This window comes from Marmota flaviventris, chromosome 7, assembly GCF_047511675.1.
Source record: "Marmota flaviventris isolate mMarFla1 chromosome 7, mMarFla1.hap1, whole genome shotgun sequence".
NCBI lineage: Eukaryota > Metazoa > Chordata > Mammalia > Rodentia > Sciuridae > Marmota > Marmota flaviventris.
In genome coordinates, this window is record NC_092504.1 from 1,103,381 (window position 1) to 1,214,706 (window position 111,326).

A 111,326-nucleotide genomic window follows, 5' to 3' on the forward strand; every position below is an offset into this window, starting at 1 on the left:
GGCGGGGACAGCACCAGGGCAGGCCCAGGGTGGGCCCACTGCATGAGGCCAGACATGAGGTGACCCTGGGGCCCCAGACACAGCTGCCTACAGACCCCCCGTGAGCAGCAAGCCCTGTAATGACAGGCATGGCCCACAAGGGACAAGGTCCCCAGGGCCACCCACTCACATGTGACACAGCAGCCCAAGCAACTGGACCTTGCCTTCCTTGAGGACAGAACCCAGGCCCCGCCTGGCCCACCTGCTGCAGCACAGCCAGCAGGCTGAGACTCCGCCCTGGAGGCAGAGGGCTGCCCTGAGACACAAGCAGTGACTGTCCGAGCGACCTGGCTGGCTTTCCCTGCAGTTTCTCAGCAAACTGCAAACAGACCAATCCACCAGAGCACTGTGGGAGCTCCCCCAGGCTCTGCTGCCTCCTCCTGCTGAGCACGCCTGGGGACCGCTGGTCTTGCTACCAGCCAGGGCCTCGCCTGAGTGTGGTCTCATGGCACTTTGTGGCCCCTTCTGACGGGGCCTGGTTGTCCTGGGATAGCACTCACAGCTCTCTATGACCTGGGACACCCAGCCCCAGAAGCTGCAGCCTGCAGCTGCTCCATAGCTTGGTCATGGCCCCACAGTGACTGGGGGGCCTGGAGTTCAGCCCCTGAGCCCCTGCTGCAGGTGGCAGCCAGGCCCAGGCAGTTGGAGGCTATCCTGGAGGCCCACAGAGGGCTCAGACCTGCCAGCAAGTGTCCCGGCAGTGGCCTGAGCCCATTGCAGCCCAGTGTGGGTGGGAAGGGTCCTGACATGCTCAGAGAAGCTGTGACCACGAGCCAGCGTGCAGACCTTCAGTTCTCAGGGAGCAGGAGACAACGCTCCAGTCAGCCTCCCTCCCTCTCCTCCATCTCAGATGCCAGCACAGTGTCCTTTGCCGGCCATGTTGGCCTGTGCCCCTGACTCCAGGTCAGAAGCAGAATCCAATAATCCAATGACTCTGGAAATTGTGACAGTCATCAGAAAATAAGTTTAATATGTACAGACGATCATCAGACAGGTTACAAAGAGGGGCGCGCACTGCAGACCCGGGCAGCAGAACAGCGCCCATGCCGTCGCTCAGGCAACGGGCAGACACCAAATAAACCACAAACCGCGACACGTGGGAGGGCACAGGCAACACTGTTCCTCTGGGACAGAAAAGGAGAACAGAACATAGAACGGCTTTGGAATGCTTCTCTCCTGTGCCGGGAGCAGCCTCTGCTGGGGCTGGGGAGGCACACAGTGGGACGACCGCCTGGGCCGCCTCGCGCCTCCTGGTCAGGCCCATGCCCTGGGACTCCTTGGCGCTCCTGCAGCTGCCCCACGGGGGCCTCAGAAGAGGGGCCGGGAGCCCTGGTTCTCAAACTCGGACCAGGCGTCATTGAGCTCCATGAAGATCATCTTAGCATGCTGCTCATACGGCTGCCCTGTGGCCTGTGGGGGCGCAGGTGAAAGCCGCTGCCCACTGCCTGCTGCCCCGCCAGCACCCCCCATAGGATGCACTCCTCACACTCACCTTGTCGGGGTGCACGACCAGCACTGCACGGCGGTACTGCTTCTTCACCTGCGCCGGGGTCACCAGGTCGGCCATGCTCACAGGGGTCCAGCGGCTCTCCCCGTCCCACAGCACTGTATGCAGCGTGGATAGTAGCGCACGGATGTTCCTCTCTTTGCCTTCAATCCAGTCCAGGAGCTGCAGAAGAGAGCAGCCTCAGCCTCTGGAGGCCTGCTGCGCTGGGGACAGGCTGGGGAGCTGCCTACGAGGTGGGCAGCTCTTGGGAAGCCCACCGAATCCTGCAGGTGTGGCTGGCCCTTCCCGCTCACCCGTCCTGGGGCAGGGAGGCGTGCAGGACACACCTGGAGACTGCTGGGTGGGGTGCTCAGGCTGCACTGACCTGGGATCAGAGGCAGCATGGCCAGAGCTGAGTGACCCATCTCAGCAGGACATTCATGAGGACACGAACTCTAGTCCCCCTGCAGAGCCTCCCCCAGCCCATCCCAGGCCCAGGTCTCGGGGCCCACGGGGGACCAAGGAGGTCTCTTGTGTCCTGTCAGATGATTCCCAAGACCACAGCCACACCTGGGTCCTGCAGAGCTGACCACCACCCAGACCTACATATAAGAATGTATCTTGGATCCACAGTGGGACACCCTGGTAACTGGACCTCACTGCATCCCTGTCACCCCAAGGAGAGCACCCCAGGTCAGGGTCAAAGCCCCAACCGAATCTGCCCTCCTCACGGTGAGTCAGACAAAGGCCCTACAGACCCAGACCCTAGCATGTCCAGGGTTTGAGGAGCCCCAAGTGGCACCAGTGTCCCTTACTGCCCACCCAACTTCCTAGAGCAGCACCAAGACCCAGGTGTCCATAGTCATGGCCAGCTGACCTCCAGGGCCAGGCCCGCTGGTCCTGGCAGGGCACTGCCTGGACCCACGGGCACCTACCTTCAACTTGAGTGGGTCCGCATCTCGAACAAGCTCCTGTTTCCTCATCTCCGCCATGGTTTTTGGCCCCTTCCTGTCGGACTTGGAGGAGAAGCCCTGATTGGACAGCAGATCTTCAAAGTCGTTCTCTGAGACCTTGGGCTTCTGGGCTGGGAGAAAGAGGGGGCTTTTGAAGACACTGGTCCATTCTGTCCCTCGCCCACTTCTACTTGCTTCCCAGGGGGGACCTTGGTCCTGCTGCCTCGGCAGAAAAGAAACTATGGACCCAGAAGCCCTCTGTCAAAAGCAGCCCAGAAGCTTGTGCTGGGAAGAAAGGACACCAGGGTGTGTGAAAAGTCAGTGGTCATGATGGGACAGCTTCTCCCTTGCTGGGGCACCACGGCCAGTAGCTGGAGGGGAACAGGTTCCACCTCAGTCACCCTGGGAAGACACCTAACCCACACCCACGTGGGCACAGGACTTACCAAAGCTGGGAGCGCGGACGCCCCTCTCCTCTCGGCCTCCAATCACACTGAAGTTAGTGGCGTAGGGGGGTCTCGACTGCGTACAGGCTTTGGGGGGTGGCTTGGCCTGTGGAGGCCACGAGGTGCCCTGGGCTGGTGGCCGGTTCATCTGCCAGGAGCTGCCTTTGGGAGAAGGGGCCGACTTCGGAGTAAAGCCACCGGGAGGGAAGCCAGCAGGAGGCCCTGGGGAGAGAGCAGGTGCTCGCCAGGCTACAGCAGGCAGCGGCCCCCAGGCCAGGCCGCCCGCTCACCAGGGCCTCCCACCAGCTCCCCAGGGCCTCCCCAGGGCGGGGACAGGCAGCATGTTCTCATCAACCAGCACCCCTGCCTTGCAGAGCTGGGGCTCCAATGAGCTCACCGGCACCAGGGAAGCCATGAAGCTCCTGTTGCCAGGAGAGGCCCCGGCACCTGCACTGGACGTCCCCAGGCCAGAGGCCACGGGACGTCAGGACACATGTGGCTCCGCCACAGCTGCCCTTGAAGAATGTTCTAGAAATAGGTCTGGGTATGGACAGTGGGGAATCATGGTGTGTCCTCCCACGGAGCCCAGGCTGGCTGTTGCCAGGGGTGCTTCTGTGGTCTTGGAGCTCAGTGGCTGCACCCTCCCTCCTGGGCGTCTGAGGTTGGTGTCCTTCAGGAGGGTGGTGCTGGTGTCTGGCCACGCCGGTGCTGCGCCCGCTACCTACCAGAGTGATCCTGCTTTGCTTTCACTGTTCTAAACATCTCCCTCAACCTGTCACTCGTCGTTCCCCCGCGGACGAGGGCTGTCCATGAGCATCACCGCAGAGACCAAGCTCCTCCTTGCCCTCCAGGCTGCGCGCTTCAGTCCACTGGTGGAAGGCCCGAGGCAGCCTGTGCGTGTCCGGAGGCCTGGGTTCCAGCCCATCTGCGGGGCTGCTCACCGGGTGGGTCCACCGCTGAGAGCCAGGTCTCCCGCTCACTCCCATTGCCGTGTCCAACGTGCTGGTTCACCTGCCTTCCAAGTGAATGCGGCGACAGCACGTCCATCTACAAAGTCCCTTCTGGGTTCTGGGAGAAGCCCTGCTGCTCCTGAAGGCTGCTGGACGTGGGCTGGGCCTGTGTGGATCCCACCTGCCGCCCTGGCCTCTGGCTTCTACGCTGCTCCTGCGGTTTTGGCTCCAGGATCTGTGTGAGCTTCTGAGGCTTACGCCTCCACGGCGCTGTTAAGTGGCCATGAAGGCGCTGCGGCTTGTGTCTCTGCTGGTTGCCAACACGAGGCCTCTGTGCTCTCTTCACCCTGTGCCTCTGTGAACAAGTGGATCCACACTCCTGGGGTCTCCTGTACACGTGACCTTGGCCCTTCCTGGAGGCCCAATGTCCACTGTTTCTCCTGAGTGGGAGTCCCAGTCCCCCTTGCCCACCAAGGACGACAGGCACTGGCAGTCCTCCTGGGCCAGCATGGAGAGCGGCGACGAGGCCCTGGCTGGCCGTTCCCTGAGGCTGAGCGCTGAGCCAGCTGCATCCCTCACGTGTCCTGTGTGCTGCGGGCGGCCACTCCCCAAGTGTGCGAATGCCGCCAGCTCGGGTCTTGCCTGCCGAGGGTCTGTGCTCTGGTGGGCGCTGGCCCGTCTGACCTGGCATCAGGGGGCTGTGCAGAGCCAGCGGGGAGTGACCCAGCTTGTCCCAGAGACCGTGGCGCCTTCTGTGCTCCCCGGAGCCCACTTTCCACACCTCCTCACACTGGTGTCATGGTTTGGAGGACTGGAGCCTCCAGGGCTGCGTGCCCAGAACTCTAGACCACGGCACTGTGCTCATCCTCAGGGTCCTGGCAGGTCAAACCACCGCTCCTGGGGGACTCTTGACAGTGCCCTCTGTGTGCCTGTTGGGGCTCCGCCCTCCTCAAGGTGGTGGCTCTGCTGCTCTGCCCTGAGGCGCGGCCTCGGGGTCCCCATGCTGCTTTGCTCCTGGGGCTCCTGCCATCCTGCCACGGCCATACCCCACCCGCTTTCCATGGCGCTCTGTGACTGCCATCCCTGTCCTGCCAGAGGCCATGGCTACGTGAGAGGCTCTGTGCTCCGCAGCCCGGGCCAGGGACAGAGGAGTGGGCATGCCCAGCCCAGCCATGACCAGGGATATCCAGGCTCCTTGCAGGTGTCTCAGCTCTAACCCCTCAGGGCTGCTGCTTTCTGAGGGCAAGTGAGGAGAGGTCCCAGGGGCCACTCCCAGCAAGCTGACAGTCAGCTCTGTCCAGAGCAGGTGCTGCCCTCGAAGTGCTGTCCTCCCCGGGCATGAGGCCCGGCAGCATCAGGAGCTGGTGCTCTCCAAGGGTACCACCCCACAGTCCCACCTGCACTCACACAGGGCACCCAGGCCACACAGGAAGCAAAAACACAGGCAGTGGCCACTGGGGACCTTAGGCCAGCATGACCTGACGTGGACACCAGGAACTCAGGGTGAGTTCGTGGAACTAGGTGATAACACGCACTCTCCCCAGAGCAGAGGAGCAGCGAGACAGGTGGGACACGGCAGGGAAGCCCAGGAGACCAGCACTGCGCATAGGAAGAGAAGAGAGCTGGGGAGGGGACAGGACCTGCGGTGCCAGTGGTGGAGACGCAGAGCAGGTTGCGTTACCAGTCACCAGCACCCCTAGGAGGTTCCCACCTGGAACGCCACAGGCCCCTCAGACGAGGGACAAGAGGGAAATGTCCCCGCCCCTCTCTCAGAAGCTAAGGAGACCAGCCCTAGGTAGCAGTTGCAGGGACCCCAGGGAGACCTGTCCCAGAAGCTGAGCCCAATATGGGCGTCAGGCTGGGGATGTGAGGCACGGGGCATGGGCTGGGCCTGAGGCAGGCGTGAGGCTTCAGGTGGGAGGTGCACAGCACTGCAGCTGAGGGCCAGGCATCAGCTGACCCCACATGGGCTGGGAGGCGACGGAGTCCCCGGGTCCTGGGTTCAGAGCACACACATGGGTAGATGGGCCTGAACTTCCTTCAGGCACACACAGCCTGCAACACACATTACCTTGGAGGCCGGAGCTGAGGTCGCCTAGGTCAGCGAAGGGGTCCAGGCTCTGAGGTTTGGTCTGGCTGGGCTGCGGGCCAGGTGGGGTCGGCTGACCTCCTGGAGAGAAAAGAGGGCCTGGAGAGAGCAGCGGCCTTAGGCAGTGGCCAGCTGAAGCACACACCTGCCCAGTCCTGCTCCTCCCTCCCCGTATTGCAGGCCCACTCTAGGCTCAGGCTGCGCCTAAGCCTCAGACACTGGGAGGAGGGTGCACAGGGCATAGCCAAGACGCAAAACACACACGTTCACACGGCTGCCTCCACTGCTCATGCTGCTCCTTCCAGAGAATAACAAGTTCAAAGCTAGCCTCTGCTAAGTTACAAGAGGGAGAACACCTCAGAGTTCACTCCCAAGGAGCAGGAAGGAATGTCCACAGTGTTCTGATTTTGTATCAGTACCACTTGCTAGAATCTAGCTACATGTAAACTATTCCTTACACTGTAGGTAATACTGCCTGTAATATAGAATATCCTCATACCACAAACTTGAGAACACCTTAAGTACAAAATCATGAGCTAAACAATTATGTACACCCCCTTGATGAAATAGTATGCATTCCAAATGGCAGCTATTTTTAAATAAAGAGCTCTGAACCAACAAAAGATTGATTCCCTATGAGGAAAGAAACAAAGAATAGGAAATAACCCTCAGGGAAATACAAACAGTCAAAAACACTAAATAAGGTTTGACATCATCCCTAAGAGACAAACTAAACAGCACTGTGGATGGCCTATTAAATGGTGAGACATCTTAGAGGTTATCCAACTCTGGTGAGAAACCAAGGACAGGAATTGCGTCTGGGCAATTAGGATAGTAAATGAGCGCCCAGAGTGAACACACCGGTGACCCTGTGAACTGAAGGTGCTGGCCCAGAGTGTGTCAGCAAGGTGGACCTGTGCTGCCTGAGGACAGGCCCTCAGCAGCCTGCCCACCTACAGGGCAAGTGACACTGGATGAGATACACACAGCAGGTGGCCTCAACCAGTCCTCCAGGGTACAGAGGAGACACAACATGGGAAGCTGCGGAACCAGAACCAAGTGGGCAGACAACAGCACGCAGGTGTGGATTGTGTTCCAAAGCACATGCATCCCAGAAAAGGCAGGACCAGCGTGCAGGGCAGGCGCCCAGCAGGGTAGCCCGGGGCTGGGCAGGCACAGCACAGCCTGCAGGCACAGCAGACCCTTCCTGTCCCCGGGGCAGGGTGGGTGCCCTGGAGCCCAGGCCAGGTGGCCTTACCTTCTGCGGCTGACATGGGGGCTGGCGTGGGCACAGCAGCCTCGGCCCAGGCATCCCATCCCCCCAGCAGATCGGGGTGGCTGGAGGAGGCTGTCACCTTGCGGGGCTCTGCGGGAAGACCCCCTATAGAGACAGGACAGCTTGGCTGGTGTGTCTGCCTCGTCTCCTGGGCAGCGAGTGGGAGGCAAGCCTGGCCTAGCACTCCATGTGGCGGCACACCCTGGGCCCGAGAGCTAGGATGGCCACCCTCTTCCCACTGGGTGGGGAGGATGCATCACATGTCCACTGATGGCTAAAACTGACCAGCAGAGTGAGAGGAGCAGGGACAGCTAAGGGGACCAAGCCAGCAGGCAGCTGCACATTACCAGTCTGAGAGGGGCTCTGGAGCCCCTGCTGCCTCTGCAGCCAACTGCAGAGCCCCAAACCCACCTTCCACCTCTCCAAAGCCCACTCGGCCCGCAGTGGCCCACCACCTAGAGGACGGGGACCACGGCCATACACAGTCCCCCCGATGGGTCCACAGCCAGTCCTCTATCCCGCCCAGCCCCACATCTACCAGAGCCCCAGGCAGCAGGCCCCCAAGCTGCCCACAGCAGGCGGTGGCCACGTTACTCCGGCTCAGGGAGAAGGGCGTTCTTCTGCCTCAGCTCTGCTGGCCTCTCCTGCTACCACCAGCGCCTGACCTCCACACAGAAACCCTGGCTTCCAATACTCCAGCTGCCTCTTCCCGGCCCTCCTGGTCCCTGAATCCCTATCCTACCTCCTGCACCCTCACCCCATGAAAGCACCAGGCAGAGTGGCCGCTCTGGCTCCCAGCAGTGGTCGTGGGGCCAGAGGTGTCCTGCTGAAAGGCCTCTGGCAGCAGCAAGACAAGGCCCAGAGCCTGCCCCAGATCTTAGGGGAAAGCTCAGGCAGAATCAGAAGGAACCAACTCATCCTGACCCCGTAGGTCCTGCCAGACCCCCAAGCAGCCCCGGACTGTGGGAAAGGCACCAAGAAGTAGGACCCCTCAGCCCTCAGCTCCCAAGGGCAAGCTGGCTCACCCAAGTGCAGGAAGGCTGCATTGCAGGACGGGGGCGGGGCGCTATGGGTGGCAGGGAAGACAGGTGAGGCGGCTGCTGCTGTGGAGTCGGGGCCGAGGAGCTCGCCAAACAGGTCAGGCGCGGTGCAGGGCTGCGTGCTGGATTCTGCTGGAGGCCGGAGCGGGTCGAATGGGTCTGCTGAGGAGACAGGCTTTTTCTGGGGACCACCATGGCTCTTTTTTCAGACCTTCCCACTCCATGGGGAGGTGGCCTTGGCCATGCAAACTGAGCCACCCAACTGCTTTCCCTGGATGCATGGCCCCCACGGCCCCCAGTTCAGGACGGCCACCCTGGGGATACAGCTACTCCCATGAGGGCAGAGTTGGTGGGGACAGCCGCCCTGCAGCCAGGAGTAGCTTCTCCCGAGTGCAGTTCTGTCCCAGGTCTCCAGACAAAGGGAAGCTCCCACTCCGCGCAGGAGGAGGCTGGACCTCATTCATTCACGTGATATGCAAGTGCGTACCAGGGCTAGGGGGCCCTCCTGGCAGGGTGCTCTGCGTGTTCCGGGGTGGGGTTGGGCTGGCCAGGAGCAGGTCGTCCGGGGGCCCCTCTGGAGTGCTATTGGGCGCTCCAAGAAGGCGGCTGAGCAGGTCTGCATTGCTGGAGGGGGCCTGCGAGGGGGGCACTGGCCCTGGGTCCACCTCCGAGTGCAGCCCCAGGAGGTCTACACCCTCCTCCTGTGGCAGGGGCTCCTGTGGTGCCACCAAGGAGCCCACTTGCAGTGTCAAGTCCCCCTGGTCAGTCCCTGCAGCGAGGCCAGGCGTGTCTTCACCAGGGAAGGTCTGCTGCTCTTCATCCGAGGCTTCGCTCCCCTCTCCATCTGCAACTGGGGCAGACGGACTCTCCTTGGGAGAGGAATTTTCCACACCAGTTTCTGCTTCTTTCTCCTCTGTGAAAAGAAGACAGACCATGGGCCAGTGGACTCCCAGGCTGCTGTAGCCAGAAGAGGCTTCACAGAACCCCAGCTGTGGCCCACACAGCCCGCAGTCAGCACCAGGGTCTCCATGCCCACTCTGGTGCATGGGACAGATAGGGAACACATCCCAAGGTTTGGCAGTAGGTGAGGCTGGCACCCAGCACCACACAGCCTCCAGGGGAAGCAACATGGCTAGAGGTCAGGCCTTGCCTCCAACTTCAGTAGGTCCTCTTCCTGCTGCCTCTCCAGCGCCACTGACTCCCCTGCAGGGTGGACTCTGAGAGCCAGTCTAGCGGGGGACACCTTTGGGGGCGACAGTGTCACTGGGTGGCAGTGATGTTCCCTAGGATGTCAGGAAGGGTCACTGGGGGGGTGTGAAATCAAGGGCTGGGCCTGGGAGCCTGGTGTGGGCTCTGGGCAATAAGGGGCACAGGCACCCGTGTTAAGGATGGGAACCCCTGTGACTCAGAGTCCTGCTGAGGCCTCCTCCTGTGCGCTGGGCTTCCCTGGGCAGGGGCCACTATCAGGCAGACCCTCATTTTAGGTTTTGTGGACACTACGCTTCTTCTAAATAGAGAAACTGTTCTCGGCTTGTGAACCATTTAAAACAGGCCAGCTGGTGGTGTCTGCTGCCCTCCAGAGGCAGCCATGGCTCTGCCCCTGGTCAGTCCCCTTGGGAAGTGCCAGTGCACCTGACCCAGCATGTGACCACTTGCAGGATGGTGCACCCCTGTGGGCGATGAAGCCTCACTGCCACAAAAGCCACGGTGACCAGTGAGCCCTGGGCACTTGCTGGACCCCATCAAGGAGGAGGGCCAGGCCGCGCCTACCCTGCCAGTCCAGCGTGTGGAGGAAGTGGCTGGCGTCAGTGCTGCTGCTCTGTGGAGAGTCCGACTCTGAGGGCTCAGCCTCTGGAGACCCCACCTCGGCCTCGTACTGAGCCGTGGAACCCGGCTGCCTGGGGAGCTCCGGCTTCCCTGCCAGGAGAGCATGGCGTCAGGCCTGCAGAGCCAGGACCGCGGGCCAGCCAGGGCAGCAGCAGCAGGGGTAGCTGCAGGCGCCAGCAGACCCATTCACGCTGTGGCACACCACGCACCACACACGCCTGCACACATGCACACGGCACCACATGCAGACCCCTCAGGGAGGGTTCTCTGTCCTGGAGGAGAAAGCGCAGAGCACACACGCCAAGGCCAAGGCTGGGGGGGGGAGCCTGCCAAGAGCCGCACGGCACGTCCTACCTGCCGGGCACTTTTGTACTACTTTTGGGGAACTGCTCTGAAATAAGATGAGATACCCCGCTGAGCAAGGGCTTCCGAGAACCATGGTCCCAGCCTCCAGGTCACATTTAACAGGGTCGTGTCCAGACACACACAAACTGTGTTGGCTAGGGGGCACAAACTTGAGCCTGGAGGAGAGTCCTCCTGGTGGGCCCCATGCGACCCTGAAAGCAGACTACAGGGCTCTGTGCAGAGCGGTACCACCTCACTCTGGGGAGCCTAGCCAAGACCAGGCTCCCTGGAGGGTCCAGGCTGGAGCTCTGCAGTGGTGGCCAGGTGAGTGGTGCAATGTGGGAACCCAGGACAAGGCCTTGGGATCCCTCCCTGGTGCACAGCCAAGCCTTCATCCAACACCCAAAGTCGGCATTTTGCCACCCCTGCAGCCATGCAGTGCACGGCCTGGGCACAGTGCAGGCTGGGGTAGGACGTGGCCTCTGCAGGCCTCTCCTGGACTCTGGGAGCACAATGGGAGCTGGAGTGCCACGTTCTGCCCATGGGGGGTCTTACCAAACTTAGACAGAATGTCCTGCTGCTCCTCCCGGCTGGAGAACAGGATCTTGGGGTTCAGCCCCCTCATGCTGGTGCTGTCCCATGGCGGGGCCACCCGGCTCGGCCTGTCCTTGGGCTCCACCTCAACATCCAGGCTCACCTGGAACAGGTCTGGGTACTTCTCTTGGATGTCACATGCGTCCAGGTCGTACCTAGTTGCCAACGTACACCAGTGAGGACGGTCTGGGAAATCCTGCTTGGCCAGTCCATGGTGGGACACATAACTCCTGCAGGCAAGGGCTGGTGCATCACAGGATCACCACCCGGGCTCCCAAGACCGGGCAACGGTTTCCCATTTGCTGCTACCAGAGAGGGCCAGGCCCAGTGTTTCCTGAGTCTGTGTGCTCGAAACTGACTGAAGCATACAGGACAGCTAGACAGCGCAGTGAGCCCTGCACCTGGGAACGTGCACTCCCTCAGGCAGGCCCTCCATGGCGGCGCCCGGCACCCACAAGGGACCCGTGTAGCCCTGCCCTCATCCCCCAACCGTACACGTTCTGCAGACACTCACAGGGTTCAGATCAAGGGCTCTGGGTTTGTCAATGCACTTCTTAAAAATCATGCCATCTACCCTGGCAAACACCCCCAACTACTCTCAGAAGGCTGAAAACCAAGACCTCTGGGGCCCAACTGCCAGGGATTACAGATGCAATTTGCTGTGGGGCCCGGCGGAGGCAGAGGGACAGGCAGGGAGAAGAAGTGGACGTTGCGAGTCCCCAGATACTAGAGGGATAGCTGCTCGGTGGCAGAGTGCCCTGCAGGCAACAGACTGTCCTAACCCGGTGGCTCTACAGTGCTCCAGGGAGCTCTCCTTGACTCCAGGGCTACACGGATACATGCCACTCTTCAGCTGCGTGCCATCTGCCACCCAATGTCTCCACATAGTCGTTCTTAAGTGTCACATGTAAAACCCCCAAGAAACTAAAATAGAGACACAAAGAAGTGACAGCTAATCCTGGAAGACCCAGGCAACAACGGGGCTGCTTGCCCCTGGGCCGCCATCACCAAGGCTGCCGAGGAAGGCCAGGTAACAGAGGTTGGGTGGCAGAACGAGGGCTGATTTACTTTTACTCAAACCAGCAAGCAAGCATGGCCACCATGCACAGCCAGGTGCATCCTCCTGCCCAGGACAGTCACCTCGTGCTCAGGAGAATGCAGGACAGAGTGGGCAGGCTCTGTGGCACAGGCTTCCTTCTACCCTGAGTCCTCCAGAATGGGTGACGTGCCCAGCCAAGGAGCACAGCTAGCACAGAGCCGGCGGCCACAGTGAGGGCAGGCTAGAACCTGCCATCAGAAGGTGGGAAGGCCACACAGCTCCCAGGACAGATGGTGGGCAGCTCCACCATCGCTTGGCCCAATCGCCCTGGCCCTACTGGCCCTAGAGACGCCCAGCTCACCCCAGGGGGGTGAGGGAACAATGAGGGTCTGTGAGCAGGGTGGGAGCAGCAGGGCCAGGGGCCCTGGATGACAGGTCACTGCCCACAGGCCTGGAGGTCAGGCCAGGCCTTGTCACCTCCAACGGGGCACTGAGGGGACCCCAACACCTGGCTGGTAAACAAAGATGTTGAGTGTTTCATCATGGCAGTGTGGCACACTGGAGCCCACCTGAATCCTCACTTGGTCAGGGCCATCAGAACCTCCATGGGTGCAGGCACAGAGCCCCCAGGCTCATCTGACTGCGCTGGACGGCAACACCACTCTCCCCTCTACATGCCCACACACCAACCAGCCTGACACCTCCCCGCTGGTGCAGTGACACCAGCACCCAGGGTGCCCATGGCAGAGCCGCGTGCCTGCATGGCTGGCGTGTTCTGCGTGGCTCACAGAACCAGGTGCCGGAAATGGGACCCCAGCTGCAAGGACTGGGAGGTAGGGTCTCAGGGTGATAGGGCTACAGGCTCTCCCCCATGTGCAGTGGCCACTCCCCTTGGTACCCAGGAGCAGGTGCCCCTCCAACCACCTCTCCCGCCTCTGGTGGCCTCAGCCCTGCTCAGATTGTCCCTGGTGGCCAGAGGGCCCCCATGCTCTCACTTGCATTCCCACCCACTAATGGCTGTGAACAGCTCTCCACAGGATCACTGCCCCTCCAGGGCCCTCATCGGGATGCACCTGCCAGCCCCACCCACCCTAATGAAGCGGCCTGGATGTGCCCTCTGACGTGGGCACTGCAGACACCTCCCATTACTGTTGTCTGTAAGCCCCAGTGGTGTTCACTTGTGAAAACGTTCTGAGCTTCAGTGGGCACCAACGTGGTGTGTACAGGTCTGTCCACCCTGCTGTTCTGAAGTTGTCACTGGGTGCTCAGGTGCAGGAGGGCACTCTCCTGCTACTGACTGGCCCTCACAGCTCACCTGCCATCGACTCCCAGGGTGCTATTCAGCCCCCTTCCTGTGGGCACTCCACTGCAGCTTGGATGGGTTTCTTGGTATGGGCTCTTCAAGGGGCCCAGCCTGTGGGGGCCACCTGCCTGGGGAGGACGGCGGATCTCCAGGCCCCTTAGCTGGCCGCCCGTGCTCTCCACCTGCCATGGCTCTGTCTCCTCACCTCGCAGGTCTAACTTGCATCAGCCCCTTTCTTGTTGTGCCCTTTTCTCCTGTCAACTCTTGGTGCTCACTAAGGGGTCCCTTGACTCTCCAGTCTGAAGCCAGCACAAGCTGCCTGCCTCCAGGGCTCCAATGGCAGCTGCCTGCAAGCCACTGCTACCCTGAGAGCCACCAGGAGTGCTCAGTGTCTCCTGCCCCTGTGTCTTCACCTCTCTGGTGCTGTGACCAGGAGATGGCCTCCCCCAGCTGCTATGTCCTGCTGTACAAGATCGCCCGAGCCCCTCCTCCTCTGCTGTCCTTCGGTCCTGGATCCACACCTCCGTGATTCAGGCCTGGTGAAACCCCCATTCCTGTCTCCTCTCACACAGTCTTGGTCTGTTTTCTGTTGCTCTCACTGCAGCAGAATGACTGGCAAAGAATGAAGTTTATTCTGTTTCCTCACCGTCCCAGAAGCTGGGGAGCTTAAGGGTGGTGGGGACACTGGGAAGGCCCCAAGTAGTAGAGGACCTGCAGTCCCAAGGCAGCACCAGCTTTGCCTGGAGAGAGCCGCTCTGCCCTCACGAGACCATTCCAACGGCTAGGCCCTGCCCTGACGGCCTCTTTCAACCCACCCCCTCAACCCCTCAGGAGGGGGCCAAGTTCTGGGGGTGCCGGGGAAGATGTCGGACCACAGCAGTGCTGACTGCGGTTCTTAGGTCCTGCTTGCCGACTCGTGCGTCTGAATCACCCAGGTCTGCTTCCCTCCTGGTCAAGAGTTTCTCAATCTATGGAAGGACTTCTGCGAGCAGGCCATGGTGGCTGAAGAACTACAGCACTCCAGAGAGCAGGAAGCATGAGGCACTGCTGCAAGACGCAGAGCTGCCCAGAGCCAGGGGCAGGGAGCACGGCAGGCCCCTGCCAGCAAGAGTGCCCGTGGTGCGGAGCCCGTCAGCCAGACCCACATACCACATCTCCAAGTGCCCATGGAGTCTGTGCTTTCTATCTAAATGCAGAGTGACGCCTGCCACCTGGCCCCCTGTGAGTGGGTGGCAGTAAGTGTTGCCTAAAAGCAGCCTGCACCTTCCACCACCTGTCCCTTGGCTCAGCACCCTGCAGAGCACTGTGCACAGAGCAGGTGCTCAACACAGGTGACCAAAGCCCACTCACCTGGCCACACGTCCAGCTGCAAATGGTCACGTTTTAACAGAAATGCACAGAGCCAGTCCCTAGGCAGCTGGCACAAAGCAGAAGCCACCAGGCCCCAGAGCTCAGGAGCAGGACATGCTGTAGTGCCAGGACACCCCTCATAGCACCACACCTGCCAGTCTTCTCTGGGCAGACCACTGGGTGGGTGCTTAACCAACAGCTCTGGGTCCAGCCCGCCTCCCAAGCAGCAGTGCAGCCTGACACCAACGTACTTTGCAAATTTCACGGTGGTGGCGTTCCGAGGCACGAAGCCAGTGTGGAACTGAATCTGGAACATCTTCATGGAGGCCATCTGCAAGAAGGTGAAAGCAGCTGAGGGTGCAGTCTGGCCTTGGGGCAGACCACCTGTCCTCGCAGCCAGTGATGGGCGTGGGGAAAGAGGCTGTGTGTGGCCAGGCCCGGATGGCCCCAGGGCCATGCGGCAGGCCCAGTGTGAAGCACGCAGCCCAGCACCCAGGGAAACCCGACCTGGGAGCCTGGCTCCCCTTGCCTGGTGCAGCGTGGAGGGCACCACTGCCCCACGGCCGGGGGCCTGCACACAGCTCCCCTCCCCACGGCACTCACCTTGGCCTGCAGCCGGCCCCCCAGTGTGGACCTGGCATGGTAAATGATGAGGAGCACGTCCCCTTGCACCGTTGTGCCCAGGGGGATGACCGCCTTGCCGTCCTCGCTCCTGAACTCCCTGAGGGGACAGAACTGGCTCACCAGCAAACACAGCAGAGACCCCAAGGCCCCCCAGGACCCAGCACTCCAAGCCACGCCGCCTCCCTGGCACCTGCAGCCCCACTGCACTCTTACCGCATCCTGTCATACTCCTGGGATGTGGTGGCCACACGCTCGTCCCCCACGTAGACCTCGCAGAAGGGTCTGCAGCCGCTTCTCTGCTTGCTGAACAGCGGCACCGGCGTCATGACGACAGCCTTCACCAGCATCGGCTTGCTGTGCGGCGTGATGGGCTCCTCCGCCACCATGTCACACACGTACTCGATGTACCTGGGGGGACAAGTCACCGCCAGACCTTTGTTCTTTTCCATTTAATGCCATAAATTTCCCTTGAAGTTTCAGCTGCTCCTCAGATTGAGAGCTGTAATTGTCATTCAGTTCAAAACATTTCTAAATCGTCCTCAGGACCCCCGAGTCTCGGGTTACTTGGACGTTGTCTGACCCAGCAGTGCTGAAGACTGTGCTGGACACCCTCCTGCTCCCGACCCCTAGGTTCTGCCCCACGGTGGCCTGAGAACACACTTCATGTGACTTCGACCTTTCTGACTTGCTGAGCTAACGTGCGTGACTGTTGAACATGCCCTGTGCCCTTGGGGAAGGTCTCTGCTGCTGGTGACATATTCTCGGCCTGCCACCTGGGCCAGAGGTGAGTGCTGGGTCCTGCCATGCCAACTCCTGTGTCCTCTGTCCAGTGCCGACACAGCTCCTCCACCTTCTCCCAGGGAGTGCTTCTGTGGGAGCCTCCACGCTGCCCCTCCACGGGAGCCCCAGGCCAGCAACTGGGTCCATCACCCGCACTGCACAGGCTCTCCTTGGGGTGTAGCAGCACGAGGACTGTGGCTACCAGCCGATGGCTGGAAGCAGGACAAGGCCTTTCAGCCAGAGCAAGCAGATGCTGCCCATGGTGCAAGGGCCCAGGAACCCTCTGGGTAGGCGCACGGCCCTCCTGGTGAGAATGCAGCTCACTATCTGGATGCAGCCTGCGTGGCCTGCGAGGGACCTGCCCTGGTGCTCGGGCTCCTGACCCAAGGGCCGTAAGGGACAAGCACACTGCTCACATGGAGCTGGCCCTCCCAGCCATTCTCGGCTGGCCCGGAGCTGAGTGCTGCTGTGCCGGCAGCAGTCCCCGCTCGCCCTGTCAGCTCTCTGCTCATTTTCCTTCTGTCCTTCAGCCTTCTCCTGGGTCAGTCAGCTGCGCTGGGGTTAGAAGCCAGGGCTTCATGTGTGAGGCAGGCACTGCAGGGAGCCATGCCCAGCCCTAACAACACATCTTCATGCTTCTCTTCCTTTTCTTTGGTGGACCTGCCACAGCCCCCACACGCGGCACCCGCGTGTCAGTCTGCAGCAGTCTGAGCTGAGACGGGTCTTCCTGTCTGGGTTCTGCTCCTGCAGTGTCATGAGGCTGGGAGTCTGTCGTCAGCTCAGAGACTCCTGGGCTTCTCTTTGGTGTATCTATCCTCCACTCTCCCCCTTACAGTGGGATACACTGTGTGTGTCCGGCTGCCTGCAACAGGCCAGCAGCTCCTGGTCTCTTGGCTTCTGCTATCCGCTGGGCAGTGTGACCTGTCAGCAAGCCCCCAGCTCACTCCTCAGCAGAGTGGAATCTGCACACAGCCCCCTTGGGTTCCGTGCCCTGGAGCTCCCACCTCACATCCTGCCTTCCCAGGGCTCGGCAACCGGTGGGCTGTTGCCAGCTCCCCAGCATGACAGTGTGGTGCTTGGCCCCATTCTTCCCTTCCAGAAGGAAAGCTCAGGCAGGGTCTGTGCCAGGCACATGGCAGAAGGACCTCCAAGGGGGCAAGGGCCCTCCTGGGCTATGGCCCCAGAGGCTCTGCCCTCGCCTCTGCCTCGTCAGGCAGCACACTGGGCCTGTATCGACCTGGTGCTCAGCACGTCTGCCTGACGGCACGGCTCTTACTGCCCTAGCAGTGCTGACACACCTCGCATCTGGCCAGCTGGGGCATGAAGGTGGGGCCCGCTGTCAGGAGCAGCACCCTGAACATCGCTGGGGTGCTGCTGGGGTGCCCAGAGTCCCTCCCTGTCCCAACACGCAGGACCCAGGAGAGCAAGTGGCCTGTGCCCCGGGAGCCGAAAAGCCCTGCATGGTGCTCTGGTCCTAGGCAGAAAGCAGATGAGGCAGGCCCTGCTCCTGGGGCCCTGTGAGTGTTGGGGATGTCATGGCCCCTCAACGGCCTGGGCCCTGCCTCTTCCCAGTGTCCATGCTGGCTGTGCTCCTGTGCTCTGCCCACTCCTGGGGGTTTCTGCTATCCACAGAGAGGAGGAGGTTCCCGGTGCCCCAGGTCCTCATCAAGACGAACCACAGGGTGACTCCTCAGACCTGGCTATCCAGAGGTTCCCTATCACTGCAGGAGAACGGGCAAGAGTGGACATCAGTAGACATGACTGGTGAATGCAGAAGTCCCAGAGAGGATGGGAAGGTACAAGGCAGCTTCAGCCTCCAGCCACAAGAGAAGGGCCCGTGCGGTGCCCATGCAGAACAGGACATGGCCGGAGTGTTCTGAGGGCGCAGCAGCGTCCGACGCCTCACTCATGGCGGAGCATGGCACTGCACACCTGCAGCACCACGGGCCACATGTTCCACTTCACCTCCAGAGCAGAGCCCACAGGCTCCCGGGAGGGGGGGGTGTGCAGCACCCCGCAGCAGGCGTGTGGTCCCCCAGGCTCACACACCTGCTGCAGGACCCAGTTCCAGGAGTTGGACAGGGAGTTGCCCATCACAGGTTGGGCCCTCACAGTCCTCAAGTCCCAGCTGAGGCCAAGCCACACCCACTGTGGTGCTGACCACCTGGGAGCAGCTGCTTGGATGGGCTCTAAGCCCAATAGCCCACCCGTGGTGACACTGGGTCCAAGGCAGTGGGGCACCGCCGCCTCAGCACGGAGCAGTGGTCACCACCTTGGCAAAGAACACACAGTACCTTTTGTGAGATGGCCAAATGCCTGGCGGACAGCGCTTCATGCTGAACATGTACACGGCGGCCTCTGCAGTGCTGAAGAGACGGCAGAAGCACAGGAAGGCGCACACGGCCACAGCGGACGCAGCTTTCCCATCCTAAGACGAGGACACAGGCCCTTCACCTGACTGCTCAATGGTGCGGAGGGCTCTGCTGGCTCCTGTAGACTCCCCCACTACAGAGTGCCAGGCATGGCACAGACATACGCACCCTCTGACCTTGAGTATGTTCAGGAACATAGAGCCCGGCAGAGAACGAGCACAACTGGCCAGACAAGCACAACTGGCCAGCTCCTGCGGCCACCATCCCACACAATCTCAAGCTTGACCCACGGCCCCACAGACTCAACCCCTTTCCCTGAATCTGCCAGCACTGTCCCTGGCATGAGCCCTGAGTGCTTCCTGTAGTGTCATGCCCTGGGGAAAGCTCACAGATGCTCCCTCACTCTGCAGACCCAGACACCCGAGCAGAGGAGGAGGCGGGCATGGCCACGACCAGGCAGAGACTTGATGCAGGATGCACAGGTCACGGTGCCCAGGGATGCCCTCACCAAGCGCTCTTCCACAGGCAGGAGTCACCCCACTGGGCAGTCCGTGTGCCCTGGGGCAGGAACCCCTCTGCTTGCTGCCTGCCCCACCCAGGGAACAGTGCCTGCTCCATTTCCAGCAGGCCAGTTCTGGTGGAGAGCAGGAGCACAGCCGAGCCGGCCCCTGCGACTCACCATACAGTGCACAACACAGACGTTCCTGTGGTCCTGCCGCAGCCAGGAGTGCATGTTCCTGCAGGTGGTGTACAGGCTGTGCAGGTGTGGGGCCCGCCTGGCTGCCCAGCCGCACTCGGAGACCTGTAGGAGGGGCCGGCTAGGCTCAGCTCATGCGCTGGTGCTGTGTACGGGCCCGTGCCTCACTCGTGCCCACCATGTGCCGCACTGTGCTTCTCTGAGGTGTGTTGAGAAGGTGCCCAAGGCCCTCCTCAGTTGATGTTCATGTGCAGTGGACCTGTGACCCTGGACTGTGTGCCATAGGACACAACTCCTGGGACACCTTTTCCTGTGCTTTGGGTCAGCCCAAACATGTGACACCTGTTTAGCACATGTTCAACACAGGAGCTCATGGCCACACTGCCCTGCAGGTCAGGAGCAGCAAGGTAGGGACACCTGGTCTGATGACACAGTGACCCCTAGCCCCCTGGCTCTCTTAGACCCTGGGCTCCTGCCACAGCCCACCTGTCCCAAGCCCTGGTCACCTGCAGGCTACATGGGTGAGACAGGTCAGTGCAGGATGGCAGCCAGGTGGCTCATCACCACCTGAACCTGTGTTAAGTGGGGAACAGCCACCAGGGTCATGCCATGATGAGCAGGGGACACTGACCCGGTTGTGGAACTTGGAGGCCCGGTAGGTTCGTGGGGACAAGTTGTAGACAGCATAGTGCCCTGGGTGCTTGGCGTCCAGGAACAGCCGCACGTCCTCAATGTTATTCTTGATGGCTGACTCCACGCCTTCAGCTGGGAAGGACATCACTGAAGAGAGCAGCCTGTCAGCCTCCAGCCAGGCAGCCTCCTGCAGCCTCCCCAGTTGCCCTCTGGCCTCCTGGCCTTTGGGGATGCCTGACCTGGGCTGCTAACCAAGGTGCAAAGACCACCCCTATGGGAGACACCACAGAACAGCCACGGGGGCTCCAGGAGGCTTTCCCTCGCAGGGGTGCCAGCAGGGTGCCCAGGCATCAGGAGACACTTCTGGTTATTTTGTGCCTGGAGAGCCACATCCCAGATGTGCAGCCTGGCATCGGAGCTGCAGGCAGAGCTGGAGGTGTGTGGACACAGGGCCCTGCCTGCAGTGCCTCTGGGAGCCTCCTGGGGGCGCATGTCGGGGAGGGCCAGAGGCTACCCTGGCCAACATACCAGCAATTCTAGATGTGATGTAGGATATGTCCAGGTCACCCTTGGCATAGCTGGAATTGGAAGAAGAGCATGAGGTTACTGCAGGAAGCACGTGGCAGTCACCCCAGGGCACTCTTGCTGTAGGCGCACCCCACCAGCAGGTGTGTGCGCGGAGACAGGTGCGTGTGCGCGCAGGGTTCTGCGTGTGTGGAGCTAATACCTAACCAGAGGTGAACAGGAAGCGGCGAGGCAGGCCCAACAGGGCCTTTAGCCACCTTACCACTTTCCTGAGTGTTGGGGGCTGATCTTGAACAAGATGTGAACACAGTTAAGACTGCTGCAAAGGCCAGCAGCCTGAGGGCAGGACACACCTGGAGCCACACAGGCCACCAGAGAGCCAGCCGACACTGAGGGAAGGCAGGAGGGGAGCTGCAAGCTCCTGAGACCCACCCTGCGGTGGTCCTGGCCACCTCCTAGAGACCAACTGTCCTCTGAACAGTTCCATAGCACCAACAGAATGCTGACAGAACTCCTCAGTGACACAGAGAAGGTGACAATCCTCTTGTAAACTCCAACTCCATAAACAGTTACGCAGGCCCAGCCAACACACTCTGCGAGGTGGGGCCAGGAGCAGGCCAGTGAGCCTGCAGAGCAGCCGGGCCACAGTACCCACCACAACTGGGCAGGGAAGCAAGCACACCACAGACCAGGGCGGGCACCCAGGTGTGCTCAGCAGAGGGGTGCTCACCAGCGGGAGCCAGCAAGAGGCCAACAGAGCGAGGCCCAGATAGGTGGAGGCCCAAACACAAGACGTATTCACAGTCATCTTAACATCGTGCGTGGGGTGGAGGACGCTGGGGGTTGGACCCATGGTTCTCCACCACTGAGCTACATGCCAGCCCCCACTTTTAAATACTTTTAATTGAAGAGAGACACAATACCTTTATTTTGTTCATTTTTATGTGGTGCTAAAGATCAAACCCAGTGCCTCACACATGCTAGGCGAGCACTTTACCACTGAGCCCCAGCCCCCAGACCTGTTTTTTTTTTAGTTTATTTATTCTAATTAGTTATATACGACAGCAGAATGCAATTCAATTCATATTAGACAAACAGAGCACAATTTTTCATGTCTCTGGTTGAACACCATTCATGTCTTCATACATGTACCTAGGGTAAGAATGTCTGTCTCATTCCACCGTCTTTCCTATCCTCCTGCCCCTTCCCGTCCCCTCCCTCCCCTTTGTCCTATCTAAAGTTCGTCTATTCCTCCCATGATTCCCCCACCATCCCCATTATGAATCAGCATCTTTATATCAGAGAAGACATTTGGCATTTGGTTTTGGGGGATTGGTTTACTTCACTTAGCATTATATTTTCCAACTCCACCCATTTAAGTACAAATGCAATGATTTTATTCCCTTTTAATGCTGAGTAATATTCCATTGTGTATATATACCTCATTTTCTTTATCCATTCATCCACTGAAGGGTATCTAGGTTGGACCCGCAATTTAGTTATTGTGAATTATGCCGCTATAAACATTGATGTGGCTGTGTCCCTGTAGTATGCTGTTTTTTAAATCTTTTGGGTATAAACAGAGGAGTGGGATAGTTGGATCAAATGGTAGTTCCATTCCACGTTTTCCAAGGAAACTCCATACTGCTTTCCAGATTGGCTGCACCAATATGCAGTCCCAACAGCACTGTATGAGTGTGCCTTTCCCCCCACATCCTCGCCAACACTTATTGTTGTTTGTATTCTTGACAACTGACATTCTGACTGGAGTGAGGTGAAATCTTAGAGTAGTTTTGATTTGTATTTCTCTAATTGCTAGAGATGTTGAACATTTTTCATATATTTGCTGATTGATTGTAATCTTCTGGGAAGTGTCTGTTTAGTTCCTTGGCCCATTTATTGACTGGATTATTTGGGGGGTTTTGGTGTTAAGTTTTTTGAATTCTTTATATATCCTGGAGATTGGTGCTCCATCTGATGTGTGTGGGGTAAAAATTGCTCCCATTCTGTAGGCTCTCTGTTCACTCACTTTTTCTTTTGCTGAGAAGAAGCTTTTTAGTTAGAATCCATCCCAGTTATTGATTTTTGATTTTAATTCTTCTACTATAGGGAGTCTTATTAAGGAAGTCAGGGCCTAATCCTACATGATGGAGATTTGGGCCTACTTTTTCTTTTATTAGGTACAGGATCTCTGGTTTAATTCCTAGGTCCTTGATTCACTTTGAATTGAGTTTTTTGCCATGGTGAGAGATGGAGGTTTAGTTTCATTTTGTTGCACATGTATTTCCAGTTTTTCCAGCACCATTTGTTGAAGAGCCTATCTTTTCTCCAATATATGCTTTTGGTGCCTTTTTCTAACATGTCGGTTTGTCTCTGTCAGACCTTTTTTAATTTTTATTTTGAGACAGAGTCTTGCTAAGTTGCTGAGGCTGGCCTCAAACTTGACATCCTTTTGCCTCTACCTCCCAAGCTGCTGGGATTAGAGTCATCACTGTGCCTGGCTTAATCTATTTATTTTTCCCCATAGCTTTATTGAGGTAAAATTGAAGTACAATAAAATGCACATATTTGAAGTATGAACAGAAATATATGAAATAAAGAAGAAATAATACAGCTAAAATCTGATAAAAACCAAACAAGTCTAATTAAAAAAAAGAACAGAAAGATTAATACCAATGGAAAAGGAGCTATCAAAATAACCCTATAGATGCTAAAAACATATTAAGGTCATATTACAATTATATGCCAACATATGTGACAGCTTATATAACATGGTCATATTAGAAAAGGATCCGTATACTGCTGAGAAGAAAGTGTATTCAGTCATTGATGGATGCAATATTTTATGGATGTCTGTTAAGTCTAAGCTATCTATTGTATTTCTTTAATTCTATAGTTTTTTATTTTTAATTTTCAACGGAACTTTATTTTACTTATTTATATGCAGTGCTGAAGATTGAACCCCGAGCCTTACACATGCCAGGCAAGTACTGAGCTACAACCCCAGCCCCTCTACAGCTTCTTTATTTAGTTTTTGTTTGGAGGATCTATCTAGTGATGACAGAGGCTTGTTAAAGTTACCCAGTATTATTGTGCTGTGGTCTATTTGATTCTGGATATCGAGAAGGGTTGATGTATATAGATGCTCCATTGTTTGGGCTATAAATATTTATGATTGTTAAGCTTTGTTAAGCAGTATGAAATGGCTTGGCTAAATCTTAACATTTTAAAAGTTTGTTTAGACCTACTTGCAACCAGCGAACTCAGGGTGAGAGGACCTCCCTAAAGAAGACAAAAAGCAGAAGACTACAGCAAAGCACAGGCAAGTCTCATGCTCTGGCGCTGTTGCAGGACGAGGCACTTAACACAAGCCACAGTCTGGGACAAAGTATTTTCTGTGGGGCTGTGGCTGTGGCTCAGTGGTAGAGCGCTTGCCTAGCATGTGCGAGGCACCAGGTTTGATTCTCAGCACCACATATAAATAAACGTTCGTTCACAACTAAATACACACACACATAATGTATAACTGGATTAAAAAAAGTATTTGCCATGTGTTTCTACACACACACACACACACACACACACACACACACACACAGTGGTTCAGAGAACATTTAGTATCAGCATGAAAACAGGAACAAAAACCCAGCTGTATGTGCTGGCAAATGCCTGTGATCTTTGCTACTTAGGAGGCTGAGGCAGGAGGGTCGCAAGTTCCAGGCCAGCCTGGGCAACTTAGAAAGGCCCTGCCTCAAAAAAATGGAAAGGGCTGGGGATGCGGCTCTGGGGTAAGGTGCTGTCCTAACATGTGTGAGGCCCTGAGTTCAGGTCCCAGCACCACTAAACAGATGACAGCAAAGGCAGACCCACACACCTGAGGGGGAGCACCACCCACCCACAGGGCCTGGCTGCCTGGCACAGTGGGCAGAGCAGAGGCAGCAAGACGCCTGGCCCAGCACGACGTAGGCATCAGGTGCACCCACACCTCAACCCCAGCCTCCCCTGCCGGGTGAACCTGGGGGCTGGCCGTGTGAGCATCAGACACGTGTGCAAGGTTGTCAGCCTGCACCCCAGACTGAGAAGAGCCGAGGCTCCAGCTGCTGGGACAGGGCAGCCATGGGCGAGCAGCTCAGGGCTCAGGGCCACCGCCACCCATCCCCACACCTGGGCCCCTTCAGTGGGAAGAACCAAAAAATGAAGAAGCTAGCTGGGGATGCCTGCACGCACAGGGGCCTAGGGTCCACCCCAGCACCACACACACACAGAGGAGCTTGCTGCCACTTCTAAAGTTCATCTCACACACGGCGTCTGCAGGACAGTGTCCAATTCAAGCACGCACCCCAGGCAGACATGCACACATGCAAGCACATACACACGTGTACATGTGGACACCTGTCCCTGCCTGGGCTGAGAACACCTGTGCACACCAAGGCATCACGGCACACAGAATGAACAAATAAAAGGAGGCCAGAAAGCCCCATGCCTGCAGAGTGTGGAGGACGGGGCTGGTCCTGATGCCCACACACAGCATGGTTCCTCAGTGCTCCCTCAACAGCACCCGAGCAGCCAGCAGGGCTGAGCCCTGGACATGGGGCTGTACTCTGGGGCGTCCCTGGCCTGCAGTGGTGCTCTATGACCACGTGCTCAAGCCATGTGGCTAGGAGACCTCATCGATGAGGGAACATTATGCCTTACAGTCACTTCACCTGTCATACACCCAGAAAAACAATGTGACAGTGTGTTGGGGACTAGGGCAAGGGGCCCAGGCTGGGCACAGCCCAAGCCCAGGGCCAGTCCCGGCAGGAGTCTATGCATGGGCTTCCCCAGCTCCGTGGTGCTGGGCTCACTCTGAGTCTGCCTGTGACTCTGCCCTTGGCACTGGGGACAGATGGGGCATAAACCACACTTACTTAGCAACAGACTGGATGACCTTGGAGGAGGTGTCCTTGAGGTTAGTGAAGAGTCGCTCGGTCCCACCCCGCAGGATGTCCAGGAGCCCACCGTGAGGCTGGTCGTACTCAGCCAGTGCCAGGCCTGCAGGACAGGCAGGGCGTGGTGTGTGAGGGTGCCTGCAGCACGGAGGTGTGTGGGCCCTGGGAGGCGCTGCTGGCCCAGCCCACACCCAGGAGTACGCCTGCCTGGGCCCTAGCAGTCCGACAGCTATCCCCCCGGTCCAGAGGCAGGGCTTGCAGCTGGAGCTCTACCCTCTGTGGCACCGTGGGCAGAGGCCACGCCACCCCGGCTGTGAAGTCAAAAAGTGGAGGCTGACCAAAGTGGACCCTGAGAGCACAGGTCCTGGAGCGAGAACTCACAGGCTTCAGTGTGCAGGTGTGGATGCGACCAGGCTCCAGGTCCACATGGCTACCACACTGCACCTGCTGGGCCCCGTGGGGTGGATCTGGAGTGCCCAAACACAGGGAAGCCAGCTGGTGGGGCCACGCCCTCTCCTCAGGAGACCAAGAGGACTGGGCGGGGGGCTTGGCCCATGGCCAGCATGTGCCCATGTCCCTGCCCTAGCACCCTCCCCTCTCCCCCAGGCCCAGGCCCCCACAGACGCTCACAGAAGCCCACTCTGCACCAGGTAGAAGGCCATGCTCTAGCACACGGCAACTCAAGCCATGGGCACAGGTGGCCCCCAGCCCTGCAATCTCTCCTGCAGCCCAGCTCTACTCCCCACTCTGCCCCTGTCCTCAGCTCCCGGGAGGGACCCTGGAAGATCCCTATTTCAAGGAAGCCAGTTTCCCTGTAGCCTCGGGCTGTGTAAGATAGCCCAGACACTGGTGGTGTAGGTGGCTTTGGGCCGCAGAGTGTCAGACTGACTTCTGGGAAAGCTGGAGACTGAAGTCAGCTGCACCTAGGAGCCTGGCCCCAGGATGACCCTGGCCATGCGCTGGATCCAGGTGCTGACCACCCCTGGGACAGGACCCCGGAGACCTATGCCTGGCCTCTCCTGGACCTTGCCCCACTCCCAGGAGCCCACACCACACCTTGCGTGCATGAGCTCAGCTGAGCCATGAGGCTCGGGGAGTGCAGGGACCAAGCCTTGTCGTCTGTCTCTCACCACCAGGCTAAAAGTCCCACAGGAGAGGGAGTTGGGCTCCATCTCAATATGTGCCAGGTGTCCAGCGCACAACAGGGGGTGGACAGTGGGCACAAGTACTCACCTCCACTGTAGCCACTGCCCACAGGGCCTCCGGCGGGGGGTGGCACTCGGGATGGCCCTGGGTTCCCACAGCCTCCGTTCTGCTCCAGCAGCTAGAGGAACCAAGAGCATGGCGTTGGCGCCCTGGGGAGCCAGACTGTTATGCACCTGCCTCAGCTCAAACACGCGGCCCTGCACTAAGCTGCTCTTCTGCCTGCTAAGGGTCTAGGTGGAGGGCAGGCCACCGTGGCCCCAGAACACTCAGCATGGGGAGGAAGTGGCTGTCGGCCTCAACCCACACCTGGCTGAGCGCCCTCCCCGCCTCTCCAGCTTCTTCCCTATCCACCCAACCACGGGAGGCAGATGCATGGTGCATGCAGACGAGAGGCACAGGCATCTGGGTGCCCGGGCTAGGGCTGCTCCCTCCACCACGGCGCAGCCCCGCTTGGGGAGTGGGCCCCAAGAAGCAGTGTGACAGCCTTGTAAGCCCAAAAGTCAGAGTGTGCTTGGAGTCCCCATGGACCAGTGCACCTCCTCAGTGCACACCCCATGGAGAGTGAGGCCCATGGCCCCTACATGCCACCTGGCCTCTATAACCTCCACGGCCTGCAGCATCCTCTGCTGGGGCCCGGAGTTGCCCTGGCCACAGAGCAGTCACCGAGAGGTGTAGACATGCCTGTCAGCTCTTCTCTTCGAAACAGACCAGCCATCCTACCTCCACAAAAATTTCTCACTGAGGCCCTCAGTGCCACCAATCGGCCACCTCAGACCTTCAGGACTTCCTCCCTGGCACCCCTCCACTAGCCCTGCCCTATTTCCTGCTGCTCCCCAACATATGAATCATAAACCTCAGCCTCCTATGCCCAACTCCCTCCTGGGGTCCTGGGTGAGCGTGCAGGCCAGCAGAACTCCCGTGCCCTGTACCACCCCCAGCAGCACAGACAGCACCGTCCCACCACACGCCCTGCTTTGACAGCCCCTGGAAAACCATGCTTCCAGCTGTGAGAGACACAAGGAGCTGACAGACAACCAGAAAGCAAAGAGGACAGGGCCTCGCCTTCACAGGAGGCAGAGCCAGAGTGGAGGGGTGAAGTCTGGCCTGAGCCCTGAGCTGCAGACGGGTCCCACTCCCAGAGGTATGGGCAGACCTCATGGCTACCTCAGGAAGAGTCCTGCAGCTAAGCGCCAGGGCCCTCCTGACCTGCCCACTTTCCTGGGTATGTAGCCACAGGGAGGAGCCTCAGCCCAACAGCTGGCTGGGGCCTGGACGGTCCCAAAGCCATGTGAGCCAGCTGTGGGTGGAGACTGGACATGATCATAAAGCCACAGAAGGACGCTTGACCCCAGAAACTGTGACATGCAGAAAGCAACACACATCAGCAGAATGTGGGCAAGAACCACCAGATAGTTTTGATGGAGTGACCCTTGGGCCTAAAGCGTGCGCAGAGCATCAGGGCTCCAGAGTCAGGACCAATGCAGTGCCTGGCTCTTAAACCTGGCTGCGGCAGGACTCCAGCCTGCACAATAGCTGCTAGCCCGCGAGGACCTGGAACTGCACACAGAGCAGTGGCAGGACACCCTTACCTCTGTGATGGGTGCCTTGGGGTTCAGATTCCTGGCTGCGGCCATCTCCTGTAGCTGGCGGACCACCTCTGTGATGGACAGCCGTTCCTCAGGGTTGACCCTCAGCATGGCACCTGAGGCAGAGCACAGCAGCCCACTGGACCCCATGTCGGCTCCAGGGCAGAGCACGGCCGACTCTCACCTGGTTAACACCAGAGTGCCAACTCTGGGAGCAAGGGAGAGCAGCAAAGCAAAGCACAACCATAAAACTGAACCAAGTTATCAGAAAGGTGCTAGAGTGTCGCAAGTTCAGTGGGGCAGAGGCTGGGGTTCCATGGAAAAGCACCAGTGCAGGAGCTGTGGGCAGCGGGTGAGGGGCATCACGGCCCAATGGAGAGGCTCCTCACCCAGGCCCCTGCACCCACCAGCCTGAGGGGAACTTACGAATGAGGCTGTGGAAGATGGTGTACTGAGAGTCGTCCCCAGGGATGGAGTACTTCCCGTTGACTATGCGAAGCTTTGCACCATCCTCAAAAGGGTGCTGCCGGAAACACAGCAGGTACAGGATGCAGCCCAGGGCCTGCAGGGAGAGCAAAGCTGAGGCGGGCCAGGCCAGGGGACCTGGGCATGGGTTGAGTAGGGCAGAGGAGCAGCCCTTTCCTCAGGGACCCCTTTCATGCTCTTGGTCCCGCCCCACAGGAAGCCTAGCCCTTTCCACCCTACCCGACACAAGAAATGTCCAGGCTGCAGGACTGAAGCACCAAACTCTCATTTTCAGATCAAAAGGTCCCTCAAAACCATACAGCTAGGGCTGGGGCTGGGGCTCAGAGGTACAGCACTAGCCTAGCATGCATGAGGCACTGGGTTCGATCCTCAGCACCACATGGAAAAAAAAAAAAAGGTATTGTGTCCACCTTCAACTAAAAAATGAATGTTAAAATAACAATAATAACAATAATAATAAAAACCTACACAGCTAAAGCACAGGGACATGAATTGGGCCACTGGGCACCAGGGAGGACCTTGCCGCACAGCTGCCAAGGATTCGTAGCCACAACAGTGGCTGGGTAGCTGGCTGCTTGCTGCTCGGGGGAGAGACCCAGCCTCCAAGTCACACAGGCTTCCTGTCCACCATGTAAGTGCAGCATGGCCACCCTCAGTCCAGGTGGCAAGACCCTGGAGAGGAACAGGGAGCCCTGGGCTCACCTGACCCGGAGCTTAGGCCAGGCAGACCCCCCCAATGCCTGCCATCTGTGCTGCCTTGGAGCCCACTGACCCCCAGCTGGCTCTCTCAACTGGGTTCCCCCAGAAGGCGTCACCAGTGCTCTTCAGCAGACCAGGACAAAAGGAAAGGAGGAGGCCCAGGGGACAAGGGTTGCTGGGTCTGCAGGCCTGCTCAAACCAGGTGCCACTAGGCAATCAGCCTCACCCAGATGTCCTGCTTCTCTCCGATGGGGAAGTTGGAGTACAGGTCTACGATTTCTGGGGTTCTGTACATGGGTGTGGTGTTCCTCGTGATCTGAAGAAAAACACAAGTATTTCAGAGCAAAGTTACGTGTAAGCCTTACTTTTTGTTTCACATCAAAACCCTGCAACATGGGCTGGGGCTGTCGCTCAGTGGCAGAGCGTTTGCCTACCATGTATGAGGCACTGGGTTTGATCCTTAGCACCACATAAGAGTAAACCAATAAAACAAAGCGTTCTGTCCATCTGGTCTATACAACAACAAACCCTGCAACTTTTTAAACTCTACCACAGGCTAGGTGGTGCCCTGTCCTGCCATGGAGTCCCAGAGGCCTTGGTCACCCACTTTTAACAGGACCCTGCTGTCTGTGCAGGAGAGGCACATCTCAGTGGGCTGAGCCCACTCCAGGCACTACATGCAGACCGGCCACAGGAGGGCCATGTGAGCTGGGGTGTTGTGTGACGGAAGCTTCCACATGGACACTAGTGTGGACACAAAAACCTCTGTAACAAGAGAAGTGACCACATGTATTGGTTGGCCAGGTCTAAAAACTGAGCCCCATACACTTAAGAGGGCCACACCCCCACAGCACAGGAAATGTGAGTCTCAGTGCAAGGCTCAAGCATACAGCCACCCCCAAGTCACAGATGCCACAGGGACAGCCAATGCCCAGGAGCCACATAGCAGCAGCCACTTCTTCAACAGATGGGATACAGGATGCACTGTCCTCTGAAAGACCTGTGGTCCACAGGCAACAACCTGAGGCTGGCAAGTGGGCAGCCACAGGACAGTGGTGCAGGGTGGGGCACAGTGCCACCAGAGCTCCCAGCAGAAAGGACACACAGCACGACCACTGCAGACTCACTTCAGGATGGGGGAGAAGAGCAGCCAAGAGCGGGGCAGGGTGAAGACACCCCTGCAGGACCAGGAGGAAACTGAGCAGCAGGGACCCGGAGCCATGAGGGGAGGGCACCTGGCGACTGCTCCCCAAGGCACTGTCCAACAAAGTAGCGAGGAGCGACCTTCCTGAAGGACACGCACAGCCAGGAGCTCTGGGCTCAACCTGATGGCACCTGGGGCTGCAGCTGGGAAAACTCACATCAGTAACACCACTGGTAGCTGAGCTCTCGCCAAGGAGGGAGCAGAGCCAGGAGCCCTTGGGCTGGCTGGCGTGGAGCATGGCATAGACCTGGGGATGCGTGCTGAGGGCACACAATTCACATGTGAACACATGCACGCATATGTGTACACCAGTGAGCACATCTGCTCTGGTGTCTCAGAGGAGGCAATCTCAGGGCCTCGGGGTAGCAGAGAACAATCAGTACTCCTGTCACCAGCACTCCAGATGACGGTGAGAGCCATTCTCTACCACACTGACACAATGCCACAGACCAGGCGAGCATGAGTGGGCTGCTCTGGCTCCTGATTCTGCCCAGGGTCACAGGTGCACATCTGTGGCAGCTGTCTTGCTGGCAGGGCCCCAGGGCAGCCCAGCTCATGTGGAGGCAGCAGAGCACCCTGCACACTGCCATCTGTACGTCGTGGTGCTTTACTGCTGAGCTGCACCCCAGTCCTTTTTATTCTTTGAGACAAACTTGTCATCCTTCCACCTCCGCCTCCATAGTAGCTAGGATCACAAGTGTGACCACCATACACAGCTCTCCCTTCGTGTAAAGCTACCAAAGGCTCTACCCTGATGACTCACCTAACCCTGATGGCCCTCCAAAAGACTCCTATGAGCCTCAGGGTAGGTTTCTATCCTCTTGGGGCCTCATGATGGGGTTAAACTACAACCTGTGTTCAGGAGAACGAACCATATTTAAAATCACAGCAGATGAAAAAGGTCAGAACCTGGAGCCAGCATGAAGCAGATCTAGGACATCCTTGTACCACAATTAAGGACACATGCTCACCATGGGAAATGTGGCACCACAGTCCCCGTGAAGACGAGCGAGCAGGCACGAGCTCCTGCCTCGGCCACGTGCAGAGCATCGAGGGCCGCGCAGCAGCACAGAAGGCTCAGGGGAGCTGCACTGCAGGCAGCCCAGGGCAGCCAGCTCACACACCTCCAGCAGGCCCTCTGTGGCAGGTGGCAGCATGCTGTAGGAGCACCAGATACATGGCACCCCATGGTCTGTCCACACTGGAGATGGCTGATGGCGCTACCTCCACTGGTACTAGATCCTCGGGGCCATGGGGACCTCCTCCCCATACTCTTGTGCGGAGTGGGGCTGTGAGGCAGCCAGCAAAGGCCAGGCCTCCTCCCTGTGCTCTGACCAGCTCAGCACATGGTCCAATTCCTCCTGAGGAACTGGCCAGCCAACCCGAGACAACATGGCTGGGCACTCAGCATGTGGCCCTTTCAGTAGGCCTGTGACAAAAGTGGAAGACCAGGAAGCATGGCTCTGATCCAAGGACATGCTCCTGAGAGCCCACAGCTCTTTGGTAAGGCCTGTTCCATGTTAAGAAGGCGGTGTTCTTCTCAGGCAGCAAGCAGGAGCAGCACTACCTCCTCCCACACCACCTGCAGCACGGGAGGAAGGTGCACACCTCTGCACAGAGCAACCTGGCCACAAGGCAAGCTCCACGCAGGACAGACTGATGGGGGCCAACCCTCCATGCACAATGCCTCACAGAAGGGCCATCTCCCACCACCCTCTGAAGCCTTCTGTCAGACTCCATGCCCCAGCCCGTGGCTCTCTGCTCTGAACAGTTCTGTCTATGGGATTCACACAGACACCGTGAGCTCAAGCTACTGCAGAACTTGAGCCACAGTGCAGCCCACCTGCTGCATGATCTCCTGGACAGAGCCACATGGAGGTGCACTTCTAAACCATACTTTTGAAAAACAGGAGATGGTGGTGGTGATAGCTGCACAACGCCATGAACAAGCACACATTAACACCACTGAACTGTGCACTTAAAGGGACTGCCATGGCACATCTGTGTGCACCTAATAATAAACATCCAAGGGAAAACAGGCATTAAGATATTCAGAGCCATCTGCTGCGAGGAAGGGGGTGAGATGAGAGGATATTGTGGAGGGCAGATGGAGGGCAGCCTGGAACAGGACAGGCCCCCAGGACACCAGGCCCAGTTGTGGTTCACAGGGACATGCTCAGGCTTGTACATGAGGGATTGAGAAGGGAAAGGAAAGGGACTGCGGAAGGACCTAGGAGCAGCACTCGGGCAGCAGGCCTCACCTCCTCCTCCACCATTGCTCGCTTCTGGGCGCTCCAGCTGTAGTCAGGGTAATGCGAGATGGTTGTGGCACTGCCAAAGTCACACAGCTTAATGGTCCCCTGGTTGCTAAGCAATAAGTTCTCAACCTGCAAAATTCCAGAAGACAGTACTTATAAACTTGGGGTGCAGACTGAGCCAAGACCTCAGCAGAAGCCAACGAGAGCATGAGGTAGAACAAGTGCCTCACCAGACAGTCCCCTGCACCAAGTCAAGGCTGCTGGCCACAGAGCCACCAGAGGACCCACAAGGCCTGCAGCACTGCAGCGTGGAGGTGCAAGAGGTGCTGCAGGCTGGCGACAGCCTGATGGGGCAGGAGGAGGGAGCAGAGGGGCTGCTCTCCCAGGGAAGCAATTCGAGGTCTTAGGTCCTTCCTGAGCAGAAGCAATGTGTACCTATTTTAATTAAATACACACTTTGAGAAATCATCTTTTATTTTATTTTTTTAGTAAAGGGGGTTGAACCCAGGGGGTGCTTAACCATTGAGCCACATATGGAGCTCTGTTTTATATTTTATTACACAGGGTCTCACTCAATTGCTAAGTGCCTCACTATGTTGCTGCGGCTGGCTTTGAACTTGTGGTCTGCTGGGATCACAGGCATGTACCACTGTGCCTGGTTCTTCCTTCTTCTTCTTCTTCTTCTTCTTTTTGGTACCAGGGATTGAACCCAAGGGCACTTAACCACTGAGCCACATCCCCAGCCCTTTTACATTTTATTTAGAGACAAGATCTCACTAAGTTGCTGTTGTTGGCTTTGAACTTGGGATCCTCCTGTCATAGCCTCAATTCAGGAAATTTTAAAGTTGAAATTAACCATAAATCAAGCAGATCACCCAAATCAACAACACGAGACCGACAATGAGCCTTCAAGAAAGTGGAAGAAAAGAGAATAGAAGATACCTTTTACACTGAACGCATCAAGAGCCTAGGAATACGCCCAAGAAAAGACGGGCAAAGACCTCTGTGCAGAAAGCATAAGATGAGGGGCACTTTCAGATCCTGAACCAACAACTAATCATGCTCCCACATGAAGTGCAACTGTATAGATGTCGGACCTACCCCAAGGGCCGCAGGGTGTGGGTGGCCGTCTGTGATCCCAAGTCCACTTTGGCTGCCGCCAGCTTTGGTGCAGCCAAACAGCCAGGAAGGCTTTTACGATTTAATTTACTTTACTTCTTTATGCAGCACTGGGGTTGGAACCCAGGGTCTTCCCCATGCTAAGAAAGTGCTCTGCCTCTGAGCTATACCACCAGGCCAGTTTTTACATTTTTAATGACTGAAAAAATGAAAGAAAGATTACATTCCACTATACATAAAATCACAGAAAATACCAACTCCAGTACATGGTTTTACTGGCACCCAGCCATACCCACTCATGTTATAGGATTTCCTATGCATTGAAACCCAGCGGCCAGCAGAGCCAGGGTCCTGATTCCTGAAGTCTGGTGGTTGATTGAATGACGATGTCAACCACTACATGAAGGTCAAAAATTCTGATGAAATTCTTAAAAGTTCTGGGCAGAATTTGAAAAAGGCATTCAACAGTCTGCATGGAAAGCTAAATGGCCAAAGAGGGTGCAACCATAGAGACTGCATGGACAGCCAGATGGCCAGAGAGGGCCCAATCCTAGAGACCAGACTTAGGCCTTCAGGAGACTTTGGTACCAGCACAGGGAGCCTGGCCCAAGAGCACCACCAAGACGCCATGCTCATGACAAGGTGGCACCAGAGGACAAGCGAGAGGATAATGACTTTGTCCCAGTTCAGAAAAGTCAAACACTGACACTCCTAAGCTCAAACAAAAGCACAAGTCCTTTAGAAGACAGTACACAAGGCCACCTTCCTGTGGGACAAAATGGCCTCCTCAGGAAAACAGAACAGACTCCTATGCAGAGAGCCTAGGGGCTCTGGCTTACAGGAAGAACACTCAACACAGGACCTTCCCTGAGAGCAGGAGTGCAGCCAGATGAGGCCTACCCCACATAGCAGCACCAGCATCTGCATTCGCCAGAGAGAGGACAACGAGACAGGACCTCCCCAAGAGGAACCCACATCCAGTAGACATGAGCAGCCAGCCAGTCTCACTGACAGGAAGGATGGCAACCTGGACCCCCTCAGGCTGCAGAGTCGCAGCACCTGCGGTACCAGGGCAGGCAAGCAGGAAGCCAGGTGGGGTCCGCCAGGATCAGCCCATGCCCTCCAGCCACAGCTCCCTGCACCTCCTGCCCACAGAGAGTGCCCTTCCCAAGGGACGGCGGGCACAGAGCAGCAGCCCACCACGAACAAGGCAGCAGTGTGGAAGCATTCACCCATGACAGATACCCCAGGAGGCAGGGCCACATATGAGGCAGGCAGATCTCATGGGCAACACTGAGCGAAAGCAGCCAGGCACAGGAGGACGTGTGCCACAAGAGTCCGTTCCTGATGTCCCAGGGCAGAAAGGCATACTGCCCTGGGTGGGTGCAGAACATGCATCAGTAGAGGAAATCAAGACACTGGGGTCAGTGTGGAGAGAGGCCTGGAGGCCTTGCTGAGCCCTGCAGTGGCTAGCATTTCATGGCTAGCGGCACTTGGGGTAGAAGAGCCTGGGTGGAGCTGTGTGTCCTGCAGCAGAGACCACAGGACACTGTGGAGCAAAGGACACCTCTTACTTGGAGGACAAGTGATGCCAACCAGGCCAAGCTCACAAACCGACTCTTTCCCCAACTAACTCTGTGTTTTCTATTTTTCTTAATACACACAAAACTCGCTGCACTTAAAAGACATAAGCCAGAAAATTCATTGTGCCACAAAAAACCCACCCTCCACTGGTGTCCACTGAGGAGCGGACACTACCCTACTGCGACTGGTGGCCCAGCCAGGAAGGGCAGACACCTGCCTGGGCGCAGGTGGGTGATGAGGGGCCCCACCTAGTGTCACTCAGCCAATTCCAGGTGAACAGACCAGACGCAGGAAAGGCCGACTGAGCACTCAGAGGGTCTGCCCAGGAGACCTTGGCTGCTTCTAGAGCCTGCGTGGTGGGCACTGCTTCAGGCTCACAGACCTCAGGAGATACAATACTTTGAGGAAAACTGGGGAACTTGGGAATAGGCTAGGCCCGAGCTGGAACTCCAGGTGACATTCGTTTGCTGGGCAAAAACAGGGCTACAATCGACTAAGGAACATCCCTGTTCCCACAAAGATGTGCGTCCAGGTCCCTAACGTAAGGGGTCAGGACAAGGACAAGCTTCAGACGTCAGATGATCCTCACAAATCTTGGTTTTTTAAGATAGGATAAGGAAGTGAAAACTAGGCCACCACCAGAAGACTCCTGTGGCACATACTCTTGAGAACACAGTGGAGTTCCGATGAACCCACCACACGCGAGAGACAAGCAGCGGCAAAGCTGGCGGGAAGGGGACTGAAGAATAGAGCCTGACGACCACAATGTGACCCTCAACTGCACCACGCGGCAGGCCTGCTACCACAGGCACTGCCCCCCAGGGCTAGGCAGCAGGGACACCTTCTGGTGCAGGGTGGGAGACGGCAGGGAGAGCAAGGAGTGCAGGCCCAGAGCCCAGTCGCTTGGGTGAGAACACCCAAGAGACCAGAGGGAGCCTCCACGAAGCCTCGCTGTACCCCACAAGGACACAGGCAGGAAGGGACCCAGCAAGCACTTTTGATGGCAGCTGGTACCTTGAGGTCTCTGTGGATGACAGGTGGCTTCTGTCTGTGCATGTGCTGCACTGCTCTGCACGTCTGGTAAAAGATCTTCAGAATGGTGTCACAGGACAGAGGGCCTTTAGATTCAACTCTCTTTAGAAATTCCACCAGCTGCCCTAAAAGAGATAAGTACATTTAATCACCCCGGGGCTGACGGATGCCGCATGCTTCGAGCCAGGTGCTCAGGTCCAGCCTTGACTGCCAGGAACCTGTACAGTTTCTGACCCACAGTCAGGGTCCAGCCTGACTCCCAGCAGTTCTCAGGCGGCTGTAGGAAAGTCTGTGGATAGGAGGCATAACTGCAGCCCTAGGTCCGGGGTAGGGGTAGGGGCAGGGGAGGGGGAAAGGTAGTGTCACAGTGGGAACTGGCGTGGGGCATCCTGGGGCAGCATGAGAAGTACAATCATCACACTGCAGAGCTCTGAGTAAGGAAACGCCCCTGCAACTGGGCGAAGGACCAAGGTACCAGCACCCAGGAAAAAGGGCTCACAGGCCCCCGTGACATGGAGTTGAGCACGCCACTGGAGGTAGCCATCAAGAAACGAATTGTCATGGGAGATTTCAAGGTCTCTGGTGAAGCAACCACTGCCTGCTTAGGTTAGACGTGGTTATGGGGCTGGGGTGGAATACCACACTCAACAGGAAAAGGAGAAATGACTATATATCCATGACCAGGACACCTCCACAGCCACAATCCCAGCCTGACTCTACTAACTGTGCAGGCACGTGGGCTCCCACATCCTGGCCATGGCTCTGCAGCCCAGGGACCACAGGCACACTGTGGTGGGCACAGCCCAGCTGCTCATGGCCTGAGCAACCAACAGAACTAGGAATCTCAGGTTAAGTTGGCTAGTGCACCAAAGGCAGGGCCAAGGACCTCAGCCTCTGGGGCTGGGCCACTGCTAGGAACCCTGTGCACATGCACGGAGCCTCCACAGGCTACTCACACTCAACCTATCCTCACTGCCTCACTCCCATCTAGCTGCAGTCCCCCTTCACCCTGGGACCCAACCAACTTTTAAAACCTGCACCCTAGCAACCTACCCCACTCAGTACCAGAGCAAGGAAACAGCCATGCCTGACAAGCCCCAGGTGCACACCCTGCAGCCACATGGCCCCACTCTGTCCCACACAAGACTTCCACACCGTGGGTCTTTGGCTGGAAGGCCCCAGGCTCCCCTCCTTGGCTCATAGCCCAGACATTCATAGCCAGGGGCCTCATCCAGCCACCCCATCTAAGGGGACACTCCATCGCAGGCTTCGGTCCTCCTGCACTGGCAATGCCTACACTCAACCCTGACTAAAGAATCCAGCTACGTTCCCTGGACAGTACCTGGGGCTGCACACAGCAGTGCCCACAGGAGGGTGTGGGGAGGCACAGCAGTCTACATTTATGGCTCTGGAGGACAAGGTCCACACCTCAATGCACACAGCAGTGTCCCCAGGAGGCTGTCAGGAGGCGCAGCAGTCTGGACTTAAGGCTCTGGAGGACTACTTCCACACTCAGTGCCTTCACTATACTATTAAAAGGAGGAAACACTCACTTTTGCCATCCTGGCCTCACTTGAACTCAGTAGTTAGGCCTTCTTATAACTGGACTTTTCAGCAGAAGACCCGGGCTGATGCCCACAGCACAGCCTAGGTAAACTCCTTCCCCTACAATCTGTGTTGCCACTTGGGATTTTAGATGTGCCTGAGCAGCCTCTGTGGTCCCCAACCAGAGCACCTCAGGCCCCGCCTGCCAGCCAGCCCACCTTGGCTCTAATCCCCACCTGAGCCAAACCCCTCCTTACCTCCAACCCACCTACTTGCCAGGATCTGCAGCACCTCAGAGGACCTGGGCACTCTTGGGGTAGGGGTGGGGGGCAGGGGCTCTCAGAGGAATGATGGCACCTTGAGAGGAATGGGGGCCTTTGGGAGGAATGGGGACCTTAGAGGAATGAGGGCCCTCAGAGGAAGGAAGGCCCTTGGTGGAATGAGGGCCCTGGGGAGGAGTAGAGGCTCTCAGAGAGTGCTTGTCCCCCACTCTGCCTACACCTGGATGGCATGGCTGTGGTGTCCACAAGCACCCCAGGGGGCCTCAGGCAGCACCCCCTGAAGTGCATGATTTGTTGGCCCATCATGGGGATGAGGAACCTGGGTAACCACAAAAGGAAACAGCATTCCTTATGGAGCGGGGCTAGGCGGTGGCGGCCAAACCCTTTCCACAACACCCCGCACAGGGACAGCACCCAAGCCACTCCTGTCTCCTCCACACCACCCCAGTACAAGCGTCAGAGCACCTACACTGCTCCCCATACCACCTCCAACCAAAGAAAACCAGGACTACAGAAGCAGGACCTGTAGCACACGAGGCTTCCTGCCATCCCAGGAAGGGGTTGGTGCACTGTGGGCCTCATCCTCAGGGTCAGGGAAAGCAGAAAGGAAAATGAGACCCCGGCCTGACCCAGATCCCTGGCCCTCTGACCTGGCTATCAGTCCCACCCAGGAGCACAGAGGTAATAAGCCAGAGCTTGGAGCAGCAAGCCCATAAGCTGAGAACAGGAGATGGGTCTGCCATAGGCACAGGAAAATGCTAGAAGCAAGCCGGGGCCAACTGGCATCACTGAACAACACTGCACATGATGTGCCATCAAGTTGCAGAGGTTTACTCAGGACCGTAAAAAGAACGAAGATGCTCCTGATCTCAGACAATACGTGCGTAAAAATTGCTTGGTCCTGTCCAGGCACGGTGGTACTCAGGAGGCTAAGGCAGGAGGACTGCAAGTTCAAAGCCAGCCTCAGCAACTTAGTGAGGCCCTAAGCAACTCAGGGAGACCTTGTCTTTAGATAAACAAAAAGGACTGGGGATGTGGCTCAGTGGTTAAGCACCCTTGAGTTCAATCCCTACTACCAAAAAAAAGAAGAAGAATGCCTGGTGCTGACGTTTACAGCTAATTCTTGTTCATGTAGTTGTGGACGGACAGCATGCCTGTACTGTGTCTGTCTGTGCTTATGTGGTGCTAAGGGTCGAACCCAGTGCTTCACACATTCTAGGCAAGCACTCTGACACTGAACTAAGCCCCAGCCCCTGCAGCTGATTTTTAATGATTCAGCAAGAACCTGAGGGAGGTGAAGCAACTGTGAGAACATGTCACATACGGAAAAATCTAGAACATCTACACACTTGTTGCATGTTTCCTGGAGATTGAAAACTTCAGGATAAAAAGCTGAGAAAACAAAACACTGCTGAGGAGTTAATGTCTCCACTGTCACCTGATGGTATTTCTCAGCTCCAATGGCTCCTGACCCCACAGTCTTGTTTCCTGTCCCCAGTAGCGGGATAAGCAATGGGCAGTGGCAGGACAAGGCTGGAGGAGAAGCACTGCCAATGGAGGCCACCAGCCCAGGGCACCTGTGTGGTGCGCAGAAGCAGTGTGCAGCCCACTCACCTTCCTCCTGTGCCCTGGAAGGGCCCACGACCCACCGGGACCCCAGGGTCCTCCCTGAAGCACAGGACCACTGCTCCCTGAGTGTGCAACCCCAGCCACTCTCCCTCTGGCCATCTGCCAGGCCCCACCCTTCTCCTCCACCCCCAGCAGCCTACACCGAGGGCTGCGTGCACTCTGCCATCACAGCAGCTTTGCTCACGGTCTCCGAGGAAGGACTGGGTGGTGGGTGGCAGCTCTCACATGGCTGAGCTTCCCTTTGCACCACGGGCTCCCTGCCACTCTTGCTCTGTCCCCCATTTACTGCCTGGGCCGTGGGCGCACAAGCTGTCACTCATGCCATGGCCACATCTCTCAGGGAAGCATTCCCTGGCTGTGGGTAACACACCCCCCGAGACAGAGCTCAGAAAATGCCCGGCAACTGACTCCCCTGGTGGAGGAGCCTCCTTGGAGTTTCATTTCACAGGCAAGCCTGGGCTCATAGAACCAGGGCCCTGCCTCAGGCACCACCCAGGCCACACACACAACCTCTGTCGCAGGGCTTTCCACCAGGCAACTCTTCCCTGTCCCACCTGCGGGCCCAGAAGCCTTCCCTCCACCTTCTTGGGCATGACCTTGCTGAGGTCACACCCCCCCCCCCCCCCCCCCGGCCTTCTCTCCTCTCCGGACCAAGCACTACTCCTTCCTGCAAAGTGTGGACCAAGCAGCCCCACGGGCACTGTCAGCACTCCTCGTCCCTGTCTACAGGGGCCCAAGGGTGCTGTGGGCCAGCCCATCTGGCTGCTGGAAAGACATAAGGAGATTGCTCCCTCAGAGCCTGAAGCCCAGGAGGGAAACACAAGCCCACTCCAGACAACCCGAAGGCCGCTCAATGCCTGGGCACTGCTCCAGCTGTGTTGAAGAGACCTGGGGATGCCTCACAGCTGTGTGAACAAGTCACACAGCAACAACTCAGATTCCAGGGACTTTACCTCTACAGAGCTCCGTGAGCAGGAGGAACTCGGCCTGCCCAGTGTCCGACTCCTCTTTTCCTATGGATGCTGCAGAGCAGAACTGGACGATGTTGGGGTGGCCAGAAAGTTTCTTCTGTAGGTGTCTTGTTAAAGGAGAATGTGCATAAATGTGTTCACAATTTTGTGCACTTAAAATAAACGTATATCCATGAAGACTCACCAGGCATGACTGCTGCCCTGCCTCAGTCTAGTGCGTTCAAGCAGAAAGGTGGGCAAGAGGCTGGCAAGGCTACAAGAGGGCAGAGTGTGGGAGGAAGCCAGTGGGAGGGCAGAAGTGCAGCAGGCCAAGAGGAAGCAGGCAAAGGCACTGGGGTCCGCAGGAGAGAGGCTGTGAGGAGAGACTGTGCCCATGCCACCCACAGCTACAGAGCCTGGAAACTTGACCCACGGTGAAGGTGAGCCTCCCACTCAGGGAGGACACACGACTGAGGACAGTAGACAAGAAGGGCCCTGGAAGCCTGCCGTCACTACAGCATGAGGAGGGCTGAGTAGGGGGCAATGAGGTGAAGCTGTATGGAAGTCTGCCTGTGCCAAAACTGTCCACACAGCTCCTGGGGCCGGAGGGGCAGGGACAAAGCAGGGCTCTCCCTGTGGCAAGTGGCCCACCCGACTGGCATGGAGACCTCTCAGACAGGAACAACAACTCCCTTCCCGACACTGTGAATCTTTTATTGTGACCCTGGGACAGAGAACAGGGAAGAAAATTGCTTTTCACTGGAAATGGTCAACAGGAAGTCTGGTAAAAGCAAAAGGTCAATTTTAACACATCAAACAGAACATCACAGAGCAGCCTCTGGGCAGCTGGTACTCACAGCCTGATGCAGGCTGTCCACCTAAGTGACATGCGGGCTCTCAGTCCCAGGAAAAGGATACCAAGAAGCAAACTTCCTGAATGATGGCTCTGTTCTTTTCCTCTTCGTTGGACAGTAACCTCTGCCAGGGAATAGCACACAAAAAAGGTGGAAGACTGTTTACCTTCCGTTTTACATAATGCCTCATCTCAGACAGACACCCAGGGAGGAAGAGCACTGCGTCTAGGAGCATGCCCTGTCCAACCTCCACACTTGCCCTGACAGAAGCGGAGATCTGTCAAGTGCCTTGAGGAGCCCAGAAAACAAGAACACAAAAGAGGAGCTTCTCCCACGTGCGTCAGAGTGGAATGAGATACACAAGGAGGAGGAGAGAAGGTTCTCAGAGAGGTGGGCAGCGCTGTGGGGTGACAAGACCAGGCCCCGGAGCCATCAGGGCAAGGCGGCCCTCCAGCCTCCAGCAAGTGGGCCTGCTGCTGCCACGCAGGTCTAGGCCCTCCTCCAGTGCCTGCTCTCTGAAGATGCACTGTGGACACATGTCCTGTGCCAGTCTCTGAAACCCCTTCAGTTCCTAGACCACTATTTGGCATGTGACTCCATGGTGAGTTCACTCTCACGTCTCTTTCCAAGGCCAACTGGCTCCTGGAGGACAGAAATGTCCTTGACCCAAGCTGGAGAGCTGAACTGAAGGTGAGCCCTGAGACATGAAGGAGACAGGACAAACAAACCGACTGAGCAGCAGGAAACACCCTGCAGCAAACAGTCCCAGAGGCTTCCTCACAGCAAAGCAGAGCCATGTGATACGTCTGGTCATCCCTTCTTACCTTCAATGCATACTCTCTGCCACTTCCCAGGTCTTGAGCTTCGTATACAAATGCAAATCCTCCTGAAAATAAAAATATCTGTCAGTTTGGTGCTATGATTTAGGTTAAAACACTTTACTAAGTACAACACAAACCAGATTTATGGCTATGGACAGAAATTTGCTTTCCACAAAAATATACAACCCAATTAATATGCCACTGCCTTTTTCATGTTCTGCTTCAGGGGCAGAAAGAGAAAGCGCAGGCAGGTCAGGGAAGGGAGAGTCAGAACAACTAGGGCACAGACAACTGACGGACCAGGAAGAAAGACTGATGGAAAAAGGACAGCTGCTGACACCCAGTGAGAAGGGGACATTGCTGCCCCATGTCCAGTGGAAAGTGCAGATCAAACCACTCATGAGCCGGAACTGGGGTGCATGCCTCTGATCCCAGTGGTTCTCAAGGCAAGGAGATTGCAAGTTCGAGGCTAGCCTCAGCAACTTAGTGAGTCCTTGTCTCAAAATAAAAATAAAAAGGACTGCGGTGTGGCTCAGTAGTAGAGCACTCTGGGTTCCATCTCCAGTTTTGGGCAGGTGTGGGGTGGGGGTGGTGCAGAATCACTTAAAAATGGGCGAGAGTTCTTTATAAGTTCTTAATTCTAATATGATAGACATCAACCAATCAAAGCCAATAAACACAGGGATAATATGCCATGACTAGCAGAGGAGATCTAACATCTGAAAACTTATCAAATCCTACAGCTTTTAAGTGGGTGCTGCTTAGCTTTGTTTCGCTTCCCACAAGTAAAAACTCACACAGTGAAATTTAAAACCACAAGCAAACTAGGAACAGAAAGAAACTTCCTCCACCTGACAAACAGCGGCCACCAGGACAAGGGCAAGCATCAGGCAGGAGTGTGTTCCTGCCTGCTCTGCAGCACAGTGGGAGTGTCCTGCCAGGGTCTTGCACACACAGGACGTGACCTTCCACACAGACAATCGGGTGAGCTCTAAGAGAAAGCTACTGTAGCTAACAGGAACTCACAAGGGCTGTGGGACCAGAGCAAAATCGGAGGCCTGCTGTGCACCACACCCCCATGGTTAGGCAGCAAGGATGGAGACGCAGCACCAAAGCACGATCCACTCAAAACAGGTGGCCAGACACCACCAGACAGAGAACTTCTTCCACTTTTTGGCAGTGGGATTGAAGCCAGAGGTGTACTACCACTGAGCCACATCCCAACCCTTTCTTTATTATTTTGAGACAGGGCCTCGCTAAGTTGCTAAGGCTGGCCTGGGACTTGCGATCCTCCTGCCTCAGCTTCCAGAGTCACTGGGATTACAGGTATGGGCCACTGTGCCTGGCTCCTTTTTAAAAATATACTGGTTGAAGGATAAAAAAAATAAGACTCTAATCAGGTCTTTTTTTTTGATGGTGGTGGTGCTAGGGAATGAACCCTTGTGCATGCAAGGCCCTCTATTCAGGTCTTGCAAATCATGTATCTGGTAGAGGACTTCTATTCAGAAAATACAAAAAAAAAAAATAAAAAAATAAAAAAAATCCAAAATTCATTAAAGAGAAATTTTCATGAGCAAAAGACATAAACAGGCACATCAGCAAAAATATGACAGGGGCAGGAAAACACAGGACAAGGAGTACCGTCACTATCCATCCAGGAGATGCAGATTTAAACCACAAGAGTCTTCTAAACACCTGTCAGACGTGTACAATTTTAAACACCACATCGAGTGTTGTTTAGGATGTGAAGCACCTGGAAAGCTACACATGTTTGGGGAAATGCCAAATGCTTACAACTACTTTGGAGAACATTTTGGCAACATCTTAAATAATTAAACATACATCAACTAGATGGCCCTAACCATGGACACAGTGCATAACTGCAAAACTATAATAAAACTGGAGAAAAAACATGGGAAGACCTTCATCATCAGGACTTCAGGCACTCTGGGGAGCGGGAACTATGTGCTATGACACAGCAAGTGCCCATCTAGGACTCTGCTCCTAAAAACCTCACTAGCACACCCTGTGGCCAGAAGAGCTCTCCTCCATCAATCCTGCCTCCATGGGCCCTGAAAGCAGGAGCCCAGAGTCCTGCTGTGGCAACTCTGCAATTGTCAGGCAATACTAAATACTCCCTCTGCCTCACCCAGTTCAGAACGTTCTATAGCAGTAAAGGGAGGGCCCTCCAAAAGTGGTGTCTGGGAGGCAGATGGGTAGGGAGCTAGGCCTGCAACCAAGAGGCCCTGGGAGCTCGGTGGGATGTGCCCTCCTGTGCCTCAGGCCAGAGCACAGCCCCAAGAGAACACAGGCTCTGGAGCAGGAAACACAGATCCTGTGACTGATGGGAACTGCATGTCATATCTAAACCAACACAAGAGCTAGTGACACTTAAATCCATGACAGCCATGTGGCATGGCTTTCATTTTCTACCTCAATCCACTTCACTAGCCACATGTGCACAGAGAGCCGGAGTCGGCCCCGCAGTGCGACCTTGCCTCCGAACCAGTGACCAGCTTCAGAAGCAGCAGCAGCACACAGAGTGTGAACACAAAGAGTGCACCTAGCACATGCTCGGACTGGGCACCTCTAGCATGGCTGATACTCCCAGTAATCGTCTTATTTTTTTAAAAATGAAGAATAAGAATAAAATTTGAAAAGATTAGAAAACTATCTCGCTCCATAGTTCTGTCCAAGAACCCTTTCACACGCCAGGTCCAAATGTATAAAAGCTATGAAAACTGAGTGACAGCAAAACATGGTCTATCATAAACTCATATGGGACAAAACCTGACATGAATGGACAGAGCCACTTACAGACTTTAACCCATATTGAGAATATTTCTTCATTTAACTATAAAAATATCAAGGTATTTAACTACAGAATACTTTTCCTGCTCCTTTAGGAATATCTCATGAAATACAGGCCATACACCATATTATCTTTCCAAAAGACTTTTGAAATTGCAAACTTTTGAAGTTGCAAACTCAAGGGTCTCCAATGGTGGACCTTCCTCATATTCATAGAGCCTGAATCCTAGCAGCCTATGGTGTCTGGTTACTGTCCAAGAAACTTATTTAAATACATCTACATAAAATACTAAAGATTTTTCCCTGTTTCAGTTCAGAAAGAAGCTTCAAACAACCCAGTGAATCCAAAAGGAAGAAATCTATGACTGATAGCTGCTCTGCTTATTTTTATCTCTCAGCTGCCCAGAGAGCAAAGGGAAACCAGCTGTCTACACAGCCACAGTGGCTACCCACACTTCCTGGTTCTTTATCCTGGGTGCTTTGTGACCTACATAAACTTCCTGCTTTGCATGAACCTCCTTCTCTTACCAACCAGGACCACTTCCATCTCAAATGCCCTCCTAGCCCAGGTCACCCCTAGCCCAGGCTTCTGCCAATCCCTTTCCAGAGGTCTCCCCAGCTGCATGTACAACTTCAATGCTGTACTGCCTGCTCCATATGGCCTTGTTCTTTAGCCATTTGAGCATGCATCTCATTTCACATTCTACAGGGCCTAAACCAGGTCCTGTCCAGTATGAATTTCCTGAAAAATGAAGATAACTGCCTGACATTTTTACAGTAAATAAACTAAATTGAGCAAGCTTTTGTTACTGTAACAGATATAAGGGAACATCACACTTCAGAACTTTAGTGGGGGCACTGCCCCCATCTCTAAAAGAAGCATCAGAAGTTTCTCCCTAAATCACACCCAAAAATCTGTTTACGGACATGCTGGGGAAAAGCATGTGATGGTGCTACAACCAGAAAATCCCCTCAGGCCTTCTAGAATGAAAACATCCAAATACTCGGCCAGTTCTCAGCCCCCAATAGAGCACAAATGACTCCAAAGGGCTCAGAAGGTCGACCCTCCAACCCTGAGAGTTCAGACTTGGTCAGGGCCCACTCCTCCCGCCTCAAATCAATGCAACAGAACACGACTGTGTTTAGCCCATGAATTTCAAAGCTGGTGAGAACTTATGCGTCCCTGGACACCACTGGATAAAAAGTAAGGAAGACCCAGAAGAGAGATTCCAATCCTGTGTGAGGAAGGAAGAGGACATTCAGAAAGCTACAAATAAAACCAACAATAGATGACTTCAAGACATAAATGATGGCCATATCCATCCAGCAAAGTCCTATATAGTCCATGGATAATAGCTCTGCTTCCTGTGACTTACACAGGCACCACAAAAGATGTTCAAGGGTGAGACACACTGACTTCAAGAGAGAAACAGACTAGGGTATCAGGCACTGTCTGCCCTCCCCAAATAGGACAGGACTGCCACTGCTTAAATGCTGTGTGCAACCAGAGGAACTTCTGGGAACTCAGGAAAACCAGTCCCCAATACATAGCAGTCCTGGTGTGATGCAAACAGCTATGGCTTATGCCCCCCAGTAATGCTGCTCACCTCCTGACTCTAGTGTGTAGGGTCCTCCTCTCCCTCCCCAACAACTGTTAGAGCTTCAGTCCCAAATATAGGAGGTTCCTCCATATCTATTATCCTCCAGCCTGACCCTAGCCTGAGTCTACCCCTCAACAAAGAAGTTGGGACCCAGACCCCCCAGCAGTGACCCTCCAGGCCTGCCCTTACCCACGCGCTCAGTGGTAACCCCAAGGCCTGACCTGACCCACGATCTCAGTGGTGACCCTCCAGCCTTGCCCTGATCCACGCCCCCAGGGGTGACCACCCCAGACCTGGCCTGACCTACGCCCCCAGCAGTGACTCTCCAGGCCTGGCCTGACCCACGCCCTCAGTGGTGACCCTCCAGCCCTGCCCAGACTCACACCCCCAGTGGTGACCCTCCCGGACTGTCCTGACCCACGTCCCCAATGGTGACCCTCCCGCTGACCCTGTCCCCGGCAGCGTGACTACCCCAGCGCCCAGCTCGGGCCTCACCCTCGGCCAGGACCCGCCGCACCCGCAGGCGCAGCTCGCCCAGCTCCACCGTCTGCCCCACGAAGTCGCTCTGGTCGCGGCCGGCAGCTCCGCCCAGGGAGCCCGGGCCCGCCAGGAAGTCGAGCGCGGACTGCAGCAGCGACATGGCGGCAGCCGCTCAGCGGCAGCGGGAGCCGGGCTGGGGCTCAGGCTGCACTCCGCCTGGTCAGCGGCCGCCGAAGCACAGCCCCGCCATCTTCCGCCCGCGCCGTGACGTCAGTGCGCAAGCACGTCGAGCCATGGAGCCACGCCCCCGACCCTTCGCGGAGGGCCGGAAGGACGCGTGCTTCACTTCCGTCGCGCCGGCGGGCGCACAAGCTCTAGGGGTGGGCCCGCGACAGACTTCCGGCGGGGCTCGCGGGCAGCTCACACCTGAGAGAAGGAGGGCCACGGCGGCCCAGCCCAGGTCGTCACCTGCCGCGCGCCCCGCAGGCCAGGCAGCCGGTCCCTCCGCGAGGCCTTGTCTCAGTGGCGGGGCGGAACGGCGCGGGCGTTGGGCGCGAGTTGGGCGGCCGCTCCGCCGGACTGCGCCTCCCAGGGAAGGCCGGGCCAGCGGAAGGTCCCGGTGCCGCCCTCGAGAGGACGGAGCCGGCGGCCGCACACGCGCGTTCCTTTCCTTGGGCCGCACGGTTTGGGGGGAAATATGAGTTAGTGGCTACCGTTGAGAGACTGAGCTCAAGGACGCGGTTTCCCAGCTTGCGTGGGAAAGCCTGACCTGGCGGCGTCGGGCCGCAGTCCCGCGTTTTCGCAGCCCCTGGAGCTGCCGCCTTCAGGTACGACGCGGCGTGCGCCTGCCGGGCCGGCCCAGGCCCTGCGAGCCGCGGCCGTGCGTAGAGAGCGGTTCTCACTGGCAGAAGAGGGCCCTGAATCGGCGCCGTAACCCGCACCCGGAGTGCAGTCTGTAAAGAGTGCCTTTGAGACCGACTGCTGTCTAAGTAGAACAGGGGATGAAGGGTGCACGTGGGACCCAGCAACAGCGGGTCTCGGGCGACCTCCCCGAGAGCAGTGCCATCCGAGTGGTGGGCGGGAGCTGCGCCTCCCCTAGATGCCCAGGAAAAAAGCCGATGAGGTAGGGAAGGTTCGTGGAGGTAGCTCAGGAAGTTGTGAGGAAGAGTGTGGGACTAGAAGGGCAGTGTGGTGTTGGGGTCCCAAGACGGGAGACTAAATGAACAGCCTGAAGCCGGGAGAAGGGAGCCAGCAGAGAGAAGAGGGGACTAATGGAGGAAAGTCAGTGACTCCGTGGCATGGGTGAGAGTATTTGTTTTGGACATAGGAAAAGCACTCTCCATGTGAAAAACTCTGCAAAAGGAGGAAAAGTGGCTTGCACTTGTAGGCAACTGTGTGTTTTATTAGCATGATGCTGCTGAAGGAATTTTCTGGTAGCTTCCCTTTGATTTGTAAACAAGGAATAGAAATCATCTATGGGAGGTAAAGAGAGACTGGAATCTTAGGGCTTAAGCAACGTGGACGAGACCTAAAAGCCATTGTGGTGACACCCCAGGAATAACTCACTAGAGAGTGTGGCAGAGTTTGAGGCCAAGTACTCAAACAGGCAAGACCTAGGACCAAGTAGAGGTATCTAAATCAGGTAATTGCTGAGCATACTGGTAAATGCCTGTAATCCCAGCAACCTGGGAGACTGAAGCAGAGGGATCACAAGTTTGAGACATCAGTAACTTGTCTGGTTTTTTGTTTTTTGAGACACTGTCTCAAAATAAAAAGGGCTGGGAATGTAGCTCAGTGGTGGTACAACGCTGGGTTCAATCCCAGGACTGACAAATAAATAAATCAGGTAATCAGGAAACGAAAATCTATTGCAACTCTCTCGTAAGTATTTATTTATTTATTTTTAATTTTCTTTTTGTAGTTGTAGATGGACAGAATGCCTTTATTTTATTTGTGTATTTTTATGTGGTGCTGAGGATCAAACCCAGTGCCTCATACATGCTAGGCAAGCACTCTACCACTGAGCTACAGCCCCAGCCCTTTCGTAAGTATTTATAAAGCCACACTTCTTGGCATTGCAGTAGATGCCATGCTAACACTGTCTTGACCCAAATCTGCCTCCACATTTTTCTGAATTTGACAGTGGGTGTTCACTTGTAGCTATCTCACTTCACATACATGTCTAAAACTAAGTCCATGGTCTTGATCCCCCAATTATAGCAAAAGATATCACCACAAGTAAGAGAATTGTTTTGTGATGATCAAGGGGTGAATTCACTAAAAAGATGTAACAATCCTAAACATATATGTGCCTAATAGCAAAGCTCTAAAATATCTGAACCAAAAACTCAGAACTACAAGAAGAGAGGCCAATCACAATTGTAGTGGGAGGTTGATGTAGTTGGAGAGTATTTTTTCCTCAATAAATGACAAGAGGGGCTGGGGCTGTAGCTCAGTGGTAGCGTGCTCACCTAGCATGCATGAGGCACTGGGTTCGAGCCTCACCACCACATAAATGTAAAATAAGGATACTGTGTCCATCTAAATCTTAAGAATAAACATTTAAAAAAGTAAATAGAAATAAATGACAGGTACCCAGAAAATCACTAATGATACTGTAGACTTGAACTACCAAGCAGCTTGAGCTAATTAATATAAACATTTATAAAATGTCCCTACAATAATATAAATTGGTGTCTGACTATTTTTTAAAAATACACTGTTGAAATTAAAAGACAGCTCAGACTTGGAGAAAATATTTGCAAATTGCCTATGTGGTAATAGACTTGTATATGAAATACCTATAGAGGAAAGTGAGTTCTATATGTCTTCAGGGTAGTCTATTTGTCTTCTGTCCAGTCTTGGGATTGGGTACACAAGGCTCTGGTGTAGTCCTGGTTTCTTCAGGTACACCTCCCAGTTTGAGCCTCATGAGGCGGCCTTCTCAGACTCCTTGCAATTTGCTGCATGCCAGGCTCTCCCTGTTACACAGAGATAGTTCTTTCTGGCTTTTCATTAATTCTCACAGTGATATTTAAGGATTAAAAGAGATGTCAAGTATGAACTACTTGGGACAATGCTTGATGTTTAAGATATGCTTAATAAAGGCCTCTTACTGTTCTTATGTCCCTTGTTGGAAGTGTCTCCACACTCAGCTCTAGCATCTCCCATACTGAGGACTCCTGACAGTCTCTGCAAGAAACCTCTTGCTTTCCCACTGCGGCATCTGTATCTCTAGTCCTGTCTTTTCTTCATTGGCATGTGTCATAAAAACTTGCATGCAAATGTGTAGATGACATGGTTTGAGCACTTAAAGACTAGGCATTAGGTTGTGTTTTTTTTAACTGGTGCAGTTCATAAAACTGTTTTAACCACTTGTAAGCACACAACCCAGAGACAGGAACCCCTTCACTCCTCCACTCCTCCGTGCAGCTTCTCCACCCATCGCCAGGCTTTTCCTCTTGCAAAGCTGAAACTCCCTGTTATGCACCAACTCACCCATTCCACTGAGCCCCTGGTGCCCACTGCTTTACTTCCTGTTCCTATGGGTTTGACTGCTCTGGGGTGTCCCATGCAAGTGGATCCATACAGTATTTGTCTTGTGCAACTGGCTCGTTCCACATTGGAGTGTCGTCCCAGTCCTTCCATGTGATAGCATGTGTCAGGACTTTGTGATGCTCCATTCAGAAACCAAGATGGAGGCTCCGGTGCCTTCTGCCTCTGGGCTATTGTGAACAGCCCTGGGATGAGCTTGGGTGCATGGGCATCTCTGTAAGTCCCTGCTTTTGACTCTTGGATGTGTACCAGAGAAGGAGTTGCCGGACCTGGTGGTGGGCTGTTCTTGGTTTTGTGAGCCAGGCAGCTGCACCACTTTGTGCTCTACCATCAGGGCGCAGGTTCCAGTTTCCTCTGTCTTTGCCAACACTTCCTTGTTTTGTTTCATTGCCAGCCTGGAGGGTTGCTGTCTCATCGGGGTCTAATTGTAACAGTTCTTTAAATATTTTAGATATTATACCTTGCTCAGATAGTGGTTTGCAAATGTTTTCTCCCATTCTGGGAATTGTTTTTATTAATTTTGTCCTGTGGTGCACAGAGGTTTAAAATTGAACGGTTGTGGCAACCTCTTCAAAAGTGAGCTTGGATAGGCTTGGTGGCAAGCACCTATAATCCTGTGGCTCGGGAGGCTGAGGCAGGAGGACCACAGGTTCAAAGTCAGCCTTGCAACTTAGTGAAGCCCTAAGCAACTTAGCAAGACCCTGCCTCTAAGTAAAACAAAAAGAGGGCTAGAGAGGGGGCTCAGTGTTAAGCACCCCTAAGTTCAATCTCTGGTACAAAAAAAAAAAATGAGATTGGTTTGACCATAATATTTACTTCTGAACCCCATGCCATTGGGCTACATCTTTAGGCCACAACTGGGAGCAACTCCACTGTGTGGAGTCCATAGTGCTCGGTCACTGAGCACATGAACAGTCGGTCCACACAGAGTAAGTAGTTATGACACAGCAGGAAAAGAGCTCAGTGCCTCCCCCAGCCATGTGCCACGGCATTTGGGAAAGGCAAAGCTGCAGTGACAGAGCTGCCAAGCTTGCCGTGTGGGAGAGTTCCATGAGGACTGGGAGCGGGGACCAGGGTTCCAATTGGGACTGGTCACTTACCCACGTCCATTTCTCAGAAGCTCAGAACTGCATCCCAGAAGAGAGGCTTGGACCATACGTTGGATAGGAGTGAAGGGGAGGTGGTCCAGAGCCGCCTCCCGCTCTCCTTCTGTCCTGGCACCGCAGTCCATGTGTTCCTTAGGGTTCTGCCTTACATGTTGACACCCTCGTCAGAAGGTCACTGCGTAATGCTGTCTGCATCTTTTTAATTGTAGTTGGACACAATACCTTTATTTTTATTTATTTAGTTTTATGTGGTGTCAAGGATTGAACCCAGTGCCTCATAAGTGCTAGGTGAACGCTCTGCTGCTGAGCTACAACGCCAGCCCCTGCTGTCTGCACTTGCAGCTGATGTTTTTAGTTCTGTGTCTCTAGATCTGCCTACTTCCTCATACTTTGTTTAACGGCTTAATAATTAATTGTGTTTACTTTTTTTCCCTCAGTGCTGGGGATGGAACCCAGGGCCTCACGTGCTAGACAAGTGCCCCACCATGAGTGACACCCTGGCCTGTGTTTCACATATATTGTTAACGGAGGCTTGCTTGGTGTGGACCTCAGGCCTCTCTGGAAACTGAGCTCCCCTGCAGGCATGCTTCTTCAGCTGAGGGCTGTGGCTCTGCTAATGTCCCCAGGATGCCAGATGTCTCCTACAACCTCACTAGCTCTTCTGACTGACAGCTTACCACTTTCTGGCTGCCAGGCAGGCCCTCTAACACTAAGCTCCACCCAGCCCTGACTACATGTTTATCCAGTTTGGTTTCCTCACTGGAAACTGCCAGTCAGCCTCCTTTGTTCATCTTGGGGTGGGCTTCTGATTGTGTCTGGTGTCAGTTTCCTTGTTTGAGCAGCATGTGGTGGTTTCCCTTACCTCTTGTCTTTGGCAGTCTGTCTACTGATGCTCTGGCCAAGGTGAGCAGCATCCTCTGCTGGGCTTTGGGAGGTACTGGGAGTTGAAGGTAGGGGTACCTTCAACCACTGAGCTATATCCTCAGCCCTTTCTATTTTTTAATTTTACTTATTTTTTTTTTCTGTGCCTTAGAAAATGGGCCCTGAAGCAAACCCTTCATCCTTCATCAACATTGATCTTCTCCACCCTCTGGATCTGGGTAGTTCCTGGGCGGGGTTGGCTCTTTCTCCAGGACCTTGGGCATCAGCCTCCCTCTCTCTGAGGAACTGATCTCCAGGCACATTTTGGCCCCTGGCTGTTGCCAGACCTACTCCTCTCCCTGAATCCCAGCTTCAGCCTCCTTGCCACATTCCCATCCCCTGTCACCCAGCTGTGGTGGGGGCCCTGGGTCCAGTGTGGAGTCCACAGGGCTCAGCGCTGTGCTGCCCAGACGCCCACCAGCTCTGCTCCAGGATATGAGCACACTCTGTCTGGAGTCACCCTTGTCTTCCAGAGCCTACTCCTGACGTTGACAGTGTCCTGGGAGCTCTGAACCAAGGCGGTGTGCCATGGGGGCATTTGTTGGGTGTGCACATTGGTCCTGATGCTGTGATCTCGGGCCCCAAGGGCACCCACTCCTTTTTCTTGTTTAGGACCAAAACAGCTCATAGGATAGAGTCTGCTGTTGGGTTCAGGCATTCTAGGCCCTTCCCTGGTGATGAGGGTGCTAAGCACCCAGCTGTGTTGTGTGGGCCTTCCCTTCCTGCCTGCTCCTCTAGGGGAAGCAGGCACAGCATGTCCCTCACCCCAGTCACCAAGCTTAAGCTTAGTGATGGAGTCTCAGGCTGAAGCTTAGCCTGGAGGGTCTTCCCCACTCTCCACACCCAGCTTCTATTCCTGTGCCCCCTGGCTAAAGCCTGTAAGGCAGCCCCTGGGAGCAACCCACTGGCATGCTCAGAGCTGTGCTTCCTTCTAGGCTTTTGTGGCCACTGGGCAGTGGCCCCATCATGTCTGGGCCCCAGACTCCTGAACACACACTGGATGCCCAGGGTGACTCATCCCTATGCAGGAAGGATGAGGACATCAGGGAAGGGACCCAGAGCTCCCACCGCATGCTGGGTTTCAGTGACGCACTACTGTCCATCATCGCCACAGTCATGGTAAGTGTGGAGCCCACTTCAGGCAGGTGGAGGCACCCATCCCTGGCCCTGCTGCCAGCCCAAGAAACATCTGGTTTCTTTTTGTCTTTGTTCTTCAGATCCTTCCTGTGACCCACACGGAGATCTCCCCAGAGCAGGTACCAGGAGCATGCTGTGTAGTGCAGGGGGACAACCCACTTGGTCTGGGGGCGTTGGGCAACAGGGTGGGCACCTGCTTCCTCCTGGTAGGGTCACTGTCTGCATAAGTTGGGGCGGTTGGGGTTGGGCCCAGGCTTCTGCAGTGAAGACCTGTCTCAGCCTAAATGGAGAAGGAAGTGTCCTGGTGGGAGGGAGCTCCCCAGATCCAGAGATCAGGCTGCCTCAGCAGAGGCACATCCACCTGGCATGTGCACCAGGCCCATCTGGGGGTGAGTGGGGAAAGGGTGTAAAAGCTTTTCCGGTTAGAGCCAGCTTTACTGGACTATTCCTGACTAAAGAGAGCAACATGTGACTGATCACAGCAGAACAGTTTGGAAGACATTTGGAAGGCCTGTGGGAGCATGCATGCACCTTGTCTCCTATCTGCCCGTGTGACAGGGTGGTCACAATGCCAGACTTGTTTGGGGTGCTGTGAGGCGCAGAGGGATGTGCTGGCCCAGCAAGGCTGACGTCCAGCCGCCTACAGGCTGAACTGGATGACCTGGGAAGCCCCACAGCTACTTGGATTTGGTTTTTGCACTGTGAAGAAATGATGAAGCCCTTTCCATAGAGTTGTAGTAGAAATGTGCGTCCAGCCTGACACAGCTCTCTGGAGGAGATCCTAGCATTGATTGCACCAGGTGCCTGGCAGTCCCAGTGGAAAGTGCCCACCAGCAGCTGTTCAGAAAAGCCATGCCCCACAGGGTCAGTGGTAGTTCTGGGGCCTACTATGGGAAGCCCATGGTTTGGCTCCAGCCAGTATGTGCTGAGGTGTTTCCTTCACGAGAGGCCCAGATCAGCATCCTGTGAGACCACAGGGGCAGCTTCCCAAGCAGCAAGAAAACTCAGCTGTTCAGGCCCACTCTGACCCCACCGCCGCTGGGCCACTTGTGTTCTCTGCATGGAAACTGGGACTTCTTGATGCTGAGTCTTTCTGTTTCCTCGCTGGGTCTCAGAAAGCTCCTAAGAGTCCACGGGTGCAGGCAGAAACACTCTGGGAAGGAGAGAAAGGTGCTGGACCAGCGATCCTCCCTGACACTGGGCTTCCTGGACTGCTCATGTGTTATCATGAAGACCGTCAACTTTGAACACTGCGATTCAGAAGCACAGTGCACTCAGGGAAGGGTACCTTCGGAGATGATACCCAGAGCCCAGGAGACAGTGGGCAACCTGCGCCTGCCAGGGTCTTGAGCCAACACTGACAGCCTTTGAGAGGTCATCAGTGACCTTGTGAAAGGGCTGCAGGGCTCATCGGGCCCTTTGCCCCCTACCTTTCCGCCATGAGATGGGGAGCCCGCTGTCCAAGGCACTCCTGCAACTGTGAACCATGAGGCCTGTATTGTGGGCTTTCTAAACCCCAGCATGACAGCTGGAGGCTCACCCTAAGGGGAGTGGAGGGTCATGGGAGGGGGTGTGGCCCCCAGCAGGCAGAGCCTGGGTGCTCCAAGAGGTCTCACCGCACTCCAGTGAGGCCATGCCCATGCGTCGAAGGCTACCTGGGTTACCTATGACTGTCCCTAATGGCAGTGCTCTTTTGTTATAGCAATTTGACAAAAGTATACAGAGACTTCTAGCAACCAGGATTGCTGTCTACCTGATGACATTTCTAATTGTGACTGTGGCCTGGGCCGCACACACCAGGTAGGGACCGGGCTTCTTTGAGGTCAGGTCACCTTTTGACTCACTTAGGCAGTGAGCCACACCATTCTCAAGGTATATGTGGGCCCCTCACATCATCATGGGTGAGAGTGCCGGGGTGGATAGGTCACCCCTTTCTCCATCATCCCCAGTTCTTTCTCTGAACCTCCTGCCTGGGTTCCCACACACATGCTCCAAGGCAAGTCTATTTCCGCAAACATATAGCACTGCCCACTGGTAGTCCAGACACTGGGTGTGGGTACCCAAGGTGTCCTGCTCGACCCCAGAACCAGGATGGAGCCTGGCAGGAGGGAGCAAGCTGCCAACCCCTCCAGCCCCTGTTCCAAGCCCACAGGTAGTTCTCCAGGGCCTGAGCTTTATCTTGGGGAGGAAAAGGCCCTGATCCAGGGGTTACTGCCCAACCTACAGGGCCCCCAACCACTGGCAGGGGAGCAGGGACAGGAGGCACCCAGAGGTGGAGCTGGAAGTAGATGCTTCCATCCTAGGTTACAGACCAGCCTATGGAAGGGAAGCACTTGCCAGGAAGGCTGGGGTGCAGGAAAATGCACCCATTCCATCAGGTGTTGGCACTGGGCCAGATACCTCTGGCGTTGTTTGTTGTATACTGCCCTCAGTAGACAACCACTTTGGGAGATGTAGCATGGACCTCGGAGTCCAAGCTCCAGGGGTGGGAGGTCTCTTCTCCTCAGCCTCCCTGGTGTACCGAGTGCTCAGGAGGCTCTCAGGGGATGTTGCAAAATATGTGGGCTGTGAGCTCTGCCAGGGGCTGTACCCACTATGGAGGACATTTCCTGAGTGGGGTTCAGGGGCCCCATGAGGGGCTTCCAGATCTGCTGTGTGCATCTGCCTGAGCATGGTCTTCTGCACACCTGGTTGCAGTGCTCAGCAGGTCACCAGAAGAGCTTCCCAACTCAAGGGGGCCATAGTCCTTGCTATTTAGCTTTTCAGCAAATGCTGCAGCACCAGGTTGGCCCTGTGTCCCTGTCCCTAGGCTCGCTGCCCAGCCCAGGAGAAGGCATGGTTCACAGTGGACAGGGGACATGGTACTTGGGTACCCTAAGCTGGCGTCAAGCTCTGACAGGGAAACCTGGGGCATGGACCAGGTGGGCTGGGGCCTCAGAAACAAGACCCTTGGCCAATTGTGCTCACTCATGTTGCCTGTGATGAAAGCTGTCTTTTTTGTTGGTGGTGTTTTGGTACCGGGGATTGAACTCAAGGAGACCTACCCACTGAGCCACACCCCCAGCCCTATTTTGATTTTTATTTAGAGACAAGGTCTCACTGAGTTGCTTAGCCCCACACTTTTGCTGAGGCTGGCTTTGAACTCGTGATCCTCCTGCCTCAATCTCCCAAGCCGCTGGGATTAATTTTTTTGTTTGTGTCAAATAGTCTCAGGACAAAGCAATTTCTCTATTAAATAGGCAGCTCCACAGGTTTAGGGTTTGAAACCCCTGAAAACAATGGGAAAGAAGGATTTCCTCTCTTTGAAATGGATTTTGTGCACAAGGCCTGAAGAGTGAATTCACTGCATGATGGAACTTTATGGACACATATCCAGAGCCGGTTTTTCAGCCTTCTGGCAGAAGCTGCACAACATTTCAAGAGAGCTTCAGCTGGGGCAAGCCACATGTGCCTCTTGCACCTCGAACAGGCAGGTCACATTCAGAGGCTCCCCTCCCAGCAAGGCCTCCCCTGAAACCCAACCCAAGAGCCCCCCTAGCCCTCCAGATCCCAGGTTCCACAGGATGAGCCTGATGCAAAGACACACTTGGAAAAGACTCCTCCAGAGCCACCCATTGTACACATTTGGCTCTTACTCTTCAAAGCAATATGCTTTAAATAGCAAAACAACAGGAAGAATATGTGAGAATGAAGAGGGTGATTTCCAGGGAATTTATGATTTTGAATTTTCTTTCATACACTGGGTAGGATTTTACATTTAATCCTAAATGACATCTTTTAGCTGGGTGTGGTGGCACATGCCTATAATCCCAGCAACTCAGGAGCCTGAGGCAGGAGGATTGTGAGTTCAAGGCCAACCTGGGAAATTTGGTGAGACCCTGTCTTAAAAATTAAATAAGACTGAGGATGTAGTTCAGTGGTTAAACATCTCTGGGTTCAACCCCTGGTTACCTTCCCACCCCCAAAATCATCTTTTAATGATATTTAAACTAGAAAATACCGGAGCAAATGTGTGTGTGTGTAATTTTATTGGAACCACATTTGATGAGTGCCCCATCTTCTCCTGTTCTTTGTAGATTATTCCAGGTTGTTGGGAAAATAGACGATACACTTGCCTTGCTCAACCTGGTGAGTTTTTTGGGTTTTTTTTGTTGTTGGTGGTGGTGTTTTTTTATCCTTTTGGGAAATGATTTTGGTTTATAATTTAACCCTCCCAAGAGGACTGAGAGTGTATAGCTGGCTGCTTCTCTCTTATCCTCTGGTACCTCGGAACCTGAACTCTGTCCACACCTGGAAGCTCCTTGGACATCCCTTGCACCACAGGGGGCTGCACCCTTCCCCAGCCCACATAGAGCTGGGGGTGCTAGGCCTGCCTGTGGAGAGGGCTGAGATGAGCCAGGAAGGCACAGGCTTCTCAGGTCTGACACTTGCTGGCCCACCGTCCTGTCTTGGGAGGGGCCTAAGCTGGCCCCTTCTGGAGTGATGAGGGGGCAGCTTGCACCATCCAGGCTGCATCGATGTGACCTCCCTCCCTCCTCTCCAGGCCTGCATGATGACCATCACCCTTCTGCCATACACAGTAAGTAACAGCCTGCTCCCCAGACATGCCCAAGACGTGCTGAGCTCCACCTGGGTTTGACTGTCCTTGGAAATGCAGACCAGCAGATGATTCTGGGCCTTGGGGGCTGCATAGAGGAGAGAACTTCCAGGGGGAGTCTGGCTGGGGGCCTGGGGCTCTGAAGGCAGGGCCCCCACTCTGTCGTGGCCTTCCTCCACTCAGAGTCTCCACAGACCCAAAAAGCTCTCATACTCAGTGCTGACCTGGCCTGCTGGTCTGTATGTGCTGGGCCAGAGAATTGGGATCTGGGGGACTTCAAAGGCCTGTAGCAGTGGATGGAATTGCTCCCGTGGGGGCTGCGGACAGATCTGCCACACCCTATATGTCTCCTCCCATGATAGTCCTCCTCAGCACAGAGCAGGGAGACCAGGAGGCTCATTGTGTCCCAGCTCCTAGACTAATGAACTTCTGCATTACTCCTTGTTTTGGACAGTTTTCCTTAATGGTGACGTTCCCTGATGTGCCACTGGGCATCTTCCTGTTTTGTGTGTGTGTGATCGCCATTGGAGTTGTGCAGGTAAGGCATCAGGAGCCTGCAGGGATGTATGTGAAAGAGACAAAGAGATGGTCATGGGGGCAAGCAGGCGAGGCGCCAGTATCCTGACCCCATGTCCCCAGGAGCTCAGGTCCTGCCGTGGATACTTGGGGTGTGCATGCCTGAGACCCCTGTCCTTGCTGAGCCTAAGAAGGGCCTCACAGTTGCATCAGGTGCAGGGCCAGGACTCCCATCCCTGGTGTTTCCCTAGAGCACTCCAGTGCGAGCCTGCCTTAGGTGCCCTCCCCCGAGCCCCTGTAAGAAGCCAGCTTGCCTGGCCATGCCCCTCTGCTCATAGAGGGTGCCCTGTGGCCTGCCTCTCCCACAGGCACTGATTGTGGGGTATGCTTTCCACTTCCCACACCTGCTGAGCCCGCAGATCCGGTGCTCCGCCCACAGGGCCCTGTCCCGAAGGCACATCCTGCACCTTGTCCTCCGTGGTCCAGTGCTGTGCTTTCTTGCGGCCATCTTCTCCCTCTTCTTCTTCCCTGTGGTGAGTGTTGGGGCACCCCAGGGAGGGCACAGCCGGGGCACTGAGATGCTTTTTTTCAGCCAGCAGCTAATTCTAACAGGAGTAAGAGTGGTGGTCTGGCAGTGCGCTGTTCACACAGGACCAAGAGCTGCAGAACAAGCTGCTCCAGAGTTGACCTAGGAAGCTCACTGTGGCTCCGGGTCTGCTTGAGCGTTGTTGAAGTACATGGAGTTTTTAATCCAAATTATCCTAAGAATTATGAACAAAATAACTGACATTTTCATAAACATTTAATAAGCATTCAAGAGGATTCCAAGTTTAAAACAGGCTAAGGTGAACTTGGTGGTGCATGCCTATAATAGAGACTCAGGAGGCTGAGGAAGAAGACTTACAAATTCTGGCCTGCCTCAGCAACTTATAAGATCCTGTCTCAAAAAATAAAAAGTCCTGAGGATGTGACTTAGTGGTAGAGCCCCTTTCATTCAATTCTGGGTTAAAAAGTAAATAGGCTGGTAAGGGCCTGTGGCAGCAGCCAAGCAGGGTCCAGCCCTCTGGCCAAGGCAGAGCAGAATCATCTGGAGAGCACCAGGCAGGTAGGCCTTGGTGGGGCCTCAGGTGAGGAAGCAAAGAAGAAAGGTGAGCATTACGGTGTGAGGCCCTGGGCCTGTGGCCGGCCGTATGACTTGGTCCCTTTCATGAAACAGGAGGGAGGAGGGGCAATGGTCTTGAGTGGGGAAGCCAGGGGTAGGCAGCAAGACAGGAGTGAGGGGCAGCAGTTGGAGGTGAGTCTTAGCTTCAGAGGTGGGACAGTCCCCTTCTAGGGGTACACCCAGGGTGGTCCATGTGGCATGAATGTCTCATGAAGGCAGGGCATAGGCATTGGCGGAACAGGAGACTACATGAGGTTTCTGGATCTCTCCTTGCTGCATTCTGATCAGAATTCCTTCTTGTTATCCAAAAATAGTATACTGAGGGGCTGAGCCTGAGGTTGCTCACTATGGCCCCTTGGGCTGTCCCACTCTTGGCTGTCGTGGATGGTGCTGCCTTGAGCACAGCCTCTTCCAGCCTCTGCTCTCAATTCTGTGCACATGCCCAGAAGGGGCCCTGCTGTACTGCGCAGTCCCCTTCTCCCCCTGGAGCCGCTGGGCATGTTTCCTGAGAACAGTGGCCTTGAGGCTCTCTGGCTTACTGGTGTGTGCATGTTGCTTCTGCCCCTCTCACAGCTGAGCGCTTGTCTTCTGTTGTGTTGTAGCAGTTCTTTGTGTGTTCTGGACACAACTCTTGGCAGGTGTATGGCTGCTGGGCGCTTTCTACCTTCCATGGCTATCCTTTACTTCATCTCCATAAAGGACAGTTCCTTGGATTTTTCCTTGTTACACATGATTTTTCAAGGATGGTAGAACTCCTGGGTGGCTGGGCTCCAGGAGGTATATGGCCCTGCCCTGGGGAGGCAGGCCCTGACTGTCGTGTCCCCACAGTCATACCTGCTGATGGTGACCGTCATCTTCCTGCCCTACATCAGCAAGGCCACCAGTTGGTGCAAAGACAGGCTTGTGGGTAGGTGTCAGTGGCAGTCCTGCACTGAGGCCAAGGGAGGCACCACAGGGGTCGGGCTATTCATGAAGACTGCCATGTTGGGGCAAGGCACACACATGTGGTGACCCTCCCACCCCTCAGCAGCTCCACACCAGCTCCTCTCCTGGGCTATACATTCCCAGTCCCTAAGGGAAGTGGGCAGGGATAGCCACACTGGCCCCACAGCCCATGGACTGAGCCAGCTCCTCCCTCCTATGCCTGCAGGTCACAGGGACCCCCCGGCCCACAATGCAGAGGTCTTCAGCTTCGACCTGCATGAGCCCCTCAGTAAGGAACGGGTGGAAGCCTTCAGTGACGGTGTCTATGCCATTGTGGCCACGCTCCTCATCCTGGACATCTGGTGAGGACCCAAGTGGGGGCAGCCCTGTCTCATCTTCAGGTGGCGGTGTGTCTTGAGTCCCTGGCATCTTGTCCTGGCCACACCAGAAAGGCTCAGCTTCACCTTCCTATGGGTGCAGAGCTCCCTGGGAGGGTTTCCCCAGGAACAAGAAGGCTCCTCAGGCCTTGGCCTCACCTAGGTCCCTTCAGGCATGTCTGTGGGTCTGGGCAACTTAGACTGCCATGGGAATCTGTTGGAGCTCTGATGTGAGCAGCCACTTTTATTTCCAAGTGTTTGTTTGCTTTTTCAAGTCTTCCAGGCTTCCTAAGTCTCTTGACCCCTTAGTCACATCTCAGTGCACACTTTTATTGCATTAAACATTTAAAAACTTTATTTTGTTTGTTTTGGGGGTTTTTGTTTGCTTGTTTTTGCAGTACTGGGGGTTTAATCAAGGTACTCTACCACTGTGCTACATCTGCAGCCCTTTTATTTTGACACCTTGCTAAGTGCCCAGGCTGACCTCAGCCTCCCAAGTTAGCTGGGGTTATAGGCATGCACCCCTGTACTGTGAAGTTTTAAAAATTCGTAGCAAATATTTTTTGTAGTACTTGATTCCTAAAGCCTATGATCTGTTTTCTTCTGCCCTGCAGCCAGATGCTGTGGGTGGGGAAGTATGGCTGAGGGGAAGCCCATCACCATCCGCAGGTCACGTGGTGTGACCCCCAGGTTCTCCCACACACCCTTCCCCACTGCCCACAGTTTTGGAGGTGCAGGTCTCTGGCTGCCTCAGGAGCCACCATCCTCCACATTATTTGATGAAAGGTGTCTTTCTTGGGCCTGCAGGGCCAGGCACATTGTTGGAGCCTCTTATGGGTGAGGGCTGCTCCCAGCAAGGAGAGCAGAGAGCATGCCAGTTAGGTATCTGTTCCGGGTGAACTAAGGAGAGCATAAACACCTCAGCGTGCCACACACACGATACCACATCAGGAACATTTCCTGTGCAGAGGTGTCCAGGTGTCTGCCCAAGTTAGCACGGATGCTCAGCCCACCTCCCTGGGGCCTGTGGGCTCCTGGGGAGGCTGGTGCAAATGCCTGTGTTCATGCTCCTCAGCGAGGACAACGTCCCAGACCCCAAGGCCGTGAAGGAACAGTTCCGCGGGAGCCTCGTGGCAGCCCTGGGCGCCTATGGGCCACACTTCCTGGCATACTTCGGCTCCTTTGCCACAGTGGGTCTGCTCTGGTTTGCACACCACTCGCTCTTCCTGCACGTCCGCAAGGCCACACAGGCCATGGGTCTGCTCAACACCCTCTCCCTGGCCTTTGTGGGTGGCCTCCCTCTGGCCTACCAGCAGACTGCAGCCTTCGCCAGGCAGCCACGAGATGAGCTGGAGCGTGTGCGCCTCAGCTGTGCCATTGTCTTCTTCGCCAGCATCTTCCAGTTTGCCATCTGGACGGCGGCCCTGCTGCGCCAGGCGGAGACGCTGCAGCCAGCTGTGCGATTTGGTGGGCAGGAGCATGCCTTCATGTTTGCCAAGCTTGCGCTATACCCCTGTGCCAGCCTGCTGGCCTTTGCAGCCACCTGCCTGCTGAGCAGATTCAGCACAGCCATCTTCCACGTCATGCAGATTGCAGTGCCCTTCGCCTTTCTGCTACTGCGCCTCCTCGTGCGCCTGGCTCTGGCCAGCCTACGTGGCCTACGCCACCTGCGGCCAGCACAACCCCTCCAGAGCCAGGCCCCAGAGGAGGCCCAGTCCCAGCTCCTGCCTTCCTCCTGCTAGTGGAAGCTATGCCTGCCCGGGAAGGAAGCCTTGGGGGTTGGGCCAGCAGGCCCCATGGAGCTACAGTCTGGGTTTTGCCTCCATTGTGAAATATCAAGATCTGTTTCAGAGTATGCAAACTGTCCTCCTTTTTACACTATGAGGAGTTCCACAGGAACTCAGTCTCTGCTGTTAGCCACCCACTTTCCTCCTAGACTCCAACACTACCAGGAAGAACGCCCCTCTGGAACCTGAAGCCAGTGGTCCTCCTGCCCCACCGCCTGTACCCCCTGTAGCCATGCCCTGGCCCACCCTCCCATCAGTGCAGAGCTGCCCTGGTGAGACTGCAGTCCACCACCCCCTCCCCACCTGTCACAAATGAAGAAGAGATGGCCATGGAACAGTGGAGTCCAGATTCTATTCATCCTGATATAAATTAGGTCACATTCAAGGAGTGGTTAGTCAGTCACACACAGGACTAGCACACAGGGACACACACACCCAGTGGGCAGACAGTCTCACGTAAATGGAGGACAAGCCACACTGACCACAACAAACAAACAATTCTTGCAAATGAGAATCAAGGCAAAAACTAGTTACACCACTAAGACGTGTTTCGGACATTACATATGACATGAACACAAGGAATGTCTATACAAGAGACCACAAGTGGCCCCCAGGACGCATTTGTGCAATTTTGGCAGAAGCAGGAGAAGGGGCTGGGCTTAATGGCACCAAGGCTCTCCAGGGCTGCAGGCCAGGCCACAGCCACTTCTGAGGTCAAGGGCCATGGCCATGCAGACCCAGTGCCAGCAGACAAAGGGAGAAGATCTGACTGAGGTCTCTTTTTTAGGGTTGGGACCTCTGGAGACTTCCCACATAGGTTTCTCGTTTCTGGTCAAACTCCTTTGGGATCTGAGGTGCAAGGGCTATCTTGGCATGGTGCCCCAGGGTGGCCCGGAAGCAGAACTGCCTGGGGGACACAGCCAGGGCAGGAAGGGAACATGGGACACTTGCTGGCAAGCAGCAGGCATGTAAAGTGCTGTGGTTGAGCCTGAGGCCCGGCAGTGGTCTACACTTCCACCAGTGCACGCCAGCCCTGCCCGTGGACTCTGGGGCCCAAGGGAATATGCTCAGGGCCCAGCCCACACTCCAACTGGGCTCAAGGTGGACTGACAGGTGTGGGAATGCCGTTCCCCTTGCCTTAGCCTTCGCCACCAGCCCTAGAGAAGGGTAGCCAGGCCCAGTCAGTACTGCACAGACCCTGCAGCCACATTCCACAGTGCAAGCTGGAAAAAAGGGAAGGCACCTTCCCCAAGACAAACAGAGGTGGCCACCTTCCCACCGGGAGGGGCAGGAAAAGCTGACAGCACTTGCTACTACAGGGCCAGTAGGAGGTCCAGTAGTAGTTCCAGGGGAATGGTCAGAGTGGCACACGTGGCCCTTGTCCAGTGCTGTCCAGTTATAGTGCTCAGGTGGAGGGTTACAAAGAGAGGGTGTCGACCCCCAGGAGGGAAGCCTGGGCCCTACCTCCCGGTTCTCCCTTCCCCAGGACTTCCATGACTAACACCGGTGTGGGATCCCAGCCCCTGAGGGAACAGTGCCCACCTGCTACACAGCTGCCCTTGGGCCAAGGGGGAGATGGCCACCCGCCTCCCATCAGTGTCCACGTAACACCAGACAAGGACAAGAGCCGGAAACATCTGGGCCTGGGAAGATGCTGGGGTCCAGGTGATGGGTCCATCTGCTGGCCAGCCAGTGTGTGAACTCGGAGCAGCTGAAGACAGGAAACCAGCCTTCTTAAGCTTCTACTTAGGGTCACCCTCGAGGGCAGATGAGGTGTCTGCTCTGGCGTCCCTGGTGGTGCCAACCTTTCTGGGTCTCTGCTTGGCCTTCCTTAGCATGTGCACCTGTTTGAGATGGGGGAAGGGTCAGGATGACATGGATCACAGTCCTGGGAGCCCAGGAGGCCAATGCCCTGGATGAGGCCATCTTCAGCCCACTGCCCATCCTCAGCCAGGCCTCTTCTCTTGAGGCCCAGGACTCATGTCTTTTGAGGCCTGGCCACCCTTACCAGGATCCCATGACCACCTGGCCTCTAGGAGGCCCAGCCCACTTGAGCAGCAATGGCCGCTGCACAGCCACAGCCCACCTGGGCTTAGCCCTCATCACCATACCTTGGGTCCAGCAGCTGAGATGATCATATGCCCCGGGGCCTGAACCCAGGGCTCACCATCCACCTGCACAGGAGTAGCCTTGAGGAGCGTGACTCGGAAATAGGAACCCTGGGCGATGCGGATCCCAGAGCGCAGCCCACCCTGCACCTGGCCCTGGGCAGAGACAGGCCAGGCTTAGTGGGCCCGCGGGTGCCATGAGGGCCGCCCGCTGGGCTCCCGTGCTCACCATGTGCATGACGCCTGTCACACCCACCACCTCCAGCAGCCCGTCGTCCATGCGTGGCTTCTCGAACCTCGGGTCGCTGTCTGAGCCCCACAGGTCAGCCCCTGAGCCCCAGCTGCCCCAAGAGGAGGGAGGGGCGTGCACAGATTAGGCCCAGCTGACACTGCTCAGCCCAGGCCACGCAGTCTCCTGGGAGCCCAGCCCCACACCTGGGGATGTTGATGAAGATGAGGCCCTCAATGCTGGGCAGCTCCACCTCCTGCTGTTCAACCTGCAGCCTGAGCTCCCTGTGGAGGCCGCGGGAGTGGCTGATCTTCTGTAGCCCAACCCGCACATACACACCCTTATTGTGGAACCTGCCGGAGGAGACACACCTGCGGTCACTGGCTGATGGCTGCTGCCTTGCCGACAGAAGCCCCAGCTCCTGGCCCTGCCCTTGTGGTACCTGCTGGTGAACTTGCCAGGCTCCTCCTCCCTCGCCTGGTGGAAGTCCAGGCTGAGCTCAGCATCAATGCCAATGCCACAGTAGTTACTCATCTGCACTATCTGAGGAAAAGGGTGTCAGCAGGTCACCAGCCAGCCCCCAGCACCCCAGTGCAATCCACCGCACCAGCAGCTCAGAGGAGCAGCCTCATATTCCAAGCGGGGGTGCCAGTACTCCTGCACGTGGCTGAGGAGGGAGCATTTCTGTGCACCTCAAGAGCCACCTGCAAGAGCCAAGCAGGGGGCACACTGGTACCTTGGGGGGCTCTGTGTCCACTACACTGTTCTCGGTACTACTGGCCTCCTGGGCGTCCAGCAGGATGGTCCAGCGGTCCATAAGCACAGCATCAGCCTCATCCACAGACACAAGCACAGAGAACGGGTCTTCCCCGCTGTAGCCTGCCCCCCAGCGGAGCACTCGGCCAAGGTCATTCCCTAGGACAGAGGTAAGGCAATGACTCTCACATACCATCACAGAACAGAGCCCCCAGCACAGGACAGAAAACCCAGCACAGGCCTGGAGCAAAACCAGGGGCAGGGAGAGCCATGAGGCCCCAGTCTTCAACTCAATGGCTGGCCCCACCTGTGCCCAGGGGCAGGATGGCCACGGATGGCTCTGGACAGGCCAGACGGTGTCGTATCTCCTCCAGAGCGCCAAGCACCCAGCCCACGGTGCCATCCCCACCACACACCAGCACCCGGAAGCAGGGTACCTGGGAGAACAGATGAAACCTGCAGCAGGAAACAGGAAGTGTCCCACCACAGTGCAGCAGCTCCTTCCACATGCCTGTCTCCAGCCACATAGAGGACCTGAAGGTTCCATCTTGGAGCTCCAACTGGAGTTCCCAGTGGCCACAGATAGCAGCGGGGCCCTCCCGCCTGCAGCAGACCCTGACTCACCCAGGAAGAGGCCCCCCATTGGTCAGCTCGAAGACCTGGTGTGGGTTCAGCAGCCTGCGGAAGCTGCAGAGCAGGTCTCGGCCCTTGAGGCCCCCACTTTTGGGGTTCACGAACACGAGGAGCGGGCAGCAATCTGGGGGCAGCTTCATGTGCTGAGAAGCAGGAGGGCAGGGTCAGGGTAGGGCCAAGGTCCTTGGGCTGCCATGCAGCGTCTGCTCTGAGCCCCGAGCCCACTGGCCAGAGCAGCCCTCCCAAAGAAGGGAGGGCTGCTTCCCCACATGAGCACCGGTGCTGACCTCAGGACCACAGGCTGTGGCCAGTGGGCAGCAAGGAGGCCGGCTGGCTGCCTGGCGGTCCAGGCACAAAGGCCAGCCACACCCACCTGCCAGGCTACACAGCCCATAGGGCCCTGCTTGGTGCTGCTAGCCAGCACACCAGGCCTGGCCCTCAAAGGGCCACCCACCTACCCTTTGGAGATTGGCAGCTTCCAGGAAAAATGCTGTTTTCAGGGTGGCTACACGTCTCCCTTGAGCTGTGAGACAGAACCTGTCTCCCATTTCCCACACACAACCCCAAGACCAGCCTAGGAGTCTAGACAGTGGGCCAGGCAGCATCCCTGTGACAGGGTGGGGTGACGAGACAGACACAGGGTGGGCAGTGGCACACGGACCAGACCGTGGCTGGGCAAGGACACACTTGGGGCTTTGTGGCCCGAGGGGCAGGCAAGGCCGCCTGCACTCACCACTTACCCACTCACCCCAAGGCAGGCAGCTGACGGGAAAGAGAAAGCGGTGTCGGCCTCAGGCCCAGCTCTGCCCATGGAGCAAACAGGACGGGGCTGTGGTGTGCCTGAGCCCTGGCCTACAGGGACTGAATCCTCAGAAAGTGGGGACAGTCACCTGGCCTGGCCAGGATAGGACCAGGTAGGGAAAGGACAGGAAGGATCTATGGGCATTTCCTACTCAGTCACAGACCCCTAGACTAATTCTTTCTCCTGGGCTTATGTCGGGGGTCAAGGGCCAGGATTCAAGAACAAAATAGCTGTGGACACCTGGGCCTTGTGGGACGAGCAGGGGCAGGCAGGGCAAAGTCGCCATGGATGCCTGGGGGCCTTGAGGAACATGCAGGGGCAGGCAGGGCTGAGAGCCACAGGCCACCATGAGGGTGTAGGACGGAGGTCCAGGCTCCAGCCCTCCTGCAGCTCACCCCTGTGCTCACAGGGAGTGCTGCTCTGGCCCTGTGTCACCCTGCCACCCTCTTCCAGGTACAGGTAGGTCTTGAGGGGCGCCCCAGTGATGGGTTTACACTGGCTGGTCAAGCCCTGGGTGTGGAGCAGGGCCCCTACGGCCCCCCAAGACAGGTGGAGAGGACAGGCGGAGAGGACAGGCCAGAATGATGATGGTACAGTAACAGGCTCTGGCTCTCAGCAAGCGGCTGCTGTACAGTCAGGAGCTGCGTCCTGTGGCCTCCCCACAGCACAGAGACAGGAATCCAGAACAGACAGCCAACCCCAGCCCCCAGGAGCGGGTCTCACCCACCAGCAAGCACGGACCCTCAGACCTCGGTCCCTCTGGTGTTAAGTGGGCAGCCTTGTCCACCCTTGGCTATGGTGAGGCCTGACCAAGGTGGCACTACCAGCCCCAGCACACTCGAGGGAGATGGTGGTTGAGCGCGTCCAGCCATGAGGATGGAAGATGTGCAGGTTCCACCCTGGAGAACCACGCACAGCCCAGAACTGCCCACTCACCAGCACGTCTGGGAGCACCAGCAGCGACAGCGGCCGGCCACGCACCATCGTGTCCCTGCCCAGCATGAACAACCGCTCAGCCTCAGCAAAGCAGGCCACGTCCAGCACCACCGCACCTGCACAGGTGGCCAGAGCTCAGGGGCCTGCCCTGCGCACCCACCCCACCCGCCCATGGGGCAGCTCGGGGGCCTGCCCTGTGCACACACTGCCCCATTCCCATGGTGCCCAGAGCAGGGTTTCAGTCCCCTGGTAACAGCCCCAGCTCTAGCCACAGCCATGTAGAGTCAGCGCACTGATGCTGGCATCTACAGTGAGGGGCCTCCCCACCCCAGAGTGCTTCCAAGGATGGCCAGGCTCAGTAACTGAACCCAACAGTGGGCAGTGGGCCCGTTCCCTGCACCACAATCCTCACACCCACACCCAGCATCCCCGGGTAGGCAGGTCATGGGCATGTTTGGAACCTCCCCAGCAAGAGGCAGGACCATGGCAGGAGGGGCGTGGAGAGCACAGCTGAGCCTGAGCCACACTGACGCAGGAGCATCAGAAGCCGGCAGGTATGGCTCCAAGCTCTGAAGGAGGGAGAAAGATAGCTTTTCCACCCACCTCCGGAGTCCGTGGGTGCAGCTCACCTTGCGAGTTGTAGACATGGCTCACGGTCACCACGGCAGCTGCAGACAGACTTGTGTCAGGGGTGCATGGTGCCAAGGCTGCCCGACTCCCCCTCCCAAAGGTATCCCACTCCAGAGCAGGGCCCTGCCCCCTGGAGGTCCAGGGACCCCACAGGGGGAAGCAGAGATCCCTGAGGAATGACAGAGGATAGGAAGCTGAGTGGGCTGTGCCTAGGGTGGGAATGGAGTCGGGGTTCAAATGGCGGGAAGGGCAGGAGAACCACCCCAGCCAGAAGCCCTGGCCAGCCCAGGGTCACACCTTTGGTGGCCATAGCCTCATGCAGCAGGTGACTGTATTCCTGGGGGGACAGGCCAGGTGGCAGGCCACCCACGAACAGAGAGACGTGTGGGGTTACGGTCCGGCTCTCGGTGACATAGAACCGTGTCTGGCTCACCTGCCGCACAGATGTCTGTAGGGAGGGCAAGGGCTGTAGGGATGCTGGGCAGTGCCATCAGCGCCCACTCCCCATCAACCAGGGGCAACAGAAGTAAGAAGGGCACCAGGGCTGCTTTCCTCTGGGTGAGCCCTGTCCCCCTCAAGGAACTGGGGCAGTCTGTGGCTCAAGGCCCTCTTGCTGGGTGACGATGTTTCGTGGAGGGCACTGCCAGCCAGGGCAGTCAGTTGCCTGCTAGGAAGGAGACACCCCTCTGTGGGGCAAAGGCCATGGCTAAGGGCCACAAGTACACTGGGGCCAGTGTCCACACCCACTGACCTGCCGGATGTCCCGAAGCCGATCAAGCAGGGGCTCCTCATCTGCTAGCACTGTCCGCTGGACTGTGGGGTTGAGGGGCACAGCTCATTACGGGTGGGCTCCTCCCTACATCAGCCAACAGCCACCCTGAGAACCCAGGCACATGGGGACATAGGCAAGACCAGCCCCAACATCCTGAGGACAGGCTTGGGAGGCCCGGGATGTGTGTAGGGCATGAGAGCACTGCTGGGCTACTCACCCACCTTGCTTGCTGCCCATGAGCACCTCGACCAGCTGGAAGCTCTCAGGACCCTCAACCTGCAAGGCAGGAAAGGCATCAGGCCTGGCCACCTCCCCAGGACACCTTAGGGGACAGCGACAGGGCCCACTGGGTAGGGAATCCCCAGGTCTGTCAGAACTAGGCGGGCCCAGCATACACACCTGGCGCCCGAACAGCGGGAGGACCTCCAGCACCACGGTCTGCGCTGTGCTCTGTGGGGTCACACGGATGGACACGTAGGCCACACCCACCCTGCAGGGGACAGGCTTGGAGCTTGGGCCCTGGGCTCCTACCCCATTCCCTCCCCCAGCTGACCCCGTGCCTTGGGCCTCACTTGAGCCAAGCTGGATAGATCTTCAGGACCTCCTGCGTCCGAGGCAAGGAACGAATGACCCAGGCCTCGGGCATGGGCTCCTGGGGCCCAGAGACTCTGCTGCCCTCCTCCTCTACAGGACCACTTAGCCCAGTCTTCCCCAGGGCCTGGGTGTCACCACTCAGTGAAGGCAGGGGCAGCGCCTGCAGCTCAAAGTCCCGAGCATCCTCAATGACACAGTAGGCCCGCAGCGCCACCTCCTGCGGGGGGTGGGGGGAAAATGATGTGGGGAGGCCTGGTGGGGTAATCGGTGTGGGGACCTGGGTGTGGCCGCTACTGGGGCCTCACAGACGTGTGGCCCGACCCTGGCCTCCCTCTTACCAGCACCTCCTGGCTCCTGGCCAGCCGCGGGACAGTCACCAGGCGGAACTGGTTTCTCCTGATGGCATCATTGCCATCAAAGATCTTCAGGGTCTGCTTGCCTGGGCCAGGAAGGAACAGTGAGGACTCCACAGGGGGAGCGTGGGGACCAGCTGATCTCTATTGGGCATTTACCTGACTCTGGAGCCACCAGGGCCTCTCTGCCCAGCACCCCGGTAGCAATTCCATCTGCTCCATCGTCCCTGTCACCTGCATATTGGACATGGATCTGTCAACGCTCTGCCAACCTGGACCCTGGTGCCCCCAAGGCCACCCACAGCCTCACCTGGCTCTGGCACCACAGCCTCAGCAATGCGGAAGCAGTGCATCTTGCTGAAGTTGCGGGACAGCAGGCGCACACACGAGGGGGGCAGGACCATGGAGCGCAGGCGCCCAAACGCACACTCTGGAGCAAGCGCCGTGGAGCACACCGCATGGGCCTGGGGGACATGGGGCGAGCCTGACGCACTGGGAAAGAGGCGGCCTCACCCAGACCAGAGAAGACAGGGGCCCTCATCCCCAAGACAGCACAGTGTAGACCAGATCCAGGAAACGGACACCTCAGCCCATCCCCAGGGCCCACCCCAACCAGGGCTATCCCAGGGCTCCACTCCCACCCAGCCCCCAGCCCATGCCCACCTGGACACCACACCACTCGCAGCGCACACCTGCCGGCACATCGGAGGACCCACACGTCTTCCTGCAGACCTCGCAGCGCGTGCCGGAGGGCAGGTTCCCCTCCCGCCAGTGGTGGTGATGCGTGTCCTGTGGAGGGAGCAGTCAGTGGCACGGCCCACCCTTGCCCAGGCCTGCCCTCACCCAGGCCCCTGCACTCACATGGTCCTGGTGTCCATCCTGGTGGCACTGGCGGCAGTCGCTGCAGGCGAAGGGCACACAGTCGGGGTGAACGTGCAGCTCACACACTGGGGGGCGGGCAGGGTTAGGGGCTCTCACCATGCCCCTGCCCCCGCCCTCCTTGCAGGCCTCCCATTTGGGGCTGGGTCCGACCCCAACCCCTGCCACCAAGGAATCCCCTTCCTACCTACCTGCATGGGGCGTGGTGTGCACCCCTCCTTCGGAAGCTCCCCAGGCCGGCCCTGCGCCTACCCCCACTTCCCTAACAAACCATGGACTGGGGGAGGGCAGGCTACCAGAGGGCAGGCCACCCTGGGCAAGAGAGACCAGGCCCTGGGTGAGGGGCTCAGCCTAGGAGGCCAGTGGGGCCAGTGGTACCTTCACAGCGAAGTGCGGGTGCCTCCAAGCCCTTGCGACACACAGAACAGAACCTGCGCTTGTAAAGCCCCCGGGGGCCGAAGCAGTGGGCTACAGGGACCTGCAGGGCAGAGTGAGCCTCAGCCTCTGCCAGTCTGGCCTGCATCTCCTCCCTGGCTGCTGTCTCCTCCCTACAAAGGCTCCTGAAGCCACCACCTCCAGGTCTACCCTCTGGGAGGCAGTCGGCCACAAGCACTGTGAACCTTGCCTTTCCATGATAGAGATGGAGAGGGATCCCTTCTTTTTCCAGTCCTTCAATTACCATGTGCACAGCAGAAGGGATGGTAAACAGAAAGCTTGCACGCCAGAATGGCAACCATGGGCACAGAGGCTGGTGTACATTTCTTTATCTTGTTTTTTGGTACTGGGGATTGAACCCTGGGGTACTTTACCATTGAGCTACATCCCCAGTCCTTTTTATTTTTTGAGACAGGGCCTTACTAAGTTGCCCAGGCTGGCCTTGACCTTGCAATCCTCCTGCTTCAGCCTCCTGAGTTGCTGGAATTACAGGTGTGTGCAACCATGCCTGGCTTTTTAAAAATATCTATATCCTCCAAATTTTTATCTCATATATATTTGAAATTTTTAACTTTTTTTAATTTTTTTAATTTAATTTTTAATTTTTTTAAGTGAAGAGGAAACATTAAGACCAACTTTAGAATATAGCCATAAATGTCTACATGAAGGGCCACCCCAGCCAATGTGACACCCCAAGCCAGCACCTGAAGCCAGTATCCACAGGCCCTTTTGGGCTCACACATGGTATTCAAGTCATTCCCCAAACACAGCATCAAGTATCCCAGGGCAGACACCACCTGGCAGCAGGTGACCTGCATCCCTGCCCCCTTCACCCACAGGCACAAGCCCACCACACCAACAGCACTGCTGCGCTGAGCTCCAGCCCACTGCACCAACATGGTGGTCGGTGGTCCCACTGCCCACAGCCAGCTAGCAGCCAGGTAAATAAGGTGTGATGCTGTATGCAGGGCACAGGTGACCACTGATGCCATCAGTCCTCCCTAAACACTTGGCTGCCATCACCCACAAAAGAGAAGTCCCTGCACCCTGCAAAGACCTCAGCCAGGTGCCTGAACACCCCATCGAGAACCCTGAAGAGGGAATTAGATGGCCAAAACTCCTCCAGCTCCTAGGCTTGGGCCTTCTGTTTATATAAGCCTGTTACCTTGAGCATTTGTGGGCTCAAGGGCCACATCAGACAGAGCTGGTAGGTATCATAGCAGGGCAGTGACAGTGATGCTGAATCAGAGCACCCAGCCCGAGGAGACCCACATGATGTACCTGGTACCCATGCCCACTCCTCTACCCACAACCTGAACTCTCCCAGCATCCCATTTCACCCGCTACTGGGCAGGGTGGTAGAGCATGTACCCTGTGGGACTGGCCTCCCCAGGCACGACACCTGGGGATCCACCCAGGTGCTTGGTGTCATCAATTGCTCCTTCCCTTAGATGGCTGAGCAGGATTCTGCCCTTCGCTTCTTAATCACGGTGTGACCAAGCTGACAAGTAGGACAGCCAGGCAGGCCCTGGCCCCACAAGGGCCCACACGCACTGCTAGGGTGGCACTCACCCTCACCAGGCTGGGCGCGATGCCCGTGCACGGCGTCCTCACATGCTTCAGGCACTTCTCATGGGACATGAAGTTGCAGACTGTAGGAACAAGAGCTGTGTCAGTGGCCTGGTCCTGCAGGGCAGTCACCTCCTACCCAGGATATGAGAGGCCCCAGGACCCAGGGCCTGGCCCCTAGCCTTGCCCAGCAGGGCTACAGCAGGGCACTAGCACTCTGCCACAGGGCCTGAGTACCCATCACAGTGGATTTTGGCACAGCTGATGGAAGAGGTCCCTCCAGTGAGCTGCTGTGGTGCCTGCCCTGACGACTGGGCAGTGGAGAAGCCATTCCCGCTATCCCCATAATATGAAGCCAGGTGACGGCATTAACACAGATCCCCATGTTCCCTACCCTCATCCACAGATAGGGACTGGTGCTGTGGCCATCCTGGGAAACAGCAGGCCCAGGTCCCCCTGCACCTCTGCAGCTGGCCCTGTGAGAGGGATGGTCCTGGCCATAGCAGGCAGAGGTTTCAAAAACTTCTACACACCTACCAAGAGCAGCTTTGCCTGGGACACTCTTCCCTCCTGCTCCCACAACTGCATCCTCTCCTAACTGCTCCTGCCACATTCTATGGGCTGTGCCTAATATCTAGAGCCACACCAGGCAGGTGGGGCACCTAGCCAGGTGAGGGCTCCCAAAGGCAGGAGTTGCCAGCAAGGAGACTTCCTAAGCCTCCAAAGACAGTGAGAACTTAAACACTGGCTAGGTGGGAAGGCCAGGACAGCACTGGGGCCAGCAGACATGGCACCCTGGTCCTGGGGAGGCAAAGTGTCCCTGGGCCTCAACAGGGGCAAAGGCTCAGCAGCAGAGAGATGATGGTCAGAAGGGGCAGAGGGCAGTCTGTCGTGGCACATTCAGAGCCAAGAGAAGACAGAGGGGCAAGGGGTCCAAGCTGGGCCCCAAGGGTAGGAAAGGTGGACAAGGCCACAGGGGCAAAGAACACAAATTCCAAAACTGCCTGGAGTGAACCTGCCCGTGGGGCCTCAAGGCAGCCCCATTCTTAGGCACCTCCCAGAGGGCAAGCTGCCCCCAACCTTTGGACCCTCACCTCCCAGCCTTAGAAGGGAACAGGCAGAAGTTTCTCCGTAGACTGCTCCAGAGACAACGTGTGAAAGTAAGCTGGGACTGTGGGGGGCAGGAGATGGAGAAGGAGTCCTCCAGCCTTCCCCAGGGGCCCTGCTCCCTGTTCACTCTGGGACAAAGACACTGCCAGCTTCCTTTACTGGGAGGGGAGGTGGTGCCTGATCCCGCATTCCATGCCTTGGGTGCTGCTGGGAGGAGCACATCTCCCCACACCCTTTCCAAGCCCTGTTTGCCCAGGTCATAGTCCTATCTTTACAGATACTCCCCGGAAATGGCCTCTCCATCATCTCCCACACATCAGGCCAGCCCCTCAGTGAGCTGCTTTGCCCAAGGCTAGGCTGAAGGTTCCTGAGCCCCTTGAACCTAGAACCTACCTGCAGGGGCCCACTTGTGAAGGGGTCCAGGAGTCTAGTCTTATACTTGGCTTCTGCCTTCACACCTCTCAGTGCTCCAGCCTCAAACCTACAGTTCCACATTCATCACCTGCCACCTTCACAGGGATCAGTCTCAGACCTGGAGCTCTGTTTCTGTGCCTTTCACCTGTGCAGGGAATCCTGTGGTCTACCTTCTACCTGCCTGCAGCCCCGCCTTTTCTACCTCTCACTTGTGCATGGGGTCCTGGAATCTAGCCTGACTTGGAGCTCACTTGGCCTGCACATGCACACCCTCCACCATAATGGAGCCCCAACATTCCTGGGAGCAGGCAGAGCAGTGCAGTCTCTGATCTGTCAGAGAAACCACAGTGATCACCCCTATGCCAGCTGGCCACACCCTTTTCACTGGCAGAAGACACCCCTATGTGAGTCTTTGGCCTGAGAGATTCCACTCTAGAGCAAAGGCCTCTCTCCCTGAGCAGGGTAGAAGTTCCTCAGCCAGTCCCACCTCCAGCCCTTGACCAGGACATAGGAAGTGCCAAAGGTCCATGTGTTCCACATAGCTGGGCTGAGGGCCCCAGGGCCTGCCTGCCGGCATGAGAGAAGTCCAGAAGAGGCCCAGCCCAGATGCACCCCTGAGGCAAAGACAGGGCTGCCTCGCTGGCTTGGCAGCTGGGTGGGAGCCCTGTTGGGACATGCCACAACTGGGAGGAGACCCAGCCAGGCTCTCCACGCAGCAGACTCTGAGCAGAGCCAGCATTCAGTCCCTCTGGGCAACAGCATGCATTCAAGAAGAGAATGACCAGTACCCGCGGTCCAGGGCAGCCGGTTTGACCATCCCTGCTACCCAATCGCTGAGAGATGCACCCAGAACTGGGAACCCCAGAGAGGTCTGGCCAGTCTTAGGGCCAGCTGGCTCTGTCCCGGGCCCTGCAACTGCCCCCAACTCAATCCCAGCGCCACACCGTGGCGACACTCCCCGACTTCCGACAAGGGAGCCCAGGAATCCTGCGGCAGGAGGGGTAGGGATGAGCGACAGTGTGCTGAGGGAGGCCCGGCACCGCGCTCCGGGAAGACAAGGCCCGTGCGGGCCCGCGGCGCAGAGGTCAGGGCGCGTCCCGCCCAGGCAGCCTCTCGGGACGCGGCTCCGGCCGGCGGCGCGCGCTCACCATCGCACAGGAAGCCGGCGAGCCCCCAGACAAAGTCGGAGCAGAGGTGGCAGAAGGTGGGCTTGGTGAGCGTCACCTTCCGGAAGCTGTGACCCGCAGCGGCGGGGCCAGGGGCTCTGCCGCCAGCCCGCTCCGACCCCGGCCCCGGCCCCTGGCGCGCGTGGCCTCGGGCACCCAGCACAGGGCTGCTGGCCGGGCTGCTGGGGCGCACGGAGCCGCCGCCCAGCCAGGCGCGTGCCCCGGGCTCGGTCGCCGCTGCCATCCCGGTCCGAGCAGCGCGAGCCCTGATCGCAGGCGGGTACAGGCCGAGTCGGCGCTGGAAGACTGACGCCGTACTCCGCCCGCGCCGGCTTCCGACTGCTCTGCCTACTGAGCAGGCGCAGGGCGGGGCCATGCGCGGACCGAGGCGGGGCCTGGTGAGGGCGGAGACGGCGAAGCGGGATCGGGACGCGGGGGGCGGGGCTGAGCGCACGGGGCGGGGCCAGTGGGGAGGAGGGGTGGGGCCTGTCCTGGAGAGGCGGGACGTCCAGGCGGGGCGGGGCCTGCAGAGCGCTGGTCCCAGCCCGGTGGGCGGGGCGAGCAGGGGAACCGAGGTGGTCGACTTGGTTTCTTCCTAACCGCCAGGGATCGTCTGGCAGGCCCGAGCCGGGGCTGTAATTCCCCGCTTGCGGCGTCGCGACACCGGACTTGAAGCCTTTGCACCTGCGGCTCCCATGCTTGTGGCTGTGTGGATCGACACCTCCCACGCAGGACGCTGATCCCAGCGAGAGGCAGTCACTGCCTGGCGCTCCTGGGCGGGTTCCGGGGCCCAGGCTCTGCCTTTCTGCCCGGGTTCACTAAGGACCCAACAGAGGGCAAGAGAGCGGTGAGGGGCTCCAGGGCTAGGACCCCGCGTGCCGCTGTCTCGGGGCTGCAGTGTGGCTGGAAGCTGGGTTTGTGCTGACCTCCCTGACGCACTCTTGGTCACTATCCCCACCACGGAGGTGGGGGCCATGGGAGGGAGCCACCCTTCCCGCGTGGAAAAACCCGTCCCAGCACAGTCCTAGTTCTGGAATCCATGGAGCCGGTCACTCAATGGAGGGACAACCCCAGCATGCACGACTTGACTTGTCAGGGTGGTGCTGGTGACATCTGGGGGCAGTCCATATTAGTCACCTTACTTCCTTTGCCAGCAGGGGGAACTTGTTCCTGTCGGTTAGAGTAGGGGCGGCCTCACTGCGCATCTGAGCCAAGAGGCTCCTAGGGAACCCACCTGGCTCCTGCAGGACATCTAGATGCCCCCAGCCAGGTCACCAGGGCAGCCGGTTTGCCCATCCCTGCTACCCAATGGCTGAGAGGTGCACCCAGACCTGGGAACCCCTGAACTAGGGCAGGCTGCACCAGAGCAAAGGGATGAGCCCAGGGGAAGAGGAAAACAGGGAGGGGCACATTAGGAGAGGATACTGTCTCCAGGCAGGGCTGCTGCAGAGGAAATGCCTGGGAATATGCTAGAACTTCTGAATGGGAAACAGGAAGCTTGTTCTTGGTTCCAGGGACCAGTCTAAAAAGAAGAGCAGGCCCTTAAGAAACTGGGAGGGGAGACGTGGTCCTCCATGACTACAGGACTGGTCCACTTGAGCCTCAGCTGAGGGCAGAACTCTGGGGAAGCCTCAGGATACCAGGGATCAGCTGGCCCTCCTGGAGATGCCTCTGGGGCAGACTGACCACAAACTGAAGAGTAAACCAGCCACTGGATGTGGATGAAGGACCCAAGACTTAGTGCCCAGGAGGCCTAAGGAAGAGCATCTAGGCAGGAGGAACAGCTAGTGCAGAGGCCATGCTGAGGAGTCAGGGGAAGGCACAGCACTTCTGAGGACTCCTCCGTCCTGCACCCAGAGAGTAGCACTGTGCTGCCCTCCACTGACAGCCCTCCCTTTGCCCTACACACCCCAGCCAGCCAGCTGTGAGGACCCTGGTCTCCACCCCTCCTCTCTCCTTTCTCAACCAGATTATGCCCTGGACCTGCCTCTGTGCAGGCCTCCCATAGTCCTCTTGCCCATGGGAGGGCTTCGACCCAACCTTGGAGCCTTGAGGAGGCAGATGTTCCCCGAGGCCCACACCCACGGCCTGCACTTCTGTTAAGGAAGAACAGTGTTCATGGACACTCCCCCCTGCACTCAGGAGAAGACAAGAGTGCACCTGACTGCTTCCTCTAGAACTTTGTTTCCTGACCTAGCATGTTAATTGAAACAGCCAGCATTTCCATCACACCCTCCCACAAGCTTCCCAGAACGTCTTCCAGAGCAATTTGAAACCTCTGCAAAGAATCAAAACCAAACAACACCCGCCAGATGGAGACTCTGTGTTTCAGCATCTTCCACAGCTCTTGGGATGGTCTCTTGTGCAGGCCCCTCTAAGTTCTGACCCCACTAGTCTGTGGGGTTGCCTCTCCTATTCTCTCCCTCTCTGTCTGGGTGGGTTAATCAGTGAGCCTTTACTTCTCTGGCGTTGGGGACTGGAAGTCCAGGGTCAGAGTGCTGGTGTGGTCAGGTTCTGGAGAGAGTCCACTGCCCTCCCCACTTCCTAAGGGAGCCGCTGTGCACTGTAATGGTAGAATTGTGCTGCCAAGTTCATATATTGGAATCCCTTAGCACCTTGGAGTGTGACTCAGTTGGAGACAGGGACTTTACAGAGATGATCAAGTTTAAAACAAGGTGATTAGGGGGCCCTCGTCCCCCATGACTGGTGTCCTTGTTGAAGGGGAGCTTGGACAGACTCACCTGCAGGGGGAAGGCCCTGTGAAGATGAAGGCAGAGGTCAGGGTGGTGGTCTACAAGCCCAGGGGCCAGAACTGCCAGGAGCTGCAGGGGGCTGGCACAGAAACTGTCTCAAACCTCAGAGGAGCCAGCCCTGGACACGCTGATGGTGACTTGCAGCCTCCAGGACAATGAGACATTGAGTCTTAAACCTACTCAGTTTTGGCGCTTGTTATGACATCCTTAGGACACTCAGAATTGTCATCTGTGCTGGCCTGTACCAAATGGCACAGACACAAAATCCATGTACGTGTTGTTTGGTGATCAGCCTCTCTCTCCGGGTTTTGCCTGAGAGCTCCAGGATCAGCCCATTTAACTGTTGCTGTCCCCTGGTAGGAACTGTGTGTATTCCACTTCATCTGTTCTATTGTCAGTGGGCCCAGGGTATCGGCAGACCTTGGCTGTTATGAATCAGGCTTTGTGAGCCTTCTTCTTGTGTTTGGATACCACACGCTCAGAGATCCCACCGTAGACTAACACCAGTCATAGGACATGCTATGTTCCCTTGGAAGATAATGCCAAGCCCTTGTCCAAAAATCCACACAAAAAGTCAAGTCTTCGGGATGGGGCTGTGGCTCAGTGGTAGAGTGCTTGCCTAGCATGCGTGAGGCCCTGGGTTCCATCCCCCGCACCACATAAACATAAACAAATAGGGCTGGGGATGTGGCTCAAACGGTAGTGTGCTCACCTGGCGTGCATGCGGCCCGGGTTCGATCCTCAGCACCACATACAAACAAAAATGTTGTGTCCGCCAATAACTGAAAAATAAAATGTTAAAGTTATCTCTCTCTCTCTCCCTCTCTCTCTCTTTAAAAAAAAAACATAAACAAATAAAATAAAGGTATTGTGTCCATCTACAACTAAAAAAAAATTATTAAAAAAAAAAAGTTAAGTCAGGCCTCCACACTTGTCACAATCCTGGCTCTAGTTCGGCTGCAGGCAATCTCCATTTGGCTTCCCCTCTCCTGCTGGCAAGCAGGCTCCACCTGCCTTGGGCACCTGCCCCTGCAGCTCTTACGAGGCTGCCATGCACCCTGGCCTTTTTTCTACCGAGTGTCTTATTCTTATTGACCTTTAGTTCTGGACATAGTCAGGACATGGCTGTCTTGTTGGTCCCAGTCGGTGCTCATTGCTTGTATAGTCTGGTTCACAAAGAAATGCTGTCTGTTGCCCGCTGCCCTGAACTAGGGCAGGCTGCACCAGTGCTCCTGGGGATGGCCCCACCAGTCTGATCACAGTTTTGGCACTCGAGTGACACACTCTCATTTCCTGCGTGGTTCTGTTTCAAGACACCATGTTCAGTGTGTATCTATACTTCCCAGAGACACTGTCTATTGGGCCTGACTGCAGCCTTCCTGACACTTGTCCTTCCTTGGGAGAACAGGTCACAACCATCTTGTGCTAGGGAACACATGACAGCACCAGCACTGTACTGGGAACCATTTCTGACACTGATAGAGCCCCTGGGTTCAGTCCCTGTACCTAAATAAATAAGCAAACAAACAATCAGACAGCAGAAAGGATACTTCTTTATAGTATGAGCTGAGCAAGCAGTGTGGGGCCTTGGGCCACCCCAGCAGGAGCCGCAGGTCAGTGGCTTAAATCTTTCTTTGCTCTGGGCATGGCCTTGAGTGATTGGAGAAGCACAATGAGCCTTGATTTGGGGTTATAAACAAATTTAGCATGTGGGTGAATTTGCAGACACAGGTTTGTGTATATCATACAGGCCACACCTCTCCACGTCAGGGCAGTGCTGCTACAGCTCTGGGGCTGGAAGTCCTCTTATCATCCTGCAGAGATGGCTTCTTTTAAAAAAATATTTATTTTTTAGTTGTAGGTGGACACAATATCTTTATTTCATATTTATGTGGAGCTGAGGATCGAACCCAGTGCCTCCTGTGTGCTAGGCGGGCGCTCTGCCACTGAGCCACACCCCAGCCCTAGAGGTGGCTTCTGATGACGCTGGTTTTCATGTCTCAGAGCCAGCTGGGTGTCATGTGAGGTGGGGCTGGGTCCCTGCTTTGACCTAGCTTTCCCATGACCCACCTGCTGTACAGGAGGCAGGCAACCAGGGTGGAACACTGCTGGAGCCTGTCCAGGTGTGGGCCGTCTACAGCTCTCCTCAAGAAAAAATGCAAATAAATTATTATAAAATTAGGGACATTTTTATTCAGAACAAGAGAATAAATTACAACAAATTAAGTGTTTTGTGTTTTTATATTTTGGTTCAGGAGACGAACGCACGGGTGCTCTACTACTGAGCTACACGCCATCACCCTCCTAATTTAGTGAGTTTTACAGAGTCCCGAGACCACGTGACTGAGGCGTCCCATGAGTGGACCCCCTGTGGACCTTGGCTCTTCTTCACCGGTGCCCTGCCATCTCCACACCTCTGCAGGCTTCGTCAAGGGTGGTGGACACACTCCTTCAGCACATGTGCTTCAGGATCAGCTCCCTGCAGAGGCAAAGACACCTGTCCGTTTCTTCTCCCAGAGTAGTACCCCTGGCCCACCTTCAAACCCAGCAGCCAGCCCTGCATCCTGAGATGCCATCCAGAGTGGGTGCTAAGCAGCATGGCCAGGCACACAGGCAGACAGCTGCCCTAGAAGACCTGCAGCTCCGTTCCCAAGGGCGAGTACAACATGCCTCATATTGGCCAGGGCAGAAGGCCGGAGGTGGGCCTAGGGTCTGCACCATGGCTTCTCAGGAAGAAGTGGCTGAGGCATGGTAGGAACACTGAGTGAGTGGGGGACCTGGGGCCTGGGCTCTAGGGCAGTCTTCTGTGCACCTGACCCAGGGTTCTCAGGGCAGGGAAGTGTGCTTGGTGGGAGGTCTGGGGAAGGAGCCTCTGTGGCTCCTGACTGGTCAGCCTGCGCATCAAAGGGGAGTTGCATTGCTGTCTAGGAATTAGTCAGCCTGGGGTGGGCAAGGGCTGTCCAGGATCAAGGCCTCAAATGCCAGAGCATCAAGACCACAGGAGCACGGGCAGATATAAGCAGATATAAGCAGGACAGTGGGGAGACTCGCCCTAGAGATGTGCGCCAGATTCTGTTTAGGGAGAAGGGGGAAAGAACAGAAAGGCGCTGGTTCTGAAGAAGTCCCAGAGCAGCAGTGGCTGTCCCTCCCCCACCCCCAGTTGGCCAGAGCAGGAACTGAACACCCCACCCTGGAGCTAAAGGCCTAGGCAGAGAGAGTGGGCCGAGTGGAAAGAAAACAGAACTGAGGTCCACAGGGAGTACTCAGGAGCCCAGTCCCCCTGACCTTTCATCTGGAAGCCCAAGGGCCTTCTGGTGGGCACTACAGCCCCAGGTGTAGCCCAGCTCCAGTCCCTCCCCAGCTTCCAGTGAGTCCAACCCACTCAACTCCTCCTGGCCACGCCCCCTTGGCCACAGCCAGCTCTGCCTGAGGGGAACAGGGTGCAGCTTCCCAAGCCCTGACCCCCACCTGCCGCGCCTGCCACACACACCCTCACAGGAGCCAGACTCTCCCCTTCTCCAGGGAGGGGCGCAGCGAGACCCCCAGGACCTCCCCCGAGACCGGTTCCAGGCCTTCTCTTTTCAGACACTGCAGTCCACATTCCTTTGTTCTCTGTGGGTTCTGCTGGCAACGATCCCACATTTCCAATTTCACTCTTGAAGCCAACAGGTGCCCCCTTCAGAGCCTGAGGAGCCCCCACTATGGCAGTCCTGGCACCTCCCCACCTCTGGAGCCCCTGGGCAAGACTGCCCTTCTTAGTCCTGTGGTGGGACCTCAGAAACCATCTGCCGGCCTCCTGGGGACAGAAGTTCTGAAAGACCTAGACCTGACCCTCCACACACCACTGCCCATGGACAGCCCTCCCTAAGACAGGGAGCCAGCAGGGCCTCCCCTGTCCAGTCCTTGCCTTTCTGCAGGGCCAAGAAGCCCATACCCAGCCAACTCAAGGCAGTCGTAGTGGAGAGGAGGCTCTGGCCAGCACACAGCCCATTTTCACTCATGTTAGAACTGCTGGGCCACAAAGGTCATCCCCTTTGGGGCGTAGAACATTTGGGAACCTCTGCCTTATGAATATCCCAAACATAAACCAAAATGCCGTGTCTCTGGGTCCCAGAGGCTGCAGTGTGAGACCCTGCCAGGACCTGCCCCTTCCCTTCCCCAGGACCTTCACTCTGAGTCCACTGAACTGGATCTGATCAGCCCAGCTGCCAACCTCAGGAGAGTTCTCTAGGGCTGTCCAGCACTTCTCGTAAGCCATGCCTCCCTGGCTGCCCCTTCCAGGCCCACGGGATAATCCAGGAGGATCTCATAATGCAGCTGCACCTGCACAGTCCCTGCACCACACAGGCCATGGCCCGGGTCCAGCACCAGCACAGGCTGTGCCCTCAGTGGTCGGCATCAACACCTCTTTTGTCCAGTTGATGCTCCAGGTCCCGTGAGAGGTCCCACAGCTGGGTTCGCACCCGACGCGTGTCAGACTTGCACTGCCTCTGCAAGCCCTCTGGGCCTCCCTTCCTCCTGCGCCCGAGCCTCCTGGGGTTTTTCCCTTCTGCATGAAGGACATTGCTTGCTGTTTCCTTAACTGGAAGTTGATGGTGGCAAACCTCGGCGTTTCTCTAAAATGTTTCTGTTCAACCTTTTTTTGGAGGGGGGGCGGGGGGACACTGTAGCTTGCGACAGTCTCACTAAATTGCCCAAGCTGGGCTTGAACTTGCCATCCTCCTGCCTCAGCCTCCGGAGCTGGGACTGCAAGTGCTGCCACCCCACCCTGCCTGGAGAATGCTTCTGCTGGGGTTTGATTTCCGCTCACTGTTGACCTACTCTAGGCAGCGTCAGTCTCCCGCCATCTGCTGGTCGGTACTTCTGCTGAAAGGCCAGAGTCCCTTCACTGCTGGGCCCTAAAAGTGGAAGGTCTCTTCCCTCTGGAAGCTTCTTATATCCCCTTGGTTTTGGCCTTGGCTCTTACATCCTGGGCTGATGGGATTCTGCTCTCTTCCCCGTTGGGCCTCTGCAGCACCCCCTGACCCGTGGCCTGGGTCTTGAGCGGTCAGTTACCACCGCGGTCCCCTTCCTCGCTGCTGGAACACGCGCAGCACTGTTCCCGCTCTGCTCTGCCTCGTTTCCAGGTGGGGAAACTGAGTTGGATCTTCTCCCTGTGTTTGTTCTGTAGTCTCCCCTATTTTTCGGTTTAGTGTGAATTTAACCTGTGCTCTATCTTCTAGTTCTTCTTCTTTTTAGGTGTAAACTGCAGTTGAACCAACCCGTTACATTTTTGACCCATCTGTTGAGATATGACTTACATACAATAAAACAGATCGATTTAAATTGTGTGATTCAACAAGTTCTGAGTAAGTCTTCTTGAGGTACTTATGGATTTTTTCGATATTTCCAGGTTGAAAAATGTAAAATAGAAAATCCGCATATTTTTCTCCTAGGTCAACTGTTTTCGATGCATTTGTTTTTTTGTTTTTTTTTGTTTTTTTTTTTTGGTGGGACTGGAACTGGGTGTGGAAACCAGGGGTTCTTACCCACTGAGGCACATCCCCAGCCCTTTAAAAAATACATTTTGTTTAGAGACAGGGTCTTGCTGAGTTGCTTAGGGTCTCACTAGGTTGGTCTTGCGATCCTCCGGCCTCAGCCTCCTGAGCCAGGGATCACAGGGGTGTGCACGGTGCCCATATATCTTACTCTTTATATGTGACAATATCATTGTTTTCTGTTTTAGTTTTCAGAGCCATTTTGGATACAGACATCACGACCCTTCACCTGTAAACACTTGAGCATGATCTGGAAAGAACCAGAGCAGTCCATCCACAGCCCTGACCACAGCCTTTGAGGCTGGCATTTCAGAGCCCCCACGCACACACTCCCAGGGGCAAACTGTCCAGTGAGGCCCTGTGCGGCCACCCTAACCCTCGCTGGGGACCTGCCTCAGCACATGCATCAAGGACTTTGCGGCCCCACGTTTCTGCAGGTACCTGCTTTTCTCCTAGCAGATGGCTGGGTGGCAGGTCATTTAATTCACACAGGGTGGAGGTGATCCAGGGTGGACTTCAGTCCCTGCCAGGCCAGTTCTCTCCTGTTCACCTTTGCTTTAACGTGGGGCCCTTGCCCCAGCTCTGACTTCCGTCCTGGGGTCCCCGTGAAGCTGCCCAAGCTCCACGCAGCTTCTTCTCATACCCGATCCGGAGCTGGAGCCCGGGTGCGAATGCTGGCCCTGCTGGCCACGCTGGAGTCTCCTCCCCAAGCCGGCGTGGTCAGATCCCTGCTTGTAAGCCCTGCTCAGAAGACACTCCGCCCTGCTCCACGTGGGTTTTCACCTGGATTCCTGGCTGCTAGCTCAGTTCTTTGATGCTCGTGAGTCTGTTTTACAGTTTCACACGGTTCACCCCGTGTCCAGGTGGGGCTGCCTGCTGCACTTCCCTCTCCGCTCTCCGCCTCTTTCAGGCCTTTCAGTTTTTTAATTCAAAGGGGTTTTTAGAATTGATTTTTGTATTTTATTTTCCTCCCTTGATGTTTTGGAATTTATACATTGTTTTTTTCTCTTTTAAATGGCTAATTATGACATCTTACCTTGAAATTTTAAGAGGATCCAGTGTTAAAAATATGTTAACCTCCGCCTGCCAAATAAAAAAAAAAAAAGTTCCCAGAACTTTGATCCCTCCTTCCGATTCCGGCTGCTGCTGTCTGGCTATTCAGATTCTGTTTCTAATCCTTCCTTCCTTCCTTCCTTCCATTGTTGTATACAATGTTCCCTTGGATTGCTACATGTATCAGGCTACTCTTGTGGGGGAACTTTCATGCTGCAGAACCTGCCTCAGAAATACCCTGGGTACAGGCATCTTGGGGAAACTGCCAGTGTTCTTCCATCTCCAAGTATATTGATTCAACCCACCCCCCCATTAGTCCATTTTATGTTACTACAATGAAATACCCAAAGCTCAGTAGCTTTATAAAGAAAAGAGGTTTATTTAGCTCCTACATTTGGAGGCTGTGAAGCAGCATGACACTGGCTCTGGTGAGAGCCCCCTGGCAGATGGCAGGGATGCCTGTGGGAGTGAGAGATCACATCTCAAGACAAGAAGCTAGAGACATTGGGATCCCACAATCCCTGGGGAGGGCAGCGCCCCAGCATCTAGGATCCACCTCTGCAAGGTCCCACCTCCCACATCACCACCCTGAGGATCAAGCTCCCAGCTCCTGGACCGCAGGGTGGTGAGCTGCATTGTGCCCCAGCACCCCACTCCTGTGGTTCTCCCACCACCGTGCAACGGTCCTGGCTTCCTGTCCCCACTGCCCCTGTCTCCTTCGCCGCTGTCAGTCAATGGCCTTCCTCTGCAGGTGACCTGAACTTTTCTTCTGGTTCCTCTTAAAATCTTGCTGCGACCTTTCTTGGTTTCCAGTTCTGCTACAATAGGTCCAGGTGAGAGTCACCTCTTATGGATTCTGCCCGGCACATGTACTTTCTGCTTCACAGGCTTAAGTTTCACATGAGTTACTGCTTAGCTTTTTTCCCCCCAGTACTAGGGATTGAACCCAGGGGTGCATTACCCCTGATCTACACCCCAGTCGCTGTCGTCCCTGCCGTCCTCGTCGTCGTCCTCCTCCTCCTCCTTCTTCTTCTTATTTTTATTTATTTATTTTTTTTTTTGAGATGGATCTTGCTAAATTTCTGAGGCTGGCCTGGAACTTGCAATCCTGCCTCAGCTTCCCAAGTGCTGGGAACACAGGCCTGTGTGGGTGACGCTCTACCTGGCATCGGCCCAGGACTCTGGTGGGACGCCTCTGCCTTCTTCTCCATGCTCTCAAAGTCTCCGCCACCATCTCGGTGCCCCTCTGCCTCTAGGTCAGCTCTCCAGACCTGTCTGCCCAGTAGGCCTGCCCCAGCTGTGCCCTGAGCTCCCTGCCAGGGATGTGCTTCACCCCAGGATCCATCCCTTCCCAGCACCTGCTCTGCCCCATGTCCCTTTTCTCCATCAACCTTCCCTTTACAGCTGTCCTGGTGACCCAAGATTTAGAATCACCGTCCAGAACTGTGACCTTGGCTGGCTCCAGGGATGAGCTCCTGCTGTCTGGGGAAGGGGGCAGGGAGGGGTTTTTCACCCTGTCATGAAACCTGACTGCTGAACTGCCCGTTGCTATAGCCTACCTGCTTGTGTCCGAACTTCAGATCTTAAGCTTTACACACCTCCGAGCTTACCTCCCCAGGACATCAGCCGGCTCATCAGCTGTGCATTAGAAGTAGCCACCTGACTGCTCAAAGGCAGCGCGGCCTCTGGCCACACCTGTTCCGATGCCCCTCTGAATCCTTCTCACCCCCACCTCCAATCCCTCAGGCCTCGCAGTGGGCCAGCCCCTGCCCTGCTCTAGGACCCAGTCGCTCTTGGGCCACCCGCCGAGCATGACTGAGACGCTCTCCCAAGGCCACCGCCCTCACAGCAATGCGGGGTCGCAATGCGGGGTTCCGCAGGGACACAGGGGACCTGCGTAGTGCACCAGGAAGAGGGCCTCCAGCCGCCGCCCCTCCAGGCCGCGAGGCCCCGCCCTCGGCCTCCGCCGCGGCGGTCACGTGGGTGCCCCCCCCCCCCCCCCGCAGGCGGATCGGCTGGTCTGACCCTCTGGTCCTGCAGGTGGGGAGCCCTCCGGCCGGCGCCTGCGGCCATGAGCCCCCGCGCCGCGCGGCTCGCGGTCCTGGCCACCCTCCTGGCCACCGCCCTGGCTGAGGCCCCGCACCTGGTGCGCGTGGACGCGGCGCGCACGCTGCGGCCCCTGCGGCACTTCTGGAGGAGCACCGGCTTCTGGTGAGCCACCCCGCGCGGGCCGCTGAGGCCCGGGAGGCCCCCCAGAGCAGGGCGCCCACCTTGCTGCTGAGGTCCCCTGTCGCATCTGGGGAAACCCTCGGGCTCACGGCCCTTCACACTGTGGGCCCTAGGGAGTCAGGACCCACCAAGCTACTTCCTCTGTGGCTCAGGTGGGGGTCTCCTCTCCTCTCCCCTCCCCTCCACGTTTGAATGGGTGCTCTCTGTGCTGGATATCTGGGGTCAGCCCTGAGCTTTCCCTGTGGCCAGGAGTCTGAAGAGTCCTGGTGGGTACTTAGGCTGTGGGCTCAGGATGCCCTCTTCCTGACTCCCCAAAAGGGCAGCCCAGCGGTTTGGGGGCTGACTCCCACCCCTGGATGATACGGCCTCCTCCTTGGAGAGCTGAGACCCTTCCCTGTCTGGCAGGGCGAGAGTCCTGTGGGAGCTCCCAGCCCACCAGGACAAGACCACATGGCATTCCTGGTGGAGGGGTCATTTTGTCACTCACTGGACGTACAGGCACCATGTCTACTGGGCGGGCCTGGGCAGGCAGGGCCAGATGTGTGGAGGCTGCTCCACTGTAGCCCCCAGGGTGAACACAGTACCTTGTCCTATCCCCAGTCCCCCACTGCCACATGAGCAGGCTGCCCACTACGACCTCAGCTGGGACCAGCAGCTCAACCTTGCCTACGTGGGTGCTGTCCCTCATGGTGGCATCAAGCAAGTCCGGACACATTGGCTGCTGGACCTCATCACAGCCAGGTGGGTGATGCTGGGGCAGGCATACTGGGCTGCTGGCCAGAGCCCACCTTACAGAGACACTGAAGAGGTAGGCCTGGTCTTGTGGGCCAGCTGTGAAGGACAGTGCAGGGCAGCGGGGAATGGCATCATGGGGAACAGAGCTGGGGGCTGCTCTGAAGACACATAGCCCTGCAGAGGCATTCCTGTCAGAGCCTCCACTGGGGAAGGCAGGAGGGGGACATCCTGGCTGGTAATGCTGGAAGCCCACTGTGTGCCCAGAGGCCCTGGATCCCTGGAAGGGGCATAGCTGGGTTCGCCCTGGAAGTCACTTTGGAGGTTAGTATCTGGCTGCATTTGCTGCACCTGGTTCTTGTGTGAGGACAGGCTGTGTGGCCATTGGCAGAGCTGTGCGGGGACAGTGCACCTGAGGGCTGGACCAAGGTTGCTCTCCCACCTTGTCCCTGACACTGGACCAGCCATGCAAGTCTTGGCCAGGGGTGAGCACCAGGTGTGAGGAGCACTTGGGTATGGTGGCCTTCCAGAAATAGGCCCTGGTGCCCATGGTCCCTTGTCCAGCTCCTCCCTGTGAGGCAGGGGCTGGGTAGGCCCAGGGATGGGGTGTCCTTTTGACGCCTTGAAGGCCACACCATTTGTGGGAATCTGTTCAAATCAAATAGTGACATAGAGTGTCAGACCGGGCATGGTCTCTCTGAGTTTGGGCCGAGGGACCGTGTGTGTTGCTGGCACCAGGGTGGCAGCACAGGTTTTAGGCAGAGCGTGTGGGGTTCTCATGTGTGTTCGAGTGCTGCCCTTTCCCTTTTCAGTTGAGGTTCCCTGGCTTCTCCATGGCAGAGGTGGCCCAAGATTGCATCCTTGGGTGACTCTAGCCCTTGGCAGGCTCCTGGAGAAGGAGCTCAGTGATGGCTGATGGGGGGGGAGTGGATGCCAGAAGACCCTGGCCCTGCTAGAGGGCAGAGTCAGGAACCACGAGCTCCCCACGGCGGGCACGGGCAGCCTCCACAGCGCTGTGCACGCTGGGGAACAGCTGCTCATCCTCGGGGCCCTGGTCCTCACCGAGGAAGCCCCCTCTCTTCAGAGCATCCCTCACCGAGGGGTTGCAACAGGCCAGAAGCAGGGTGACCCCTAGGGCCCAATAATCACGGCGCAGGTCCTTCAGTGTGGCCATGCCAGCCACATCCAGGAACAGCAGTGGGGCACAGTCAATGACCACCGTGTGGAAGCCAGTCACCATGGGCACCAGCCTGGCCCTGCTGGTCACTGAACCCAGGTCCTTGCCATCAACTGGCTCTCCCTCTCCAACCCCCATCTCTGAGCCTGGCTCCCTCCTTGTGGCAGCTGAGCGCCCCGCATCCAGCCCAGTAAGGCTGTAGAGTGACCGCAGGAAGAAGTCCTTGTTGGCATAGTAGAGTGGCCCTGCAAAGCGGAACACCTGCACCCCGGGCTGAGGCACAAGGCCCTCGAACTCCGTGGCATCCTCGTAGAAGGCTGAGTCCCCAATGCGGGCCAGCAGGGCCGCCCGAGGGCGCTGTGTGCGGCCTGCCAGGCTGAGCAGCGAGAGGAGCACCCCAGCGAGCAGCCCGGCCTCAGTGGTGACTAGCACGCAGGTGGCCGCAGTGGCCACCCACACCAGCGCATCTGCTGGGCTCAGCCGCCACAGCCGTGGGAGGCCCCTCACCTTGCGCAGAGCTCCCCGCAGGCTGACGACGATGATGCAGGCCAGCACGCTCCGCTGCAGGTCCCAGAACAGTGGGGCCAGCACCAGCAGCACTAGCAGCACCACAGCAGCACTGACCACACTGGAGAGCTGGGTCCGGCAGCCGGTGGCTGTCTTCACCAGGGTCTTGGAGAGCGCTGCGCTGGTGGCAAAGCAGTGGAAGAAGGCGGGCAGCACGTTGCAGCAGCCCACGGCCAGGAGCTCCTGGTTGGCGCGGACGGAGTAGCCATGGCTACGGGCAAACATCTCCGCCAGCGAGATGGAGAAGGCCGAGCTCACCAGGGCCAGGGACACTGCGTCCAGCGCCACACGCTGCATCAACCTGGGGTCTGGTGCCTGTGGGGCCACAAAGCCAGTGGGGATGTCGCCCGCCACGCTGGAGCCAAAGCGCCTGTGGAGCTGCCCAAAGTGAGAGACCAGGGTGGCCACCACGATGACCAGCAGCTCCGTGGGCAGCGGCACCTTCAGGCGGTGCCGGCAGAGGTCTGAAAGTTCTTTAGCCGCTAGAAGCACTGCCAGGCACACGGCGCTGGTGGCCACGTCACACAGGTTGGCCTGCGCCAGGCTGCGCAGCAGGCTCAGCCACGTGCTGATCACCATGCCTGGGCCCTGGTGCCGGGGCACCCGCACGCCCAGCATGTGCCTGAGCTGCGAGGTCAGGATCGTCACGGAGGCCCCCATGGCAAAGCCGTCGAGCAAGGGCTGAGAGAGGTAGGTGGACACGAAGCCCAGCCTAAGGACGCCCATGAGGACCTGTGGACAGAGTGCAGTCAGCACGGAAGGCCCAGGCAGAGACCTCGCTGCCTATCTGCGGCTGGCGCAGCCTGTGACCTGCTGCCTTCCAGAGTGGGACCCTCCTTTGGCCCCTGTGATCTGGACAGGCGCACGCCAGCAGACCTGACACACATGGTGTTGCGTGTCAACAGGTGACTGTGGGTGTCATGTCTCACCTGCTGCTACTGGAACTAGACTTGTTCAGGGGTCACGGCTCTGGTGTCAGAAGGCAGCCCCTTCCTTCTGTGTCCTGCCCAGGCACAGCCCGCCCCCTCCCAGGCAGGGAAGGGACCACAGGAGGGACCAGGCAGACAGCCTGGGAAGGGGCAAATGGGGGTGGGGAGGCCATGGGAAGCACCCCCACCCAAGCTCACCTGGGACAGGAGACCCAGGAGGCCGTGGGGCTGCAGCGCAGCTGTCTCAGCTACAGCCAGGCTTGGCCCAGCAGCCCCACTCACGCTGCCGCTGGCCAGGCCAGCTGCTCATGCCCCTCCTGTCTGCACCCACAGCCCCTGGGGTCCTAGGCATGGGTCACCCTGTGTGCCCACCTCTGCCCTTGCCTTGCCTTGCCCTCTAGGAGGCCCTGGCCTCAAGGTGAGGTAACCTCTCTGGTCCTGACCTGTACTCCCCATGGCCTTCCGTGGTGGGGGCAGCAAGCCCCTGAGCAGGAACAGCTGAACCAGCCAGCCCTGCCTCCCATGCAGCTCCTCACCTGGTAGATGCCAGCCACCAGCGTGAGGGCGGTGGCGACACGGATGGCGTGGCAGTCCCGCCCGCAGCCTGGTGGCCCCAGCACCAGGGAGGTGGTGGAGCTGTTGAGGGTGCTGCTGTTGCCCTGAGGCCCCAGGCCATCCTGGGAGGGGTCGAAGCCAGCCAGCTGGAGCTCGCGGTCCACGACCTGCCCCACCATGAGGCACAGGAGGCTGAAGATGCCCACGTTGACGTGGCGCGAGGTGCCCATGAGGAAGTAGATGAGGTTGGCAAAGAAGGATGTGTACAGGCTGTAGATGGGCTGCAGTCCGGCCAGCAGGGAGTAGGCAATGGCCTGTGGCACCAGGATGATGCCGATGACCAAGCCCGACATGACGTCGCCCGCCAGATCCTCCCGCGGACGGTACTCACGCAGCCAGCGTGTGGCGGGCACCAGGCTCTGCACCAGCGCCCAGGCTCGTGGCACACTGCAGGTGCAGCTCTGCCATAGCCTGGCCTTCAGCCTCTCCAGTAGACCCTTCTGCGCAGGGGGCTGCCGGCGGACTAGCACCAGCCCCCTGCCCTGCTGCAGGGACTCAGGGGCTGCCTCCATCCTGCAGCACCTGGCACCGCTGACCAACCTGCAAGGGAGAGTCGAAGTGGTCAGGGCCTTACTCCCCTCATGGATCCAGGAGCCAGCGCCCAGCTGGTGCTGCGGGTCCACCGGGCAGAGGGCAGGGGTTGCCTGCCAACAGCAGGCCCTGGATGGAGGGATGCTGGGCCTCAGCTCCCACACCCTGTTTCTGGAGAGATGTGGGCAACAAGCCACGTGCCTCCTGGGAGCCGGATGATCTCGGAAATCGCCCAGAGACGTTCTGTCCAGGCTTGCCTGGCCTGTGGGCTCTGCAGTTCCTGCCCGAAATCCACCCCAAAGCATCCTGAAGGTCCTCCCCAAGGGAGAGGGAAAGGGCCTCCACCTGCACACAGAGGCCTCAGGCCCAAGGGTGTCAGCGGCAGATGTGGCTCAGCTGCCCTCGCTACTTCCCTTGGTCCATGGTTTGGTGAAGAGCCCTGCTGTCCACCCCAGACTCACACCCAGACCATCACCACTCTACAGTGGACAACACAGAATAGTGGGGCAGAGGGCCTCATGGATGCCAAATCTGTGCCTCTCCCACCTGTCTCTCCAACAGCCCCCCCAGGGTCAGAGAAAGTGCTTAGAGACCCCACCAGGCCAGCTGGGACCGAGTTGAGGCAGCTGGCATCTGTCTCCCTGCCCAGCCAGCATGCCACTCTGCAAACAGCTGGCCTGGCCATCCCTGCACCTTCTGACCTGCCTGGGTGAGCGAAAGTGCAGGGTGTCAGGGGCGGAGCTTAGAGGCCACACTGACCACAGTTGCGACCTTGGGCCTGTCCTCCTCAGTCTCCAAAGTACCTGTTTTCAAAATCCCCTTCATGGCAATCTTAAGCAAATACTCTCTGGCCCTCAGAGCCCAGGGCACCAAGGCACCTGTGAGGAGCCACTGCTATGGCTGGCCCTGGGCACAGGTGCCTGCAGCCTCTGGGGAGAGTGGGGAGGTGGTCCTAGCCTGGCAGGCCACACGGTCCCCAGCAACAGTGAGAGCAGTGAGCCCTTCCTCCCAAGCCCCTGCCACAGGGGTCTCTGGCATCTCCGTGCTCACGCAGGTGCCTAGGGCCCAGGCATACAGAACGGGACTGCAAATGCTCCTGTCTTGCCCCCCAGTCTCTCAAGGAAACTGCGGGAGCCAAGCCTCCCTGCTCCTTCCTGGCTGTCCAGTGCCTCTGCCGTGGCAGGTGGTCGGGTGCAGGGATGATTCTTACCTGGCGGTGCCCACAGGCTTGGTGGCCCTCAGAGTATGGAGGGGCTGAGGCCTGCTGGCCGGCTGGCCCTCCAAGCCCTCTGGGACGGCGGGTCTGAGGCTGACCTGTGAGAAGCACTGTGTGTGTCGGACCTGCAGTTCAATTATTTACCCCAAAGAGAGCTGAGTCATGGGTTTCCCCCGGCCAGTGCTACCTGAGTGCTAATCCAGTGAGCCAATCCCGAGAGTCAGACTGTAATCGGAGCCTCACACATTATTATAGTTGTAGGGGCCTCCAGTGACCACCACCTTCTTGGGGGCAGCCACCCTGCTGGGAGGGGTGGGATGAGTGGCTGGAGCAGGGTGCCCAGTGTCTCAGACCTGGCCAGAGGCAAGCACAGCACCCCTGGCGGGTGGGGAGGCAAGGCCCCTGTCCAGTTGCTAGATGTTATCCATTCTGTCGGGAGCCTGGCCTGGTCCAAGCTGGAACAGGGGAGGCACAACAGCCAACTGGGCACAGTGTGACCATGTCCCCAACCTCTGTCCTGGGTCCCTGTGAGGAAACCAGACCCAGGCTGCTGGTGTGTGCACACATGTACTCCTATGAAAGGTGTGCCTCCTGTGAAAGGTGTGCCTTCTTGCCCTTGCCAGAGGGGGTCCTGGGTTGGCCCTGAACCCAGTGTGTGACTGTGGGTGGGCTCCTGGTCCCCATGCAGCTCACCCTCTCCTCTGAAGCAGGGTGGGACCAACAGCACCTGCTTTGTAGGGCTGGTCTGAAGATAAGTGGCCCCTTAGAAGGGATTAAACCAAGTACTCAGGGAGTGGCCCAAAGTGAAGGAACTAAGGTGCGTGGCTGTCTCTACAGTGACTTTTCAGAGCCCCAGGCCCCATCTGGATAGGAGTGGGCTTGTGGGGACGTCGCTATGTGTCAGGAGGCTTGGCTCCCTTCTGGGGCTGCGGGGGCTAGGTGCTCTTCCATCCTGCAGGGAGGCCCCACAGATTGTGGTAGGCTGCTCCAGTGGGACTGGGAGGTGCAGTTGGCCTGGCCTACTGTGCCTGCGTGGCTCTGGGACCAGTGAAGCCACCAGCTCGCTCTCTCTTCCCCCAGGAAATTAGGATCAACACATGTCTTGTACAACCAGCTGGGATCCTGGGCTCCTTCCCGCCAGGAGGAGACAGTAAGATGTTGAGGTGGGGAGCAGAGCCCCAGAGGGAGGCAGCTCCCAACCAGGGCCCACCCTGGAACCTCCTCCTGCAAGCCAAGCTCTGCTTCCTGATGCCATGGGCCTGGCCAGGGAAGACCAGCAGCCCTGTGTGGGGACTAAGTGGGTGTGGAATTAGGTGGGTGGAAGGAAGCCTGAGTGGGAGATGAGGTTAAGCTGGATACCCCACCTTTGTTACCATAGCTCCCGCCCATGCCCTCTCCAGATCTGATCCTGGGACCCTGCCCGGGACCCCGCCATCTCCCCTGGCTCTGCTGGGCCTCTGCAGGGGCTCAGCCTCCTCCTCCTGGACCCCAGTCCCGAGGGGCCCACTGTTTGCCCAGTGGTTGGGAGTGTGGCCTCCAGTGGGTGTGGTGGGGGTGAATCGCAGCATGCCTTCTAAGGCAGATAAGGGACCCTTCTGCTGTCCAGAAGGCAGCTACTGGGCGTCATAAAACTCTCATCTGCCCAGTTACCCATGGAGGGGCAGTGAAGAACTACCCAGGAGACCACCAGGGCTGAGTCACGTTCCTGGGGTCTCCCTGGAGTTGGCAGGATGGATCCTGGGTCCACAGGGCAAGGTGGGGGGTGTCACCTGGGCAGTTCAGAACAGTGTAGGGGCAGCCCCTTCCCCCTCTGTGGTCTGGCTGACAGGTTTCCGGCTCCCGCCTGCCCTGCCTGGTATGGGTGTCTCCGCAGGGGAGATGCAACTGTGGTCACACCCCCAGGCGAGAGAATAGTAGGACCCTTGGGACTTAGGGCTCCCAGTCCCCACCCGCAGCGCGCCCATGAGACATAGGCTCCCTCGCTCTCTGCTGGGCCCACTCAGGGCAGCGACTTGTGGTCCGGCGCCTTCAGTCCGCCGGGACCCCGCTGCACGCCTGTCTCGTCCAGTGCGGCCGCGTGATTTCCTTCGTTTTATCCTTTAAGGTGCAGCGGGGTTCAGAAGACCCCAGCCGGGCAGAGATGCAGGTTCTCCCCGCCTCTGAGCTTGGGCGGCCTCTTTCCCACGCCGGGAGCGCGGCCCGGCTCCGCCCCGTTCCCCACCCTCAGGGCGCGCGGCCGCTGCCCACCCTGCGCGTCTCTCCCACGCTGCCATCCCACCCTCAGCGGAGGCGCGGGCGGACGAGCTCCCTGCCCTGACCCCCGCCGCACGCGCGGCCCCGCCCGCTCATCGACCCCCGCTGCATGCACCCCCTGCAGGCCGCCCACCCCTCCACCGTGCGGACGCCCCAGTGCATGCGCGCCCCCGTGCACGCTTCCCCGGCCGCGTCACCTCGCGCACCCGCCTAGCCCACCCGGGCCGGCCCGCCGTCACCCCAGCCGCGTGCACTCACCGCGCCGCAGCGGCTGCGTTCTAGCGGCGCACGCGCTCGGCCCGGGGGCGGGGGCCTGGGGCCCAACGGGCACCAGCGCGGTGAATGGGCCCTTGTGAGGCTCGGCGCGGTCCCGCGGGGCCTGGCGCTGTAGAGGGGCCTCTCGCTTCCTGGCCCCAGCTGGCTATGGCCCTGTGTGCTTTTCGGATCCCGGGTGGACCTCACCATTCGCCGGCCTAGTCCCTTCCCGAGTCCAGGCCTCTGGAATCCTGTCACAGTGGGGGCTGAGGCAGAGGGAGACTGACCCACCGAAAGTGGGGCCACAGGACAGGTCCCTGGGGTTGGGTCTGGGGCAGCCGCTGGGGCCATCTTGGCATCCTGCATCCCTGGCTGCTAGGGCCATTAGATCCTCCGGCCCGTCCCTGGAGTGGGCGCTAGGTGGGGTTATGGCCGCGGAGATCTGCAGAGAAAACGGGAGCCTGTGACTGTGTCCCCTCATGACCTCCAAGACTTTGGAACCGGTCGCTGTTAGCGACCGCGCATGAATCTTTATCCAAGTGCTTGTAACGTTTCATTTATTTGCTACTGACTGTGACCCTGCCTGAGAGCGCTGAGGTGGAGTGGGCGCAGCCGTCGGGGTGTCAGCAGATCCAGCAGAGGGAGCCCCAGGAGCTGGGCCTGTGGACAAGGACTGGGCCCAGGCTCTGCTCCAGGGTGTGCGGGAGGGGGAAGGATATGTGGAACCTGAAGAAGAGGTGCTGTCCCCTCCTGCTGGGCAGGGGTCTTCACTAAGCTGTGACTCATCTGTCTGTGGTCAAGCCAGACTGCACTGTCTACCATGGTGACCTCACCTGCCTGCCATCCCATCCCAGACAAATCAGAGCTGTCTTGCAGGCCCTCTGGGGACACATGTCCTTGGACCTGGACCCTAACCCTAACTCTTGGACCTTGGCTAGAGGGCTGCAGTGGACTCCCAGTGGGAGGACTAGTGCCTGGGTTGGGCAGTGGCAGACCTTGGCTGGCTCTCCTAACTCTTTACTGAGCAGCCCTCAGCTGGCCCCAGACCCCTGAGCACCAGCACCCTTACCTAGCCCCCCCCCCCCCAGGCGGCCAGTTTTCCACCACCAAACCCAGACCAGTTTCCTGTAGGCTCACCCTGCTCCTCCAAGCTGCTGTTAGAAACCTCACCCCACCCACTCCCTGGAAGCCCATCTGCTCTAGCCCCTCCCCTGGCCTTCCAAGCCACTGCCCAGCTGGGCACCCCTCCTCTTGCTGGGAGCCCCTGCAGCCCTCTAGCCAGTCTCTGGCTCCTGCTCTGACTCCAGTTCACTGCCACAGGGACCCTTCCAAAATGTCCCTGTGATGCTCTGCTCAGAACTCTGCAAGGGCTCCTACTTCAGTCCGTCAATGTCCCATCCTCACATGGGCACAAGACCCCCCAAAACACACCTTGTTCATTCTGCCTGAGCCCCTACCATGAGCTCACACCTACCTCAGGACCTTTGCATGTGTGTACATCACTGGCGTGTCCTGTCACCTGGCAGGCCTTTGATGTTACTCTGAGAGGTCCTCTCTCTTGACCCTTTGCCCCCTTTGCTCCCACTCCTGTCACATCCCTTCCAACAAACATCTGACGGCCTATTAAAGATCCACATGGTTGTCTGATGATACCCGTCCCTCTTGAACCTGAGCCCTGTGGGAATTTGTTTGGACTGAGGGTGTGGGGAGATCCTCCACCTTCCTGACCTGCCCGTTCAGTTGCTTCTTGGGAGGATGGGAGGATGGTGAGGGTGCCAAATGTGGGGTCTTCTTGCCTCCAGGAGGTGCCGAGAACCAGGTTCTGCCTGGCACTGTACCAGTCCTCTGCTCCAGGCCAGCCATCCTCAGGACGCACCCCCCCCAGTCCTGTTGTGTGGCTCCTGCCCGGCTTCCTGCCCCTCCACCCCAGGCTCCCATTTCTGAAAGGCCTGGACACATGAGGACACTGGTTGGTACCAGGCTGTGGGTGACTGACAGGCTTCCACAGTGTTGGTGTTCCAGAGGGACGGGCATGGGCACCCTGGAGCCACGTTCAGCCTGGCACCTTATCGTTCCCTCCCTGCCTGGGAGCGGCAGTGGTTCCAGCCCAGGGCTGCCAGATGCATGGCTGTCCCCAGCACCTCCTCTCCTTCAGCAAGGGGTCGGCCGGACAGGGCCTGAGCTACAACTTCACCCACCTGGACGGGTATCTGGACCTCCTCCAAGAGAACCAGCTGCTCCCCGGTGAGCAGGGACAAGCCCCCTGCAGACACCCTGGGTCCTCCCGGCAGTGGTGGCCTGGGCTGCCTTGGGCCTGGGTGGGCTGCTGGAACTGTGCAGGCAGTGGGGCAGCTGCCTGCTGTGTCTCAGGCTTTGAGCTGATGGGAAGCCCTTCAGGACGCTTCAGTGACTTTGAGGACAAGCTGCAGGTGGTGAAGTGGAGGGACCTGGTCTCTCTCCTGGCCAGGAGATACATAGGTGTGTGGGAGGGCATGCCCTGGGGCCCCGAGGCCCTCCTTCCCCTTCACCCAGGCCCCCTCCTGTCACGGCTCCTGGGCTTCCTGGGGTGGGGGCTCACCTTCAGCCGCTCCAGATCTCCAGTCCTGGGGACCCCTGGGAGGCGGGTGGCACTCACGCTCTCTGGATGGAGGTGGACACTCTGCAGGTAGGTACGGACTAGCGCAGGTTTCTAAGTGGAACTTCGAGACATGGAATGAGCCAGACCACAAGGATTTTGACAACGTGTCCATGACCACTCAAGGTGTGTGGCTTGCTGCGGTCCTACCATGTGGGGCGGGCTTGAGGGGGGCCCTGTGCCCACAGACCCTCCTGACCCCTGGACCCACGGGCTGCAGGCTTCCTGAACTACTATGATGCCTGCTCTGAGGGTCTGAGGGCTGCCAGCCCTGCCCTACGGCTGGGTGGCCCCGGCGACTCCTTCCACCCGCCCCCGCGGTCCCCGCTCTGCTGGAGCCTCCTGGGGCACTGTGCCAACGGCACCAACTTCTTCACTGGCGAGGTGGGCGTGCGTCTGGACTACATCTCCCTGCACAAGAAGGTGTGTGCTGTGCCCAGCCCCGCTCAGCCAGGCTCGCCGGCTGCGGTGCTGAGGCCGGTGCTGCCGTAGGGCAACGGCAGCTCCATCGGCATCCTGGAGCAGGAGGTGGCCACCGTGCAGCAGATCCAGCAGCTCTTCCCCACGTTCAAGGACACCCCCATCTACAACGACGAGGCAGACCCGCTGGTGGGCTGGTCACAGCCACAGCCGTGGAGGGCCGACGTGACCTACGCAGCCATGGTGGTGAAGGTGGGCCCACCCTGTAGCTGCTGAGTCCACCAGGCCAGCCAGCTGAGCTTCCAGGGTGGGGTGAGCAGGTGGCCCTCCACGACCCTGCTGTCCTGGGCCCCCGCAGGTCATCGCCCAGCACCAGAACCTGCTGGTGGCCAACGCCAGCTCCCCAGTCCACTATGCTCTCCTGAGCAATGACAACGCCTTCCTGAGCTACCACCCGCACCCCTTCTCCCAGCGCACGCTGACTGCCCGCTTCCAGGTGAACAACACCCGCCCCCCCCACGTGCAGCTGCTGCGCAAGCCAGTTCTCACAGCCATGGGGCTGCTGGCCCTGCTGGGTAAGCTCTCCTTGTTGCTCCTGTGTGTGTTCGCTCAGACTGGAAACAGGCCTGCCCCCTGGCATGTTCCCTCTGAGATGGGTAAGGCCAGAGAAGGCCCTGAGCCCCTGACCCAGGCTTTACCTAGTTAGGGTATCTTCCAGGGCCAGGAGTGTCCTGTACAAAGGCCCTGAGGCACGGGAAGCACACTTCCTGCTGTGCCTATGACTTGGGGCTTAGTCCTCCTAGATTTCTGCCCCCATCCCCTCTGGTTCTATGGCCGAGAGGTGTGAGGACAGCAAGAGGAGGAGCACGTGGTGGGAAGGCAGGTGGAGGGGCAGCTACCCCACATGGTGACAGCCCCACACCCCCACCGTGGGCCCTGTAGATGGAGAGCAGCTCTGGGCAGAGGTGTCCCGACACAGGGTGGTGCTGGACAGCAACCACACAGTGGGCGTCCTGGCCAGTGCCCACCACCCTAAGGGCCCCACTGACGCCTGGCGTGCCACCGTGCTGGTCTATGCAAGCGATGACACCCGCGCCCACCCCAACCGCAGCATCCGCGTGACACTGCGCTTGTACGGGGTTCCTCCCCGCCCAGGTGAGCGGTGCCCAGGGAGGGCAGGCTGGAGGGGGCGGGGCAGGTGAGATGAGCCCCAGCATCCCACCCCACAGGGCTCCTCTACGTCACATACCACATGGACAACCGTCTTTGCAGCCCCCACAGCGAGTGGCAGCGCATGGGCCGGCCCGTCTTCCCCTCCGCGGAGCAGTTCCGCCGCATGCGCTTAGCTGAGGTTTGTGGGCCCTGGGTGTCGCCGAGACCTGTGGTCAGGGGGGCTTCTGTCACCTGGGCCCCTCTGTTGTCCCCAGGACCCTGTGGTTGCAGAGCCGCGCCCCTTCCCGGTCGGCAGCAGCCTGACGCTGCATCCTGAGCTTGCGCTGCCTTCGCTCCTTCTGGTGCACGTGTGTGCGCGCCCCGAGAAGCCTCCTGGCCAGGCAAGTGACACCCCTGCCCCGCCAGCAGCTGCCCACTCCCTCCACACCCTGCCATAGCCCCTCTCTCCCCGCAGGTCACCCGCCTCCGTGTCCTGCCCTTGACCCGAGGGCAGCTGGCTCTGGTCTGGTCGGATGAGCGCGTGGGCTCCAAGTGCGTGACTGGGGCCACTGCCCCTCCTCAGGGTTGCCCTGCAGAGGCCCACCTGGTGTTCCCCCTGCAGAGCTCCCAATGCCCTCCGCAAGGCAGACCCAAAGGCCTGTCCTCTGCCCTTCAACGGCCCCATCGCACATGCGCTCCCCTGCACACAGCCACCTGGACCGCTCACCTGTCTTGGACAGCTGGCTGGGCCCCTGCAGGGGACACTGAGAGCCATAGCTGGGCCGTTGTCCTCTCCCCTCAGCTACTGTGGCCTGTCCCTGTAGGAAGAATGCCCAGGGCTGCTGGACTGGGGAGATGCCAGTAAGGGGCTGGAGGGCTGTGGACACACCCTACCCTGCCCACTCAGACCTCAGGGGCCACCCTGACCCCAACCTCCCCAGGTGCCTGTGGACTTACGAGATCCAGTTCTCCCTGGATGGTGAGGTGTACACCCCAGTCAGCAGGAGGCCATCCACTTTTAACCTCTTTGTGTTCAGCCCAGGTACACCTAACGCCCACTGCCCTGGGTTTCAGCACACCACTGGGTGCGGTGGGGCAGGGGGTTTTGGGGAGTCTGGGTGGGTTCAGGTGGACACATGCTCCATAACACATGTACCTTTGTGTCTGCAGAGACAGCTGTTGTTTCTGGCTCCTACCGCGTGCGAGCACTGGACTACTGGGCCCGGCCGGGCCCCTTCTCCGACCCCGTACCATACCTGGAGGTCCCTGCCTCATGAGGGACCCATGAGCCTGGTGAACTGCTGGCTGGTCATAGGGTGCCAGCTCCTTTTGTCTCCCACCTCACAGTTTAAAGAGCCTTTCTACCTCACAGTGTTGGGTCAGCTTCTGGACGGACACTGGGTCAAGTGGGGACTGGCACCAGGGAAAGAGGACAGGGCTGGTGGAGAGCAGGTGGAGCCTGGCCTTTGCCTGCCTCCTCCCAACAAGGACCCCACCCCGCCAGGTGGAGCTGCTGGTGAGGGCTACCAGGTGGAGATGCCTGTCCTGCCCACCAGGGGTCCCTGGTGTCCCCCTGGCGAGGAGCCCCACTCCTGCTCCCAGCATTCCTCCTCATTCTGCAGAATGGGGCACTGAGGCTACTCCAAGGAGGAGCATCTGCAGGATGCTGCAAGGAGAGTGGGACAGGGCATCCCTGCCCATGCCAGACTGTGGTCAGCAGCAGGAAAGACTGCTGTCTCCACCTCCCCAGGTCCTCTGGGCCCAGGAAGAAACGAGTGAGGACACTCACTTTGCAGAGATGCAGGTGGGGGCAGCTGCCGAGCAGAGGGGCACCAGCAGGTCCAGACAGAAGGCTGCAAAGAAAGGCCACTGTCCAGGAGCAGCGAGCTCCACCGAGGGACGTGGCCCCGCCCCTCTCCAGTGCCACTATGGCTGTCTTTGGCTAAGAGAGCTGTCTTCAGTGGAGGACAGAGGCATGGGAGCCAGCGTGTCTTCTGGGGTTGTCCTGCAGCTAAGTGCAGAGCTCGCGTCCAGGCTGATGGAGGGCTCAGCAGTGCTCCTTCCCCAGCCAGGTGCCCTGGCCAGCCATGCCTGGGGTCGCTGTGTCCCCACCCTCCAGCCCTCTTGACATGTCGCCTTTGGCTCTGGCTTTTGGGGCTCAGGCTTCAAGCTATGCCAAGAGCCAGGGGTGTCCATGCTGTCCCTGTTACCATGGCCACTGCATCTAGGCAGAAGCCTAGTATCTGACACTATGTTTGTGAGGGTCACAGCAGAGTGGATGCCCTGGGACAAACGTGGGCATTTCTGAGGGCACAGGCCCTGCCTGTCCTGGCAGCCCACGCACTGTCTCCCCAGGCCTGCCAGTGCCCAGCCTCCTTCCTCTCTGGGTCTGGCCAACAGTCAGCCTTTTGGATGCTGCTGTTGGAGAGCCAAACTTGGGTGGGGTGTGCCCTTTCCCAGGGCCAGGCCCAGTGGGCTAGGACACAGCCTCTGTCCCCTTCTGGGTGGCCTGCTGGACACAGCGCTGTAAGCCACTTCTGCACGTGTGCCTTCCCTCCCGCAGCAGTGGGAGGGCATGTGAAGCCCAGGCTTCTTGTGGGAGAGGCGGGGTTTAGAGTGTCCACAGGCTCCACCTGCCCACGTGTGGCACATCACAGTGCACATGCGTGCCCTTGGCTTGTGCTGCCCTTTGGGCCAAGTGGAGACTGGTGTTGGGGCTTCACCAGGGCTCAGTGGTGAATCCAGAGCTGCTTTCCAGGGGGACTTCATGGGGCAGGAGGAAGTAGCCTGCACTAGGAGGTAGGGTCTGGATTGCTGGCAGTTCTGTCTGCTGGCTGTGTTGGCCTGAGGGCCACCTGTCCAGCAGTGTCGCAGGCTAGGCTGTGGAGCCTTTTCCTGCCAGCATTACCTGTTGTCCAGGAGGTGGTGAGGGTGGGATGTGAAACTAGGTACACAGGGGCACCCAGAACCAGAGCCCCCCAGGCCTTGCCTCTGAGAGGTGGAGCAAGGCACAGGGACGTCTAAGTAGGCTATCCTGGACTCCCCTGAGCTCCCACCCTGTGGGACGCACACGTTCCTGAGGCAGGGAGGGTGTGTGCAGTCTCCTGCCCCAGGTCCAGCCAGCATCGCCCTGACCCGGTTGGGTGCACTGTGGCAGGAGAGTGGCACAGAGGCTCCTGCTAGGCAAGGACAGAGGAGCATCTGCCTGTGACAGCTGCAGGCCAGGGCCAGGTCCTTAGGTGCTGCGATCCTCCAGTCTTCAACCACCGCCCGGCCAGTTGGGGCCCACTGGAGGCCCCACTCTGCCTCCTGAATGAGCGCAGGCCCGGCCAGAGTGTCCACAAGCCCACAGCCTCCACACAGGCCCACAGGGCTGCTGCAGATGCCCTGCCCCACTCTGAGCCCTGAGTCACATGGTCTCTGGGAGGGGACTGGAGTGGTTCAGAGCCCTGTCTTCCAGGCAGTCACTACTATACCGTGGCTTAAGCCAGAGACTACTTCCAGGTCCTCTTCGGGGACCCGCCCCTCCACCCGGCTCCAGGTACAGGGATCTGCTCAGGTGGGAGGCCTCGGAGCCATGGGGGCATCAGGGTCCCAGCATTACCAGCTGCCGTCAGTCATTCTAGGGACCTCTCATGTCTCCCGTGGTCTGCAAGCCACAGGGCCCTGAAGGCATATGACTCTGGAAGTGCTGGTGTCCTGTTCAAGTCAGGAGGACTCGGCCCTCTGTCAGGCTCTGGTGCTGCTGGTCCTGGGGCATGACAGCGGCCCTGAGGAGCAGGACTCTGGCCTCCTGCCCCTTGCTGTTCCAGGTGCTCAGGTCAGCACAGGCCGGAGGCCCGCACTGCTCAGGTGGCGAGGCGGTGGCCCTCCACCTGCAGAGCCACAAGGCTCCTGAGAGCCCCAAGGCCTGGCACCTACTCCCTTTCTGTAACCCTCTCTCCTGGCCTTACTGGGGGCAGAGGAGGGATGGCACCCTCCTCAGGTGGCTGCCTGGGGACAGACAAGCTCTCTCCTGGGGCTGCCCCCCTTTCCCTGAAGGTGAGCAGGTCCAGCCTTAAGCTGGGTGTCCACCTGGCAGCGCAGATGGCCCTGGAGCCCCAGTCTTCAGCTGCCCCTTCCCACTCCACTTCTTCTTTCTTGGGGAGTCCTCCCGTTGCCAGGGCAACCATCCCTCTACCTGCACTTCCTCCAGCACCACTGATAACTGAGGCTGGTCCCCTGCAGGGTGGCCCTGGCCTCACACCCAGAGCCACCTGGCCTGAGAGCCCCCTTCATAGGTCCTGGGTTGCTCGTGATTCCAGGCCCAGCTAGGCGGAGAGGGCCAGGGAGGAGTTAAGCTAGCCTGGAGCAGCCTGGGCATGGGTGTGCCCACCTCCCTGCATGGCTCACCAGGACTGGCTGGGACTGTGGGTGGGGTCTCACTCTGGCATGGCAGTCCTGCAGGGCTTCCCTAGAGGGAACACCCTGCCAGGGCTGCGGAGGCCTGGGTGCAGCCCCAGGTCTGCATATCGTCCTTTTCCTTGGCCCTCAGCCAGGGCCACCAGGACCAGGCCTGCGCTGCCCTCTCAGGGTGACCCCAGGCAGCCCAGCCCCAGGTTGGAGCTTCCTTGCACCTTCTGTTGGGGCGTCCCACCTGGTGGACACCTGTAGGATATTCCCAGAGACCCCACAGGGCCCAGGTGGGCAGTGCACACCCCCCTGCAGCAGCCCAGGTGGGGAAGGCCAGAGCAGGAGTGGTGGGCAGCACTGGACCTGTGCCTGGGGGCCTCTGGCTGCCCATTCCTTTGTGGCACGTAGTACGTAGCCTGGAGGATTCACTATCCTAAAGCTGAACACCAAGGCCCCAGGAGCAGGGCCTGTGGGGTCACAGAGGCTTGTGGATGGGCCTTGACCACCTGGGCTGCTGAATGGGGGTGTGCATTCCCCGGACAACAGAAACACTCTAGGCAGCACCCTTGCCAATGGCCATGGTGGGAATAGGCCTGGGCAGGCCAGGAGTCTCCATGTGGGAGACCTGAAAGATGTACCACCCGTCAGCCCCCAAGCCAGTGTCCTCTCTGGTGTCAGGCAGAGATTCAGCTCAGGCCAGGGTACATGTCTTCTGGGGCTCGGGGCTGAGCTCAGAGCTGGTAGGGTCTGTTCAACCTGCTGTCCTGTCCAGTAGCCTAGAACACACCCTGACCAGTCGTGAGGCAGGTCTGGTGTCACACACACAGCCCTGTGGGTAAGACTGACCAGAGAGTCCTGTCCTGGGCAGCCAGGCTGCCAACACAGAGCAGCAGAGACTCGTGGCTTCAGAGACGGGCATCAACCACCCCCAGCTGTGGAGGCTGGACAGCCGGCTGAGGAAGCAATATTGGGCCCTGCAAGGCCCACCTCGCGGCCTGTGGATGGTGCCCCGTCCCTCTTCATGTCTCTTCCTCTTCTCATCCCACGGGGGCTAGGGCTCGGCACAGAAGCTGGGGGACACAGACTCTCAGCCACAACGGGGCTCTGGGACAGGGCTCTGAAGCGCTAGGCCTCTGACGGGGGCTGCTTGGCACACTGGCTCGGGGCACAGAGGCACCCTCATGGGTCCCGCCTTGATCCAGATGACTTTCCCATCACCCCAAAGTTGTCTTAGGCCATTCCATCCTCCTGCCTCACCCTTTCACCCCTCCCCATTTCCACAACCTCTGGCCCCTTTCTGTCACCAGAGATCAATGCACCTTTAGTGTCTGGGTGCAGCGGCCACACTGTGGTCCCCACTCCTCAGGAGGCTGAGGCAGGAGGAGCATTAGAACCCAGGAGTTAGCAGCCTTCTCCTGTGAGTTGGCTGCCATGCAGCCACACGGTCCTCGCTGTGGTCTGAGTTCCGCAGACCCACCCCCCAGTCGGCGAGAGTGCCGTGGGTGGGAGCCACGTGTCTGCCTTCTCCTGCTGACACCTTGGGTTGTCTCTGGCTAGGGCACGACATGGGCAGTGGCCCTGGATGTGGGTGCCCGTCGTGTGGCCCTGCACCTTAGATTCTGGGTGGTGAATGCCGGGTGGAAGGGTTGGGTCACTCCACTGAACATGCAGACTCCCGTGCTCCCCAGCTACGCCTGGGAGTCGCTTGCTGCTGTCCCTGAGGGGTGCCGTGTGAGGGTCTAGCGCCCTGACTTGCGAGAGCTCATGAGTTCTATTGGCTTCCTTTAGATTCCATGACGTTCTCTGCACAGTTGGCCTTGGCATTTACAAATCAGGGTCATTGCCTGCCCCTCTCCACATGGGTCATGTTTTCCCTTGCCCTTACTGCACTGGCCAGGAACAGACACCATGGTTGCGGATGTCAGTGGGAAGGGCCAATATTTACTCTCCCACGTGATGTTGGATGTATTTTTAATCTTCTTTCTGGCAGATACCTTTTTCCAGGTTGAGGAAGTGTTGTGTCTTTTTATTCCTTACTGTAACACTGAGATCCCTGTTCCAACCTTCCTGTCCGTCGATGTGGCCAGGGGTACTAGTGGGTTTTCATAATTAAGCCAATGCTACAGCCCTGGACACCCGCGCCCCCCACCCCCATCACCATGCAGTGTTCCTTTTCATATTGTTGCATTTGACTAATTGCAATAAAACATTTCATGCACCGGTTCATGACAGATGTCATTTTGTTGTCATTGGGTTTGGCGTCTGCACTGCTGCCCAGGAGCCAGCAGTGGCCCTGCTCTTCCTTTGCAGAGCTGCTGTTGGCTCCTTGAGTGTTTGCTGGGCTCTCAGTAGAGTTGGCTGGGCTTCCTGCTTTCTTCAAACAAAAGTTCAGATTATTTAATAGATATGCGGCTGTTCCGGCTCTGGAGCTTCTGAGTGCGCTCTGGTCTTCCTGTCTTCCAGGATGGGTGGCATTTCTTCTAGTTGCCACATCTGTTGGCTATGGTATGCACATCTGTATCACCCTCTGTGTGTCCAGACTCTGGGAATGCTGCCTCTTGGGTTCCAGTGTGAATCCGTCTTGTTCCTTTTCATTCCAGGTTTGATTCCATGGCGTTCTCTGCACAGTTGGCCTTGGCATTTACAAATCAGGGTCATTGCCTGCCCCTCTCTGGAAATTCTCTCTGCTTTGGCTGCTCTTGATTGTAAGAGATCTGTCAGTTTTATCATCTTTCCAAAGAGTCGGTTTTGCTATCACTGATTTCTCCAAAGCTTCTCTGCTCTCTGCTTTGTTGACCTTGACCACAACTTCATGGGCTCCCGGCTCCTGCTCGGTGGGTGTGCCATTTGCTCCCATGGTCCTCTTGTCTTGGGATGGAGCTAAGCCACTGGTTTGGAGCCTGTCATTTTTACACTCCACACTGAGTGCTGTGAGCATCCACTCACTACATGGAGCACGGCCCTCAGTTTTTGGTATGTTATCCTTTCCTTCCACTTTGGTTTGATTTGGTTTTTCAGCAAGGGACCGGGTCCTCAGGTGTGCTGGGCCAGCACTCTGCCATGAGCCACACCCGGCCCTTCTGTGCTGATTTCTAACAGAATTTCACTGGGGCCACAGAACATGCTTGGAATGACTCAAATCATTTTAAATATACTGAGGCTGTGCCCAGAAAATGGTGGTGGGTTCTGTGGGCACAAGTAGGCCAAGGAGCTGAGCTGTTGCTTGTTTCTTCTATGTCCCCATCCTGTCCACCTGCTGATCAGGTACTGCAAGGGTACTGTCCATTACTGTGCTCAGTCCTACCAGTTTCTCTTCTGTGGTGTTTGCCTACCGTCTCTGGAAATGCTCTCTGCTCTGGCTGCCCTCGATTTCTTCTGCCTGGTGTTAACATGGTATATCTTTCCACCCACTTTCATCTTACCTATTTTGTATTGTAGTGTGTTTTTTCTAGGCAGCATCTGTCTGTGTCTTGCTTTTGTACCCAATCTGACAACCTCCACCTTTTAATTTGAATGTTTAGAATATTCACGTTCACCCTGAATGTATGTGCGCCTAACAGTTTTCTCATCTTGCTGTCTTTTATCCTGATTATTCATTGGTTCTTTCTCCCTCTTTTCCTGCCTTCTTTTGGATTAATGTTTTAATTACTTTGTTTCCTTTCTTGCCCCATTAGCTGAAATTCTTTGTTATTTTAATGCTTTAGGGTATAAAACAGCTTTTGTTTTTGAGATAGGGTCTCACTGTGTGGCTGGCCTCAATTCCTGGATAACCCACCCTCCTGCCTCAGCCTGCCGAGCAGCTGGACCACAGGCCTGCACCCCCACGCCTGGCCTCCTGCAGCATACCCATGTGCCGTGGTCGAGGGTCGTGGTGTTCCTAGCCTCACAGGCACTTCTTCTCTATCTCTTCCCAGCCTCTTTCTGCTTTTAGTCTATGTTGGAGGTTTTCATGTGGCTTAAGCCCCTCAATGCCCGTGTTACTTTTGCGTTAAACAGCTGTCTCTACAGAGACTCAATCAGGCCATGCTCTCCAGGACTGGTGTAGTCTCTGTTTCCAGGCCTCCTCAAGTCGTGCAGATTCAGGTGCCATCTGGCATTACCTTCTTCTCCTGAAGGACGTCTTTAGCCTTCCTTGCTGCAGATCTGCTGGGGATGGATTCTTTCAGCTTCAGATGTCTGAAAAAGTCCTGGCTTCACCTTTGTTTTTAAAAGGCATCTTTGCTGGCCAGGCACGCTGGCTTGGCAGGTTTCTTTTCTGGGTGCTGAAGATGCAGGCGTCTCCTTGCCCGGGTTATTTGCAGGAGCATCTTTTGCCAGTCTGCACGAAAGGCACCTCTCCTCAGAGCTGCTTTTGCGCTCTCCGCTGGGCTGGTTCTCCGCATCCTGATACTGATGTTACTTGACTTCTTCTGCACTCAGGTCTGGTCAGCCTTTCTTGGTTGTCGGTTTGTTTTTCAATCATCACCTTTGGGAAAATTCTGGCCATTTTTTTCAGAGGATTTCTTCTTTCCCCACCTCTCTACCTTCTCCTGTGGGGACCTGGTTCTGCCTGTGCTGGGAGTTCTGCAGCTGGCGATGCCCGCTCTCCCCAGCTGCTTCTGCCTCACTGGACGGGCTCTGTCGCAGGCAGGTGTGGCGAGCCTGGCTTTCACAGCCTGCCATCAGTCCCATCTGTCTTATTTATCAGAGGCACTTCGTTTCCACTTGTGGAAATTCACTTTGAAGCTTCACGCTCTTGTCTGTCTCTGCATCCCCTCGAGTCTCTCCTGCAGCATTACAAACAGAAAGCAGTCTCAGGATGCATGTGATGTGCTCACCTGGTCTATCCTCTGCCTGTCAACTCTGGTCAATTTGGCTTGAGCTCCCCCTAATATGGGTTGATTTCCTGCTTATCTCCACGTCTGATTGTCTTTACGGGGCACTTAGCATGTACTGGATATTTTCTGGATTCCTGGATCCTGTGTGTGTTTCTGGGGTTGGACTGAGTTACATGCAACTGTGTGACCCTCCCCAGCTTGTGTTCGAGCCTCCTTTGGAGGCACAAACTCTGTGGTCCAGGGTGATTCTCCCTGCTGTGAGGCAAGACCTTCTCCCTACTCTTGAGTCTGGAGTCCCCAGGTGCCCTCTGGCACCACAGCCCTCCCTCCTCCTGAAGGGCTTCTCTCCCAGCCTAGGTGTTTCTTCCTGCTCCTGCTGTCCTCAGGAGCCTCCCTCCCCTGAGTGGCCCTGGGGGTTGGCCTTTTGCTCTCCACCTGCCACCCATCTGGGCTCTGCTAGTTGAGCAGGGTAGGGGCAGGCCGTCTTGATTTCCCTTCTCTCCTGGGCCACTGTCCTTTGCTGCCAAAGACCCATGTCTGGAGCAGCTTTCACATTTTTTCCAGAGGACAGTGGTATGATCTGATCCCTGATGCTTCTCATTCTCTCCAAGCTCTTTGGCCCTCTGCGCTTTTCTCACCAGCCCCTACAACCGCTAAGAGGCCCCCCCCCCAGGGGTTTGGCCCTCCACTTGCCTGGCGCAGAGCCAGGGCCCCGCACGTCCCTGTAGAATGAGGGTCACATGAGGAGCGAATTAAGATTTATGGGGCTTACCTGCGCAGGCAGGTGGGAGCCAGAAACTCACGCAAGCTGCACTCAGTAAAGCAATGGGGTCGGATCGCGACCCGGCGCCAGGCCAGGGAGTAGGTTTCACTTTTAAAGGGGCAGGGTTTGCACAGGCCACTCAGGTTCCCTGTTCCGGGCCCAGTAACGACACGTCGCGGGAGGTGGCAGCGCGCGCAGCTCCTGGCTCCGGCTCCCGGGGCTCAGGAGCCCTCGGCTGGGTCGGACCCTGCGCGGGCTGCCGACTCAGACGTGGCGGGGCGGGGCCGCCGAATCCCCGGGAGCCGCCGCGCCCCGCGTCTCCGCCAGAGGGCAGCGGGTCCCCGCGCCGCCAGAGCCCAGCGCCGGCAGGGCGGGGCGGGGCGGAAG

The 111,326-nt window shown here is 57.5% G+C and overlaps 5 protein-coding genes across 26 annotated transcripts; 2 read left to right on the top strand and 3 right to left on the bottom strand.

The window, feature by feature from the left end:
* Window positions 1-980: 980 nt before the first annotated feature.
* Gak (cyclin G associated kinase) lies at window positions 981-47,706 on the bottom strand. Of its 6 annotated transcripts, none has more exons than XM_027940638.3 (28): window positions 47,461-47,706; window positions 42,557-42,618; window positions 41,797-41,856; window positions 40,882-40,996; window positions 36,456-36,598; window positions 32,742-32,867; window positions 29,503-29,592; window positions 28,518-28,653; window positions 28,095-28,207; window positions 26,533-26,623; window positions 25,279-25,402; window positions 20,372-20,421; window positions 19,842-19,990; window positions 19,193-19,315; window positions 18,436-18,569; window positions 15,575-15,769; window positions 15,341-15,458; window positions 14,989-15,068; window positions 11,007-11,200; window positions 10,050-10,196; window positions 8,767-9,192; window positions 8,265-8,438; window positions 7,222-7,344; window positions 5,946-6,062; window positions 2,925-3,146; window positions 2,461-2,609; window positions 1,532-1,708; window positions 981-1,449 (listed from the first exon to the last, which is right to left on the bottom strand). In XM_027940638.3, exons 1-28 carry the CDS (start codon window positions 47,603-47,605, stop codon window positions 1,348-1,350), a joined length of 3,885 nt encoding a protein of 1,294 aa, XP_027796439.2. In that variant the 5' UTR covers window positions 47,606-47,706; the 3' UTR covers window positions 981-1,347. The 6 variants fall into 6 exon arrangements, with proteins under 6 accessions (XP_027796439.2, XP_027796446.2, XP_027796429.2 ...); XM_027940645.3 differs by having other exon boundaries at window positions 5,946-6,044; window positions 8,265-8,441; XM_027940628.3 differs by having other exon boundaries at window positions 8,265-8,441.
* Window positions 47,707-47,800: 94 nt separating this feature from the next.
* Tmem175 (transmembrane protein 175) lies at window positions 47,801-63,595 on the top strand. Of its 7 annotated transcripts, XM_071614055.1 has the most exons (12): window positions 47,801-48,272; window positions 53,140-53,206; window positions 53,963-54,146; window positions 54,245-54,283; window positions 55,867-55,964; window positions 58,241-58,292; window positions 58,708-58,743; window positions 59,216-59,299; window positions 59,646-59,810; window positions 61,268-61,346; window positions 61,590-61,725; window positions 62,816-63,595. In XM_071614055.1, the coding sequence occupies exons 3-12, from the start codon at window positions 53,994-53,996 to the stop codon at window positions 63,480-63,482; spliced, it is 1,509 nt and encodes a 502-aa protein (XP_071470156.1). In that variant the 5' UTR covers window positions 47,801-48,272; window positions 53,140-53,206; window positions 53,963-53,993; the 3' UTR covers window positions 63,483-63,595. The 7 variants fall into 7 exon arrangements, with proteins under 7 accessions (XP_071470156.1, XP_027796403.1, XP_027796410.1 ...); XM_027940602.3 differs by having other exon boundaries at window positions 53,140-54,146; XM_027940609.2 differs by lacking the exon at window positions 53,140-53,206.
* A 264-nt stretch (window positions 63,596-63,859) lies between these two features.
* On the bottom strand, window positions 63,860-77,246 carry Dgkq (diacylglycerol kinase theta). 8 transcript variants are annotated; one of them, XM_027940541.3, is made up of 24 exons: window positions 76,896-77,246; window positions 74,227-74,306; window positions 72,598-72,697; window positions 72,202-72,241; window positions 72,033-72,129; window positions 71,651-71,804; window positions 71,500-71,574; window positions 71,326-71,426; window positions 70,966-71,204; window positions 70,793-70,883; window positions 70,615-70,669; window positions 70,373-70,434; window positions 69,919-70,069; window positions 69,621-69,659; window positions 68,992-69,107; window positions 67,245-67,396; window positions 66,928-67,076; window positions 66,601-66,779; window positions 66,307-66,407; window positions 66,071-66,217; window positions 65,865-65,976; window positions 65,639-65,791; window positions 65,333-65,371; window positions 63,860-65,238 (listed from the first exon to the last, which is right to left on the bottom strand). In XM_027940541.3, the coding sequence occupies exons 1-24, from the start codon at window positions 77,155-77,157 to the stop codon at window positions 64,945-64,947; spliced, it is 2,988 nt and encodes a 995-aa protein (XP_027796342.2). In that variant the 5' UTR covers window positions 77,158-77,246; the 3' UTR covers window positions 63,860-64,944. The 8 variants fall into 8 exon arrangements, with proteins under 8 accessions (XP_027796342.2, XP_027796332.2, XP_071470152.1 ...); XM_027940531.3 differs by having other exon boundaries at window positions 70,611-70,669; window positions 70,793-70,843; window positions 72,004-72,129; window positions 72,202-72,287; XM_071614051.1 differs by having other exon boundaries at window positions 65,639-65,701; window positions 72,004-72,129; window positions 72,202-72,287.
* Window positions 77,247-88,272: 11,026 nt separating this feature from the next.
* Window positions 88,273-102,336, top strand: Idua (alpha-L-iduronidase). Of its 4 annotated transcripts, none has more exons than XM_071614058.1 (14): window positions 88,274-88,467; window positions 89,086-89,226; window positions 98,916-99,004; window positions 99,131-99,238; window positions 99,426-99,521; window positions 99,616-99,779; window positions 99,888-100,067; window positions 100,174-100,390; window positions 100,758-100,970; window positions 101,045-101,166; window positions 101,243-101,368; window positions 101,443-101,828; window positions 101,909-102,009; window positions 102,138-102,336. In XM_071614058.1, exons 1-14 carry the CDS (start codon window positions 88,328-88,330, stop codon window positions 102,242-102,244), a joined length of 2,190 nt encoding a protein of 729 aa, XP_071470159.1. In that variant the 5' UTR covers window positions 88,274-88,327; the 3' UTR covers window positions 102,245-102,336. The 4 variants fall into 4 exon arrangements, 3 of the variants coding, with proteins under 3 accessions (XP_071470159.1, XP_071470158.1, XP_027796273.2); XM_071614057.1 differs by having other exon boundaries at window positions 88,275-88,467; window positions 99,616-99,818; XM_027940472.2 differs by having other exon boundaries at window positions 88,277-88,467; window positions 99,616-99,818; window positions 101,443-101,519.
* On the bottom strand, window positions 90,170-93,020 carry Slc26a1 (solute carrier family 26 member 1). Its single transcript, XM_027940510.3, has 2 exons — window positions 92,427-93,020; window positions 90,170-91,693 (listed from the first exon to the last, which is right to left on the bottom strand). Exons 1-2 carry the CDS (start codon window positions 93,015-93,017, stop codon window positions 90,170-90,172), a joined length of 2,115 nt encoding a protein of 704 aa, XP_027796311.3. The 5' UTR covers window positions 93,018-93,020.
* Window positions 102,337-111,326: the final 8,990 nt, after the last annotated feature.

What these genes read in the sequence shown, in the direction of transcription:
- Gak (XM_027940628.3), bottom strand. Translation starts at nt 47,605, where the DNA reads ATGTCGCTGCTGCAGTCCGCGCTCGACTTCCTGGCGGGCCCGGGCTCC. An exon ending in TTCAGGAAGTTTGCTTCTTG is followed by an intron (nt 40,997 to 41,796) that starts GTATCCTTTTCC and finishes AGACACCTACAG; the next exon opens with AAGAAACTTTCTGGCCACCC. An exon ending in CAGGAGTATGACAGGATGCG is followed by an intron (nt 15,459 to 15,574) that starts GTAAGAGTGCAG and finishes CTGTCCCCTCAG; the next exon opens with GGAGTTCAGGAGCGAGGACG.
- Tmem175 (XM_027940602.3), top strand. Translation starts at nt 53,937, where the DNA reads ATGCTCAGAGCTGTGCTTCCTTCTAGGCTTTTGTGGCCACTGGGCAGT. An exon ending in CGGAGATCTCCCCAGAGCAG is followed by an intron (nt 54,284 to 55,866) that starts GTACCAGGAGCA and finishes CTTTTGTTATAG; the next exon opens with CAATTTGACAAAAGTATACA. An exon ending in CCCTCTTCTTCTTCCCTGTG is followed by an intron (nt 59,811 to 61,267) that starts GTGAGTGTTGGG and finishes GTGTCCCCACAG; the next exon opens with TCATACCTGCTGATGGTGAC.
- Dgkq (XM_027940522.3), bottom strand. Translation starts at nt 77,157, where the DNA reads ATGGCAGCGGCGACCGAGCCCGGGGCACGCGCCTGGCTGGGCGGCGGC. An exon ending in ATCTATCCAGCTTGGCTCAA is followed by an intron (nt 70,884 to 70,965) that starts GTGAGGCCCAAG and finishes TGTCCCCTGCAG; the next exon opens with GGTGGGTGTGGCCTACGTGT. An exon ending in CCATGTCTACAACTCGCAAG is followed by an intron (nt 69,108 to 69,620) that starts GTGAGCTGCACC and finishes CCACCTGTGCAG; the next exon opens with GTGCGGTGGTGCTGGACGTG.
- Idua (XM_071614057.1), top strand. Translation starts at nt 88,328, where the DNA reads ATGAGCCCCCGCGCCGCGCGGCTCGCGGTCCTGGCCACCCTCCTGGCC. An exon ending in CCGAGAAGCCTCCTGGCCAG is followed by an intron (nt 101,369 to 101,442) that starts GCAAGTGACACC and finishes CTCTCCCCGCAG; the next exon opens with GTCACCCGCCTCCGTGTCCT. An exon ending in CCTCTTTGTGTTCAGCCCAG is followed by an intron (nt 102,010 to 102,137) that starts GTACACCTAACG and finishes TTGTGTCTGCAG; the next exon opens with AGACAGCTGTTGTTTCTGGC.
- Slc26a1 (XM_027940510.3), bottom strand. Translation starts at nt 93,017, where the DNA reads ATGGAGGCAGCCCCTGAGTCCCTGCAGCAGGGCAGGGGGCTGGTGCTA. An exon ending in TGGTGGCTGGCATCTACCAG is followed by an intron (nt 91,694 to 92,426) that starts GTGAGGAGCTGC and finishes CTCTGTCCACAG; the next exon opens with GTCCTCATGGGCGTCCTTAG.